Raw genomic sequence first — 121,896 nt, forward strand, 5'->3', positions numbered from 1 at the left:
TTCCAATAATATAGCCATAAACACTGGCTGTATTAAAATAAACACATAAGGGGTGGGGGGTGGTGGTGGGGGGGGTAAAATGGTGACTTCATTTGAATGTAATATGTTTAAAGAGGAAAAATTACATCAGCAGTATAATCAATAACACATGAATGAAGCTTCCCCATAATCCAAATGGCAATCATCCACATTCCGTCTCCAAAACTCAACCACAAAATTGGATTTGAGAAATTCTCGAACGGTCGCTTCGTTACTTCAACAGGATTTATTTTGCCATTGTATTTTGCTTTTTAATTGATTTCTGTCTTGATGGTGTGCTGTTTATAATCTGTCACGATAGGTATTGGGGAAAAACACAACGAGAGGGTAGATCCAAATGCAGGTAAGGGTTTTATTTAAACAGAGGGGTAAATACAAAATAAACAGTCATGAGAGACAAATCAAACAAAAAGGGAACCGGATGAAACGGGGAACTCGGAAGAATGGAAGGTAGAGGAAGTCTGGTGGAACGAGAGAATGAGACACATAGGGTAAGACAAAGCAAGACTGATGGACCTGAAACACAATGACATCAGACAAGGACTCCGTAACATAGACTAAGACAGACTGGGTATTTATACACAGAAGGATAATAGGGAAACAGGAGACAGGTGGGGTGAACAATCAATCACGTAACAAGGAGGAAGGTGACCATATAAGGGAACAGGAAGTGATCTGGGACAGACACCGTGAGAAGGAGGACATCTAGTGGAACCCCGGGGAACAACAACCCAGACACTGTGACAGTACCCCCCCTCTACGGAGCGGCTACCAGACGCTTAAAGACAAAACATGACACAGAGACCAGGAGGGAGGCGGACAGGTGGAGGCTCAGGGGGAGGGACGGAGGGCCAGAAAAGGAACACAAGGGGAACAAACACCAGAAATGATACATAAAACCGGGAGACCAGGAGGGAGGAGGACCGGAGGAGGTACAGGGGGAGGGACGGAGGGCCAGACTAAACTAAAAGGAACAGACAGAAACAGAACTCAAAAAACACAAAACATAAGTCCATGAAGGACATGTTGAGGCGTCCACTAGGACGGAGCAGATGACCACCACAGCCGTGTGGTCAAGGCCAGAGCCCTCCAGGGCGGAGCGGAAGACCACCACGTCTCTGTGGTCGAGGCCGGCGTCCACCAGGTCGGAGCAGAAGACCACCACGTCCTCATGGTCATCACCAGAGTCCCCCAAGGTGGAGCGGACGACCACCACGTCCTCGTGGTCACCGCCAGAGTCCCCCAGGGCGGAGCGGATGACCACCACGTCCTCGTGGTCACCGCCAGAGTCTCCCAGGGCGGAGCCGAAGACCACCACGGCCTTGTGGTCACCGCCTCGGGAACTGTAACGGACACCGCCTCGGGAACAACATCGGGCACCGCCTCGGGAACAACCTCGGGCACCGCCTCGGGAACAGCATCGGTCACCGCCTCGGGAACAGCATCGGGCTCCGCCTCGGGGACTGCATCGGGCTCCGCCTCGGGAACTGCATCGGGCACCGCCTCGGGAACGACCTCGGCCTCGGGAACAGCATCGGGCACCGCCTCGGGAACTGCATCGGGCACCGCCTCGGGAACTGCATCGGGCTCCGCCTCGGGAACTGCATCGGGCACCGCCTCGGAAACAGCATCGGGAACTGCATCGGGCTTCGCCTCGGGAACTGCATCGGCCTCGGCCTCGGGAACAGCCTCGGGCACCGCCTCGGGAACTGCATCGGGCTCCGCCTCGGGAACAGCATCCGGCTCCGCCTCGGGAACTGCATCGGGCTCCGCCTCGGGAACTGCATCGGGCTCCGCCTCGGAAACAGCATCGGGCTCCGCCTCGGGAACTGCATCGGGCTCCGCCTCGGGAACTGCATCGGGCACCGCCTCGGGAACAGCATCGAGCACCGCCTCGGGAACTGCATCGGGCTCCGCCTCGGGAACTGCATAGGGCACCGCCTCGGAAACAGCATCGGGCACCGCCTCGGGAACTGCATCGGGAACTGCATCAGGCTTCGCCTCGGGAACTGCATCGGGCACCGCCTCGGGAACTGCATCGGGCTCCGCCTCGGGAACTGCATCGAGCACCGCCTCGGGAACTGCATCGGGCTCCGCCTCGGAAACAGCATCGGGCACCGCCTCGGGAACTGCATCGGGAACTGCATCGGGCACCGCCTCGGAAACAGCATCGGGCACCGCCTCGGGAACTGCATCGGGCTCCGCCTCGGGAACTGCATCGGGCTCCGCCTCGGGAACTGCATCGGGCTCCGCCTCGGAAACAGCATCGGGCTCCGCCTCGGGAACTGCATCGGGCTCCGCCTCGGGAACTGCATCGGGCACCGCCTCGGAAACAGCATCGGGCACCGCCTCGGGAACTGCATCGGGCTCCGCCTCGGGAACTGCATCGGGCTCCGCCTCGGGAACTGCATCGGGCACCGCCTCGGAAACAGCATCGGGCACCGCCTCGGGAACAGCATCGAGCACCGCCTCGGGAACTGCATCGGGCTCCGCCTCGGGAACAGCATCGGGCTCCGCCTCGGGAACAGCATCGGGCTCCGCCTCGGGCACTGCATCGGGCACCGCCTCGGGAACAGCAGCTGCCTGTCTCCTCCTCCGCCTTCTACGATGGGGAGTCGGTGGCGTTGAGTCGGCCATCTTGTGCTGTGGTGCAGGGCTGGCGGCCATCTTGGGCTGTGACGCTAGGTTGGCGGCCATCTTGGGCTGTGGGGCTGGGCTGGTGGCCATCTTGGGTTGTGGGGCTGGGTTGGCGGCCATCCTGTGCTGTGGGGTTGGGCTGGCGCCCATCTTGTGCTGTGGGGCTGAGCTGGCAGCCTTGTCTGGACACTCTGGTGTGGTTGTTGCATTCCACTGGGCACGATGGTGCAGGTAATTGGTAAACCCCCAAAAGTCCAGTATCTCTAACCCCTTCATCTCCCATGAAGGTAAAGGATCATCCAGGCAATTATTAAATAAATCCTTTAGTGCTGCATCATTGTAACCTAGCCCGACTGCCATAGTCCAAAACAATTGCGCCAGGCCACCCACCTCACTTCCCTCTTGATGAAGGGTGATTAAGTTCTGGTATCTCCCCCTCCGTTCCTCCATGGTGGCTGGGGAACCGATTCGAAATCCCACACCGCTGGATCTAGGCATGACGGAGTCCTTCTGTCACGATAGGTATTGGGGAAAAACACAACGAGAGGGTAGATCCAAATGCAGGTAAGGGTTTTATTTAAACAGAGGGGTAAATACAAAATAAACAGTCATGAGAGACAAATCAAACAAAAAGGGAACCGGATGAAACGGGGAACTCGGAAGAATGGAAGGTAGAGGAAGTCTGGTGGAACGAGAGAATGAGACACATAGGGTAAGACAAAGCAAGACTGATGGACCTGAAACACAATGACATCAGACAAGGACTCCGTAACATAGACTAAGACAGACTGGGTATTTATACACAGAAGGATAATAGGGAAACAGGAGACAGGTGGGGTGAACAATCAATCACGTAACAAGGAGGAAGGTGACCATATAAGGGAACAGGAAGTGATCTGGGACAGACACCGTGAGAAGGAGGACATCTAGTGGAACCCCGGGGAACAACAACCCAGACACTGTGACATAACCATGAAATGGCTTTTTTCTCTATTTAAATTCTTCCAGTAACATGAAGGAGTTATTTTCAACTTTCCTAGCTCTTGAAAAAGCAACAGGAATCAGGGCATAATGTCTGTAGGACCCAGTATCCTGCATGTTTTGCAGTTATGAACTTGGCCTTGATACTATCAGTTTTTATAGGCAATTTAATTATGTTCTCAATTTAGACAAAAAATCGGCAACTACCACAGTGTTTACTTTACTATCCACATCCAAAAAGGGTCGGATTAGCTATTAACAGTCCAGTGCAATAGTTCTGTGCTTTGATGAGGTTTGCGCTTATTGATTGTGGTTTAACAGGCATGAATAAGTTCATGAACAGTCGTTTATAAATGCTATTCCAGTGTACCAGTGTTGTAGCTTTATTCTGGATCATCTGTGCTAAATGATGAGATAAAGAAGCTAGAATGAACTGTGAAACTCATGCTCCTCTCAATCTATTCCATCTGTCAGTACCAATGAATTGTAGTTTGAATTTTCATGTTGGCAGCAGTCATGTCATTACGGAGAGCTCTGAATTGTCGAATGCCCTGGGCGAAATTTCATGAAATTTCACCCTCATTTACTGAAGTCACCACTTTCAACTAACACATCTCACTACAGAAAATCTTCAAAGAATTAAGAGTGATGTTCGAACGCTGAGATTTCAGACTGATTGTTGCTTAGATTTAGCGCGAATGAGAACAATAAAAAAAGAGGAGCCGCGCGGATCTGTGCATCTAGTCGACCTGTTGTCGATAGGCTAATTTCAGTTTCTTTTCTTTTTCTCGTTCTTTCCTCTCAGACAACACATTTAGCTAAAAAATTGAGATAGATGTTTCCTGTGCAGGGTGTCGGTGTGCTTGAACCCCAGACAGGGATTTTATTTGAACGATCCACCTTCATCAGTGCATATATATTGTTTGCTGAGTCTTGAGTTAAGATGGGCTCCTCAGTTTGTTGTGTCGTGTTTTTTGGAGAGGAACGGCTATAATGCAGTCCTTGTCCCTGAAATAGGACACACTGGCTGTACGTGTCAGAGATTTCACATTCACGAATCAGTTTGTTCTTTGATGAATGACGCTAACCTCCCTGTGCAGCCTCCAGGTGTGTTCAAATGAGGTGCATTCCACCCCGGTCCTCTGAATAAAAAAGCAATCCTCCATGTCACTCTTTTTCATTAGAGTGCATTGTGGCACTAAAAGAGAATATTCTGAGTCTGGTGGAAGATGTAAGGAATAAAGATGACTACATTGCAAAGAGTTGATGTTTTATTAATACAGCCCTCTCAATGCGATAAAAATGCAGCTTTTTTTCTGTCGAAAAGAAAGGGCCATGTGAAGTTAGAATTTATAAATAATTAATTGCATTTAGAGGTAATGAGGATGCACGCTCACTTCTGCTGTGACTCCTCATTCGAAGGGTTAAAACTGCCTGCACATTGAACCTGCACGTGTCAGTCATTGTGCAGATGAGCTCTTTAAGGTCATAAGAACAAAGCTTAATATTAATGTTGTGAAAGCAGTTTTTAGCAACATATGTTGGCGATGTCAATGGTGAAGGATGCAACTGTAATGTCTGTAAATGTGTTTATATATGGCGATGTTTAAATGTTATCATTTAAATGTTATTATTTCATAAGTACCAGAAATTTCTTTGCATCTCTCAAATAAAAAAGCATATAAACTGAAAAGTGTTAGATAAAGTAGATTGTAATTTGATTGTTATTATATGTTTAATCTTAAATTCAGGTATCTATTTTCTATGACTGTATCATTGTGCTCTCCGATTTAAAAAAAAAAAAAGCAAAATATCATTACAAATATTGTACAAACACTTTACTTAAAGACTTTATGTAATGCATTACAAAGTTATTCATAATTTATGTAATGATGCATTATATATTTTTTCCATAAATAATTGCAACCAAAGTTAAAGGGGTAGTTCACCCAAAAAAGAGAATATTCTGAGTCATTAATTACTCACCCTCAAGTCGTTCCAAAACCGTAAGACCTTCGTTCATCTTTAGAAAACAAATGAAGATATTTTAATGCATTCTAAGAGCTCTTTGAACTTCCCATAGACAGCAAGGGTACTACCACTAACAAGGTCCAGAAACTGACAAAGTTGTTATTTTTGTTTTCTTTGCACACAAAAAAATATTCTTATAGCTTCTTAAAACCGCGGTTGAACTAAGTCACATGGACTATTTTACTGATGTCCTTACTATGTTTCTGGACCTTGATTGTGGTAAACAAATCAGAATGTATTAAAAATATCTTCATTTGTTTTCAAAAGATAAATGAAGGTCTTCTGGGTTTTTGAACAACTTGAGGGTGAGTAATTAATGACAGAATTGTCATTTTTGGGTGAATGATCCCTTTAAAATGCATCATAATTTTTGCAGATTCCTTGTTGTAATAAATGCATGAAAAATACTTTTATAATCCACTACATATGAAGACTCCATGTAAAGTGTTACCCCATATGCCATACGTATAAATCATACATAATGAATGAATGATTGAATTAATTAATTAATTAAAGAATTTCCTTGCACATAGAACATTTTTTTCAAAGTGTTAGCTTTCATCTTAGAAATTAGTCTTTTTGGACTGAGTTGAACAGTTTAAAAACTGTTTTTTTTTTTCTTCAAAAGTCATAGCCTACTCTGTTTTTTACAAATAGTCAAAGCACTAGAGTCCCAGCACAGGAGGAGAGGAAATATACTGTCCAAACACATCCTAAACGATCATTGTGAAATATCTGAGGTCTGTATTTATGTTTAAAGGCCTTCACAGTTTTTCGAGTACCTTGTACCTTTCCAATCACGTGTTGTAATCCTAATTCTTTCTCTTTTTAAAAGAGACAGAAAGATAAACTGTGTGGTTTCACATTCCTCCAGGATTTCTAATAGCACAGTACACTGCCAAAACCAAAATTGGTGCTTTACTAACATGCCATTGGGTTCAGCTCAAATGATGTCCACAGGCTGTCCTATATACCTCACTGTATCCTGCAATTACCAAAGATTAATATATGACTTCATTTTCCTCTTTTCTTTCTCAGTAATTCTGGGACCGGAGCCAGAAGCACAGTTTCCTTTTGACTCAAAGACATCATTCAGTCTCTGTTTACACTTGTTTTATAAGGGAAAAAACCTTCTCAAAGCAACCATCTCTCACTGCATTTTTCCCTGCTCTCTAACATAATTAATAGGAAATTGCCTCTATCTATCATTTAAATGTAATCACATTTGTGAGGGAATTTTATGAAGATAAATACATGAATAATTCACAGTTGATCCCAAGGTCAGTCAAAATCACTTTGCAGGCAGGTGAAATTGTCCTTAATTTGCTGTTGTGCTTTGAGAGCTTTGTCTCTTGGTCATTTTCAGTAGCCACATGAGTGATATTATTCCAGTAGACAGAAACATTATGGCCATGTAGACTTGTAATTGTATACGGCAGGGTGTGTTTGTAATACAAGCTTACTTTGCATTAGCCGGAATCAAATCAGACAACTAAAGGTGACTCATTTTGCAACCAGTGAGACAGACTTTCACCGAATGAATCTGCCGCATTTTTACACAATAATTGGATGCGTGATCACAGTTTTTTTCCAATGCTAATAATTTTCCTGTATATGATCACAGCGCACATCTGCATTTAGCGATTAGCATATGCAAAAGTGCAAGTCAAACTGATGCAGAACTTAATACAAAGTCAGTATTTTCCAAGATTGTATTTTCATAAATTGGTTTGGCTACATTACAACAATTATATATGTGTGTGTGTGTGTGTGCTCTTGTTTTTGTGTCGTATCAGGACACAACTCTGTATAATGACATGGGTATGACACAGGTATTACAAGGAGAGGGTGACTTATGAGGACATAAACCATGTCCCCATTTTTTAAAACGCTTATAAATCATACAGAATGAGTTTTTTTTTAGAAAGTAAATATGCACAATGTTTCCTGTGAGGGTTAGGGTTAGGGGTAGGGTTGGTGTAGCCATAGAATATACAGTTTGTACAGTACAAAAACCATTACACCTATGGGATGAACCCACTTTTCACAAAAACAAACGTGTGTGTGTGTGTGTGTGTGTTTAAAGTTGAGGATGTTTCAAAACCACATTGCTAGCCAAACATGTAGTTGAATTTTCCAAAATGATTCCATTTTAAGGAGAATTGAATAGTATTAATAAGTATATATATATATATATATATATATATATATATATATATATATATATTTATTTATAATACAAAATAATGATTAGATAACTATAATTTTGTTTTCACCAAACCCAGAGTTTTCAGATGTGTTACTATAGCACAAATTAAGTAATTTTTGTTGTGGTCAAAGAAATGTTTTATCCTTTGTTGAGTAAACAGATTTTCATTTAAGAATTCTGTAATTACATGCATAAACGCTGTTTGTAATTCTATGAATATAATTCTGCAGTATTTCTTTGATTGTTTTAATGGCCCAGGTAGAAAATAGTAGTCTTCATTTTGTCTTCAGTGTGCCTGAAACAATTGTTGTTCTTGTCGGTATCTTCAGAATCATTTATCAAACTTGTTTGCTGAAGCCTGGGAGACACGTGATCTGTCCCCACTTCCTGTCCACATCCCACATGCCACAGAGGATGAGGTGAAATTCTGCAAACAACATGTTGTCTACTATCTTACCTTTTCTTGCACAATATTGGCCTTTAAACCTGTAAAATGTAGAGCTGCCTTTATATTTTGGGAAGGGGGTCCCTCTTAAAGAGGTCTGGAAAGCTCACACGGCAGAGATTATGGTTACCATGGTAATTCCTCGCTCCGTTCCTTGGCTGCAACCCCACCTGTACTTCAAAATGAATTATATGGCATAAGAAATCAAATAAGTTAAATTTGCAGGTTTCTTTGTGTGTTTTATTGAATCAATAGTTCATCAACATCAACAAACAATCAAAGGATCATTATTAGCTTCAGGACAAGAAGAAAAGGCTCTCTGCATGCACTCATTTCATCATGTGTGCTCTGGAATGGACAGAATGTATAGTTAAGCAGTTTCTGAATGAAGTCATGTGCACATATCGCTGATTCATTTCATTTTATTTGCCAGCACTTATATGGCATTTTGTTAACTGATCGTATAGGAAATTATTTACCATGATGTGCAAATAAAATAAAATGTGACTGGTGCATTTCTTTGTTATTTATAAACCTAAATCTAATCTCCATCGTTCTTGGGTTCCATCTACACAGAATCAGTTTTATTTAACAGCTCATGGTTAGTGTACTCAGACTATGACTCAGTCTTCTGTTTGTTGTTCAGAAAAACATTCATGGATTCAGACTGTAAGTCAAAAATAAATAAATAAAATAGTTCTACTATAATGATAAAAAAACATTCAGAGCCAGCAATCGGAGAGCTGTTGTTGTGTGGTGTCAAAGGTCTTATTTTACTCTACACTCTACACTTATATATTCTCTCTAACACTATAAATATAAAAAATAAAAATAAAAAAAGTGCACACTGATACATGGATATATCATCTCAGCGTTTGAATAGGCTTAGCCAGAAATGGAAATGAGTGAGTCAGCTTTGTGCAAGGAGCTGTTTTCTGCCAGAGCTTTTTGAATATCAGTGAAGAGCGATATGAAGAACATTAGCATGTTGATGGAACTTTGCATCTTGTCTGAAAAGACAGAGGGACAAACTGAAATACAGATAGGGTCATTCCTGTTTTATAGAGTCCTGTAACTTTTTAAAAAAGAACATACTTTTGTTATGATGTAGGGAGGTCAGACTTCCAGTATGCTCTGGTCAAGCTCTAGATCCTATATTTTATTAATTATAACTTGATTATTTACACAAAGGCAAGATGGCAAGAAAATAAACAGGATGTCTTTTAGTCTGGAAGCAACTAAGATGATATAATGAGCTTTCATTCACTAGGGGATCGAAAGTTAGCTTACATGAGGATGCCAAGTTGATGTAAATTTGTGAGTGTGTGTGTGTATATATATTTTATTAAAAACATAATATTATAGTCATTCTAATGTGCTGATTTGGTGGTCAAAAAAAATCTTATCAGTATCAAAAGCAGCTGCTTGTTGAAATCTTTGATGAACAGAAAGTACAAAACAAGCATTTATTAGAAGTAGAAAGCTTTTATAACTTCCCTCGCTGAATAAAAGTAACTTCTTTAAAAAGAATCTTACACACCCTAAATTTTGAAGGGTATATATATCTCTAAATATCTGGACATTTCTGAAAGTGAAACATGCAGATATGCAAAAATCATGATGATTTTTGTAAAATAAATTTGTTCAAAGAAACCAAAACATGTGTTTATTATATGTCGGCATGTTTACTATCGGCAAAGACATAGTGATAAAGGGCCAGAACTGCCTAAAGGAAATTTGCAATGATTGCATGTAACAGAAACCTGAGCATATGGACAAAAGTAAACAGTGCTGTTAGATTGTTACGCCTGGTTTCTGTCTGTCAGTAAGGTACTCCGCTCTTGCTCTATTGAGAAGTGCAGGTGCTGCTGGGCATCTCGAGTGTAGAATAGTCCCATGAACATACTGTATTCTAAAACATATTATAACACTAATTCTAGCCTTACTAGAAATCATACATGTTTGGCTATGTTTTGTGAAGTCTGTGACCAAATTATTAGCATAACATTTTGAGTAAAAATGTCTGTTTGAAATGTTTGAAAATGTATTTGTCTAACCACAACAGCACTCCACTCAGTATTCTGGGCCTCATTTTGTATCATCTGTGTAAGTTTATGTCCATAGTAATAAAGTTATATCACTGATATGAATTGATGAGATCATGGCAAATTACTTCTTTTGTGTTGCTGCTGTAGTACCACATTCATTTAGCACACACTCCGTCCTCTTAAATATCCGTCAATGTAATAAACGCTACAGCCATCTAACCTTATAAGAAGTGCATATACACTGCATCTGTACTGGAATCTGCTTTAAAAAATTAAGTTGGGAGAGTGTTGAGCTGACAGCTCTGCAAATCTGTAAACACCAATGTAAATCAATTACAGAGGGAAAAACACAGTCCCGTGTATAATTTGATCTGATTATGCTGTTGACAGCAGCGGCGTAATGATTGCTTTCACATAACAGAGTCAAGGCGTGTTGCTGGCTCCGAGATGTGAATGTATTGTATTATCAGACTAGAAAATCTTTGATTTGATTTGTCAAGTTGTTAGGCCAGCACTAGAAATTCAATTTAATATTAATTAAAGGGAAATGGAGAAGGGGGAAAATTAATGTGGTAATAGCCTGTGATGACTTAAGAGAAAGAGTTCAGATGCGTGTGCTTCTTATGCTCGAGATCAATATTAGTGGGCTCGTTTTGATGAGAAGAAACAGTGTGATTTGATCAGTGTAGACCTCAATCTCTTCAGCTCTTTATTGCTTCTGGAGTGATTGCACTCCCACTCCACCTGGGCTCCCTCTGCCCATGCATCTGATATCCTCTGCTCAGAATCTTATAGAGCAAACAATGTAAGATGAGTTTTTAGATTTAAATTTGTATCTTTTCGTGTGTGTATGTGTGTGTGTGATGGAGGGGCTTGGGTTGCTATGTGCAGCGGTTGTATAATAGAAAATAAGTAAATATCACACCGGTTAAATTTTGATGGAGGAATGATTTACAGGGATGCTTTGTGCTGTGTTCAGACCAGCTGTTGTGTAATAGCATATTTTACTTATCGACAGTGAGTATATTATATAAAACTTTTTTAATCTTTTTCTCAATTTTATCTTGTGTTGTGCAGCTCAGCCTAAAAAAAAAAACTATAAACAATGAAGTAAATAACTTCTCTCTGTCTGAAGTGAAGCACCTCATGAGGGCAACATACTGAAATTCAAGTTGGTTTATATAGAGCTTTTCAGAATACATAGTTTCGAAGCTGCTTTACAGAAAATACTTGTTTCATTATAACAATTTAGAATTATTCTGTTATCAGCCAGAGATAAGTTTAATGTCCGTAAGCAAAACATCTATAATGTAATACTTATACTGTATGTTATGTGGATAGATCACATAATGGAGTTAAGCAGGCACAATGAATGAATGCATTGGGCAGCAATTACAGCTTGTAAGGATGACCATACGTCCTCTTCTTCTCGGACACGTCCCGGCTGGGATTTCTAAATTGCCTGAAATGTCCTTTGTTTTCCTGTTGACGTGCTCTCTATAGTCCTTATAGGCCTGTTTATCTGCATTGCTTTGAGCCTTCTCTGTAGATACCACCTTCTTGCACACCAAGATTGGTCGATTATGTAGAATTCCTGCATGCTATTGGTTAAACTACTTTTCAGTCATTTCCTTCAGCAAGTATATATAAAAAAAAAAAAGTGGAAAACAAAGCCAAAATCCGGACATATAAGGCAATTTAGAATTTCTGGCCAGGAGATGTCAAGGAAAAAGAGAACATATGGTCACCCTGCAATGTGTGCTTCCCTTGAAATTATTACAGTATAAGAATAAAAGTTAACAGTTTTCTATGTGGATTCTGGAGTCTTATGAGCAAAACAGGGGTTTGGGTTTCTCCATTTAGTTTGATGAATATAACATTTTCCTAATAACAAAAGCAAATCAAAAAGCAAAACTACCCTGTACTTCACTCTGATACTGCCAAATTCACACAGTGAGAAATTGGTAATAGATGTATTCTAACACCGATTGATGCACGTAACCAAACAGGCATTGCAACTCTGCTCTTATTTACAGATTTACCATCTCACCTTATATTTTATTTAACAATTGCACGTCCAGTGACACTTAAGCATCATCCCTGCCTCAAGATCTCTCATTGCGCACACTCTGATTGATGCATGGGCTACCTGAAATAGAAGACCATCCAGGGACTTTTGGCATAATATTTCCAACATATTATGCTTTGGGACACACTTATTCTAATCTCACATACTATTTAGGATGTATAGTATGAACATTGGGACACAGGGAACAGTTAAATGAAGACAACTGCTTCTTCTTTGGTGTCATGATATACCCACACCACTAGGAGTCAGAATATTTTCAGGAAAATATTGGACAGTGGAACATCAACAAAAAATACAGAGCTTCCATTTAAGCACACGTTCTACAAAAATCGGAATAGCATACTAACATGCAACTATTTCTGACATACGGCAAAAATAGTAGGAGTCCAAAGCCTTCCAAACCCAGACGTGCCTATATCTGAAACAGCCTTTCAACAGACGAACATCTAATTATGTGTTGTGGTCTTTCAACTTCTTTCAAATTTTCAGACTAAGAGGGAACACTGTTGAGCGCACAGTTTGACCAAACACTATAAACATTCCCTGAATGGATTTGTTTTCATGAACCTTGTGACCTAGATTCCGCCAAATCTCATTTCTATCTTAAATATTTATCTTCACACGGTGAAACCAGCTTGTTGTATTCACTGAAAACTACATTCTTGCATGTCACTCAGTTTTCAAAAGCTTTATGTTATTGTTACTGAGATAGCAGTGACATTTATAGACTGGGGGAGTGGAGAACAAGCAAACAGTATAATTTTTGAAAAATGAGGAACGTCGTGTAACCGTTTTTAATGATCATTATTTACTAGTGGACAAAAAGCCAAGATAAAATCCAACCTATGATGAATTGCTGATCAATACATTGATGACAAGCCACCAGAGCTATGGATTGTAATGGGAGATTGTGTCTGAACTGAATATGTTCAATCAAGCTGTTGTCTCGCAGTAAATGTTACTATACAATGCATGTTATTTGACTTGGCACAGCGAGCCCAGTGTGGCATGTGGTTTGCAAAATACAAGGAGGGTTTTATAACGGACAGCTGTGATTACATTCCTCTCTTCCATTCCTTCTCATTATGAATGTGAAACAGAATACAGCCCAAGCATAACTTACAGCACTTACCGAAGGTGTGAAACTCCACTAAGGTACAAACCACACCAAATAAAATATACATAATGCTGGTGGAGTTTCATATTTTGGCTCTCCCGTGTCCAAAGGACTTGAGCTGATTTCTCAAAATGAAAGGAGAGTCTGTTACTGTGAAGCCATGTAAATAAAAGTAAACATTCTCCAACTTTGACTTTTGAAGAAGCAGAGAGCTCAGTGAAGGACATGACAACCTAGATAGGCCAACAGGCGCCAACCATCTAAAATAAATCATAAATAATCATAAAAAGGGATCCCATTTCAACCACATAAGAGAATGTATTAATTATGAAATAAAAAGCTGAAAATTATGACAGATAATTCTGTTAGAAATTATGAGAAAAACAATTACATAAAATGTCAGAAAGGAATTCTCATAATAATAATTATAATTATAATACTACTACTTGTGTCATAACTATGACTTTTGTATATTCTAATTTTGCTTTTGTATGTCATAATTGTATGTCATTATTTCTTATAATTTTCTTATTTATTATCATTTTTTATGTTGGCGGAAATAATAAAGTAATTGCCAAATATTTTGTTATCTTACATAATTATCATAAAACACCTGACACAACCAATTACTAATTTTTCAGCTGTCTTGAACAGTCTCACCATTGATAATTCATATTCATATTCTTTTGTTGTTGTTTTTTATATAAAATTATAATGAAAAGCCATATAATAATATGATTTACATGATGCTCAGTTGGAATGGAAAATACACAAAATGTATAGTGCGATCAAGTGACTTCTAAATATATATAATATATAAATGATTTCTATGAACTGGTTCTTTCTGGTTAAATAAAACATACAGCATATCCAACTGAATTCTTGACTGAATTATTCTTTTAGAGAATCAAAAACATAGAGGGTGACAAGCAAAGTCCTATCCCCAAGCATAACACTCTTATGAACCTGTTCTTTTTAATGAATCGCGAGCACATGAATCAACTTTTATTACAGAACCCAAGTCATTTATTTCTTGTCAAACTACATGAAGCATTGGATGCATGTTATGTTATACTAAAGACTAGCGATACCTAAATCATTGTACCTACTGACTGGTTGTTTATAATGTGTGAATATATAAAGTTTTGTTAGTTTTGCTTTTTACAGTTATTAGTGGAATGATCGCGTAATCTGGGTTTTCTGTTACATACCTTAAAATTAAAAGAATTGTTAATGGAACAGCTGAAGAGCAGAATCATTAAGAGAAGCCGGAATCATAACCAGAATCATTGAAGAGGCATATTTATTAAGAGCTTCAGAACTAGTGTGGTTTCTGTGGATGCTTGGATGGATTGTTTTGGGCACAGATCATCAACAGCTTCCACTGCAGTATTTGGGTTTAGTACTCTGTTCTGTGTCTTGGTGGTCTTACAGTGGACTCCTGATCAGAGGTTGTTATGAGCTAATCAGTGGGTTCAGTGATGCTTGGTCGGTTCCGGAAGCTCAGCTTCAGGAGAAAGGACACGTAGTTCAGGGACAGTGGAGAATCTTATACCACTCTAATAGTTCTTTGATTCCCCTGTCACAGCCCACTTGAGGGGCAACAGACCTAGTTTGCTCTGATGATCTCTTTCTGCTGGGTCATTGCCTCTGTTAGAGTATGGTTTGCAGTGACCCCCTTTTAACAGGGTCCTGTCAAGACCCCATCATTTTGAAGCCCTATATGTTCAGACATTCGGGTTTTGAACTTCATTTTAAATTTTTAATGTAATGTACACCTAGAAACATTGATTATTCCTGAGTGATGTTTAATCAATGCACTTCTAAAACAGCTGTAAAATCAATATTGATTATCCTCTAGTTGCCCACTCATTGGGTTTAATTATGCCTGACTCTCTTTCAAATGCTCTTCTTTAATGAGCTATGTTAACAAAATGTCTTGTATCATTTATCTGGAAAGGACTCTCTGGGAACGCTAGTTAACATGAAGCCTGCAAACAAAATAAGTGTGGAGTGTGATGAAATTCCAAACTTGGGAGGCTCCATGGAGCAAATTCCATCGTTTCGAGTCTCTCCCTTTCACATTTCATCATCAACACTTGTGTCACATTCACCAATTGAATGGGACATTGTCCTCCCCTCAGAGCCCAGTCTCAATAACTGCCCATTTTCTGGGTCCCTGCCCTCACACAATCACGTATCAACTCCAATCTGTCCACATAATGCTCTGCTGCCTGCCTGGAATGGCTGCTAAAACCTAGTGCCACTCCATTTGCATCCACTGCGTCTGGCCAGGGTGCGATTCCCTGCCATAATAAACACCCACTGTCGTGAAGGTCCAGGTTTGATGGATTTTGTCACCAGAAGAAACTTCTGCAGCATTTCAAAGCAAGAAGCTTGTATGCCACTTGTTTTTAAAGCTGCGTTTCCATACTAAAATGCAGTTACCATACAGCATGATCTTTAAAGAGAAGCAACTTGAAAAGATTTCATTTTTATAAATGATGTCTAACAATACAATTCAGTGGGTCAAACACTACAGTATTTTAATCTAAGCTTGACATAATATTTGTAACTGCAGCAGATACGATTATACTCATCGAGTGTGCATATGTCAGCTGCCCGTATCTGAGTCCTGTTTACAACTCAGAATAACATTAATATTCCTCTTAATGGCTTAATTCCTCTTTTGTTTTCCATAGGCCTGACACTCTAGACAAGGTTATTAACATGACAAAGAGCCTTCTAAAGTAACTTTAGATTTAAAGATTGATAGTAGATTAGAGGGGATGTCAAGAAGGAAGAAATCTGATCTGCTATTTGCTTAAACGGGTCTTATACTCGTTGTGGAAAAAATGGTTTGCACTATACAATGGTCAGTTCTGGTCCTTGAATTCTATTGGCAGAGTGTGCTGAAATTTTGTTCAGTCTATCAGTCGGTGCAGTTTAGTAATTTTTTTTATTCTTTCTGCAAGCTACATCATTACACCAGTAGATGGTAACAAGTCTTAATGAAAGAGTCTAGTTATCAATCGATTTGTTCAAAACATTGTTCGTTCGGTGTCATCAAATCGTTAATTCAACCAATTAATTTAAAAACCCTGATTTATTTAAGAACAAAACAAGTGGAGACCTAGACTGCACCCAAGATCGCAGAAAAACAGTATGTGACAAAAGAAGTATATCCAAATTCACAGTACTCATATAAGAGTCTGCAAAAAGTGGGCTTGTTTGCAGTCTTTGCACTTGACCTCTTGTCTACTAACATGACGTATTTCCTGTATTTGGCCCAAGTGTTCAGGTAGGCATGAAAACCACAAGTGTGTGTAGAACCTTTCATTACCCAATGAAACCCACTTATAGTGTTGTACAAATGCAAGTTTTTACAGAGCTTTATTTTGATTTTCAGTACTTGCATTTTAAAATAAACTTCTGTTCAAATAAATGTCTGTTCAGTAGTCCCCATGACACAGTTTAATAATTGTGGTGCTTATAATTAGAGATGTTCCGATACCCTTTTTCTCTTCCCGATACCGATTCCGATACCTGGGCTCAGGGTATCGGCCGATACCGAGTACTGATCCGATACCTGGGTGTATATCTGTATATACAGCTGTATATACTACTAGCCCTGTGTAAATTGCTAGAATTTTTTTATGGTGTGCTTCAGACAGATCCCTCAATAAAACATGAACAAATACATGGTGAACTACTGTATTTATTACAGTATTTTTATTATCTAACATGAATTTGACAGTATTATTTATTTTCTTATGCAAAAAAGAACTTCAAATGCAGCCAAAAATCTAACACCGCAAACTAAAAAAGGTATTTAAGTTTTACAATATAACTGTATAAAAAAACTGCAACAAATAAGTCTAGGAATATAAAAAAAGATCTATTAATCAGATAATCTCTAACAAGTAAAAAACAAGTAAAAAACAAGCAACCATCTAGGCATAATTATTATTATTATAGAGATGTATTATTATTACTGTAGGCTACAACAGTAGCTTTATATATTGTCAATTTACTCATGTAAACCAAACATTTATTTTAATGGGCTGCCATGAAGATCTTTGAGTGTCTGTGTTTATGATATGACAGTATTCTCAAATGAAACGGTAAATTCTCATGAAGTGACGGTTTATGCGTTCGTGTCCTCATGACACACAGCAGAGACTACAAAACAGCGAGCTCTCGCGCATCTGTGCCAGTCACCCACAGAGATGTAGATTTTGCGGGAGTAATATTTAAATAGTATTTTGCAGTTTAATATTCACAGACACTAGTATATATTCGGCTACTGTCTGGAGCCCTGCGTTTTGACTTACACGGAAGCGACTGAACGCAGTTGCCGGTACTGAATATACTCGAGAGTCTGTAACTACCGGTACTACAGAGACATACTGCTAACCACTGATCTATAATATAGTAGCGGCTTCACTGTCTTTTGGCAGTTTAGAATGTGATGAGTGATCCAGTCATATATAGATAAGGGCTGCTAACGCGTTTTCATTTCTTCTTCGCTGCTCTAAACAGGGGTTGCTTGTGGCAACACAGCACAACTTCCTGTGTTTTCAATGCATTTTGAGCAGCGAAGAAGAACCGTGCAGCGGTTAGGCAAAGCTTGCGGTCATAACTAGGTCTTTTTTAAGAAAATGGTATCGGATCGGTATATGGGTTCATGTACTCGCCGATGCCGATGCCAGAATTTGTTGTGGTATCGGAGATATTTCCGATACTAGTATCGGAATCGGAACAACTCTACTTATAATGAAGTGAATCACTGAATCATTCGTTCATCTGATGCGTTCAATAACACAGATTCATTCAGGAACGAAACAAGTGACAGCTTTCATGAGTGAGTCATTGAATCATTCACTTAAACAATTTGCTCAAAAACACTGATTCATTCGGGGAGAAAACACTCCCACTGCACTGTTTGTTTAGGGACATGCATTTGATTCTGCTTTGATGTTGTTTGGAATTGTTTTCATCACCTGTGTGATAAAAGACAATGGATCTGGCTATATTGTGCCTAAAATGTAAGATGAACAATATTAATGTATGACTTATTGAAGAATTGTGAAAAGGCTGAAGGACTGAATATCAGCACTCTTCCTCGTGTGATACTGGATTAAAAATAGAAGCATAATAATTCCCTGCAGAGATTCTCTCTCGTATCTCAACCGTCCAAAACTGTCACTGATGTTCTTAACAGCCTCATTTGCAATCACATCTGATGGAGTCCACAACTGTTACATTACAACAGAAGAATGTCTGAAAACATAACACCACTTTGTTTTTGTTCTGCCATTGCTAGATTCTGACAACTGTGTAAACTGCCCACGCGATCTAATTGTAGAGCAAATGGCAAAAAAATAAATCAAAAAGATTTGAATATTCTCAAACCGAATGTTGTTATTTTTTGGAGCCTGTGTGCAGAATAACAAGGCCATGTTCTTGTGCGCCCCCAGCCCTGTGTTGTCAAGCACACTCGATTCCATTTGCCAGTGAGTGATCAATATCTCCCTCTCTCCCCCCTCCCCCTCTCTTCTTTCATTCTGCACATTTATATCTCCCTCATTGGCATAAAGATATGGACATTATAGAAAGCCACAGCTCATTGGTTAGAAATGGTAGTTATTTTTAGAGCAGCTTAATGGAACAATAGTCATTCCTCTCTCTCTCTCTCTCTCTCTCTGCACACATTCTCTCTTTTGGGCACAAAGGTCATGGTGAAATGGATTTTGTTGTTTGATTCATATCTGTTGTTATTATGTCCCTTTCAGAATCCCATTCCAGTAAAAATATGCTGATCTGCCCCGCATATGAATTTTTCTGCTGTATGCAGAATATATTGTCCGCAAACAGAATACACTATAGAGATTATAGCAGTTTGATTTCTTTCATTAGCCCACTTTCTCATTAGAAAACCTTACTATTAAATTCTTTCTTTTTCCCTAATACTTCTCCATCTGAGTGTCTGTGGAGGTGTAGTAGCCTGGGGCTTTGGGGACCCTTGGGATTTACTACTCCATCCCAGGAATTTCTCCCTCTCTCTCGCTCTCTTTTTTTTCTTTTTTTCTTTTTTTTAAACTATGGTCCTTCTCTATTCACATGCAAGAGAAAAAAAGGAACTAGTGATTTGATATCTGTGCTGAGGGAATGTAAAGGGACCCTCTGTCTCCATCATGGCATAGCGTATATTTTTGTTGCTAAAATGAGTAGTAACGCGGACGGGAAATGCACCAGCTTTACAAAGGCATTGAGTAGTCCCTCAACCGATGAAGCAACCATCTGTTTGGGCTTTAAGCTCTTTTGTATTAAAGCCGTAATAGCAAAAGGTCATTCCAGGAATGACATCAATAAACTTGTGAATTAACACAAAACAAAAGGGGGAAGCAATACCTCTGTACTCGAGAGTACATCTGGGTCCTCCTAATCTTCTGCCATGAAAACAAATCAATTAGAGCCACCGCAATTATGTCTGATGTGAACAATGAAGAACTGAATTTTACACAGACATGTTTTGATGCATGAGCATGTGTAAGTGGAACCCATGTAATGAACATAACCTCCATATAGCATGTTGCACATCTTATTGTATAGATTAAAACTCTGAAATGCAAGTCTATAAAATTGGTCCTACACTTTTTTTACGGTTCAAAATCCACACGATAAAACTATCAGCCATGTCTGAAATGCAAGCCCTAGTGCTTATGGCAACAAAAACAACATATAAACTATCCATGTGCATATTGGGAGGAGAATGATAGAAATGTCAAATGGAATAATCCTTTGTCACTGATATTTCCCCCCTGACCGTGAAAGGTCATGGCAGATCACTCAGTTAGATGGCCTGTGGCCGGAAACCTTTCTATACTTTGCTCAAGCAGCTTATAGTCGCATACTCAGAGCTCCCCCTGCTGGTTCTTGAAAGCAGCTACAAGTGTGCCATCAGCCCTCTGGTGCTAAGAATCAAGTCAAACTGGACCAGAGGGAATTAATCTGTATTTATTTGAGAGAAAATAAAATCCCATGAAGCCAATGAAATCTTTTATCATCTTGCTTTAAGCCTATGTACACAGGTACATCATGCAATGAATGGGTTTTCTGTAGCATTTAAAGAAAACACATAACAAATTTTCATATCCGCCTTGCATTCACACTGATCTAATTATTCCAGGTTACACACTTCAGTCATTTCTGTTTCTGCATGAAAGCACAATTGTTTGATCAAAACAGGTTTGGGCAGATTCGGGACAGTGACATTCAGGGAGAAAGGCACTGTCTGATCCCTGCTCATGCATCTTCCTCTGTGTTCACAATCAGTCTGTTTACTTACAGGTATATGCCACATAAAAGAGCTGTTCCTCTGACTGTTCATACACATGGTAACTGTACAGAAGCGTATTGAGAAGCTGTATGTTTATTTAAAGCATGTCTTTGTGAAGTGAGTGAAGACTAAATATACATAGGGATGGTCTAAGAGAGCAAAGTGGAAAGTGCACGTGTGTGGGCAATCGCTAGGGATGCACAACATATAAAGTACAGTAAAAGGTTATTATAGTTTACTAAAAACTAGTTCAAAATGTTAATAAAAACTATAATAGTATCTCAATGATCTTAAAATAACCCTTGTACCATATAATTTACAGGCTAATATTATCTTAAAATGTATTGTTCTATCAAGCGCTTCATATTTGGAACCCCTATAAAGTTAGAACCATAATTATCTTTTTTGTCCTCTAAGAGTGTACATGGTAATTTCTCATATTTTTACAGTATATTAGTTTATATTAGTTATTGGCTGTTATTCTATATGTTTTTAAATGTATTTTTCGAGATTAAATATGTAATTTTACATGCTCATTTTCCCATATTTTTTACATGTAGTTTGTCACCATCTCAAAAAATGTAATGTTAATTGTTATCTCTAACAAATGTCAAAATAAAAATCTGATTTTTACTGTGCATTTATGTATTGTGAAACCTAAATTAACTTGTTGAATTTAAAATGACTATTAAAATTACTATTTATTTTCTATTTACTTATACAAATATTGGTTTTATTATCATCATCATCATCATTATCGATCATAACATGAAAATAATTATCTTTACAATTTTAGTATGCATTTTTTAAAGAAAATATTTATCCAGTATGGTGTATTTCAAATGCAATAGTGAATAAATTATGTATTAATGGATAACATTTTATGTGAGGGTTTGGATTTGGGGTATGGGAATAGAAAATCATTAGCTCAAGTATCATCATAATAGAAAATCGTGTGTTTGTGTGTGTGTGTGTGTGTGTGTGTGTGTGTGTGTGTACGCTTGTTGCTCATGTTTGTTGTTCCATTTTAGACTGATAGTATTTGTGACTGATTGTTATAATCTGCTTGTTTCAGGCCCAAGGGAGAGCTATTAATTAAGATATTAACATGTGTATTTTGTTTATTTGTCATGCTATAATTTCCCTCTAATCAAGTCTTAATAACGACAAGAGGATTGATGAATTACTAGCTGTCTGATGGTTATTGTGCTAATCGTCTCGCTGATTACTGGTGTGAAACACTAGGCTGACTACCTCAATTAACCATTCATCATGATGTCAGAACATCGACTGTGTTTGAAGATGAAGCCCCTCTCGTGCACTTCACCCACAGCTCTATATGAGGAGCCAATTTAAGAATTGATCATTATATTTTCAGATTTCCAAAAGTGATCAATCTTTATACTGACCCCATGCTATCTTTGGGTCGTGAACCTCGCAATGCATTTAAATTGCGCTCATTTGTGTAATGCGTCTGATGAGATGTCAGTGATTTTGATGCGGTCATTTCTTTCACAGACAGCTGAGGGCGCTCCAGCGCCTTTCACTCGACATATTTTAAAATACAGCCGGTCACTATACGTTATTTGATATCAGCTATGATACATCTAATACAAGTGCATTATATAACCGTTACTACTGACAAAAATATAACTTATTTGGTCCAAAGTCCAAATATATGTCTTATAGGATTACAACTGTGACCCTAACAAAAATGGTGCAGTGATGGTACTGCAATATATACCATGATATTGAAATATTATGTTATTCATATGCCATTCATGACAATACTCTGCATGTTACCATGGTACCATGGGGGTTTTTTTCTACTGGTGTGTCTTTACACAATTACGTGCCTATTAAATGCAAACAAACAAGATTCTGACCTTTTTGTCATACACAGGTGTGTTCAGAAGACAAACAACTTCAGTGCTTCAATATACTAGTTTTGAGGCTTTGAAGCTGCTGGGTGGAGCTGCATGTGCTATAGTTGCTGCAAGGGATGTTATAGTTTCCTTGTGGACCAGTAGAATAGGTCATGCAATTACAATATAAACTCAGTGCTTCATGACAACACAGCATGCTAACATCATAATAATGGCAGATTGTTTTATTTTAGGCTAAAAAGGTCCGTTGTGTATAGACTGAGGTATGTTCAGTTGAAGCAAATATTCAGTAAGGTTTCCTTATATACCGAAGTGTCAGGGGCAGGTGGTCACTTGAAACATAATCGTCATGATCCAGTCAGTGAACTTCCGTTAATTCACCACCAGAAGTCATCATCCACAACACAGACTCTCACACTACACCCTGGACTACATTTCCCATGCTCCTTTGCACCAATCACATTCACCTGAAAACAATCACACACAGCACAATCATCAGACATGCTTTATAAACATTGGACTTCACAATGAGTATTGTTCTGCACATATTCTCCCCTAGTGATAGCTGCGATACCAAGCCATCCCATGTTTGTTTTCCTAGTCTTGTTTAGGTTCCTTGTCTCTGTTTCTAGTGTTCATTAGTTTTCATAGTCTTGTTTAAGTTTATAGTTTTCATAGTTTAGTCTTTCATAGTTTAGCCCTGTTACTCGTGTTTTGACCCTTTACCCTGGATTCTGGGATACCCCTTTTGCTTAGCCCTTTGGATATTGTCCGCTGATCGGAGACCCTTGTTGCCCTTGGATTATTCTTGTGTCTTGCCCATACCATAGCTGTTTGCTCCTTTTTCGACCCTGTCTGTGTTTAGACCATGTCAAGGAATGAAAGCTTGCATATGGATCTGGACATCTCGCATCTCTGTCACTCCGTTACAATAATTAATGTTATTGTTAAACCAGAAATAATAATAAACTGAAAATTAGATATTGCCAATTAACTGTAATTCGTGTAGGATGAAGTAGTAAAATTACAAAACTACAACTAAAATGCCAATAAAAATATTTTTTGAAAAAATTATAACATTCAAATTAGCCTACTGCCCATAAAAAATATCCAGTCAGAAATGACAGTGAGAGTCTTACTGTAATTATCAGCTGTGCTTTCTATTGTAAATGTAAGGTTGTATATGCTTACTCCTTATTACATGTCAATCATTATGATGATGACAAGGGGGTTTTCAAGGTACGCAATAGCAGTTATTTTCACCTGAACATGGTTTCCCACAAGCACAATAGCATCTGTGGCTTTAAAGGTTTAAAAATAATACGGCATACAGACACACATATCAGTCAATAAATCATGTTTCCTTTTTTTCTTTTGCGAGACTATAAAGAGATGGGGAGCATTGCAAAATTGTAAAGCAAGATAATGAAAAACCAATATGTGGCGTGTCTCCACCGAAATTATCTGGGACAATTACCATGAACTTTTTTCCACAGGAACTATTACAGAATCTGTGCTAGATGAGGGAGGTGTGCAAAATGTGCAGGGCAGGTTTGAAAACAATGGTCTGAAGCAGTAGTGTAGCCAGAAAAGAGACTCTGGGTGTGCATGTGAAAATCTGTGTGTGCCACATTTATTGTCAGATTACTGTGCAAAATTATTAACCATAACCATGCCCCACATAACCATAAAACTATATAAAAATATAGCTGCAAGTAGCAATTACAGGGCCAAGCACTCCACCGGCATATTTAGGAGCAAAGCATGGCATGAAGGACCGCACCAAATGCAACAGTGAGCAATTACAGCAATTTTAGGATGATTGTAATTGAAATGGCTAAAAAATAAAATCTTTAGAAGCATGATTACTTGGCTTATCAAGTTTGACCAATAGGTGCGCTGTTATCAAATCAACTTGGTGTACTCTTTGTGACTTGTCAATGACACACACAAAGTTTGGTGTCGATATGCCAAAGCATTGCAGAGGTACAGCCTCAAGTGTCATTTTGGCATGATGCCTCAAATTCATCACGGTGCTATGCGAAAACAGTTTTGTGTATTGATACATAATCCATTTTGTTTTGTCAGCACAGTCTAGAGATCATCTGATTAAATTTTGGTGAAAATCGAACAAACAGTTGATGAGGAGTTCGAAAAAGTAGGTTTTCAACATAAATCAAAATGGCGGACAGGAAGTTCAGTTACTCTGGCACATTAGGTACCTATGTTATCGGCATAAGCCAGGGAATATTTTGAGATCAGTTTTAGCAATGAAGCAATGAAATGTTCTTAGCACTTTAATAAGTGTAATTATTAACCGTTAGGTTAATAAATAAAGTAGGTTTTTCGAAAAATTGGAAATAATAAAAAAAACTAAACCTTGTGATTTTGGGGTTCATTCGACTTGGCATTAGCCAAGGATTCAGAGGAAAAAAAGAATTTTCATTTTCTGGTTTACAGTTCAAAAGTTATTAGCATAAAAATATTGAAACTTTGGACAAGTGGCGGCGCTAGAGAGTTGCAGTTAGAGACTTCAAATTTGCAATAGTTAATGTTGGGACTGTCCTCTATCAGTGTGCCAAATTATACAACTTTCCCGCGACTGGTTCTATGGGCTGCCATAGACTTGCGGCGGAAGAAAAAAATTGAACCTTCAGTGCTTGGCCCCTAATAATATAGCTACAAGCAGCAATACGGGGCCAAGCCCTGCAAGGCACAGCAAGCAAACCATTTGAGCAAATGTTGGATAATTTTGGACCAATTTTGAAGGAGGAGTTTTTTCCATAGCCAGGAGTGCAGGAGGAGTCACATCTGTTGATGTTGGGCCTGGGGAGGAAGAAACATCCTCATCAGGTGTAACGTTAGGCCTTGTGTCCGGCTGTCCATCAAGCTGGGGATTTTTGCTAAAAAAAAAAAAAAAAAAAGGGAGCTCTGCGACATATTGCTAGCTAGCAATGTCCAATCAAAAATTATCTGTTTATATGCAGTTCTGTTTATTAACCCCTAGAGCGTCAAAAGTTCCCTACCGCAGCTTTAATCAGTTCATTCAACAGCATGAATTTATTTCAGTGCTAGTATTTAAAAGCATTCAATGTACAGACATTTATATCTTCTGAAATTACTAAACTGATTCTGACCATATCAAATTACATCAAAATATCAGAAATAATCAAACATCAAACTGTATATGATATGTGCCTGCCTACATTATATGTCAGTCATGTATATTTTTATTGTGTTGTATTACATTCCCATAAAGCCACATTTATAAGACTACACACTTGCTATATATTGTTAAAGCATTAATATGCTCCTTCACTTTTTCTTATTCAACTGTAAGCTTATCACATGGCGCCTCTTCATGCTCACTGGCTTCCTCTTGTTTATATGAAATCCAGTATAATTGTGTTTTAAGTGCATGGTAAAAGCAGCTTTTGCACACATCAGGGCCATACTCAGGGCGGTTAACTACAATACACTACCCAAGCAACTCTACAGGAAGCGATGAACTTTCACTTTAGCCAGGACATTTGTAGAGCCTTCATCTATAGTTCTTCATCATTATAATCTCTGAAAGATAAAAAAAAGAGGTTTAAATATGCTACATGCATAGAAATATATTGTATATATTAGATACATATATTTATATATAGATAGATAGTCTGATTATGATGTCCTTCTGAAGAGCTTGCTTTTACAATGAATGAGACACTTACTGAGCAAAACCAGTAGGCTGATTTATAACCAACAAAGGCACACAAAAAGTCCACGCACAGGAGGAAACCACAAATATACAAACATTGTACAGGATGTGTAATGCAAAAATAAACCAAAACATTCATAAATGCATATGTAGATTTAGCTGAATGTGAATTTTATTTATAGTCAAGAATTTTCTATTTGGAAAGTCCCTATTTATAAGCATAGAGTTTGATCTAAAGACGTGAAATTGAAATAAATGTAATGCTGTTATAGATTACAGAAGTATAGATTCTGGTCAGCAGTATCTATTTATGAATAACATGTTTGGAAAAAATATATATTATTTCTTCTTCTTCTTCTTCTTCTTAGGGCTTTACCATTACTTTCCAACTGGGACTTTTTGATTTGAAATAGGAAGAGAATTAGGATCTGTGGACCCCCAATTCTCATGCCGACCAACAGATTGCTGTTTTGTGAGGCAGTCATGTGACCATTAGAGATCCATTACACATGAACAATATCTCACTGTGCTTCCATCAGCTTGTCATGCATGTGCTCTCTGTTACTTAGCACAGAGGAAGTAGTGTGTGAATATGAAGGTAATTTAATGCCAAAAAAAGATTTGCACATGCAGGGTAAGAGTTGTGTAAGTGAACATTAAACTGTATGCACAAATTAAATTTGTATGCGCAAGAGAAGCTTTGTAAAGGTGTAAATCGTGTTTCAAGGGTAAGAAAAAATTATCTGAAGCATTTTACTGTTACTCATAAGTGTATTTCAAGTTTTGTGTAACTTCAGCTCCATGCTAGAGCAAAATAAATATTATCTGCATTCTTCTGACTTCCATTTTTCTGCACTTACGTTGCGTGATGAGTCAGCAGCCTCCCCCCTAATTATCATCGGCACCCCGTCCTAAATCGCCGCCCTTCACCGGGCTCCCAACAGGAGTTTGTGTGTGAGAGAGGAGGGGCGCTGGATCGGCCAGGGCTGGCGGCGTGTGATGGGGCACACCTGATGTAAATGGAGCCTCATTACCGCCGCTGTTGAAAAGCCCAACGTGCCTCTCCTCGGGAGAACAGTCTCTTTTCTGTGCATGCACACTGGTGTCCCCGTGGGTCCAGGAAAGGTGCGTTGAGGGATTCCCGTGCCACCAGAGACGTGAGCTGCTGGACCCGTGGTCTGGACGAGAACCCCACACGTTTACACGGCCATCAGGCCAGGACGCCAGGCCACCCATCCCCGTCAAGCGCCGCAGCCACTCTGCCCCTTACCTGGACCCTTCCTCCATGAACACTGCCTGACCCACACTAACCTCGCAGCACAATGAGGACACCAGATCCCGTTTGATTTGGGAACTCTTCCCCTTTGGACACTTTTTTTCGTTTAGTTTTATTCTGTTAATAAAAGCTTCACAGAGTCCTGACGCCACACCCACTGTGTCTGTCGTTTGGTCCTCCCGCCACAGTTGTTTTCACTTAAAGACAGTCAAAAGCACTGCAAGCCTGTGAAGAGTGATTTGCAAGCGAAAACAACAGTTTAAAGAACTGCAAAGCGAATCGACTGCATAGAACCAATCTGTATATGTAAAAAAAAAAACTGTTGCAAATGTCTAAATGACTTGTTGTGCACGTGGGGCAAAAGTTCCCAAAATAAACCAATATTTACAACTCTGTCTTTCTCTTCTCTGAGCTTACAATTTTGGCACGATTCTCTCACTGACTGAGTGTCACGCTGTCTAGTCTCTGTTTCCCTGGGTGTCCACTAGTAAGCTCACTTCCCCTTAGGCACTTCACCGTAGGCACTAGAATTCCTCTAGTCTGGTTCTGTCTTCACAGTAATTGCACTCCTGATAATTGCACCAGGTGCAGGAAATCTATTGTCATTAGCCTCCCTATACATTCCTGTCTTTTCCTGTTGTTTGTATGGAGTCCTTACCTTTCGTATTACCAGCTTTCTCGTCTTCCGAGATTTTCCCTTGCCTTTCTCGTCATCCGAGTTCCCGTTCCTTTCCTTCCTGTTCCCTCTTTTTGTTTTGTTTTTGTCTCACTATCTCCCTGTGTCTCTCTGGTGCACAATTCGTCACAGAAGGACTCCATCCAAAGAGATCCAGCGGTATGTCTTTTCATATTTCCTCCCCAGTCTCCGAGTGGGTGAGGAATGGGTTCGAGGGTTCTCGCCTGGTCGTGTTCCGTGGGACCAGGCTCAGGAGTGAGTGGTCGAGAGGAGGTCCGGCATCACTCTCCAATATGGCCCACTGGCGACCCTGATTTCGGTTGGGAACCGCCGTCTCACCATGGTGGACGGAGAGAGGAAAGGAGGCGCAAGTCTGCCGAGCCAGCGCAGCTGCACAAGATGGCCGCCAGTCCAGTGCCGATGCACAAGATGGCCGCCAGCCCAGCGCCGCTGCGGAGAATGACCGCCGACCCAGCACCAATGCACAGAACCACGAGGCAAGATGGAAGACAGCCCAACACCACAGCACAAGATGGCTGCCAGCTCAGCGCCACGAGGCAAGATGGCCGCCAGCTCAGCGCCAACGCCCAAGATGGCTGCCGAGATGTTTTTGGATTATTTCTTCATGCTGTCAAAGATCCTAGAGATTCCCAAGAGTGTTCACATCACGTCTGCTGAGCCAGCACCACAGTACAAGATGGCCACCAACCCAGCGCCACTGCACAAGATGGCCGCCAGCTCGGAGCCACTGCAGAGGATGGCAGCTACAGTGGGCTTTCCTGAGTTGAGTCAGGTTCCCATTGACTCTCCAGAGTTGAGTCAGGTTCCGGTTGACCTTCCAGAGTCGAGTCATATTCACGTTGACCCTCCAGAGTCGAGGCAGGTGCCCGTTGACTTTCCAGCGTTGAGTCAGATTCCGGTTGACCCTCCAAAGTTGAGTCAGGTGCTCATGGACCCTCCAGAGTCGAGTCAGGTGCTCATGGACTTCCAGAGTCAGGGTTAGTCACCGTTGACCTTCCAGAGTCAGGGCTAGATCCTGTTGACCTTCCGGAGTCGAGTCAAATTCCAGATGACTATCCAGAGTCGAGTCAGGTTCCTGTTGACCATCCAGAGCCGAGTCAGGTGCTCATGGACCCTCCAGAGTCAGAGTTAGTCACCGTCGACCTCCCAGAGACAAGACTAGTTCCTGTTGACCTTCCAGAGTCAAGTCAGGTTCCGGTTGACCATCCAGAGTCGAGTCAGGTGATCGTGGACCCTCCAGAGTCAGGGTTAGTCACCGTTGATCTTCCAGAGTCAGGGCTAGTCGCCGTTGACCTTCCAGAATCAGGGCTAGTCACCGTTGACCTTCCAGAGTCAGGGCTAGTCACCATTGACCTTCCAGAGTCAGGGCTAGTCACCATTGACCTTTCAGAGTCAGGGCTAGTCACCATGGACTTTCCAGAGTCAAGGCTAGTCACCGTTGACCTTTCAGAGTCAAGTCACCGGTGATCTTCAAGGACAGGGTCAAGTCACTGGTGATCAAGGACAGAGTCAAGTCACTGGTGATCTTCAAGGACAGAGTCAAGTCACTGGTGATCAAGGACACAGTCAAGTCACTGGTGATCTTCAAGGACATAGTCAAGTCACTGGTGATCAAGGACAGGGTCAAGTCACTGGTGATCTTCAAGGACAGAGTCAAGTCACTGGTGATCAAGGACAGAGTCAAGTCACTGGTGATCTTCAAGGACAGAGTCAAGTCACTGGTGATCAAGGACAGAGTCAAGTCACTGGTGATCTTCAAGGACAGAGTCAAGTCACCAGTGATCTTCATGAACAAAGGCAAGTCACCATTGATCTTCATGAACAAATGCAAGTCACCAATAATCTTCATGATCAGAGTCATGTCAGCACCGATCTTATGGAATCCAGTATAAACACAATGGGTCACCAGAGTTTCGTCACTTCTCTGTGGAACTACTCGAGTCTCTCTACGGCTGTGATGAACTACCAGAGTCTCTCCTTGCCTCTGCGGAACTTCCAGAGACTCATCATGTCTCGGTCGAACTCTCTGAGCACCCGACTGTTCCTGTTGTGGCCACGGAGGCTACCCCTAGCAGGTTCATGTTCTACGTTTCAGACTTACCCAACCAGGCTTGTCCTCCCGTTGGTCTGGCTGCACGGATGTGGTGGTTTTCTGCTCCGCCCTGGGGGCTTTCTGCCTCGACCACAAGGATGTGGTGGTCTTCTGCTTCACCCTGGGGGGCATCTGCTTCGACCACACGGATGTGGTGGTCTTCTGTTCTGCCCTGGGGGGCATCCGTCCCGACCACACGGAGGTCTTTCCCTGTTGTTTGTATGGAGTCCTTACCTTTCGTATTACCAGCTTTCTAGTCTTCCGAGTTTCTCCCTTGCCTTTCTCGTCATCCGAGATCCCGTTCCTTTCCTTCCTGTTCCCTCTTTTTGTTTTGTTTGTTTTCTTGACTGCTTGTTTGGTTTTGACCCTGGCTTATGTTTGACCACGAATTGGATTACCCTGAATTGTTAATAAATACCTGCTATTGGATCTCACTATCTCCCTGTGTCTCTCTGGTGCACGGTTCGTCAGTTTTCGGTCGAGTTTTGCAAGCATGAGGGGGAGGGCGGTTCCACCACCTTCTTGTAGCCAATCACATGAGGCTCTCACTGGCTGCATCCGAAAACTGAAAAATGCTGCCTTCGGAGGTCGCATTCCAAGGCAGAAAGGCATCAAGGCACGTCCGAAATCAATGTCAGCTTCATTTCCTGTCTCCAAAGATCCCTTCATCTGGCCAGTTTTTGAAGGCAGCATAGATGTATCCTTCGCTGCCTTTGATATCCCACAATCCTGTGCGTTCAATTCTGTGACAGTTAAGCCATAAAATAAACATGGCGTCTGAAAGTTGCGGTTGGTGGTCAGTTTGTGTGTAAATGCATGTTTCTGAATAACGTTTTCCACTTTTTATGTCATTTCTAGCGAGAAATTAACATTGCAGTAATGAAATATCCACTTAGTTATCACCAAAGCTCTCTATATTTTGCTGTAGATCATTAAACCATTACTCCGCCTCAAAAGCCTTTCCGAAACCCGTTTCATGAGGTGCCTTCGGGAAACGCTGCCTGCAAAGTCATTGCCTGATTAGACAGCAAGGCAGCAAGTCACCTGCCTAAGTTTTCGGATGCAGCCACTGACCCTCCATTTACTCTTATCTGATTGGTACAATACACACAATATGCCAAAACATTAATTTTCTATTATTTCCGGATTGTTCTGGCTACATATATAATAATAATAATAATAAAATTCTTTAAAATGTTGTCATTTAAGGGGATTTGACTAAATATTAATAAAATAGTTATTATCTCTAACTTATTGGGACTTTATTCACCATTTATCATCTGTAATACCATTTTGTTTAGCTGTATATACATATAAACATTGCTGTGTGTTCCCTAGTGGCTGGGAAAGTTGGATTCCCACATAATTAGTTACTTTAATTTGGATATATATTTAGACATCATTAAAGACTTATTTAATCAAGGTTTTTTTATTTTATTATATTTGAAGTGTAGGTTTTCCGTTAGTCAACACCAACACACAATTAAGTATGAACACATGGGAGTCTAGAATAATGGTACACAACTTAAAGTATCATGTTTTAATTAAGTTATTGTGTATTTATTTTTAATGTAGTCTGTGTGTACATTAAAGGTACCATTCTGGCAGAGAGAATGATCCGGAACAAATTGAAGATTAATGTTTTGACAGATTATGTGTTTATTGAGCCTACTGGATAAGAGTAAATGGAGAGTCAGTGAGAGCCTCATGTGATTGGCTACAAGAAGATGGTGGACACGCCCTCCCCCTCATGCTTGCAAAACTTGTAAGCTCAGAGAAAGATGGAGCTGTAAATATTGGTTTATTTCAAGAACGTTTTGCCCCACGTGCACAACACGTCATTTAAAAATTAGCAACATTTAATTTTTTTACACATTCAGATTGGTTCTATGCAGTTAATTAGTTTTGCAGTTCTTTAAATTGTTGTTTTCACTTGCAAATCCCTGTTCCCAGGCTTGCAGTGCTTTTGACCATATTTTAGTGAAAACAACGTGCCAAAAGTGTATGCTTTCACAAAACTTGAATTACACTTATAAGTAACAGTAAAATGCAGCAAATTTTTTCATTTTTTTCTTACGCTTGAAACACGATTTACACCTTTAGAAAGTTTATCTTGCGCATGCAAATTTAATTTACACTTACAGTTTTATGTACACTACCACAACTCTTACCCTGCTTATCCAAATCTTTTTGGCATTAAATTACCTTCATATGTGCATCCTGTGTGTGTGTGTGTGTGTGTGTGTGTGTGTGCATGTGTGCGTGCGTGTGTGAGAGAGAGAGAGAAGGAGAGAGAGAGATGGGGGAGATATTTAAAGACAGAGGAAAGAGCGATGGAAAAATGTGTGAAGGTATAAATATGTATGTGAGGCTAAAAAAAACAAAAACAAAAAAACCACCTTAGCTGAAGAGAAAGCGGTCTTAACATTACTAATTTGCCAAATAATACAGAGGAAACCAAATACTATCAGTGAAGACACTTATAATTGCCTAATCTGTTGACTGACATCAGTTTTACTGGTTAGTACTGATTCAGCTCATCTACATCCTGACTTCAGTCTGATTTACTGACAGTTCATGACCATGCTTGAAGATGATTGCAACAAACTTGACCTAGTTGGGTATTTTTTATATAAAATGTAGGAAGTGGTAAATGACTTTTACTCTTTGTTTGAAGGGTTTATGTCTATTGTGGTGTAAATACAAGCTCATGGCTTGTATGAGTCAGTTATATGAATCACATATGAGGTGAATGACATCATCATCATCATCACCTCAAACAAACATAGAGGAAATGCTAACCTGTGCTAAACGGAAGAAGAGTGCTTGAGTAGCTTTTCTAAAGTCTATTACTCAGCACTGCAAGTTACATGATAAAGCATTTAGTTCACCCCAAAAAATAATACATTTGTGAAAATGTACAAATTCTCAGGTCATTTATATCAGAACAGATTCAGAGAAATTTAACATTACATCAGTTACTCACCAATGGATCCTATGCAGTAAATGGGTGCCATCAGAATGAGAGTCCAAACAGCTGATAAAAGCATCACAATAATCCACATGACTCCAGTCCATCAATTAATGTCTTGTGAAGTGAAAAAGTTGCATGTCTGTATTAAACAAATCGATCATTAGGATCAGTTATACTTTATTTAGAGTCCACTTTAGACATTCTACTAACTATAAGTAACTTTGTAACTACATGTCAGTTAATTCTCATTAATTTGCAACTACATGTCTACTAACTCTCAGAGAAGACTGTTAGGCTAGGGGTAGGTTTAGGGTTATTATAAGTTGACAAAGAAAGTGTTAGAAGATATTTAGGAAGAAAGTCTACTAATACGCTACTAACTGCTAGTTGACATGTAGTTGCAAAGTTACTTACTCGTAGTAGAAAGTCTAAAGTGGACTATCAAAATAAAGTGTTACCTTAGGATCCTTTTAACTTCAAACTGTTGCTTTTGGCTAAAATATAAGTCCTCTGTCCGTAATATTGCATTCTCCAGTCATCTCATCTGATTCAGTCAATCATTTAAAATCACAAGATGTTAATCGATTATTGGATTATAATGGATTATTGTAATGCTTTTATCCATTGTTCAGGCCTGAGGGTGAGTTCATGTTTAGCACATTTTCATGTTGTGGTGAACTATTCCTTTAAAACTATTCCTTTCTGTTTTTAAAAGAAGTTTAGTATATAAACAGTAGTAGTGCCAAAGTAATACTTTAGCATACATCAGTAGTCTTTTAGTTGCACTGCATCATCATGGTCTAAATTAGTCTGCTCAAAGTCTCATTTCATTATGAGTAATGTGCAGGCAGAGCCGGCCCCTTGAGAGCTCTAGAAATAGACAAAGCCATAGACAATGCTGCAGCTAGCCCTAGATCAAGGAAGTGGGTTACTCTATTACTCTAACCTTTGCAGCACTCTATTATATAGTGATGCTGATACTGCAAAGAGAACTTGGCCTGTTTCCATTAAGCTACTGGACACTAAGCAGGAGCTTTTGTATGGTTATTGGTCAGAATAATGGTTACATGGAGATGGATAATTTTGGAAGCGCCAACAGTTTTGTATTTGGAAAATGCAGGTGGGCTCTTGTTGCAACACAGACAATGAGACACTTAATCAGTTAATGTGAAGAGCCTAATCTAACTCCTCCTTTACAAGAGCAGCCAAAGCCATACATAATCCATCACATTATGATCAAATTAGGGCACTCCTCTTGAATAAACTAAGAACAGAATACAATCTCCTGAAAATGTACCTATGGCAGATTAAAAATGGATTCTGCAGTGGGGGCTTTACTGGAAGGCTGCCCTGACCACCCTGTCGCTCAGGGGCTGGGTGGGCCTGAAGTTGTCCCCCAGCATCCCATCGTTGCCTTCTAGAAGCTCTGCTCCTTTAATATGGGACCTGAGACGACGAAATTCCTCAATCTGGGGCAGAGAAAAGTGTTGAATGTTAGTTGAAAGAATGCCAGCATTCACCGTGTACTGTCTGACCTCATGTTACTATACAGCAGTGGGTGAGATAAAATTTACTCTTTCCACAGACAGCATTGAAGCCTGAATTCAGAAAATGTCCTGACTACAAATAATTTATTACATTTACTTTGCATAAGTGTGTATTTATTTATTTTTTTGGAACAAATATGAATTAAATTCAAGTAAATGAATAAATTAATCATTAATAATGAATTGTATAACTAGTATATTCAACCTTGTTTACTAGATACATACAGTAGACTCACACAGTACCTCAACCTCAACTGCTTGATTGATTTACCATAGAAAAATGTTCATTGTTACCTAACAATATTTGCTAATAATTGCTACTCTATATAAATTTATACAAACATTTCCTTAATGTTTCCTTAAAAAATACAATTCCTTGCAAAATGTAACTATGTTATCACCTAGCTCTTATGTCCAACATTATTCGCATTATTCACATTATACAGTGTAGACTAAAAATATAAAAGCGATATATAGCAAATCTCAACTGCTTGATTGCTTGTATTGTTGCAAAATGTAAACTATATGTTCGACAAGCCTTAATTTGCTAAATGTGACTATGAGACAAAAAGTTATTAAGATATTATAAACATTAACATTTTGTCTTTCTGTGAAGCTGCTTTGAAACTATGTGTTTTGTGAAAAGCGATATATAAATAGATTTGACTTGACTTAACAAACAGGGCAGAAAAATGGAAGTAACTCCATTCTTTTACTTACTCGTGGGTGAGTGTTGAATTTGGACCCTAGGTGTGAGCTTTTTTGGAAACACGATGAAGCAAGAGTATTTTCTTGTCTATTTTTTCCTCTTTTTCACTATTATTTTTATCCATTGTAACTTCTTATTATAATAGCCTGAAGTATTTATTTGAAGTCATAACATAAGCCGGGTCATATACACTGTACAAGTATGAAATAGGGATAACATATCAGTGTTGCATTTCGACTTAATCCAAAAAGTAAACAATTTATATCAAAATGCTTATTATAGTCATCAAACACAGACAAGACCCTGACCTGCTTTCATGTTTGACTTCATAATCAATATATGACTGGCCTTTACTTGAAAGTACCCCTGCTCTGCCAGTCATTGAGATCAAAGATAAAGCAGTTACAGACAAACAGCATATATTGTTATTTAACTTATGATAACGTATATCACTGTGGAAAACCCCAGTCTGTTCAAGTCACGTCAAGGTTTTTTCCGATTTGTATGTATTCATATATTTATTAGTGTGTTGAGAGATGACGAGCAATCAATAAAAAACCTGTAGACTTGTTTAAGGTATTTAACTGAAATAATTATTTTGCAAAAAAAAGGCAAACTACTATTTCTCATGGAATATGGGTGTGATGAGTGGGGCGGGGCCGAGAGATGTGGGAACGAGCGAGGCCGGTGGTGTGATTGGGAAATCCGCGACACCTGCTCCCCACCGCCGGTCTTGAGTCCCACAGAGGAGATGGAAGGATATAAAACTGGAGTGACGATAGTGAAGGACGAGAGAGGACCAGGCCTGGGCCATTATTTTATGTTTTGCTTTTTATTTATGCGCACCAGTCGTCCGTGAGGGGCTGGTGAGCTGTTTTGTGTTTATTTTTGTCATTGAAGTCTTTATTTGATTGTTCCCGCCTCCTTCTCGCCGATGATTAGGAAGGTGAATTTATCGTTACAATGGGTTTTACTTTACTATGCCAAAAATTACATAGAAAAACAAAAAGCTCAAAGTAAATGGAGTACACATTTTGACTATAATATAATAAGTAATTAATATTTCTAATATTAAGGCACGCCTACCAGCGAACGGTCCCCGAGAGGATTTCGCCGCTTTTGTGGAGTGGGTGCTGGAGAAAAACGGATCTTCATGGACCGTCAGCACCGCCGAAGAGGATATCTCCAGCCCCACTCCCGACCCAGAGACTGGCCAGCCACCATCACGCTGCACGGAACCAGAACCCACCGCAGCCACAGAGCCCGAGCCATCCACTGACAGGAAGCAGGATCTCGAGAGCGCGACTGAACAGGTATGCGAGCCGGCAACACTGTGCATCGTGGGAGTCCTCGTGGAGATCGAGGGCGTGGAGGAAAGGCCTGCCCACACTCCTGCGACTGAGGGTTAGCTGTATGCGATCTCAGGAAGAAACATGGAGCAACTTGCGGATCTGATGGACTGGTCTATGGAGGTAATACCTAATTTTCCTGTTTCTCCGCTGGTTCCGTCCAGCCCTGATTCCCCTGTATACCCTCTCAGTCTCCCAGTCCTACCTCCTCCAGTCGTTTCCTCTGCTCCATTTCTGCTGGTTCCACCCAGCCCTGAATCTTCTGTGTCTCCGCTTGTTCCGCCCAGCTCTGGGTCTTCTGTGTCTCCGCTGGTTCTGCCCGGCCCTGAATCTTCTGTGTCTCCGCTTGTTCCGCCCAGCTCTGGGTCTTCTGTGTCTCCGCTGGTTCCGCCCAGCTCTGAATCTTCTGTGTCTCCTGTGTTCCCTCCCGGCCTCCCTCTCCCACCTCCTCCAGGACCTGCTGGTCCCTGTGCTCCACTTCCGCTGGTTCCGTCCAGCCCTGATCCTCCTGTCCTTCCTCCCATCCTTCCTCTCTCTCCTCCTCCTAGACCAGTCAGTTCCTCGTCATCCCTGCTGGTGCCAGTCAGTCCCGCAGCTCACCCTCAGTTCGCACCATCTGGGTGCGATGGTTCGCCGCTGGACTGCCAGTCTCCAGCTCCGCCTTGGCGCGTTAAGGCCCTGTCTCCGCCTCCAGCCTCCGAGCCCTGGACTCCTCCTCGGTCCTTCGACCCAGCGGCTCCGCCTTGACTCTTAGCTCCCGCGTCTCCACCGTGGCCTGGCATCCCACCTGCTTCAGCGGCCTCCCTCGTCCCTCCGGCTCCACTTTGGTCAGTCATCGACCATCCGCCGCCTTGGGACTCCACTCCTCTGGTTCCACCTCGTCACTCCATCCCTCCGGCTCTGTCAGGCTCCTCCTTCCCTCCGGTTCCACCTCCATCCTCGGTCGCTCCGGCTCCACAGTGGTCTGCCAGGACCCTGCCTCCGCCTTGGTCGCCTGAGCCTTCTGCTCCACCTAGGCCCTCCAGATCATCGATGTCACCCTGGCTCTGCGGCTGTGCTGCTCCATCTTGGGCTCCTCACCCACCGGTGCAGTCTCGGCCTGTCGGCCCCCTGGTGTCGTCGACCCATCCTTCATCATGGCTCCTCCCGCCGTTGACTCCACCATGGATCTCCGTCCTGGCTGGTCTCTGGTGGACCATCTGGCTCCTCCCTCCATCCACTCCGCCCTGGTCCCTACCTCCATGCTCCCTCGTCACCTGCTCTTGGTCTGCTCCTCGCCCGCCTCCAGAACCTCCACCCTCCCTCCGCTGGTATTCCTCTTGCGGTGCGAGGACGCACCGTTCCGGGAGGGGGCGAACTGTCACATTTATGAACTCTGTTTCCTTTTTTGATCACCTTCCTAGTTTTGGTTAACTGATTCTTCCCACCTGTTTCCAGTCCCCTCATCACCTTCTCATTGTTTAAATACCCGTTCTGTTGAGTTCTCCCTGGTCCGTGATTGTTGATGTGTTTGTATGTAGACTTGTTAAAGTATTGTAACCTTACCTGAATGTGCATCTGTATGTTAATGCTAAATGTTATCTAGTATATTGTCTGAATTCTCCCTTCGTCATCAGTAAACTCCTTATTTGTTCCCGATCCTCCTCTTGCACTTTGTTTTACATTTAGCACTACTATATTTGACTAGACTATATTATACACGTACCTGAGTAATAATATTATTTAACAATAGTTGTTGATGTGTTACCTGCATCTGAGAGATGGTAAGGGGGTAACGGTAAAGAATCCAGGTGACGTTCTCACTGCAGGGCGGAGTAGTTAAAGAGCCCTCATACACCCAGTAATCTCTTAAGAGAGGATCTGAGGAGGTAGACAAACCAACTGGTGACCTTAACCTTTAACTAGCATACACCAAGATATAGTTGTGGGTAAAGATAAAATATCAAAACCAATATCAGTTTATTCGCTTATGAATTCAAAATAAATGATTTACCAGGCAGTAATGTGTTGGGGTTAAAACATGGAATTATTTTTGTCTTTCCCTGTACACATAAAAAAAGGATTTTAGGTCAAGAAGCGTATGAGTCATATTTTTGGCTATAGTATGAAGTGGGCCAGCTCTTCTACTTACCTTATACTGCAAGTCCTGCAGGACGTCTGTGATGGCCTTCAGCCCAAGATGTTCCTTCCCAATCTGCATAGAACAAATAAGAGAAAAATCAGCCTTTCTCTTGAAAGGTTTTCCATATTTACACCACTGATACAATGTTTATTTACATAACCCTATTGGGTGCTTTGTATCTGTCATGACCTTCAATATGTGAGCAAGTGATACCTGCACAAATAGGGCGATGATGAGAATGCCCCTTTTCTTGCCCATGGCCTCCTCCACGCTGTTGAATAATGTAGCGTTCCAGTGGATTAGATGAAGCTGTGAGAGATATTTATTACTAACTGAGCGATCTGCAATAAACTGAAATTAACATATACAAAGTATGCCAAATCATAAAGTTGATGATACTTTAATGCCAATTCCGTGTTCGGGATGGTTTGACTCACAATTGTGCCAACGACTTGAGAAAACGCGATATGGTAAAGAGGTTGACAAACATGGTAACATGTTGAGAATGGGTCCTTATCTTTCTCCTTGTGTACAGAAGACCAGGAGCAGGGAGCAGGTGTCAGAAACAGGTGACATGAATAGATCACTTAATGATAAATCTCTCACTTGAGCATGTGGTATTGCTGTTTTTGACATGGATTGATGTCCCAGTTTATTGGTTTGTACCTAAAAAGGATTCCTTCCTTATGAATAAAACAGATATAGCTTCTGACGTGCTGGTATTACCTGCATGGCTTGTGCAGTTTGAATATTGTGAGCTGTTAATTTTGGCCCTAAAATAAATATGTGCGGTGTGAAGCAGGCTTGTTTTAGTCTGTCCCTCAAACATCAGAAAGGATGAGAAAAGTGAGAGGAACAACAAGATCAAATGCTGATACGGACAGATCGGGCGCAGTGACACTGACCTCCATAGGAAAAGCCTTGAAGTTGACAGTGTGTTCAGATCCTCTCTGGTTTTCTCTCCCCCAGTGGAAACGCACCTCGCTCAGTTCATACTCATGGTCACTAGGAAGCGGGCCCCCAGTCACAACTGAGACAAAGGTCACAGGAAAGAGAACAGGATGAAATTACATAAAGCAAGCTTAATGTGCATAAGTAGTATATATAGGTTTCTCACCGAGAGTAGATTTATGTCATTTAACCTCACTGTGACCAAGGAAAGCAAAACATCTTGTGATGCCACTTTTGTGATCTTTGTTAAAGAGATAGTTCAGTCCAAAATGAAAATTCATTCTTTTTTTTATCACCCTCATGTTCCAAATAGAGGGTAACCACTAAATCGATAAATCCAAGTCAGATATTATGCCTGATATTTGCCTTTCCCAGTATTTGTAAAAACTACTATAATAAGATTACATTATCAAGAAGTTGCTAACATATAAATCTGATATTTTTTACATGAAAAAAATAATTATGTAACTCATTACCTGTCAAACTTAAAAATCACCAAAATAAAGACCATAAATCTAGTCCATCTGGCCAGTGTTTGTAATATAATTGAGATACAGTTTTTGTTAATATTTTGAATTAGATCTAAATTTACTAATTTTGTGGTTTTTTAGTCACGGGAAGAAGCAGACGGGAACCGGTAAACATTCAAATAAAACTTTAAGAACAAAATAAACATGAAACAGCGCGACAGCCCCTCGCAGATGAATGTCACGCACAAACTGAACCAAAACACAAAATAAAATCCAGGGCTGGTCCTCTCTCATCCTTCACTGTCGTTACTCCTCCTTTTATCCTTCTGGAGCTCCTCCGTGGGACTCGAGGGTTGTAAATGATATGGTGTGAACAAATATTTAAAGGCCCCGTTCTTCGTGATCCCATGTTTTAAACTGTAGTTAGTGTGTAATGTTGTTGTTAGAGTATAAATAATATCTGTAAAATTCTAAAGCTCAAAGTTCAATGCCAAGCAAGATATTTTATTTAACAGAATTCTGCAAAAAAAAAAAAAACGACCCGTTTGGACTAGATCCCTCTAGTTCCTGCAGTACTGACATCACTAAAACAGTTTTTTGACTAACCTCCGCCCACATGAATACACAAGAAGGGGGCGTTGCCTTGTTGCGTTCGCACGGAGAAGAGGAAGAGTTGCGTTTGTGTTTGTCACCATGTCGTTGAAAAGCTGTTATTTTCATCTCTGAGTCCAATCATCTTTGTTTGGCCTTCCCAGGTACGCTGTACTTGGAGATTAATGGTTACAATTTATGTTTAACTCGGTTAAAAAAATTATAATTATATAATTACGAAAATTATAATCCACATGCAAAACTATGTGCAGCTCATTTTGCTGAGGACAGCTTGCTGAGAATCTTCCTCAATCTCAATCAGTTTAATGCCGGATTCGCACAAAGATTATTCTTGAAAGATGGATCAGTTCCATCTTTGTCTGGAGAAGGCATTGTTTATGGACCACAACCGGTAAGTGTATTTTATTATTTAAGTTGGTGCGTTTAACAGTTTATGTAACTTATTTCACAAAGGGTAATGCTGTTTAGCTTTGTTAACTAGATGTTAAGGCTGTGCAAAAAAATCGATTGCGATTTTCATGCGCATCTCGTCAGTAAAAACACTCCTGTGATTAGAACTACATCTCCAGCACGTGCGTTCAGATCAGGATTGCCAGTTCTTCAAAAAAATCCTGCCAACTTGCTTCTCAAAACTAGCCCAATCGCGTTTCCAGGAGGGCGGCCTGCGCTCAGCTGGTGTCGAATCACAACACCGGAACCGCTGGCCCAATCAGAACTCGTTACGTATTTCTGAAGGAGGGACTTTATAGAACAAGGAAGACATCAGCCTGTTTTTATGACAGTGAAAACAGCTGTATACAGATAGGTGAATTGTGTGAAAAATACTGTGTTTTTTTACACGCGAAAGGCCCATGAGGCCACTTTACCGACATTTTAAATAACCAATCACAGTTCATTTCATTTATCATCACGTTTTGAGGCGTAGAAATGTCACTGTAATAACAGACCAGTGTGTAAAACTCTCAGACATATTTTAAAGATTCTATGCTGCAAAGTTTAAATATTTAACATACTCTTAAAAATCCAGCGTTTAGCTGATCCGGCTTTCTTCTTTTGTAAGGAGGTTTGGTGCCACTGCATCTTTGTTTCCAGGTGGAACGTTAAAGAACGCGACACACACGTCTCCCAGAAATCCTGTAGAAGTCAACCAATCTGATGACAACTTCGACACTCCTGAAGTGTTTCCACTTTTGTGTCCCAAATGCATCAGACATTTAGCCAACAGTGGGCATGTCATCTGAGGCTGAGACTAGCCCTGGGTTGTTTTATTGTAGGGAAGGGGAGGGTGTGTAAAGTTTCAGCTGTCTGTGAGATTGACACAGCCACTAACCCAACAGCTGTAATACTAAAACTACCCAGCACTGGAAAAAACACACCCAACATATGACCCAACTGCCTCACTCAACCCAGCAGTTGGGTAGAAAAAATAGCCCAGCATTTTTAGATTGTAGCAATCATCCACTGATAACATTAACTCCCGGTCCAATGGTAGAATAAAATTTTTGAATTTAGGCAAAGGACACTAAAAAGCAAGAATCGTAGGGAGTTCTTTTATTATTTTATGTTACTTTTAGTTGTTTTTCTGTCCTTTTTGGAACTTAAAAATTGTAGTCAAGAAAATATTGGCAAAAATTTTGAATGACATGTTGGTAAACAAGGCAGAAAGAAAAAAAAATGGCTGAATTTTCATTTTTAGTGAACTATTTCTTTACATTCAAACATAGAGAGAAAATGTTATACCTGATTTGGACTTGAGCATGATCCTCACAGTGTGACCGTCATTAATGACTTCACAGTCCCTGCAAACAACATAGTTGGGATTAAGCCCCACCTCCAGGAGCCGCGGGTCATAGCAGGCCTCCCTAGAGTTAAGGTTTATGGGGGACTGGTACTCTCCATTTGCCTCAGGAAACAGAAGACCCCATTCAACACCTGGATTTGTTCAAAAAAGACAAAAATAGATTCAGTCGACCTTATAATGATTGATAACATTTTATTCTAATGCGGTTATCAAAGCATTCTTGTCTTGCTTTTGAGTGGATAACACTGTCCTTGTTCATGACCCACTGATCAACCTTGAAACTTTTGCACCAGTCAAACTTTTGCACCATGATACTTTGTGTCAGTGTGTTTGTGCACAGACATAAAATATTTGGCCATCACAGAAAATAAACGTTTTTGTCCCAATGTTGAAACTATATAAAGTCTGTAGAATTCCATTGTCTCAAAGTCATTACTGAGGGGTCCAACAGGAATAGCAGACACGGGGGATACAGGATGTACAATTTTTTTCCCCTCTACTGCTTTTCAACTCACCCTGTCTATTAATCACTCCTCTCTCTCTCTCTCTTTTTTTACTAATCACTATGCATATATTTTAATCTAAAATCTCACTAGTAAAAAAAACATTATATTATAGATGAATGCTGATAGACATAAATGACTGAACAATCTTGGTTTAAATAGAATTTTAAATGACTTTTTCTCTCTGCTTTTTTCCACGTAATAAACATGCATTATTCAATTATGCTTCAAATACTTATTTTTATTTATGCATTCATTTAATGAACACGCTTTACAAGGTAAAAATAAATAGAGTGCTGGTCAAAAAGGGTTATGAAGTGGTCATTATTGACCACAAATAGCACAGCTAATTCTTTCTGTGTATTTAAAGAATCAGATGTTGTTTTTATAGTAATTCCTGATCATGGGTGTGACAGTAAAGTTTCATGTTTCACAAAGACTAGAATTAGCCAGTGATTTTCTCATCGAGTCCTTACCTTCTTCATAGCCCCAGTTCAGCTCATCTTTGCCAAGGTAGTTATCGGTCTCCTCAATAACATTATCTGCCATGGCCACTGAATTACAGCTTTCAGAACAACTTATGTTATGTCCTTGCAAATGAAAAAAAAAAAAAGTTTTTTCTGACCCTGTTTTCAGGGTGAAGTCTTCCTCGTCGTTTGCTCACTTCTCACCCATAAAACATGAAGAAAGTGGTCTATAACACGTAAGTGGAGGTGACTGAACTCAGTAGCTTCAAAGACACAATGTCCACTCTGAGACTGCAGCAACACAAACCAGTCGTCATTCCATTGAAGATGATGAGGAGTATTCTTCTGTTCTCTTTTAAGAAAGTTGTCCTTTCTGTACCAACCCAAAGTAAGTTCACAAACTCACTCTATTAGCTACTATAGCCCACACGGTTCACCCACAACCCATCTGACTGGCTGCGTGCAGTGACTCTTAAGCCTCTGATGTAGCACCATAGAAACAGCTCAGCAGTCTGGCCTGGTTTACAGTCAGGCCACGGGGAAGCACAGTGCACACTGGCAGGAATGCAGGAGCGATGTTGCTCTTGGAGAGTTCGTCCCACAAAGAAGGAAATGGGTGTGGTTAAAAAAACACCTACAAGGGGGAGGGTGAAGAAGGAGAGACTGAAGAAAGGGAAGGTCTGTTATCGTTTGATATACACATTACTGATGGTGTTTTTAAGGTAAGGATGAGAGGAGCCCATACAGTGTTTTCCCCTGGCTGATAGCTATTATTCCAGCATGTTATTTCCTGTTAACTGGTGAATCAAACAGCTCTAACAACTTTAAATCAGAAGTTTGCAGGAGACCTTGTTGTTTGTCAGCACAGTCAAATCTTATCTCCGTTTAACAATGCTTAACATTATTTTATCAACTGGACAACAGTAGCTTATGCTATCAATAACAGTTTGATCTTTCCATTAGATGAATGTATGAAAGTCTCTGAATGCACTAATTGACCCAGATAAAAATAAAAACTTGTAACAATTGGAGGATGTGAACACTATGGCACATTGCCTTGAATTATATACTAAGCAACTACTTTGACCCTAATTTTCTCAAATTAAAAGCAGCACATTACACAAAAGTGCAATCACTACCTAATTAATTATAAGTAGGTCGTTTTACTCCCCAAAGCTCTGGGACTAGAACAGGGTTGTCATGTGATCTCAGCATCCTATATATTAAATCTAGATTTTATCAGATATTTTGGGAAATCCGAATTAGCAAGCATCACAACAAGCATTTTTACCTGGGAAGTGTGTCTTGTATAGTGTTTGAGGAATTTGAATACTTTGAATTATTATTTCAGTGTTTTTGCGCAGGTTCATAAGATTGCAGCACTGTCCTCTAGTGGACATTATAAGACATCTCAATATCCTCAGAGAAAAAGAATGCACCTGGTTTGGTACAAAAAAGCAATGATTAATAGAACAATGTGTTCATTTCTGACTCACCTTTGACCTTGCTTATGAAGCTAGTGGGTGCAAACAAATTTACAATAAATAAATAAATAATGTATAAGATATCAGTGCAGGATGGCCATCAGGCCTGACCTGATTTTCTAGAAATATTGAATCAGTGAGTTGTTAACTGCTGCTACCTATCCAGCTGAATATATAAAGGAATAGGTCCATTGAAAAGAACTGGATTTTAACTCCAAACTGTTGCTTCCAGCTAAAATATGAATCCTCTAGCCATAATATTGCTTCCTCCAGTGAAAAAGTTATTTTGTCTGACTCAGATGAGAGAAATATGCACAGATCAAGCACCATTTACAAGCAAAAACTGTATAAAACTTTTCTAACAAATATGTCAGTGGATTTTGATATTAGAGATTAGAACATGGATATTGTGTTGGACAGAAGCAATGGTTTACATTTAAATCTAATTAATGATGGATTTTTAACTTACAAATACAGTGTTTTTCACTTCACAAGACATTCATTGATGGACTGTAGCTGAGTGGATCACTGTGATGTTTTTATCAGCTGTTTGAACTCTCATTGTGATGGCACCCATTCACAACAGAGGATCCACTGGTGAACAAGAGATGTAATTCTAAATTTCTCCCAATCTTTCTTGATAAAGAAAACTCATCTACATCTACGATGGCCTCAGCTTGATTAAAATGTTAAATTTTAATTTTGGAGTGAACTATTCCAAATGTGACCAAATATGAATTAAGTAAATTACATGGTACATAAGTCAATACAGTAATTTTTATAACAAAAATTACAGTTCAATTATTTGCATCTGTATACTAAAATAATTTAAATAGAAATATGGATAAAATTAGGACAATAAATAAATTCTACATTATGGTGAATGTGAAGTATTAAGAACTATTCTGTTAGTGATTAAATTATTCTAGAGACCACACTTTCACAATATATATTGTGTTTGTACTTTTTCTTTTTGAAGAATATTCTTTGCTTATGTTTGCTTGGCTTAGTTTGCTTAAAAAGTATTAATTCTAAGAACAAATGCAAATGATTTGTAGTAAGCCATAACATGAAATTCTGTCTTGTTTCAGATTTTACACTTTCTTTTGATATATATTATTAAATTCATGAAATGTACTTCACCACAAATCCAAATAGTCAAAACAGTAGCATCTTCTCACTGCCTGTTTATTTTTCAGGATTCATATACCTATTAGTATTTTATTAGTATTTTAAATGTGTTTTATTATTTATTTACACAGCCTGGTACTATGTTTTCATGGGTGTACCCCCTCTCCACCAGACTCAAAGGGTAGGCTATAGTAGAAAGGACCTAGTGAGCCCTCTTCATCACAGGACAACATTCCCAGTTGTAAACCAGGTAAGGTTTCTACATGAGGACAGTGCCTAAATGTAATTAATAATACAAAGCTTAAAAAAGTACATTCTAAATGACAAAGATCCAGAGAAAAAAGGGGCTGGGGACATGTCCTTAAAAAAAAAAAAAAAACTTTAGGGATACAACAGCTTGTCACTGTGGCAGTACCCTTAAAATGATAACTTTATGCCTTTGCTACACCTAAAATGTGCATATTATTACCTTAGAGTACTAATATGTAACCTTAAAGGGATAGTTCACCCAAAAATCATTTTATCACCCTGAAACAGTAAAGGGTAGCCATTGGCTTCCAAAGTACTTTTTATGTTATTTTTCATGCTGTGTCAATCACTGTTACTTCCAACTGTTTGGATAAAAGCGTCTTCTAAATGAATAAATGTAAATGTAATGTAAAGTGCAACTGTTTGGTTACCCACAATCTTTAAAATAACTTTTTATTTTTGTACAGCAGAAGAACATTTCATACAGAACCAACTTCATGGTGAGTATAAATAATGGCTAATTTAGATTTTTGGGTGAACTATCCATTTTAAGTCATGATAAAACAAACAGAAAAATATACATTTCTCTGAGAGTAACAGATTATTGAAAAAAATATAGGATAAATTGTGGGTGTTGCAAAAGTGGAGGGAGATGAATGTGAGTTTACAGGGGTGGGTTTTAGTGGACTTAAAATGAATTTCTGCATATATCACCTGAGAGAAATCTGTCATTTCCACCAGAAATATTGTTGCCTCACAGCAGAAAGGTCCCATTTGAGCCTTTCTGTGTGTAGTTAGCGTGTTCTTGTCTGTGTGGGTTTCCTTCACAATCCAAAGACAAGCATCATAGGCATGCAATTAGAAAATAAATGCATTTTTCATTCATTTTCATAAATTACATTTTTCTTCATTTTTATGTCATTAAATGTGGTTGATTAATTTACGATTTTAAACGGGAGAATCTTCATCTTTGTTGTTTCAAAGTTGTTAGGGATGCTGAACTTCACTCACGCCACTTACGCTCTCAAGTTATCACATCACTAAAGTCTTAGTTTTGGAAGGATAATTATTCTCTTGTAAAGTCTATAGAATAAAACAATTAAACAAACAAACCCCCTGAACATAACATCTAAAGAAATACTGTCCCTCTCAACGACCATCGACCTGACACATAGCGGTTCGGTGAGTGAACTTCCGGTGAAGTCAGCCTCTCCTGTTCTGCGTGCGTGGCGGAGGCGGGACGTGTGACGTAGGCCGGCTGGAGCTGAGGTGTTTATTGTTCCTTCCCTTCGAGGAGCGAAAAGGGCTGGCTTAGCTGAGGCATATATCATACACACTTTCACTACGGTTTTAGCGTCAAGGAGCCAATTTAGTAAGGTTAATACAGGACCGGTTGGCCATGGCGTACGCGTATCTCTTCAAATACATCATAATCGGAGACACGGGTAAGCAGCGAGCGCGAGCCTCTTATTTCCGCAGTGCTGGAGTCAATGACGTGGTTCAGGCAGAGGAGCGAGGGTGGGAGGACTGACTGACAGCCTGCTAATTCTCTGCCTTTCTCTCCATCTGCCTCGTTAGCTCTTAGCCATACTATTATTGCATACATGAAGTCAGTTCCTAAGCATGTGCATCATGTCACGGCAGCGGTTTTGAGGCTGTCACGATCTTTTGTTTTCTGCTGGGTGGGGGGAGCTAGCAGGCGAGCTAACCGCTGCTTCACATCAGCTGTTTGCCTCAAAACAACAGCAGCATCTCTGTTTTCTGTTAGCATGATATGTAGAGCGAAAACCCAGCATGCTGTGTACTGGTCAGTGCGTCTATCTCAGTGTTGCCTTGCTGTGATTGTATCTTATTCTAGCCCAACCGAAGGCCACAACAGCCTGGCTAGTTAGCCAACATCGCTAGCAGATATTTAACGTTACTCTTTCTGAAAATGGCGTTGGCTCACATGCGTTTTCAGAGGGTAATCACGTTTAATAAGCAATGACTCTAAAAGTCCTTTCTTTGTATTATTACTCAAGCCTCACATTAATCAGTCAGGATCCCACAGATTGTTTTTCGGTGTTGGTAAGTCCGTGTAATTGTGGCCTGCTTGTGTTTTCACCAGATTTCTGTCACTTTAACGTTAGGCCTCTCCCCAAGAGAAACGGCAACCGCAGAAAATGCTTCTGTTCATCTGTAAGATAGTTAACATGCAAACATATCTTTTTGTTTTACAGAATAGATAAGGTAAACCCATTCAAAAAATGCGAATGATGTTTAAATCAATCCAACACTGTCCATTGTGATTTTGCATTCACTTCATTCTAGGTTACCTGTTGGTTTTGCTTTCGTCTTTTTTTTCCAGACCCACTTTAAATTAAGTGTCTTTAACTACCATGTGCTACCATTAAAAATGTATAATTTTATACACGCACTTTTCGTGCACAGATGTTTTTGTTGCATTAGTATTTTTCAAAAATACGTTTGATTACATGTGTAAGTATTTTTCCAATTACACTGTTAGTACTCGCTAACCCACATCATCCATATCATAAAACCTCTCTCTAACCTTACCCATATCCTACGTCGATAGCAGCAAATGTTTTGCAATATATATATATTTTTTAATGTAACTGCATAGTAGTTAAAGACACTTAATAAAAGCAGGACTGAGAACCTTTTTTCCCCACAAATAATGCTAATTTTCTTTCCTGCATAAATTAGCCTGTAATAATCTTATACTACTCAATGTATTTCTACATTAGTTAGGTCTAGATTCAACTGTAGGACTAATGTTGTTTTGAGGATTTCGTTACACTAAAACCTGCAACATCAGAACCATCATAAGGAAGACTCACTTTATTTGGGAGTACTTGAAACTGTGGTATTTTGTGTTGCAAAAATAAGCTTAAACAAGCTTTTCATCAACAGAATAATAGGTTAGTTTGTTTAATTTACTGGGAAACGTCTTTCCTGTCTCGCGCGGATCCATTTATTCTTCACACCTATCTATGCCTTAGTACAGGTTGTGCCATAACATCTGATGATCAGCATGTTCTGAAGCCACTCCATTTCAACATCTTACCCAACTTGACTCTTCCACCTGCAGTTGATAAGAGCGACTGAGATTATTCCTTTTGTATCAGGCCTTGGACTGTGCTTCAGTCAAAACCAACCATCTTAAACTCTTCAGTCCCAAATGCATTTGACAAAACGCTGAACAACAGAGAAATTAGGTTCGTGTCAATCACTTTTTAGGCAGTTGTTGTGTGTAAATCGAGTGATGTGTAAATAGGCTAATGCCTTTGCATGTTGCTCAACTCGGGTCAGATTCAGTGCTAATCTGAAACTTGATCTAGCGAGTCTACTAGGCATCATGAGATTGCTTCTAGTACAGTCTGTATTCATGCTTGAGGTGTTAGTTTGCAGTGTTAAATCTGGCACAAAGTGGTGTTTTGCTTGATTTCTAGGACAAACTACATTTAGTTTTTATTTATTCAGCTATTTATTCAAAGTTACCCACAAATGAGAATAAAATAAGCACATGACTGGTTTCACACATGCAATCATACAAGTAGTGCTAGTACTTTACATTTCACTTGAGACCGGAGAGAAAGCTTTGTTTTTCTTAGTAAAGTGGTACACATTCATGTAGGCAAAACCAAATACAATTTAGTATTTGAAAGCATCTTATCCCTTTTAGTTTTTTGTATATTTCAGCTGCTTGCTGTGATCATTGTGGCATAGGTTTTATACAACAGGGTATTACACACTGAAGCGATAACATCCAGCTGTTGCCAAATTATTTATGTTGTCACAATTATTCACAAAAGACCAAACAACGGGTCTTGAAAGTCTATCAATAAGCCTGTTTTTTCTCTCTCTCTCTCTAATATAGTCACTATGTTGTTCTGTAGGTTGAGTGTAGTGTTTGTTGTAGGTGAGTCTGCACGTGACACATTGTAATTTCATCATTGTTAGTTCTCCACACATCTCTCTCGTGAGTGCTCTTTGAATGCTGCTTGTTTGCTTAGCAACGGCTGTTGCTCATGGTAACGCCTCCTCCTAATGTCATGAGCATTTAACCTGTTTGCGTATCATTGCAGAACCTCTAATCTCATTTCAGGGTATGGCTTTATTTAGTTATGCTGGTAATGTAAAATATCTTGAACTGATGATTTTACTTCATTCAATGAATGTAGTTCATTTTATATGCAATCAAATCCATGGAGCTGGTGACATTTTGTCAATAAGTGATCAGAAAAACTAAATAAATGTGAGATTGTATTTATTTATTGGCTTGTTTGCTTGGTTTTCGATTAACATTGCACACGGAAAATTGAATATGAGAGATGTTTTTGGATCAGTCCATCAGGTAATTGCTCTTAGATGCTGTATCTGCCCTAATGTGTTTCATTTTAATTTTGTCTTTTCTATTTGTCTGATATTGATCTCTGTGCATGAGTTGTTTTTTTTAATTCGCATTCATTTTAGCAGTAATAATGAGATGGTATTACAATGGCTTTAATTAAACCATGTATGTTAATGCACATTGTTGGGAAATAAGATAAGAGGGGAAAGGCCTGTTTTAGTCTTAAGTAATAACCGTCTTAACAGTAATAACTGTCACTTTTAAAAAAATTGTACTTCTAGCCTGAACAAATGAGTTTGATTTAATGGGATACAGCAGATGTATAGGCCTGAGGCTAATTGTGTCCATTCACATGTGACCTTCTGTGTTTACTTCGCAGGTGTGGGAAAGTCGTGCCTATTATTACAGTTTACAGATAAGCGCTTTCAGCCAGTGCATGATCTCACTATCGGTAAGACACCTTTAACCCAGCCACATTTTCTCTTATTCATTAAAGCGGCAGGAATGGGTCTCATTAGCACTGGAAGTGTTTTTGTAAGAAACCTTCTGAAAGCACATAATAGTGAAATTTGTGCTGTGGTTGAAGAGGCTCAATCTACTCCATGGATAAATAAATGTATTTAAAGTTGCCATTTGATAACGGTGTTGTCTAGTTTTATATCACTAATGCTTTAAAATGAAAGATCTAATCAGTATTGTTGATGCAAATCTGAGGTGATGTGTTCAGTGCCCTGTGCTTTCACATGAGTCACGTATCAAGCTCTGCCTTCATTCGTCTTGACAGGTGTTGAATTTGGAGCGCGAATGATCACTATAGATGGCAAACAGATAAAACTTCAGATCTGGGATACGGTAAGATTGAAAATCATCAGATTTTTCATGCACTTTATTTTTTGATGATGTGAGTGTTACCTTGGCTGATATATGAAACTGGCACATTAGAGGTTTTGTTTGTGGGAGGGTGCATTTCCTGATTAGACAGATTTGGCCATACACAGATGCTAATGCAGCAATATGCCTAAGGCTGCTCATAGGAGTTCAGTTCTGCTGCCAGGCTGTCACATGACATTGAACCTAAATGTCATGTGACTAATGAGTCTAGAGATACAGAACAATGCTGATTGGCACAATAACAATGTCACATGTTACGTTGAGTAAAACCGTAATATTATAAAATACTGTTGCAATTAAAGTTTCCTATTTTAATATGCATCTTATTCCTGTGATGGCCAAGCTTAATTTTTTTAGCAGTCATTATTTTAGTCCATCATTGTCACATGATCTTCAGAAGTCATTCTAGTATACTGCTCAAGAAACGTGCTGCTTAATATCTGAAGAAACCATGATGCATTTTTTCTTCAGGATGGAACGTTCGAAGGAAGAACATATTTTGTGTGTCTGTGCTTTCTTTCTCTTTTTTTTCTCCCTGTGATTACAGCTGCAGCTCTTCACAGGGAAAGTCCTCAATAAAAATATTTCAGTGAATCGCATAGACATTTTATGTCTTTCATACTGTGCCACCTTGAAAAGTACTTTTTTTTTAGAGGATTCCATGTAATTGAGCGTTTGTTTAAATGACAGCTTTTTAAAATCTTCAGTTCACTTGGATCAGTGCTTTGCCACCATGTGTAAATGTTTTCCAGTATAGTAGTCAGTATTCTGACATATTCAGGAGCAGACTTGTTCAGTCTTGGTTGTATAAGAAAATCCAGTCATGAACAATGTTGATGAAAGAAAATGTCCCAGCTGCACAGAATCATTCTGGCCAGCAGAGGGAGACAACCTATCAATCTCCGTGATACAGTGGTTATTGCATCAGTGTTTGCTTTATATGTCAAATGTTATGATTAATGAAATATTGGGATAATTAGGGGTAATCATGCAGTTGTTGTTCGCTGTGGTTTTGTTGCGATGATGTCACAAGGATTGTAGGGTGTCTTTTAAATGTATCATAAATAATTTATTTCATGGTTATTTCAACAAGCTGGAGAAGATGGGGAGTGTTGGATGAAGTAACAGGAGAAATCTGCATGTCTGGCCTTCTTGTAACCTCTCACTCCAGCAGATGGCAGGCATAACGGTGTCATTCATCATTTATTCACAATGGGCTCCATTAACTCTAATGTTAACAGCTGCCCCGGGGAATGGGTTATTGAATTCAAAAATGTGCTCCTGGCTCATTTGCCTGCTGTCAAAGGGGTTGGGTTGAGCAGAGGCCATCTTACACTGTGGCGCGCCGATGAACGGTGTCCATGCACTGGGGGCCAGCAGATTGGACCGGCGTCATGCTCTAGAGAAGCATTGTGAGATGGAGAGTCGGTGGTGAGAAGACACTGTGGCCTTTTAGAGCTGGAGTTCCTAGGGCAACAGCAGCCTGGAGGGATTGTGGTGAAGACGAACATCCCCGGTGGACATTGTTGGCAGCTGTTCCTCCTAAACAGATTTTTACTCCGTGTGTTTCAGGCTGGACAGGAGTCCTTCCGCTCAATCACCCGGTCCTACTACAGAGGTGCAGCTGGGGCTCTGTTAGTTTATGATATCACAAGGTGAGACAAGCTGAGCTGTGTTACTCCATTGCTGTACTATGTTGTCTTTTCTAGATTCAGAAGTCCTCTATAAAGGTTATTCTGGTTTGATTTACTAGGTTTGTTTATTTATTTGTGGTGGGGATGTATTATATTTGCAGAAGGGACACCTTTAACCACTTGACAACCTGGTTAGAAGATGCTCGTCAACATTCCAACTCTAACATGGTCATCATGCTCATCGGAAATAAAAGGTCTGTATGCATTATTATTATTTTTATGATTTGTACCAATAGTCTGTTATTATTATGTTGTACATATTGCTAAAAATTGCTTATGCAGTTTTTTGTATTTTTTTTGCTACATGGCCATTTAATTACAGTAAATGAGATTTGAGAAATGAGAGTACAAAACATTTTGTAAAGTGACCCTGGTGTCAAATGCACAAATTTACACCATTTACTCAGTTTAAATTTGACATTTTTAAAATGGTATCAGTTGACGTGGCTTTTAGGTTCTTTTGGAACTAATAGAGAACCTCTGTTAAAATGTTAAAACTGTAAAAAGGTCATTTTAAAATATATAAAAACAGCTGTTTTTTAATATATGATTTTTTTTTTCTCACAGTAGCACTGTTTTTGCTGTATTCCTCATTATTGTGAAAATAAGACTTTTACATTTTTTTTTCAAAAATCTTACTGACCCCAATCTTTTGAATGGCAGTTGATTTCACAGTCCAGTATAATCTGAATTAAAATCTGATCTGTTTTTTCATGGCAGTGATTTGGAGTCACGGAGAGAGGTGAAGAAAGAGGAAGGCGAGGCCTTTGCCAGAGAACATGGACTGATTTTCATGGAGACTTCTGCAAAGACTGCATCAAACGTAGAAGAGGTAAAACAACACTTGTGTGCCTCAGAGGTCTTCAGTGCTTGTGTCGTGATTTATGTTTGGCTTCTTGTATGAAAACATGTGCACATACATGCATATAGATAACTCCCCAGGGACACACAGACTGGAGAGAAAAACTTTCGGATCGCTGTGGTGGAAGCCAAGAAGCTAAACCAAGGTTTAGAGCTGGCCTAATAGGGGGTGTTAAATTGTGGAAGTCCATCCCCCATAAGACTCCTCAGTGATTAATTTGTCTCATTAGTGTTGTGTGAATTCTCCTGACCCTTCCCCCACCCCTTTATGACGTTTCAATCTCCTATGTAAGGTTCATGCATATTCATAGATTCCCTGCCACACACAGACACACATGCACGAATATGAGTGCGCACATCTGGCTCAGCCATCTCTTTCTCTCTCGGTGGTAATTGAGCCATAGAGGACTGATTGCTCTGGAGAGCTGAAAGGCAGTTGCACCAAAAAGCAAAGCAGCTCTGTTAATTAGGCTACAAAGTGCTAGTGGCAGGTCTTAAAATTTAAAGGTAACCCTGCACACTGCCATGTTTATTTTCTCTGGGTGTCCAATGTGTGCTTGATTTTTACTAATAATACACACCATCACTTTCAGCCAGATGGGGGCACCAACCATCAACTGTAAAAACTGTAACTTTGAATATGTCAAGCTGATCTAATTAATTCATGACATATTGATTCCAGTACCCTGTATTGTTTTGTGTCCAGTATTGGTTGTGTTTGCATTGGTCTCATTTTTGTTTCTGTTTGAGTTTATCAGCTTAAGCAGTTGAAGGATTGCATTTTAATCACAAGGATAAAATATGGCTCTTTGTGTTTCAGGCATTTATCAACACAGCCAAGGAAATTTATGAAAAGATCCAGGAGGGAGTCTTCGATATAAACAACGAGGTAACCCATATGACAAGGAAGCACATTCTTTGTATGCTGTTAAAAATAATTGGGTCAAGAGGACTTCCTGTAGCATTGCACTGAAATCCATTATGTATGGTCTGGTGGGTAGATTTAGAAACTTTCAGCACAGTTTGATTGGCTTTATATAGATTAACAAACCTTATCCAGAATGGTGAATCTATATTTTTTTCTGTGTAAAAAAAACGTTTGGCTAGTTTGCCTCATTAATATACAGAGACAATGATAATAGAATGATTTTTACTGACCATAAACTAAATACTGTGGTTCTGTGACCAGCCTAACCAATGGTGCCCAAAAAAGGTGGACGACTAGATGTTAATCAAAATTGTGCTCCAGTTTTGTTTTTTGTTTTTCAACTTGCAGTTTGGTGAAGCTGATGGCACTTAAATTATGTGATTTACCTATATTTTTTGTAGACATTACTGCTGACAACAGTAGCTAGGTGTGTGTGTGCCAATCATATTCTAGTGTGATGTTTTCCCACAATCGCCACATCGTTGTTCTCAAATCTATGCAAATTCAGAAGTAAAAGCCAATGGAGCATATAAGTTGTTAGTATTATACTTGTTTGCAAGTGATCGCCAGGCATTGTAACAGCCAATACAATTTTCAGGAATGTAATGGTAGTGAATACTTGTAAAATTGTATAAATGTATGTACGACTGAAGTTAGAGGAAGGGGCAGGATGAACGCAGATGTACTCCAGGGAAAGCTCCACACAAGCCCTCCGGCCCTTCAGTTTCGCTCTATTGGCTGGCAGCCAATACAAAAATTCCTTGCATCTTGCAAGTTAAAGCCATTTGATGGAGGTGAGGCCACTGCAGCTATTTTCCTGGAGTAGGTGGAAAAGGTTTTTTTTTTTTTTTTTTAATGTTAGGGCACAGAGTCCAAACCACATCAGCTGATAGAAACCCTGGCCAGGAACCTCAAGGCACACACGTGAGCTCAGATCACTATAAATCAGATTTGGCCCAATGTAGTTTCCTGAGAATGTTACAATAGCGCAGCCTCACTACGGCTTGACGTTTTTTTGAACGTGAGCCCGTTTAAGGGAAAAGTTGGCGTGGAGGACACCTTTGTGTGATGAATGAAAGTGCCACCAGCTTGGGTGTGTGTGTGTTTTTAAAGCTTTGGCAGGTTTCCCTGTGTCTGTGTTACCGCTGGAATAACACTCTAGAGGTTCTCCCGCCTCAGTGCCGACAAAAGTGGCCCAGTAATTCAGGCCTACAGGGGCTGGTATTTTCTACTTAATTTAGAGTTATCTGACAGTACAAAGTCACCACAATTTCACGAGTTCTTTTAACTTATGTGAGGTCTTGTCATCAGAAATGGAAATGAGTGTTGGTAAGTGTCTTATGTGTGTTTGATTTGTGTGCAGGCTAACGGAATTAAGATTGGACCCCAGCATGCTGCCACCAACTCCACGATGGGCGGCAGTCAGGGAGGACAGCAAGCCGGAGGGGGCTGTTGCTGAGCACTACCCTTTACCCTCCAGTCTTCTCCATGTCCCTTATGTTTCTACTGGACTGGTCGGGCTCACTAACATTTTCTTAACTTCCCACAGCCCAGGCCCCGGATACAAATCATATGTTAGATGGCTGTCCAAAAATATATATATATAAGTCCAGGTCCACTTCAAACCTCCTGACAAACTCCTGAAGCCTGTTTGGGCTGCAGCAGACATTAAATGGTTACTAGTAAAGAAAAAGACAGGAGCTTTGGAGTTATTATGGTAAATATATTCATGTTTGTTTCTCAGCAAGTTTTTTTTTTTTTTTTTTTGCCCATTTGACTTCAAGCTGAACTGTATTAAACACTACAAAAGTCATCTATAGTATTTTAATCAGTTTATGTTGGTGAATTCAATGAAAACTGTGGTGAACCCTGAAGTCAAATTAAAAGGAACGTAGAGCTGGTCTAAAAAGAACAGCGGTTATCAAAGTGAAGAAGTTGGAAGAAGCAGAAGAAAAGACTGTTTTAAATCTGTATTTATCATTCACATTCTGTATATATAGTTATCATTTCTTGCTTTGGTGTATGTTGACCGAGCTAGAATTCTGAATTTGCTTAAATTCTAAACTGTATGAATAGAGCTTGAAACTACAACAGTATTGTGATATTTCCAAAACCGCTTTGACACAATTTTAAGGTAATCTTTTACTTCATTTATTTTAGTTTGGTCCTGCCATCTGCCTTGGCTCCTCGTATCCGTGCCCCCAATCCTCCTCAGTGTATAGAAACTCTGGCTCTATATTCCTATTTTAATGCCAAATATGTGTTGACCTGTGTTCTAAAATCATGGCTCCAGATATGGATCACATCTCCAAAACTAGATCTGCTGTTTGCCTTAAAAAATTTTGGGACTTCAGAAAAAGAAAAAACACATTCATGTTACACCGGATCATTTCAGTAATTACGTGCAATTGTATATTGCATATGATAACGCTAGACTCACTTATCCATTCGACAGACATTCACGCATACATGACTATACCTATATATCCATACAAGTCGTCACATATGCATGCATTTGTATGCATATAAATGTTTTTTTTTTTTTTTGTTCTTCTCTTCAAAAGTTTGTTTTCTCCAATGCAGTCCGCTATGTAAAGTCAGTGCAGTTCTACAATAATTTAAGTGTCTGAGTGATTGTGTAAACACTTGCTTTCTCTTGGCACTATGTTGTTAATAGATATATATGGTGAACATCTTGTCTGTTGTGTAAGGGGTGTGATAAAGCCAAACCTGGAGTAACTTTGTGACCCTCGACTTTATTTGCTGTGTTCTAAAAACAAATGCTATCACAAAAAAAATATATAATAAAACCTTCTAAACTGAGGTTTCTGGAAATTTTTATTTACATTTTTTGCGAAGGCGCTAGCAATGTGATCCTTTGCATACGACAAAAACGCTTAAGTTTCCATATATATATATATATATATATACACACACACACACACATATACATACATATATATATATATATATATATGTATATATAGTCCTTTATACATACATACATACATACATACATATATATTCATTCGTGTATCTGTGTGTTTGTTGTTTTCTTGCTATTCCTGTTTAATTTTTTGCATAGAAAAAAGTTAAAGTGAAATCATGTGATAATACAACTTCTAACAACAAAACACTGTGCGTGCTGGCGCCAGAGGAATGCAACAACCCAAATGTGTTTACGTGCATATAGATCTGACGTAAAGATCAAGGGCAGGTCTGAACATCCGGGGTACCGCCGCCAACAGCGATTGGCTGGTCAACGATACAGGTAAATTCTCTTTTGTATGTATAGCCAAGATGTCTATAATTGTGAAGTAATGCATGAAAAAGCTACCACAGCATGTTTAATTGTCTTGTTTAATTCTTTTAACTGATAAAGACAAAAATTATTCACAAAAGTAAAAATGTATATGATTCGTTTACACATTTGTTTACATATAAAACAGCTGTACGTTGCGAGTTTCTCAGCTAGCACACAAACATGCTTTAAAACTTAAAGATAAAACAAAATCCGATAGCAAACGTTTATTTTTACGCATAATGTTCTTTTGCTAAAATTGTCAGATAAAACATGACAAACGTTCTAAAGTTTAAAAAACTCAAAATATAGTATGAAAATATTAAATAATTTGTCCACGAAAAACCGCAGTATCGACACAATACGTTTCGCAATTTTATAAAGACCTGGAAAGTAAAAGGGGAAAAAAAGCAGTTGCGTCACAGCCCGGCGAGGTCACTCACGCGCACGCATGTTTATCCAGCGAGTCATGCACGCGCCCCCTGCCTGTGGAAGGTGAGCGCGAGAGTCTAGAGGAGAAGACACGAGCCTGGATCGATCGGGTTAAACTAGAATTGAGTGAAATTAACACAAAAGAGAGAAACAGAGTCAGCGAGGACGGGACGTAGAGACACCGACTTTACCGACAGAATTTGAATTTCGCCAGTTACTCACGTATTTAAACGGATTTTCGGAATATACGAAGAGCAGTTAATTGGTGAAAACCCTAAACTGACCCGCGTTGAGGAGGGTAAGGATTCGCCTTTCTTTCTACTGATACACTATAAATCCACCGACTTTATCAGTCATACAAAAACATATTATTTATTTTCAAACCATTGTCATTGTTGTACAAATATACCCATACTTTCATTGTGAGAAAAGTGTTTTTGCGTGTACATTTAACTTGTTTTCTAACATGGTGGTACCCGCGGTATAAACCGTGTTTTAAAACGGCGAAAAGTTGTTTTAATTCAAATCTTCACAGGGAAAACCGAAACTGCACGTTAGTGTCTTCGTTTCTTTGTATTTTAACTTCTCGAAGAATCTCAAAGTAGCTCGAGCACATGCTAACATTAGCTGGTTTAGCTCATACGCACTGCATTGTATAGAGCCGCACGGATCCCTATGGGAGTGGAAGCGAGAAATGTTCGTTAAATTGCGTACAAACTATTAATTTCCTTCAAGGCCTAAAACACCGCTTCTACTCTTTATATGCTTCACGAATTGGTAAAATATTTTTTTTCAAAATCACATAATGTGAGCGTTCGTTAGCAAGCTAATTGTTGAGACACGAGGTGGTTTGAACGTAGAGGTGAGTCATTGGCCGAGCCGAACGAGGGAGATCCCCGACCCCTCGTATCAACAATTTCACGCAAAATAGTTTAAGCACACAAAACTGCACGTAAGGATAACATCAAAGTTGCAGTCCTTGTGTTTTTCGCGTACAACATTGGACGAGGCTCGAAATGGTTTGTGGAAACAGAAAAGAGAGTCGGAAAGTGCGTTCGTCCGAAGGACATTAACGTATAGATCCCTGGGAAGGTTGCTTGAGGCCAGATGGCTATTCCCTCGTTCTTTTTATTATAAGTTTATACGAGTTAAAGCTCTCTCGTATTTTATTACTAACAATTCATAGACGTGACTTGTTTTCTAAGCTGAGGATAGGCTCTGTTTTAATCGCTCGGTCGGCTCCGAGCAGTGCGCTGGAGACGCAGAGGGTAATGAGCTGCTTGAAGTGACCGAGCTGCTGTAGGACACGGACAGACGACTTCATTGTCTCACAACAAGCTAACTAGCTATCTGGACACAACTCGTCTCACGTTTCTTTTGTCCCCTTTGCCTCTCAACAGGTAGACGGGGTTTAGAGAGAGGGAAGGGAGGGAGGGGGGATCGGACGACACTTTATGTGAGGGGAACTGAAAAATGCACCTGGTTTATTATTGGACGAGTTTCCGTGTTTTCAAAAGTTTTCTATTTTGTTTATTTCGTAGTCTGCGTGAAGTCGAACAGGATTTAGTGTCTAAACTCCATATTAAAGAACTCACACGAAACTTGAAAAGCACCTGCTTCATTAACAGCGTTGACGGAGGAAAAAAAGCGAATTTATCCTGTAGTGTTTTTGATGCCGTTTTAAAACACATCCGTATTTTGTTGTTTAAATTGACTTAAAATATTCAAAACACATTTTCAACTAGCAATCTAAAAGGCATTCTTTGATGTCGGTGTCGTCGTTGTCTCGCTGCCTCTTAAGTCTTTAACCTAAGATGGCAGCTTTACATGCGTGTTGGTCCACTCTGAGCAGATATGAAGCCGGTGTGGCCGAGCAGATGTTTGACTGCTTTATAGTCGCTTTAGGCTTTTCCTCTTGCTTGCCTTTTCTTGTGGTTGCCGGGGTTTGTTCACTAGTTGCATCAAATCGAAAAGTCAAGAGCCGGTTCCTCTTTTGAACTTGGGAGAAAAAGTTTGAATTCAACATGTTGTTCCAGTAAACATTTCGTATCTAGTGCAAAGTCGCTTACAATGCATAACTTCGCCCATATCAAAATACTGGAGTGATTTCCGAGAATATATTGTTTACGAGAGTTACATAATCTTCAATGTTGAGTTCAGATAATTTCTTACCGATTTACTACAGTTTTAATTAAACTAAAGGGATTTTCGATAGCAACTTCGTTATTATAACCATTTCTTTTTACTTTAAACGAACAATTAGGGGATGTTTTCGTTGGTTCATTTTTGTCTCAGCCATTTTGTACTTTTTGTATTCATTTTAATGCTTTAAAAAGATATGCATTATTGTAGTTTTTTAACGATGCAAGTATGACACATGATTGCATATTTTGCTGAATGTACTTAAATCATGTGTTTGTTCCCTAAAATAAGCAAACAAGATCAATTTAGCCATGTTCACCAATGTATATGAATGATAAATAGTGTTGGTTTGGTATTGAAATGCTTTACCTTGGCCTTCAGACACCTTAACACTACAGCAATACACCAACTGAAATATCTGGATTCATACCCTCAGTATGTGTGAATAAAACTGGGAAAAGTCAACTGTGGTTCTTAATGATACAATGAACATGGAAATCCATCACAGCTGTATGTAGTACAAAAAAATAGCATGAATGTAATTGTTTCAGTTTTTAATTATTTTCAATTCATGCAACTTGTCCTGGTACTAACTAGCCAATGACTGACTGTGACAAATCTGTAGGACGGCAGCAGATGTGGGTCAGGCACCCCCTGCATTGACACGTGCACACAAACACTGGCATTGGTCAGTAATTTCAAGGCTGGTATTTCAGTTATCTGACAACATGCTTTCAATCTACGCCAGGAACAGCACCGCTGTGTGCAGGCTCTTTCCCTCCAACCCCTCCTCACTAGCAGTGGGCTAAGCAGGAGGGCTGCAGTGGCCTGTTGTGCTGCAAAACAAGCAGGCTTTTTTCCCCTTCTTGCTGACCATCCCCCTCTTCCCTGCCACAGAGAAGATGGAGGAACAGTTTCAGATGAATAGCTTGGAATGGATGAGTCTACTAATATTCAAATCAGAACTGCTGGCCTTTAATGGCCAGAGCTGTTTCTCTGAGAGTTTAGATACATTTAAAATATTTCTAAATGTATGGGCTTGCTGCATATTTTTTTTTTTTTATATATATATATATAAAGTTTCTATAAACTTTTTATGTTCTTTTATTATATGGGCAGCAAACAAAGTGGTGCAAATAATAATAAAAAAATCATATCTACACTCTGCCATCTGAACCTCTGTCAGCATTTTATCTGACCTTTCTTAATATCTATAGATGCTTTCATAATCACATCCGCTGTTAATATTGGAGTGCGTGCAATTCATGCACGTTTTTGTGTCATTTCCCCATTTTTTTGTGTGTGTGTTAAACAAAGCAGCCTTTTTCCACTCGCATAACAACTTGCTGCTTAAAGCCACATTCTCTCAATCCTTAGTCTTTTTGGTAGCAGCTTTATTGTAGTAATTCCCTTAAGGTCACCTCTATTTCCCATGCGGCTACAAGCTGTCGTCAGAGCCTCAGGATATGTAACCTTAACCCTCTGGGGTTCTTCGGTCATTTATGACCCGAAATTTTTTTTTTAAAAATGTTACAAATCGTAGCTTCATCGGAATGGTCCGAAACTTGGTGACTTTTTTGGTACTTGGCATATGAACACCCCAAAAAATTGGGGACAGGATTTTAAAAGTCTAAGTGGTCGTAAAAAAAAAGTCACACTCAGGGTCTTCGGGTCAAAAATGACCCGACATAGTAAATGAATGGGAAATTTGCAAAATATGAAAATACTGAGTTTTTTTGTGTGTACAATCTACAAATCAGCCACGATGCAGAAAAAAAGCATACAACAGTGAAGGGGTGAATCTCTAAAACATCAAGAGTGCAAAACAGACAAAAAAAATTCACACACACACACACACACACACACACTTATACACACAAAAACACACACAAATGAAAGTATCATTGCAAAAGCTAATTTTGGGAAATGTGTGAAATAAAATAAATTATTCATCAATGTAAGAAATAAAGTGCACAGCAATAAAAGCATGAGGCTGTAAGCCATCAAGGTTGCAAAATAGACACACTCACTCACACACACACACACACACACATAGGGAAATATGAGACTGGTGAAACTGTAACAGAGATATGTGAGAATATGTGAAATAAAATCAATGAATCAAATAAAGGGGAGACATTGGATCCAAAATGCAAAAGTCACACACCATGTCTCTCTCTTGAACACACACACACACACAAACACACACACACAAGCACGTGTGCACGCACGCACGCACACACGCACAAACAGAGTAAGGTCAAAAGGATGGAATTCTTCCCTAGTAACCTCCAGGCCTATTCAAGCGACCCAGGCCCAGCGTGACACTTTTTTTATTTTTCTATTTTCCATTTACATGTACTGTTTGAAAATGATTATACGTTTGCTGTTATTTTTGTTTTTTGTTCATAATTGCTGTTGGCAATTTTGAAGAGTTACTGTTCATTGAATTGCAAAAAATAATTTTAATGGAAATGTTTATAATAAAAGGTAAATAAAAAATATGTTATGATTTAAATAATGTAATTTTTTTTATTAAGTTAGAATTAAAACAATGGGTAACAAAATGCTTTCCATTTGTTCTCTTTCTAGTGCAATGTTCAGGTTTGACTGTATTATAAAGTAAAACTGGCACTTGAAATTACCATTTAAATCAACCAAACAAAGCAAACAAAAAAAAAACTTGACAAAAATAGTCTTTGAGAATCTGTGATTATATATTAAAATCCACAACCTGAAATAAATAGGCAAATATGTGCAAAAATCACTAGAATTCACAAGCCTTTCTACAGAGAGCTGTACATTCTCTCTAGTGGTAAAAATGTGCTATTGCATGATAAAAATGCTTAATTTGTCCACCAGATGGCACCAATCTAATTTCAAAAATTGTTTTCTATAGGCCTTGGCTGTACTTTAAAATAAAATACAGCATTAATAAAAATAAAAATAAAAATACATATATATATAAATTTTCTATTATATTCAATGGGAAAAAATGGATCATAATTATTGCATAAAAATTCATTATTATCATAAAATTCTCTCAAAACACAAAAAAAGAAAGAAAAAATATTATTGAACAAAAATACATTTGATTGATTTTACTGAAAAAAAGTATATAGTAATTCCCTTAAGGTCACCTCTATTTCCCATGCGGCTACAAGCTGTCGTCAGAGCCTCAGGATATGTAACCTTAAAATCATCAGTCAAAATGAGTTTTAGCACTAACATTGACATGGCAACTAGGGCTGTGCAAAAAAGTAATGCGATTTTCATGCACATCTCATCAGTAAAGACGCTCCTGTAATTAGAAGTATATCTCCAGCACGTGCGTTCAGATCATGGTTGCCAGGTTTTCACAACAAATCCGGCCCAGTAGCGGGTTAACTCCGTGTCAGCGCGCGCTCTGATCGGTAAAGGGGCAGAGATTTATTATTATTAAGGAGATCTGTCACAAAACTCATCATCCGCGCCAACGTTTTTTGAGCAAATTTCAAAGCCGCACCCGCCCGACATCCGCTGATTGTTTTGGGGTCTATGGCGATGCAATGCTTTGCTGATGCGAGCCGCAAAAAAAGCCATTGCCATTTGCCCATTAGCTCCGCCCACTACCGGAGAAACTGGTATGTCTTCTGCTTGTTCGAAAATGAATATGAATATTTCTAAATTGAATCCATTATTTTGACAGGAGAAGACAACAAAGAATAGTTTACATATAGCGTGTTGTTTAAGCGTGGTAAGACTCTCGCTCTCTCTCTCTTTTCATGTGTGAGAAACAGCGCTATCAGTAAAGTGACGGTGAGTCATGCGCATTCACAAAGAGTTTACAGAGTGTCAAATACAGGTGCGCTGTGTGTCCATTGAGATGAGCTGAAAAGTTCAGATCGCTTGAAGGAGAGAGAGAACTCTGAAGCTCAGATGCTGAAATTAATGCAAGCGTCATGCGCTTCAGTCTATGTAGTAAACAAACCTGCACGTCTCTGCCATTCATTAATTCACACAGAGACGCGCAGAACACGGATTTATATTTTAAACAACTTTTGCGGCTTAACATTTACAGATACTGGTCCATATGGAGATTTGATTTGATTATTTTATGCTAACTTTGGCAAATTCCATGACTGTCCATATTAAAATGCAAGTTTCATTTTCATGACTGGATTTCGAGATTCCGTCCTCGTTTTTTGCTTCATGGAAATCATAGAGCAAATTTCAAAGCAGCACCCGCCCGCCATCCGCTGCTTGTTTTGCGGTCTATGGCGATGCAATGCTTTGCTGATGCGAGCCGCAAAAAAAAAGCCATTGTCTGTTCTAGAAAGGATGCAGCAAAGATATTTAATGCTAAAGTATGAGGCATAGGCCTACGATGAGATGCGCTCTAGTTCACAGTGCAGTGCAAGTGAACGCGGCGCGCTGGTGCTTCCATGTCACGGTTATCATTGTCTGCTTTACTTGCTTTTTATTTATTAAAATACATGCAATTGGTTGATGAAACATTTATTAAAATTAAGATAAAATTTGTACAAAACGAAATTCGTTTTTAAGAAAGGTTTTCTACAAAGCAAAATTTTATGAAGTGGTAAATATCATGTCTGACGATTTACAAAACTTCATTAAGTGGTAAAAACCATGTCTCCCGATATATTGCGCATCTTATGATCCTATCTAAAAAATGAAAATAATTTTTGATAAAAAATGTTTGTAAAAAATATTTTAATGACACGGTTTTGGCGGTTATAGAGTTCTAATGACGGTGTTCAACTATAACCGCCGGTCTCACGGTTATATACTAACCGTCACACCCCTAGTGCTTCTTTACATTTTTGTTTTTATATATTTTTTCAGGATTCTTTGAATGGAACGTTTAAAAGAAAATTTTATTTGAAGTAGCAGTCTTTTGTAATATGAATCTTAAGTGGAAGTCCATGACATGCAGAGTCCCATAAGACTCAATTCTTGCACTGCTCTTGTTTAGCCTGTATATGCTCCCACTAAGTCAAATAATGAGAAAGAACCAAATTGCCTATCATAGCTATGCTGATGGTACCCAGATTTAGCCTTTTCTCCAAAGCCCCTTTCACACTGCAAGTCGGACACGGCATATTGCCGGAACATTGCCGGGTCGCCTTCTGTGTGAAAGCAAACACCTCCTGGGATTGATTCCGGCATTGAACCCGGGTCGGGGACCTAGTAACATTGCCGGGTTCAATCCTGGAACGAGCGCTGTGTGAACAAAAGCCAGGCCTAATGCTGTGTCGGAGTGATGACGCACGTTATCACGCGACTGTTTTACCAGCTGTTTTGAAGGAAGATGAACGTTTGCGACAAAAAAAATGTGCAAACTGTAATGAAGCAGAGATCAGTTAGTTCCTCATTTTCCGCACTGACGCCGGGATAGTTCGCTTGCTTCAGTGAAAGTATAACGTGCCTAACGTTTTCGACTCATACATTACGCCCTGATGTCACGTGTCGTTACGGGATCTTTACGGGTTGTGTGTGAAAATATGCACATATCCCGGGAAATCACTGGCAGTGTGAAAGTGCAAAATCTAGTGACTCGGTAACAATTACCGGAACACATTACCTCCGTGTATTTGCCGGAATGGCAGTGTGAAAGGATCTCAAATGACTACAGCCCCATTGACTCCCTCTGCCAATGCATCGATGAAATTAACAGTTGGATATGCCAGAACTTTCTTCAGTTAAACAAGGAAAAAAATAAAGTCATTGCATTTGGAAACAAAGTTGAAGGTGAATGCATACCTTGACTTTAGGGGTCTAACAACTAAAAATAAAGTCAGAAATCTTGTTGTGATTCTGGAGACTGACCTTAATTTCAGTAGTCATGTCAAAGCAGTAACAAAATGAGCATACTATCATCTAAAAAACATTGCAAGAATTATATGTATTGTTTCCAGTCAAGTCTTAGAGAAACCTGTTCATGCCTTTATCACCAGCAGGGCGGACTATTGTAATGATCTCCTCACCGGCCTTTGCAAGAAGACCATTACTGTGAGTTCACACTGCCACCGTCGAGAGCGTCAGAGTGGCTGGAAGTCATTCATTTTCAATGTGAGCCAGCAGCGAGCAATGGCGCGGTGCGACTTGGCCGTTGAGAGCATCAAGGGGAGTTGAATTCAGGGCAACTTTATGGTAATGAACTATGATGCGGTTCCGCAACCAATCGGAACGTAGAAGTCCACCGCTTGAGAGGATTCCAGAGAACGCAGCTCAACATTAGGGCTCAAGTAAAATAGAGGACAGGTTGATTATTGGTGTGTATAGCACTTTACACATTATTAGGTAAAGGATCTTAATACTTCTTCCACAACAATATTTAATGAGGTTAACTTATAACGTTACCCTCATTGCGGTTAGTCTGCACAAGATCAACAAGCTTTTCTTTGCGGCCACTTTAAATACAAGATAAGCATTCACACATCTTTCTGCAGCGTTGTTAGCAGGGCAGCCAGAGTGAACTTTTTTTGTATGTTTATTTTTTAAACTAAATCTATAAACTATAAATCACTCAATGACCTAGGACCAAAATATATTGCAGATATGCTTACTGAATATAAACCTAACAGACTACTCAGATCATTAGGGTCGAGTCGGTTAGAAATACCAAGGGTTCACAAAAAACAAGCGGAGTCCGCTTTTAGTTATGTTGCCCGCAGTTTGAATCAGCTTCCAGAAGAGATCAGATGTGCTAAAACATTAGCCACTTTTAAATCTAGACTGCAAAATCATCTGTTTAGCTGTGCATTTCTTGAATGAGCACTGTGTGATGTCCAAACTGATTGCACTGTATTTTATGCAGCCTGAAATAATTGCACAGTCTTAAATTCATTTTAAACACATTTTTTTGTAATTTTGAAAGTTTTTAAATTCCTTGTTTTATTTTCTTGATTATTTTATTCTTTTAAAGTACTTTGAATTACAATTGTGTATGGAATGTGATATATAAATAAACGTGCCTTGTCTTACTACTACTAACAAATATGTATAAATCTTTATTTTTAAAGGAAAAATCATTCGTTTTTATTTTTTACAGTAAACCTCTGTTGTGCAGCACTTTGTTAAATAAGTGTTTTTCATTTGATTAGGATAAATTACATTTTAATGTCTATCTTCTATCTGATTACCAGAAAAATTAAGAATATTTTATATGGCCATATTATTGCTTAAAGGACCTTATACATAAAAAAGAAAAGGTTTAAAATGAGGCCTGTGGCACTTTTTTATAAATTCACCATTTGTAAAATGACGTTTACTGTATCTTTTAGGAACATCAATAGCATTTGTATTAAAACTATATTCACTGAATGTAATAAAATTCTTGTTTTTAAAAATCTAGAATTGAATCGAGAGCTTGTGAATCGAAATCAAATAGAGACATCTGAATCGATACCCAGCCCTACGAGTAAAGCTTCCCCCGTACTATACTGGTGTCATGGTTGTGATGATTGTGCTATAAAGCATTTAACTGTTTTCTTCTAGAGGAACAGTGAAGTTTCATAACTTCTTGCCCCAGCTGACCCTCCTGCAGGTCCTCAGCTGGCACGCAGACAAGTGCCGGAGGCAGACTGTGTGACAGCAGGTCTGGAAGTGAAGGTCAAAGTTCTCTTCCTTTTTTTTTTTTTTTTCTTTCCTCCACCTTCTTCCAAATCTGCCTTCTCTGACTGTCTGTGACTTTTAGCACACACAAGCTCTTGCTTTCATCTGTGCACTAAAATGCTGCCAATGAACCAGTCCTTCTAACAGTAACCACTTTTAATTTGGGGTGAAATGAGTGAGCACACACAGCTCTCCCCAAGCAACAGTTTTTAACCCCATATGGGTGAGCTTGCACAATTAAATAAGAAAGAAAAAAGTTATCCACTTATACATCAGCATTGTGTAAAAGAACCAGTTCACACAAATGGAACAGCTTTACGAAAGGGCTCGAAATGAACTTTTTACTTGGTAGCACACACCAAAAATTTTGGAGCATTGCAACTACAAATGAGATATTAACTGATTTGATACTTTCTTAACTTTTATGCAGATTTTAATTGGTTAATATTAGCTGTCAATCACTGTCACTGCTTTCCACTAACTACTGCGAAAAAAAGAAAGGGCTGAAGAAAAGAGAAAATGAAAAGAACACTGACAGATTTATTTTGTAAACAGCCTAAAGTTAAGCTCTTCTTTAAGTTTAAATAGATTTTTACCTTTTATGGTAATTTTTTCTAAAAGTGTGCATTATCATTTGAGCCAAATTCTTATATTTAATCATCAATAATACGTCATTTGGGCTGTTGATTAAGCAAATGAAAATCAGTCAACAAAATTCATCTTTGCAATGCAGAGGAAACACAGAAGCTGCATCTGAAATGTAATTTAGATGCATTTACACACTGATTAATGCAGGATATTAATGCATTTAACCTGCAGTTCCACATGCATAAATATTTGAATATTGTAAACCTAAAATGTTGGACTCATCATGAGGCACATGGTCCGGAGCGCTGTATGACTGATGCAGCAGTTCAATTCAACTTTACTCCAAATATATGAACTGAACTGTTTTGAATACTTTTATATTTAGCATGTTCAATTATGTCCAATATTAGTGTTAAACTGATGGACTTTAAATCTACTATTGATTTTCACCGTTGACAATATGACGATTTGAAAAATGACCATATCGCCCAACACTAGAATGCGTGCACACTTTTTAGGTGTGTTTTGTTTGGATTTTACAATATATGATAGTCAAACCGCAAATCGTAGAACAAAAATTACTCCATCCCACAGGCTTTACAGTGAATGCAGTGCATAGAACCAGTTTCATAGCGGAGCCACTCTCTTTCAACCACACTCTGAGAACTGTGCGCCTTCTATTCGGCTGGTGGAACAACATTCATCACATGATCGCTGTCACCTGCACCATTATTTGTAACTTTGGGGAGGTTGACATAAGAAATCTGTCAGTGTTTTTTTTTTTTAGCCCTTCCCATTCCCCGCGGTAGTTCGCTCCCTGTCACCTGACAGCGGAAACTAAACAATCTAAAATCTACATTAAAGTTAATGTAAAGATGAAGTTTAATTGGTTATGTAGTCTAAAGTTTGATAGAACAGCAGACAGGTCACCGTATCAACACTCAGAAGGCACATACTCTGAATGTTTTTAGAGAATTTAAAATGGGTCACACAACAACAATTATATGCACTTGCACAAATGCTCCCAAATATATTTTGAGGTTGCACAGATTAAATTTCGGGACATGTGCAACCAAAATGGTCGCAATTTCGAGCCTTGTTCATGGCCCTAACCCCCACTCACTCACCAGCTACCCACCCATCGGATCCTGTGTCACCCTCACAGTGTCTTTGTGCTCAGTTGCTTGCCACAGATACATCCCCTCCAGACCCCCGCCCATGCATATAATGTGGAGGAGCACTGATATAAATTATGCCAAGCTGCATTAAGAGTCTCTAGTGGGGGTTGTTGAAGAGGGGAATGAATAAAAGGAATGCTGCTGGAGAGCATTTGTTCAAGGAGCTTGTTTTGAGTGCAGCTACTCCTTTTCGCTGTGATGCACACCTCATGTATGTTAAGCTTAAATCCAAGAGACAAACCACAGGTGGCCGTAGACCTGCCTTCTCTAAACAGGGTTTTAAAGTTCCCTGTGAAATGGGAAAATTGGGGAGGTAGGATTGGTTAATCAGTGACTTGCTTGCCGAGTGCATTAAAGAGACTGTCGGTGTTAATGACTGCAATCATGCACACTTGGTGGGCCTTTTTTTCTGCGCTAGTATCACCGTGCATTGCTCTTTTGGCAAGGCCACATTGGTTGATTTGGTTTCAGGAAAAAAAACAATGCGGGTTGTGCTTTGACACAGATGGCTGAAAACCGGCTCTGACTGCTTTTATGTTTATCGCTCTCATCAAAAGAAGATTGTTGAGCGATGAATGAAAGAGTGTGAACTTGTTCACCTTTATAAACATAAGCTTTAATTGTTGGCATCGTCTTAGAAATATGTTTTGTGACACCTGTTACAAGGTAGCAAACTACCTTTTTTGTTTCTTTCAGTTAAGCAGATCTCCAATATATGATTCTACATTAAGACTCCAGTGACCTTCAATGTAACATTCATGCAAGATGGAAAGGATGTCAGTGGGACCTATAATGTTCATCAAATATGTATTCAAACTATAATGTTCATCAAATATGTATTCATAGTATAAGGTTTTATCAAACATTAATGCCAGTTTTGTTTATTCCATGAATAGCACATGCTGCTCTATATTTTTTGAGGAGCATCGACAACCTCAGTGAGCAACTCATGTAGCCGATGTGACATCAGTTAGTAGTGTGACTGATTGGCTTTCTCACATATTGTGTAACTTAACTGTTATGAAAGTGATTTTGTAAAAGATGGTGAGTTGCATTAATCCTTCCAGTCGTACATAGCCGGCAAAAGATGACTGTCTACACTATACTAGTTAAAAGCGTTTTCATCATGTGTATATCTTGCAGGGCAATTTAATCATTAGGGGTGCTCCGATCACGATCGTAAATTTCTGTTCTCATTCAGCCTGTGTGCTGTTTTTGATTTGTGCCATTGTTTAATATATATGATTTCACAAAGCTACGACCAGACCATTCTGATTTAGCTTTAAATCTTGAATGAATGACAGATTCTCTATTTTTAACTAGTCAACTTGAAAATGTAACTACAAACCTATTCATGTAACTTTTTATTTGAAGGTAATTCAAAATGACTGAAGATGTAACATCAGTAGACTTATGAACCATAAATGTTCTGTAAAAACAATCAACAGCAGCTTTCAGCCTGTCATCATGATGCAAACATGTAGGGCTGGGACAACGCGTCGAGGTCATCGATGACGTCGATGCAAAATATGCGAATCGATTTGTCGACCTGTTTTTATTTCTCTAAAAAAAAGTTTGCAAAACATTTACCTTATGTGCGCTGAATATACGCGATGGCCGGATCAACAATCATGTCCAACGTTATATAACCAATCCAGCGGTTTTTCTGCATTTATCTTTTTTTTTGGCGGCTGTCAAAGCCTTATTTGATCGGTAAGTGATGCCTGACAGGGCGCGTACGAGAGACAGCCCCGGCTGCGTGCGCACACTCAGTCTTCAAACAACACGAGCACTTCTTGCTCTCTCTCTCCCTTGTGCATATTAATCAAATCATTAAACACGATAGAAAAAGACCAAAGAAAGACCAAAGTTTCACACGCGCTCGCTCTTCAAACTACACAAGCGCTGTCTTGCGCGCGCTCTCTCTCTCTCTCTCTCGTGCATCTTAACCAAAATCAATAGACACGATAGAAATTAGAAAAAGGGCGGAACGCTAGACATCAAGTTGTTGGTATTTTCAGCTGAAAGAAGAACTTTTTTTTCCAGTAAGCTATGCCCTATGTGTTCAGTGAGCTTGTTTCAGTAAGCTATGTGTTTTCAAGGCTTCAAGGTTTTATTGAATGCTATCTCTATACAAGTGCAAGGTATTTTTTAGGTAGTCTTTTATTTTGTAATTTTAAGAGCAATAAACATATATTGCAATGTTAAGGAATTCATGTATTTTTTTCATCCAGATATGTAAATCAACATGTATAAATTGTTAGTAGTCAATTAATGGGGAGATAATCGAAATCGAATCGGCCTGAAAAAATGTATCATTAGATTAATCGATGGTTCGAAAAAATAATCGCTAGATTAATCGTTTAAAAAATAATCGTTTATCCCAACCCTACAAACATGACATTTCAGACATACAGTAGTAGTTCTTTACATGTTTTTGTTCGATTACTATGCTTTTCCATTGTTTTTTCTATTAACATGGATGCTTTTGCCTGTTGTGCTCACATCTCTTGCAGCATTTCATGCATGAAACGGCATTTTTAAAATGCAGCACACAAGTTCAACTCCTATCTTCATGCATTTTTTGCTATTTCACTACTCGCGTCACATCGTTGTCAACACAGAAGCGCATTCTGTTTATATGGCACCTAGTGATATATTCTACTCTTGGTCCTTCACGGAGCACATCACTTGTGTTCCGACAAGTGGTTAGATCATTCTTTTCTCTTTACTGTAAACTCTAGGGGTGGGAATCACCAGAGGCTCCACAATACAACATTATTACAATGCTTGTCACAATACAATATTATTGTAATTTTAAATATATTGGGACATTGAATTGATGTTTGAACTTAATTGCATTGTTTTTATTTTATCCTCATTCCAAATGATCAGAAAAGAGAAAACCAACATTAAAATAGGAGGAAGTACTAAATTATTACTATATAGTAGTAAAACGCATGTGAACAATAGCCTACTTTTTGATCAGTTCATCAGTAATATTCTGGAAGAAATACATATTGAATGGATGTTTGAACTTAAATGTTTTTTTTGTCTTATATATATATATATATATATATATATATATATATATATATATATATATATATATATATATATATATATATATATCATTCCAAATTATCAGAAAAAGAAAACCAACAATAAAGCTAGAAAGAGAGAAAGTAGTAAATTATTATTAAATTACTGTTCCATAGTAAAATGCATGTACCTATTTTTTGATCAGTAGACCAGCTATCTGCCCGATCAGGTATCCAGGTGACAGTTTATAGTTCTTGAGTATGGTACCTCTCATTACATGGCACAGTGCACCACCCCACACTGACTGTACTTTGTCTGCAGGCTTTTTATTAATTGTCTTTTTATTAGCCATTTGGCCATTTTTCTCTCACAGAACTAACCATTTACTTGCACGCTATGAACTGAACTGCTTCCGCATCAATGACATGATAGCTCACTTGCTCTGTCATTTCCGTGAACACTTTGTTCAAGGAAACAAGGATGTTGTTCATGTGTTCACGTCCTTATTTAGTGAGACAGCAGACGCTGAAATCACCGCGAGCGTTTCAGTGTGTGTGTTCATAAAGCGTGTTTCAGCGTGTGACACGCTTCTGCTCCATTGATTAACAGAGACACGCAGAACATGCAGGATTCATATCTTAATGGACTGTTCCGGCTTAATATTTACAGATATTAGTCCATATCGTGATTTTATGTAAGTGCAATGACCTATTTTTAATAAATTCTAAATTTGGCAAATTCCGTGCCATTCCCGCGTTAAACTGTAAAATCCGTTTTTATGACTGGATTCCGCGATTCCCTCTGCGTTTTCTGCATCGCGGAAATCATAGGGCCCTAGTTGTGGAATGCCAGCTCTATCACCACGACATTCTCTTTACGTTTGTCCGCGCCCTCAAATCAAAACACTGCTGACTCCTTGCATTATGCGATTTCAGACTCCCCGCTTGTGTCTCCTTCCACTTTGTGGGTGACGTAAACTCGCTGTGTCACAAGCATTGCGAAAGAACCTGACGTGAGATTTAAAATAAACTAAAAGAGGCTTCGAGGCAGAGGAATTTGCCTCGATAATTTTTTGCAATCGAGTAACTCGAGTTACTCGAGGAATCGTTTCAGCCCTATTACAAATGGACATCTGAATCGATACCCAGCCCTAGTATTCAATGTTTTTTATTTTAAAAAAAACTAAATATTATGAATGCTTTTGTAACTGCAGGTTAAATGCATTCATGTCTCTCTGAGCTGAAATACATGGTGTAAATAGGCCTACATCTAAATGTCTCTTCAAATGCAGCTTCTGTGTTTCCTTTGCATTGCAAAGATGAATTTTGATATTGCTATTACTTATTGGTAGCAGCCCAAATGTCTTATTTTAACTGATTGATTAAATAAAAGAATTTGACTCAAAAGATGACTCACAATTTTAGAAAAAAAAGGCTTTACAAAGGTAAAAATACCCATTAAATGTAATGATCAATTTAAACTTTTTGGAACCGATTAATTTCTCTCACTGCTGTGAACTGCACACAGAATATGAAGTATATCAAAAACAAGTTTCACATACAAAAGACCTGAATAATGTTTGCTGCCGAATTATCCACTAACCTAGTTTGATATTTTTGACAATTGTTTATACATATATTTTTCATAGTTATTGTTTATTTTTCTTTATAATGAAGTAGTCTGTATTTAGTCGGTTGTGAAAGAATGGTTATCAGTTCCACACACAGAGATATAAATTCTACTTTTTTTTTTTTTTTTTTTTCACTTCACTGGTAACGGATCTTAAGTTTGCAGCAGTAAGCTGTGCACTTATTTATTGTGTGGGTTACATTTTGTTCCTTTGTGCAGTGGTTCAGGAGACTTTGTTTCTGTAGAAACCTCAACAACCTGAAAAAATAGTTTTATGTATAGATATTTTATATGTAGTCTTGTTAAAATGGATTTCATAAAATTGGTAAAAAAAAGTATTGTTCAGGAAACGGGTATCTATTGAACATTTTTAAACTATACCCAGCCCTAGAGAAAACTAAACTGACCAGCAGATCAGCATGGTGTCTCTTGAGTATACTCTAGTTTTTCTTGCCAGCATGAGTTATTCTCAATGAAGGGTTGGGACTTGTGGCAATAACTTGCCCCAGAGTGGACCTTTATTGAGATTTATTATGCAGCACAGTGGTCGCACAGTAAACCACACTTTTCACATGCTCTAGGCTTTTTACCCTATATAACTTGGGCTATGAATCACTGCAATCACAGGCGGATGTTATGTTGCCAGAGTTTTTGTTGTTCACCCAGTACAGTCCTGAGGGGTGTGGTGCTCCAGAAGGAGCCACTCTGGCACTTCACCACATCTGTCACTCTCCAAAGAGAATTGGGTGAACGGTCAGCCTGCCGGCATAGACACCAAATCTGATCATAGGGATTCAAATTTGCTGCTTTTTGCATGACTCTGTAGGATCTCCCACCCTCCCCTGCTGATGCAGCAAGAGTAGCATAGCACTTTGGTGAATAGGGACTGATTTATGGCTGCATTTTTGAGACTCCTCTTCCTGCTCTTAACTAGAGCTGTGAAGAGATTAAAGCTGTGGTGCTGTCACCCACAGGCAGACATCTCCTCCCAGTCACTCCTCCTATTAAGATTAGCTGTGGTTGGAATGATCAGCCTGTGTCACCACCTTTTGGGCTTCAGGACAAAAAAAAAATGTTAACAATGGTTAAGTTCACCTCAAAGGGGGATGTCTGCTTTTTTTATAAAAAAAAAAAAAAAAAAAATCTATGGTCTTTTTCATTACCTGTGGAATGAATGTTTATTTTGTGTAGTTTTTAGCAGTGACTATATACTTTGGTATTGCCTTACAGGAAGCATTGACACCTTCTGCCATGGTACATGACTACTAGCTCATTATGAAGTTATCTAGTTTTCATTAGGATCGTTTTAGCAGGCATTTGGAGAGGCCTAGGGAAAGAGGAAAATTGGGGGTTGGGTGAATGGAAAACCAAACGGGAGGAGCTTGAGACGAGGGTGGAAATTTTTATCTTGTGGGGTAGTTGATGTTGAGGCGGCACATTCCTCGCCCACCTCCCTCTCATACATATGTAACACAACCTACATGTGCGTATTAATTCACTAATTCATATACACACATGGAGATAGTTGTGGCGGAGTAAGACATCTTAGCAGGCCGCATTTTCCCCACCCTTGCCAGGTTTAATTCACATCTACACAATTCCCCCTGCTCATCTAATTACCTCTCAATTGGGATAAGCAGGTTGGGAAATCAAAGTGTATATGAATTTACACCTTACTCGTACTCCTCTAAAATGCTTCAGAAACACAAAAATGCAGCTGGCAACAGGGCTGGTTTTAAGACTTGACTTGAGCAGGTGGGCTGCCTGCTTGTGTTCCTACATCTGCCTGCCTAGTATGGCAGCTGCTGTTGTTTAACTACCACTGCTGCTTCTGCAGCCTCACTCTAAACTCCTTTGTTATTTCCCCACCATCAACAAATTGTAAAGAATGAATGAATTTAGGCTTGGTGCCTGTGTGTGATGGCCCTTTTGTTTGGAAACAGAAGGAACAGAGGGTGGGGGCTGGGATCAAAGGTTGGCAAAGAGTCCGTTACAACTGATTTAACTATAAAAATAAATAAACCGATAACACTGTCTCACCACCATTCAACTGTTCTTGCATCTCTCAACAGCTGTGACTCACTGGCTAAAAATTTTGCAGGGTGGTTAAAGTTAACAAAATGGAAGAGGCTTTCTCTCACCTAGAGCTATTGTGTTAATACTCCCTCTCTCTCTCCCTTCCTCTCCAGGTCCTGTAACCTGACTTTGCCTGACGCTGCATTCTCTGAGAGAATTAAGGAAATATGGAGTGACATGTTGCAGATTAGTTAGCAGATTAGCGGCTTTGAGGACATCCACCTCTGTGTGAGCACACATTCCCTGTCCTGCTTCTGAAGCTCGGCTGCATAGCAGGAGCTCTGCAGCCATGGCTGACCCAGGCATGATGAGCCTCTTCGGAGACGATGGGAATCTGTTCTCTGATGAGTTGGAGGGCCTGGGGGACTGTGGCTACCCCCAAGGTCAGGCAAATCCCATGAGTCAACAGATGCCTCATGAGCGCCAAGGCTACGGGCAGCTCCCCTCTTCTATACACCTCTCCTCACCTGCTGTACCTGGACAGGCCAAGCTTGGCCACCATTTTGATCATTTCAGTCAGTATGAGCAGCCCAAGATGCATCCAGTGGACCAGCAGGGGGGCCGGATGATGGGGAACGGGCCAGTAAATGGCATGTCCTCCCCTCAATCTCGCTATCATGGTCCTCCTCCTGGTGCAGGAGGGTCTGCAGGGCATCATGTCTACCCAGGAGCACAAGGAGATGGACGGAGCCAGTCGTTCTCAGATGGTGGAAATGCGTGGGGTGCTCAAGCTATGCAGGTGTCTGATCAAGTTAGACCCCCTTTCCAGCAGCAAACACCACAAGCCTCGTCTCACCAGCACAGCCCTGCCGGACCACAAGGACATGCCCACCAAATGGGCCCTTTTATCGGCCGCGGTGACTATGGCATGCAGGGCCACAACCAGACCCAAACACCTCCCAGAATGAACCACTTTCCCCAAGGCCTCCCTCAGGAAGTCAATCATTTCATGGGTCAAGTGGGGATGACTCAGAATCCTGGCATATCGGGACCCCCCATGCGTCAACCGGCACAGCCTCCTCAGCAGCATCAGCTACCCAATCAGCAATTTCTCCACAGGCCTGGCCAGGGTCCTGTTCATCCAGAGACTGTACCCAGCCACAACCCCCAGTTCCCACAAAGCCCTTCACGACAGCAGCAGCAGCAACAACAGCAGCAGCAGGTGGTCATGGGCGGAAGACCCCACCAAAACATGGGATATAACATGCACAACCAGCAAGTCCCTTCTAACACTGTAAACAGCTCAGGGCAGTACCCTCCCTATCCTTCATATGGCAACATTAATCAGGGATTAGCCAACACTTCAGGGATGAGTCCCAACTTGAGCCTTACCACCAACAGCAACCCTAATGCTCCCGTGACCCAGGTGCAGCGCTACCCTGTCCCGACAGGGCCCCAGTGCTATCCATCACCTGGGGCTCAACAGGGACCAATGCACCAGCAGCCCATTCATGTGAACCAAATCAACACCCAGCCTATAAATCCAGCTCAAAACCAGGCTACAGCACAGCAGAAATTGCAGCAACAGCATTTACAGCCCCCACCTCAGGTATCATATGCCTCGCCTCCTTCCATGTCGCCCATGAGGAACCTGGCTACCCCTGCAGGCACCCCTCCTCCCCAGCAGGGCCGCCCACCCAGTGCAGGTTTGGGAACTGATGTGGGTGGCTACCCCGTCATGCCGCATCAATCTCAAGGCCCAATGTCTCATGCCCAGAGAGGAGCCTGCCCAATGAATGCATCTCAGCAGCATCCCCACCAACAGCTGGCATCACATCCCTCACACCCACATCCTCCACCAACCCAAATATACGCTGCTTTGTCACCCAATCACAGGGCCACTGGTGCTCAAGGAAGACCTCCAGCAGGACCAGGTGCGAACCACACAGAGCCGCAGGATCAAAGGCTGCTTGCCCAACAAGCTCCGCACCAGCAGCTGCAGACACCCCCATTGCCTTTCCAGCAGCAACAGCTGCAGCAGGTGCACACCCCTCCCTCAATTCCCCCGTCACAAACACATCTGGCTATGCACCACCAAAGCTCTCCTCCATCTCAGCATGCATTGGCACCTCCTCACCAGTCGCCTCCATCCATGCAGAGAGTGCCTCACATGCAGGTGAGTTGTGCAAATGAAGCATGCCTTCCATTACCATTTAAAAGTCTTTTGGAAAGTCAATGTTGTGAACGTGGGTGGCAGAAGGCCCATTTGAGGGTTACTCTTACCGGCTATGGTGCTGTCTGTACCCCACAAGTGTGAAAAGTGATTTTTGCAGCTGTTTGTTTGCTCCTCGCGGCATAACTGGCCCCTCCCCAAGACACAGGCGCCACAGTGCTAATCTCCTAAACCCCACCCCTCCCCCCTTCCCACTCTGAAGGGGAAATGCTCCCTTCCTGCTCGCAGTAAGCATCACTCTCCTCCCCCGTCTGCACTCCTTCCGTTCCCCGCTCGCTCTTGCTCCCTCTCTGTCGGCATCATTTCTGTCTCTCTCGCTCTGTTCTTTCTGTTTGCTTTGCCTGTCTCAGAGGACTCATGCGTGAGTTAATGGCATACAGCAGGATGCGTCCTGTTGGGAGGTTGGATGAGGGAGCCAGTGGGAAAGGAAGGTTAGCAGCTCTCAATAGCTGTGTGTGTCACGTGCTTCTGATGCCATTAGCTTGTTTTGCTCTGAAAGCCTCTTTCTCTGGTGACCCATTCACACACAATGGCTGCTGTTATTTCAGCAAGCACATTCTGCTCATAGCATTTTTGTGTCTCTTTATCTCACTCATACCACCGTTAACAACCATGGCTCAATGTCAGTGGTGGTGTCTGGCTGATTGTGTGATGATATCAAAGTTTTGTGGTTGACTTTTAAGGTCAGTCAATATTAATTCATACACCTCACTTGTGACCTAGATGCAGCACGTAGACTTGAGTGAAATACTTTCACTATAGATAAGACCTCTTTTTTTGTCCCAATCATGAATTGCCTAAAGACATTTAATCCTAACATCTTTTATATCTACTATGGTGTGATTTGACTTGAAGTTGGCTAATGTTGCTGATCTTATTGTGAACAATTAATCTGTGAATACTATAGATTAAAAAACAAATTATAAAAAAATTAACACATTTTAACAAAGCTTTTTCTGAAATTAATCATGATAAATTTCTATGAAATGGCCGTCTAACCCCCCCCCCCCCCCAATATTACACCATTTACTATAGCCATTATAGTATAATTGAGAGCTATCAATTTTAACCTTTTTAGACTTAAAAAAAATATAAACTTCTAATTTAAGTGAACTTAAAGGGTCATGAGACCCAGGACTACTTTTTCTGAGATTTTAGCAGAGGTGGTATGTGTTGCACATCAGAGAAGACAATGTTAGCATCCAATAATTTTAACTGTTGGAGAAAACTGGTTAATTTTAACCTTTTTTTGCGCTGTTTTCATCATCTGGGTTTAAAATCTACATTTTATTGACGTCACAATTTGTGATGTAACCATGAGCTATAGTACATTGATGACGCGTCTTATTAAATTATTCATGAGACTGCATGTTCTTATCCTACGATAAGAAGAGGCTTCACTTAATTATTCACAACAGCATGTGTTGATTTGCTATGACAGACGTATCAGACTGTGAGATGACATTACATGAGAGAAACGTTCATGGACGTGCACTGAAGCTGAAGAGCTGAATGAAAACCCGTGAAATGAAATGCTTTGCTAGCAGCTTATTTAACTCAAGGAAGCACATTTTATTCAAAACATATTACAACTTAAGTACAAAAAGACAAATGCACAAGTGAACTTGAACTAAGTTACATGCTAATCAGAATGTGTAACTTCTGTTGTGTATGTAATCTCACAACAACGCGCTTAAACACGAAAACTAAACCAAAATAATTCACAATTTTATTTTAATATTCTTTTTATAGTAAGTGTTATATATATGACAGTCGCAATCATAAATATTAATGTTATGTGCTGCTGTTTGTGCTCTATGCACTGAGCTACAGATGATCACTGGTAAACTGAAGTGCTCTTAACCAAACAAATTCTATAGGAGATAAATCCGATATATATCCGTAAAATAAACACTATTACAATATACAATTGCACCAAAGGCTGCAAATGCACAAGCTAACTTAACTTTGTTCAGTCTGGCTCCATTGTTAATGTGCTCATGCATAACAATGCACTGAAACGCAGCCGCACAAAGTTTCCATAACATTATTTTACAGTATGTTCTCATAATTTTATGTAGCCTACATGACCGACTTCCCCTGCACTTGTTGCACTTGAACTGTCTTTTCCTTCTCAAAGTTATTCCAATATTTCAAGCAATTCAAATCCACCATGGTGAATATTGCTGTTTTTGAGTTTCCCTGAAGGAAATGGGCTAATGCATTATTTATCTGCTTTATATCGGCCAAAACATTTTTTTAAATGGATTTTTAAAAAATGACCTCACAATTCTTGGTTTTATAACTGATCTTACAGTGAAGCAGCAGACCTCTCTGGCGACATAATAGACATCTCCAATCATTGAGTCTTAACACTGATAATTTCTTAGAAATGACTGCAAGCTCAATATCAGATCTGTCTCCAATTCACAAACGAGGTTCTGGTCCTTACATTTTTTTTTTTTTTTTAAACAGTCTGTTTTACTCAAAAGTATGTCACAATATGAAATAATTAATTTGTCAGTTCCTTTACATCATGACTTCATTACTCTGTTATAGACCAGCTGAGACAACATTTATTGATATCCGGTTATCTCATCAAATTTCTGAAACCCGCAATGGTTGTAGAAAACTATTTGGGGCGGGAATAAATAGTTCAAGTTCTCTGTTTTGTTATTCATATTAGCCCCTATACTTGAAGTTGGCATGAGGTAAGTCAAATGTGGTACACTTCTCAGTGTGCACTTCTCAAGCTATCAAAGAAGCATAGCCCCACTGATCTATAATAAAGAACTGGATTGCTCAGGACATCATGAATGTGAAGCCACCGTCATCATATTGGTAATCCCTAGTATTCCCATACATTCCATTGAATTAATAAGAAATCTTACGAATTTAATGAGAAAAAAAATTGCGTAACAAGTCAATGTTTTTAAATCTGAAGTATCGATGTACATTCTAACAATGCAAACACCCATGTAATGATTTAAACATTGGTTAAATTATTTATTTAGCAAACAACATGTAAACGGTAATGCTAGTAATTATTTGTGCGGTCTTGGAGAGTCTGAAATAGATGTTGCTCTATCAGGATGTTAAATATACACAATTTATCCAGAGAAATAACTGACTTCATACAGTAAGGACATGAAGCTTAATTTCAAGATGGTAAGCTTTACATTTCAGTATAATGCCAGTCCCTCCAGAAAAACGCGGATTTTTCTTGTGATTGTTGCGGGCAAAAATCCTTGATTTTGCGGCACGTTTTCTTAAAAAATGGGATGGAATATGCGGGATATTTTTGCAATTTTATGCGATGAAATTGCGTGAACTTTTTTGCACTAGGCTACAACCTTAATGTAAAGAGTAATTTCTTATTACTTCCTATGATAAGCGAGCATACTAAATCACAGAATATTTTAGTTGCAATCTCTTACTGCAACGTTAATATTTGACATACTACTAATATAATTACAGTTTTTGGTACTGTTCTGTAACAAAAAAGTGCAATCTTACAACTGTAAAGTTGCATCAACTTCTGAATGAAACTACAACAGTGTTAGTAGCCTAGTGAGAGGGGGGTGTTAGGGCAATCACCTTTTTTTCTCTATTTCATCAAACCGCAGTTTTCGCAAGTTCTCGCACTATAATTTGTCTCCACTGTCATGTAACAAACCGGAAAACTGCTTCGCGCGTTCTTTTGTGCTTATTTTTTTTGGCAAATAAGAATGATTTGCGCGCTTCAAGTTTCAACCTGGTTTCACCGCGGGGTTTGCAGATGATGTTCACGTCACGTAATTACATCACTTCAAAATGTTCCCATGGCAATGGGGGAAAACGCAAAATTTTTCAACTTTCTGCTATGATGTGTGTTTTTGCAACAAAAATACAGAGATTATGAAATCATGCTAGCCCCGCATATTTTGCTTCCTGAAATCGGCCATTTTTGCGGCAATTTTTGCGGCAAAAGAGCGGCGTATTTGAAAAAATCCGACCCCGCATAAATATGCGGCCTTTGGCTGATTATGCATTAAATCAAGCGATCGCATAATCGCGTTTTTCTGGAGGGACTGTAATGCAATATACTAAGAGGCTATTGAATATTGAGGCTATTATATTAACATTAATTTCTGATAGTTATAGGTTCATATCTAATAATTTCTGAATTGCGTACATAAAAAAATTGGCTATATTTTGTGCTGGATTGGTCACCTGTGTCTGCAGTGCACAGCAGACATACCGACCTAAATGGTTTTAAATACGTTGCGTATCCTGCACAAAAAGACCATTAACATTGCAGATAACACCTGAAGTAAATATTAATTTACAACATGAAAAACATGACTGATTTGTTTCGAAACGGTCAGTGATTTGCATGTGACTCAATGGCGCTCTCTGCTGGTTGGGATTAGTAAGATGGCAGATAGAAAACTTCCGGTAGCTTCACTGCCTTTTGGCAGTTTAGAACGCGATGAGCAATTCATATATAGATCAGTGCATAGACCCATTTACACAGTTTAGAATGTACAGCACTCAACTCTCGCACTATTAATTAAACAGCAGAACTGTGTCACTCATGGAATATTGAGAGGTTTGATGAGAAATGAATGTGACCTTTAAGTAGAGCAGTGCTTCATCCGATGGAACATACTCTTCATTGTGGCTCCAGTCAAACTAGTACGAAGCGCAAGTGTTCACAGCATCACACTGGGGTTTAAGAACTAAAATATAAGTGCATATGGGAATCCATGAATGTATACCATGTTTATGATTCCTTTATTTCTTAAGCAGTTCATGCAAGGTGCCAGCCTCCTGAGACTCTGTGCTGACAGCAACTGCATGTCGTCGTAGTTGTCACACTCTCTTCAGATGTTAGCAGAACAGTACTTTACTAAATATTCCCCAGGAGGGTATTGTCTTATGCTTGCACTTGCTGCTCTTTAATTTGCGCAAACAAATTGTTGTAAAAGGAAGTTGCAACACAGAATGGGTAAAATGGCAAGTGCATAAATGTTCTAGTAACTGTCTGACTTGTTGATATTTGTTAAAACTCTAACTTAGCATCTTTTCATTGTCCAATTTAGAGGTTGTTACAGCCTCAGAGCTTCGTAAATTAATGTGACACAGAGGTCGAGAAGCCTTTGCTATACATTGGCATCCTCAAGTTTTTATTCTGTGGGAGTTTTATTTGGTGTAGTTAGCTGCTAGTAAGTAGCTTACAGTATCTAGATGTTTCAGTGCCATAAATTTGTAGCTAATTTAGATTTGCTCTCAGCCAGAAGCAGACTGCAAAGTTCAGCAGCACTGAGCAATGAATCTTGAAGATAAAGTTTAGCAAGGGTTAGGCTCTGTGTCTGGGAGCCAGCTTTTCATCAGATGAATTGGGTGTTAACTCATGGGTTCGCCTTGCAAAAAGCCTGCCGTGCTGAGCTGAAGTGCAGTGCTCCTTCGGGGAGTATTTAGCTCACCGAGTGAGCACTTTGCCTGCTAGATTAACTGACACGTCAGTCTCGCCCTCCGAGAGATGAAATCCTATATTAAACATATTGTATTCAGGACTGCTGCTGTCAAATTAGAAATGCAGAGGGCATGTACGGTAGGCCTATTGTCATTTATGCAATTGATTATTGGGGAGGCTTGGCAAGAGGGGAGACATTTATCCGTTAAAGTGACGGCTGAACACTCGCTGTTCCAGCTGCTCTAACGATCACCTTTGGACTGGGTGTTGGGCCTTTTCTGTGACCTTGCCACTGTTTGGCATGCATGGTGCACCCTTATTTCTCATGCTGTTGTTTACAGGAAATATGCATTTCATCACCACAATGATGTGGTTTACAAAGTCTTTTGTTTTAAAACCAAACTGCATGGTATGCAATACAACTCCAGACTAGAATCAACACATGACTTATAGAGAATACACAATATTCTTCCTGATTTGCCAGGATGGAAACTGATTTCACCAGGCCAGGTTTTTTTCTTTTTTTGTGTGTATGCCTTTTGAAAGCTTTAGCATATTGCATTCAGTTTGCTGGTGTCTAAAAATGAGGCATTTATATAGTATAGATATATTTATTAGTGTCATAATGCCACAGGCCCATCTGCTGCAGTGACTCTGGGAAGCTGGACACTTAGCACAGCTGCCAAAATGTTTCCTGTCAGTCTGTCTTTGCCACGAATGGAGAGGGGAACAGAGATAACTGCAAAGAGAGAAGCAAAACCGTTGCTGCGTTAATTCTACCAAGCTACAGCTAACACTGGTACTAATGGGAGCAAAGGGACTCAAACCGAGTAATGTGGAATGCCTTAAGGGCCAACAGCAGCAGAGACAGCTGTTTGAGTACATTAAAGTGTGATTATGCGTTTATTCACATTTCCCCCACTTATCCTAGCATTTCTGGGGGGGTAAAAAAAAATTGCTACTTGATATATGTGATGCAGTGATGCCATGAGCTTTGTTTGGCTTCTCTGTGGCTGTGAGATATGCAAAAATGCAAGAAGGAAATCCTCTAATTCTGTTTCCTGCCTTGCTTTTATTTCTTCATTCTTTGTTCTAACACATCTTCCTGTCTCTCCTTATCATCAGCATTCTCCATCAGACCCTTCCCTGGAGATGATAACATCCAGTAAGACACCTGCCTCGGGCCCAAACCTCCAACCAGCCAACTGTGACATACAGCAGACGGAGAGCGAGCTCAAGCCGAAAAAGAAGAAAAAGAAGAAAGCCAAGGCGAGCGAAGGCCAGGAGATTAAGGACATCAGTGGTGAGGCTTCTCTGATGAACGAGGGAGACTCTCTTTTGCCTCCCGTGGAACAGTCTGTTGTTGAAAAGAAGAGCAAAAAGAAACCAAAGGAGAAGGAGCCCAAGGAACCGAAAGAGCCCAAGACTCCTAAAACCCCGAAGACTCCCAAGACACCCAAAGAACCAAAGGAACCTAAGGAGAAAAAAGTGAAGACTGTCACACCGAAGCCTAAGAGCTCCAAAAAGTCCAGGTATGTGAAATTGAGCTTCTTGTAGCCTTTAAAAATCATGTCTCATCTACAGCATTTTATGTGTTAGAAGTAGGGGTGTTACGGTACACACGTGACTGTTGGTATGTACCTCAGTTTTGATGTCACGGTTTGGTACAGTTACAGTACAGCAGGGGAAAACTAATTTTATTTATTTATTTTTTTCAACAGTGTTTTACTGGAGAAATTGTTCTTTTTAATAAATTCAGTTATAATGCATAGCTTATGTTCTAAACTATAGACCAATATGGAGTAGATGTCACAGTTATGTCACATGCAGCTGTGTGCGCAATGTGTTGGCAGAGAAACACTAAGAATAAGTGGGAAAATCCACTAGAAAGATTTTTTAGTATTTTTTTTTTACCTTTGGCTGTCAGAATCGGAATGCAAATAGTTTTTATAGAATACTGTCTTCAAAGACAGCATTTGAAGCTAAACGCAGATGTTTAAATGGGCAGACCTGCTATGATTTCTTTTAAAGCATACATTTGATTTAAACAATAGGCCTACATAATATTCTCACATGCTGTTCATAGCAGACTTATTGTATTAACTTGGCCCTACAGTTACAACATGAAAATATTTCAGTTACAGCATGAAATAGTCCTTCCCCCCCCCCGCCGCCCCCCCCCCCCCCCCAAAAAAAAAGCAAACAATCATAAATTGCACATAATGCAGTTTTTACTGTATGGATCCAATATACTGATACACTGGTCTGATCTGGTGGTTTCACCCAACTGTTGACTTTTATTTAACACATAACTGACTCTCTCACTCCACACAACGGACATTCTGAGAATTGTGTGCGTGTTTGACCGCTCAAGCACAATAAAACACGAAAGTGATCGGTTTTCACAATCAAATGCTGTGGGAGGGGCTTTCAGTGTGCACGCTTTGGCTGTGTGCCAGTCAGCGCGAGCAGCTGATTGAGTATTTTCACTGCTTATTGCACTTAACTATATCAAGCACGTCCCTCTCTTAATTTTCTCATTCATGCTTGTTTCCTTATCATTCAAAGGTGTATATAACTCAAGTATAGTACTGTTACGCAGATATATTTGCATACTGGGAATACGCAAAATAGCCAAATCTGTAACTATAGACACTTTATTCTGCAGTAAAGATATATACCTTCATACTGCCCAGCCCTATGAGTATGTAGTATATTATTTTGCTAAATGCTCTTCTTTGAAATGTATTATGAGCTGTTGACTTGCTTGAGGTAAATGAAATGCTAGGTGACATTTTTGTTAACAAGCTGTTTTGTTGCAGTCTTTCCACAGTTGAAATGCTGATTGAGTGATTACATGAGGTCTGAGATGTTGATTCGTGTTTATTTCACATTAAAACGAGTAGCAAATAGGAAGAAATGATGGCACTGGCACTTGTACAGCGATCTGTTGCCACATCAACATTTACTGTTAAAATTTCCTGAAAAAAGGACATCATTTGAAAGATGAGACTGTTTCTTATCAAAAGTAACCAAATATAAATCTGAAAGTTTCTGATGAAGTTCCGCTTGTGCAGTGGTTAAAACAATGTTGTATTTGCTTGGTTCACATGCATACCGATCCAAAAGCCCCGTACCAAAAATTCAGTATGAATACGTTTACTGTTACACCCCTAGTTAGAGAGTTTAAATGTTGCAGATGTGCCCCATCTTTACTTGAGCTTCCAAACGTGAGCTCTTCATCTTTATTGTTTGTACCCCCTCGTGAACGTGTGGCTGGAGACACAAAGCCTCATGTGATCATGTAGTTCACTGAACTGTAGATATGTTTAGAACGTGTTGTTTTCTACATCTGGTACAAGCTGATGGTGCTGTATCAGAGTTCAGTCAGTTCAGAGGTGTCATGGGTGGTGTTCTGTTTTATTACGCTTTTGAGACACAAGGAATTTGATCATGTCGAAGACTTGCTTCAGCTTTATTTTACTTTGAATTGCAAGTGCTAACCCACAAACTTGACACCTTTTTGATAAGACCTTTGCTAGTTACCTAAACTTCATTCTGGAGGCCCGTGAAAAGATACTTGCATCTCATCTTTGCTGGTCTTTTGTTCTGTGAAGTCATTAGTCAGTCCGGTTGTTAATACGGCCTAAAACAACATATGCTTATCACATTTAAATGCCTTTTTTCCTTTGACCCCCTTCCCCCTCAAATAAGAAATAAAAGAAAATGCATCCATTCTGAATATGCAGAATAAGGTTAGATGGCCATTTTTTTCTCTAGCGGAGGTAGTAACATGATCTGGCTGAGGAATGTGTCAGCCTTCCCCCTTAACCTCCTCCTTCCCTCCCCCACCCCTTCGAAGCCCTGTCACTCCACCGCCGCTTTCATCCAGAGGAAAAAGGCCGGGCCGAGCAAGCGCATCTGCAGCACAGTGCCAGAGCAGTAGGTCATCTGAAGGGGGAGGAGGGACGTGTGTGTGTGTGTTTGTGAAAAAGGGGAAGAGGATGTTTCCATTCAAAATGGCACCCAATGCTAGTTAGTCCACAATGCTGTCTCATTAATCATGCTGGCCTGAATTTGACCAAATATACTACAGAGCTGGATGTGTGGCGTTGGCATGCCCCTGTGGATAGTTTTTTAAACTGTGTGGCCCCATTTCTCAAAAAGTGGGCTGCATATAGCACATCTCAGATTTGATGTATGCCATTCACCCATACCCCCCACCCCCATTTCTGTTTGTTTGTCTTAATGGATCTTTTCCTTGATTAGTTACTCTTCATGCAAGTGGAAAATTTGAAACTAGGTTGGATGTTAAGTCCTCGTGTCTGTTGGAATTCTTATCTGACAAAGTACAACTATAAATAGTCATTCTCAGACCACACCCAGGGTAAAATGAGTGTCTGTGCGTCCAGGTTTGTTTTCCATATACACACACAGCCATCAAAAACTTTAAAAAGATTCCTCCTCAGTGCTGTATTGCATGTGGCTCTTTCCCCCATGAGAGGACTGTTTTGCATTGCAAATACACACCTCTTACCTTCAGGTTCCCAAGCAGCTATAGCAAAGCCCCCCATTTTATTTGGTGGGGTTGTTTTCTGCATCTGCATCACCACCTGACCTGGGTGGGCATTTCTGTTGGCCTTTTGATTTCCATCTCATGTCAAAGCGGAGTCTCTTTCTCTTTCGCAGATTATCTTAGCTACATCCTGTGCACTCCGATACGAAAACCACAACAGTCGCGGTTGCATAGGAAGTGCTGCAATGTGTGTGTACTGAAAGCTCTTCGCTCGCAGGACCAGCGAGGCTGTTTGCTCACAAGTCTAACTAAAGCACCTTTATGCCAGACTGCTTGCTTATTTGTCCTCAAACAAATAAGGGCTCCAGTGAAGAAAAAAAAAAGTTGAATTCTGTGTGACATTAAACCCTCAAAGACGAAGTGCAGAGAGGAGAATGGCACAACAGAAGGAAATGGCCAGGCATCCAACTTTGTCTTCTGTTTATTTTATCTTTCTAAGACTAGCAGGCCTGTACCACCAGGGCTTGGGAGTTTTCAGTTCCTGTGAAGCCTTGTGTTGCTGCTTTGGTGATCAGACAGGCCATTGGCTCAAAAGAGTGAGTAAGTGGCATGGTGCTGTGAATGGATTCATAAAGTGTGCTGAACGCTCAGTGTGCAGCCACTGGGGGACAAGCAAGAGTAAAGACGCACATTGCCATCCATCAAAGCCTTCCTCGTTTAAAACAATATACCCCCCCCCCCCCCACACACACACACACTGTGCGCATGAAAGATCAAATTTGACTAAGTAATGACCTTGAAATTAAGGAAATTACAGGTTGTTCTCTAATTTTGATCTCCACTATATGCTGCTTGGTTTTTGCACAAGAACATTGAAAGACAAGTCATGTTTGTCACACTGTGTTTGTCTCCGTAATAAACCTGCCTCCTCAGTGATGCTGGGTAGGGAGGAAAAATACAAAAATATGGGCCATTCTACAGAAATTTTCATTTTTTAATATAGCAGCATCGGCCGATATCCGTGTTTAGTAGCACCGATTTTAAGTCAGCCATGTCGTCAGGCAGCCCTGTGTTATTGGTGCGGTGGAAAGTGCTGCTGCCGCATGTGAAGGAACCAAATTCGAAACTTTTGGAAGATTCAAACAACAGTCCTGGGAGATAAAGGGTAGTCAGAGAATTTCACTCTGTAAATGGGGTGGAGAAGTTGGCAGCTCTCACAAACATTGCAGCATGATTGAGGGCTCCGTTACTCCGCCCCGCTCACAGACAGCACCGTGCTCGGAGAGACCGTTGTCCTGGAGCTGCCAAGAACTGTGAATGACATTTTGTTCGGAAGCATGGTTTGATGCAGACAATAACCAGGTTTCCATCCAACTCATTTGCATTTAGAGATGTCAATATTCGATAATTTCCATGATCGATCGTTGTTTAAATTAACGATCAATTAATAACCTTAATGCTGCAAAATGCGTCTGCAGCGGTATTATGTACAAAAGCCATTTGGAAAAAAAGCTTTCTCAACCAAATTAATAGTAATAGTAATTCGTAATAAATGCTAGTAGCAGGATTGTAAAATGAATAGATGTGATTTATGATCATTTGATAAAATGAAGAAAGCGCGCCATACATCATTTTACTTTGTTGACTGTTTCCCGTCAAGGAGACCGCTGAATGCGCCTCTTTAAATGGTTTCGTATTGCTTGTTGTTGCATTTTAAAACGCATTTGCAATGTTTTCAAATCACACTATAGTATTAAAATTATCCCAAACGTAACCGTGGCACTTGTGGCTGTGCTGCAAATTACCTCTTTTATATATTAAATAATTGGTCAGTTTATTGATTTGGTTGGTTAACTTTGGATAAATGTTTTAATACCGTGTGGTGCACAATTAAGATTCGAGAGATGGTTCAAGTCAGTGCTCAATAAATGACGATAAGTTTAGAAATGTTGTGCATCCACTTAGTATTAGTGTGACATTTTAGCATGCAAATGAAGGGGAAAACTTCAAGATATCGGCCCTAAAAATCTGCAGCACATATCGGCTATCGGCTGACCCTGACCTCTAAATATCAGCATCGGCTATAGAAAAACCCATATCGGTCGATCTCTAGTCCTCATTTACAATTTTCTGAAAGTTTGGGAATATTTTTCCTTTCCCTAAATTTACTACCACCGAAATCTTTTCTAGATCACCTCTGCAATCACGGCTTGCACAAAAGAGCCGCATGTTTAGAAAGCCATGTAAAATGAATGTAAGTTAAACTTTTTAAAAACATCTCAAGACTTTTCCCCATCCCACTCCCTCATATTTAAAAAAAAAAAAGGGGGGGGGGTCTGTGTGAATATTAAAATATCCATGCAGACATGATGCTGTTTTGTTTATAGTTTTTTTAAGCAACTTAATTACAATTGGTTTATAAACATTTTAAATATTATTCTCTTCACAGTCATGTATTTTAATGTTTTGAATGAATGTGCATTGGTAATATTTTGCTAGATTCACCCTCTTGTGGCCTCAGTAGAGTGGCCAAAAGTTTTTCTTCACCCTAGCTGAAATTATGCATTTTAAATTACAATATAATTCAAATTTTGATAATATAGAGGTACAAAATTTGAATTTAGTTTTTCAGCTGTTTTGACAAGCCTAAAACACATTATATCATTTAATAAGTAGAGTTATATTGGCCTATTAAGATTTTGGTTTCATCTACCCTGTAAATATATTTTTTGCCATTTAAGAATTTTAGTTTTCGGAGTTAAATCAATAACAATTTTAACAATATTTCAAGTATAGCCCAACCGATATGGGTTTTTTGAGGCCAATACTTATATTAGGGAGTAAAGAAGGCATTTATCGATATATCAGCTGATATTCTTTGTGTACAATAACCTCCAAATACATCTAGCCAAACCCGCGCTCGCACTGTAAATACCGGATTTCTTTTTTCAAATAAATAGGCCTAATATTTAACCGCGTATTCAGCGGTCAACAAAGTAAAATGATCTCAAATGTACGGCACACTCTTTATTTTATCAGATGATCTTAATCACATCTATTTATTTTTCAGTCCTGCTACTAGCATTTTATTCAGACTAAAACCCATTTAAATCAGGTGAGAGCTTTTTTTTTTTTCTTTTGGGAGTGGCTTTTGCACAAAATAATACCGCTGCAGACGCATTTTGCAGCATTAAGGTTATCGATTAATTGATCATTAATTTAAACAAAAAACTAACAAACTAAAATGATTTAACCAGCTGTTCTTTGCTATTTGTTGTTTTTTGCTAAATTGTTGTCCGTAGGATTTTGAAATATCAGAATTTAGCCTTACCTTTACCTTCCAGGACTGTTGTTGAATCTTCCAAAGGTTTTGGCTTGGGGTCCTTTACATGCGGCAGCAACACTTCCCACCTCAACAATAACACGTGCCAGACTTTAAATTGGAACTACTGGGTTGTTGGCTGATGCTGATATATATATATATATATATATATATATATATATATATATATATATATATATATAGCTTTTTGATATATATATATATATATATATATATAGCTTTTTGATATATATATATATATATATTGGTCGACCTCTAATCCCTACACAGTGTTAATTGCTCCCTAATTCCTGTGAGCAGGGGAAATCCCTTAAAGTTTCCTTCACTTTAGAACATTCATTCACGAATTTCCGCTTTTATCACGTTTTAGGTACGATGCAAACAACTGCTTAAAAATAAGTGAAGTGTAAATAAAACACCCAAAAACAAATAAAGCATACTTACAGGCTGTGGTGCAGCTACAGCAGATTGACCTGACAAAGTAGAAACTGCTCCGTCTTTCAGCAAAAGCTTTTTGACCCCCCAACCATTTGAATTTCCGTTCACTGGAATTATTTTAATATTCTAATGGGCCGCTTTGTGACATCACAAACCCCAGAAAACAATGATGTAGTCCAAACAAGCCGTTTCTGGTTTCTGCAGCGTTCAGCCTTGTAGCCAATTACTGAGGTCTGTTGATTTCATGAACACAGTGGCCAATCAGAGGTATTTGTTAGAATTGACTCCCTACTCCTAAAGTTGGAGTTTTGTTCAGTGTTTGGGAGTTGTGCATGCTCGCAAATCCTCTCATTAGAACAAACCAAATGTACACAAAATGTAATTAAAAGATTAATTGTGCAAAAGTGTGTAGCTTCACTGAATATAATGGAACTTTGTGAGATCACGAAGAACTGAGATGAGTGACACATTTCTAATGAGTATAAGGGAGAGCACTCCCCACATGCTTTCTAGGCTATACCCCATGAATACATTCACTCATGGATTCACTCTGATAACCATTAATCCAATATTTCCTTTTTCCATTGTGTTGCTTGCTTCAGTTAAGTGAAAGTGGAGGTGCTTGCACAGAGAAATATGTAGGCGAGTGTGGTTGCACATACTGACACGCCCCCCCCCCCCCCCCCCCCCCCCATGAGTTAACAAATATGTATGGAATATTTTCGAACAATACAGCAAACTGAAAAAAAAACAACAACTTTTAAACACCTGTAAACTATTTAACTTGTAGTATTAAAACTATTTAACGTGTAGTATTAATCAGTCAAAATTCTTGCTTTCAGTTAATGGTTAAACTGTCAAAATGAGCATCCCTAATGCTGGGTAACTGAAAGGCTCCACAGCACGGATGACCTTGTTCTGAGAGCACAAGATCCAATGCCACTGCTTTCACTCAATCTTGCATGCCTACACTGTCCTTTTCCACCTTTTATCACACACTTGCGGTCCTTCTGCAGAGTCTCTTTCTAGCCCTTCCTCCCATTCCACGCCACAGTTTGTGTTCCTTCTCTCACACATCTCAACTCACCCACTCACATCCTCTTTCCACACATTGTCCCTCACAGTGCCACACTTATCCCCTCCTCTAATTCAGGCAGGTTTTAGTGTGATTTTAATTGCACCGCATCCTTTTAATTCCACTCACTAGCACTTTCTTTGACTAACAGGGTGTATTCGGGTCCTGCCCTCCTTTTTTGTCTGGTGTTCCTAATTAGCTTGCTCATTTTGAAAGGTACAAACTCGTGTTTTTGTTTGCATTTGTTAACTTGCCATAGCATGTTTGTTCTTAGCAGTTTTATGCCTTTGTTTACGCATGTGTGTTTACGTTTGCGCCTGTGCTATGCTGCAGAAGAGCTGTTGAGGGTAAACAGTCGTGTGTGTGTGTGTGTGTGAGCAGCTGCTGTTAGAGTGAGGACCGTGGAGGGGTCCAGCTGAAGATGAGTCATCTCACTGGCGACAGCAGGTGTCCCATTAACCCCCATGCCCCTCTTCTCCTCCTGAGTGTCAGCAATGGAGCGGTGTGGCTCATACAAAGCTACAGCAGGTCCTGCGCCCTCCCCCTTCTAATGTCAATTAGCCCCTCTTTCTCTCTATCCTTCTTTCTTTGCCCCCAATCATTTCAAAGACTACACATGCCACAGCCCACCCTGCTGGCCTGTTCAACTGGATCTTCAGTGTCCTGCATCCTATAGTAACTCTTTGCCTTTTATGATACATAAAGGTCAGCCATCCAAAGGAAGCCTGTCATCCCTCCCCCAAACTGAATGTTCTTCCTGCCCTCGTGGCTTTTTTCCTCTTATCCCTTTTTTCTTCCTTCCTTTTGTTTTTTTATCCTTACTTCTGGCTGTGTTTGCTGAGCAGTGACAGTATGAAACCCAAATCCACAGAGCAGTGCGGCTGCAGGTGCTTGAGGAGTGTTGGAGAGAGAGACTCTGACTGAGGCAAGCAGATGGCTTTAGCCAGTGGCGTCCAGCCAGAGGAACAGGTGCGGGTCACGTGACCGCCGGTTACCAGGGCGATTTGATTGCTCTTGGCGTGCGAATGAAAAGAGAGGGGGGCCCAGAGCGAGTCAGCGCGAGAGCCTCCAGGGCATTGTGTAATCTGTGGCAGGGAGAGAGAGCACTACTCTGAACTGGAAGTGGAGTTAACTAGTTCTAGTCTTCCCTCTCATTCCCTCATTTATGTGTCTGAAACAAAACTTTAGAGGGGCGGGGCTTTTAAAGCTTTATCTGTTTTTCTCTTGTGTACATGTGAATATAAGATAGTATGGAGAAAGGACTGTAGGGAAAAAGGACAGAAACATTATTTCTTGTATTCAGACTTTGCATTAATGTTGCCCATGTTCATATGACATTACAACTGGGGGTAGGAATCTTTAGTCACCTCACGATCCGATTCTTGATCTACTTTTTTTCCCTTTTGATTTAGTTTACCAACCTGAGAATCTTAAAATCCTTACATTTACACATGCTTACATAAGTACTTTTCAAAATGATTAGAAATTGAAATAATTAAAACCGTTCAAGCCTATGTTAAGAACTGTATACTAATATAACTTTAAAACATACAAGCAAGTAGCAAATAATGAGGATCATAGAAACATATTACAAATAACAACGAGTGCTTTCGGAGTGATCTCGTTTGAAATACAAGTAATGTGGTTCTTCCTGTCCGTTTAATCCCTGAAAGACATAACTGGCTGTTCACGCAAATTGTGCATCTTAAAACCGTTTTGAGATGCAAGTGCATTAAACCAAACAGAAGGCATTCGCACGAGCAGTACGGCCTTCTGTTAGTTGGGTTCATATTTTAAATATATAATTCCACAAAACTTCTGCCAGTCGCATCAAATTACAGCAGTAAATTATGCATTTCTATGGACAAAATGCATCTAAAAATAGTGGGCGAATCGGAGTGAGCTGCTGCAGAAAAGAATCATGATCCAAGCTGCCCGAAACATGAGAAATGCTTTATTTTAAAACTTCAAGCTAATGCATTAGCGTAATGGTTAACACCGCTTGTCCTGTCAGGTGCTTTGACAGATGCATGTGCTATTTAATGTATGTGATGTGCTTTCTCAGTACATAAACTGCATTTTACGGTAATATCCTTTTCTGTAAATGTTAGATTCACATGAATGTTTCTATTTTGCATGAAGTCTGTCCTGACAGTCTACGTCAAACTTCAGATTTCATTTAGTGAGCACCAGTGTGCACATGTGAGTCAAACAGACGGAATGCAGTAAAGCTTGAGAAAACTTATATTGAGCACAATAATATAAATTTTGAAGATGTATCTGTTATTGGACATTAAATTTGGTGCACGAGATGCGGTTGGTTACTTAAGTGACGTTGTTGCATTTGTATCTTTTGTTAGCCTAGCCCACAAAATGCTCCGCTGCCGTGTTATGCATTCTAAATATTAGAGAAATATAGAAGCTCAATGTGGAGAAGATCTTGATTAGGTGAAAACCAAAACAAAGCCATGCACACAGAACGTACATATTCAGCACATTTTAAGATGGACAAATGACATTAGATTTTGTAACTGAAGACCTGGAGCAATATAATTATTCATTCTATTTTAGCTGGTTGTTAAGTGGGAATATTATGTTTGACATTATTTGTCCATAGAGATTCATAAAAAAAAAAAAATTAAGGTGTTTTTCTAACCGAGGTGAACACGCTGAGCCTTCATAATATTTTTATTTGGCCGAATGTTGATGTTTCAGTATGTTTCATGTGTATGTATTGTGTCTGTGGCTCCGTTTCTGTAACTGTGGAAAGGAAAATAACGTGTAAGTTCGTCACGTCAGTTGTGAGTGAACGTGTGCAATATTTACAGAAGCTGTCAATAATGAGTGAGTAATACATTTCTTATGTATATATGCTCCATTGTAACTTAAGATCCTGAGCATGAATTGTTTGTGAGGTTTAATAAAATGTTTTAAGTGATAATTTTGCTAATGGCAATTAAAAATGTAAAAAGTTAAAATGGGTAAATCTTCTATAAAAAAAAAAATTATCTTCATTTTCTTACCTGACATACTCCAGTTCATGTTAAAACACACTAGACATGCTTATTCTGTGCATTTGAGCATGTTTTGTGTAAAATCAAGTTTCTTTTGTCTATCAAAAGTGTGCGGTCACTTTTTACTTTCGCGTCAGCAGTGCAGCAAAAATAGAAACCCCTGCTTCACTGCTGCTCCTGCTGCTGGTGTGAACTCTGATTAACATGCACACCGGAAAAAATATACCCCACTCACGTTTGCAGTGTGAAATTGGCGTTAGTTGCAGCCCTAAGCGTAAAATAAAGCTGACCAGAAAAAAATTCTCATATAAATTATATTGTCTGCATTGAAGAAAAGTTTTGGACTGGTTTGCGATTCCGTTCTTTATTAAAACTAAACGATGTAATGTTTGACATTTGAACTAGACAAATCTGTGGTTTATTGGTGTGACCATTACATTAACCAAACCTCCCTGTTTTACCCACAGTGCTAAAAAGGCTGACACTGAGTCCAGTGACAGCACCAAGAAAGATGCAAAGCGCAAGAGAGAGCCCTCAGTCACCTCTGATGTGGAGAAAACACCGCCACATTCACCGGAGGAAGAGGAAGATGATGGTGTTCAGGTAGACAAGTTTTCACTTATCTAATAACGTTCTTATTGTTTCTATAAAAAAGTTTAAATAGTTTTTTTCTGGTGGTCGACCGACTGATAAGGTTCTTTCAGTGGTTAAAACTGATACCTAAAGATCGACTAGATAATGCTGTTCAAATGTCATCTTTATCCTATTTAATACAAGTGATGACGCATGAGATGTGATTTGTACATGCAAAAAAAAAAAAAGTTATGGTCAGTTATTTGTATACGTTTTTCCATTTATATTCTTTCTTTTTTTTTGTGCATGTATGTTGACTGCAGAAGAGGCGATCTAGCCGGCAGGTGAAAAGGAAACGCTATACTGAGGAGCTGGAGTTCAAAATTTCTGATGATGATGGAGATGATTCTCCTGGACCAAAGTCTCCTTCAGCCATGTCTGAGCTGCAGGTCATTGTCTTGTGAATTTTGGGATGTGCTGTGGGTGTTAAATTTAGGATTATTCTGATGGCTAATTAACAGTCTCCACAGTGGAGTTGGAAAACTGCTGATTTAACCTGCTGTTTGTTATGCATGATGGATGTTCTCACACTGACTCCGTGTCCTTCATTCCCGTGTGTGCTGTAGGAGTTGCCGGATGTGGAGGGCCCTGTGGTGGAGAAAATCATGGGGATGCGCATAGGGAAGAAAGAGGTGAGCGGAGCAGTCGAAAGCCTGTCACATGAGCTTTAACCGCTGCGGTCTACGGGATCAGGGCAGATTGCACATAACAGCTGTCTCAAACCCTGCCCCAGACCCTGTGATTGCCAGGAAGATGCCTGAGTGGGCTGATATCTACTGTAGTAGTAGTAGTAATCCAGTAAAGGCCATGCCAGTTCAGAGCAAAGCCGGTGCAAGGTCTTGAGAGGAAGCCATGTAAGAATAAACTGTCTCTCAGCGTGATTAATCTCAGGCCCTTTAGACGCAGACAATGGCTGTGTGCAACGTTACTCCTTTGAAACCATTCCACAAAACAAAGCCTGTCAAAAATAATACACAGTGCATGGCTCTTAGTAGCACAGCTGCAAATGGGCTCCCGCCTGAGGAAATGGTAGGTTTGGCGTCTGCCGTAGCTCTGTGGTTTTGGCAGGAAGCCAGGCCTCGGGTCAGCTCCCTGTGAATGGGACTGTGTGTGGTAGAAGAGCTGAAGTGATTCATGACTCTGCTGCACAGCTTACTACTAAATGGAGAAAGAGAATAGTAGGAGGATTGCTCTTTTATTTTATTTTTTTATTTATTTTTATCCTCTACTTTTGTCCTGGGGCATTGCAGTTAAGAGCAATTCAAAAATGCAAAGTTGTTTGTCGCAGAAAGTGGGTTGCACTTGGAATGGGTGGAAAGTATGCACACTGCTGATTTGAAGGATCCAAACATGTTACAAACACACTTTTTGATCAGCAAATAATGTTCCTGTTCCTTATTTTACAGTTGGGATCTGGTGAAGAGGTTGAAGTTGAGGAGTTTTATGTCAAATTCAAAGGCTTGTGAGTATCTCTTTTCGAATGCATTCCGTCCAGTATCACTTTGTTGTATAATGAAGGAAATTTTATAATTGTTAGATTTAAAGAGTAAAACATTAATGGGATTTTATCAAAATAGTGCAGGCAAGCTACTAAACTGAGTAAAATGTCAGATTTTTTTAGTTTAAAACCACTCATGCAGATGAATCATGGCCTCTTACCACTCCCGTTAATTTAGAATATGATTCCTTACTGTGCTCTTAAATAAACATCCCCAGTCTTGTTTATATGACATGCTAATTTCTGAGCTATAATTTCACTGAGGTCACCCAGGAAGTGACTTTTTATGGTTTTGTTTTTCAGCTCTTACCTGCACTGTCGCTGGGCAGACATTGAAGAGCTGGAAAAGGATAAGAGAATCCAGCAGAAGGTCAAGAGGTTTAAGGCCAAGCAGGCCTTTGGTAACTTCCTAAGTGAGGTTAGCATCAGCCCTCCATTTTCCATGTCATCCACCATTTTGTCTTTTTTTTTTCTCTCTTCCATTCCGTTTTTTTTTTTCTCTCGTTTTATGGCCCTCGCTGATAATGGTGGCAGTATGTATGCTCAACAGTGGTGTGTTGTGTTGGTAATATGATGGCTTTTTGAACACTATCATCCATGCTAAGGCAATAAAATGGCTTGCTTCAAGCCCTTATCTCTGTTGCATGCAATCTCTCGGCCCATGCTGTCTAATTCACTTAAAGTAATCCAGGCAGATGCATTGAAATATATGTAAGACTATCATTTCTGGTTTGCAACTCCACACTACATTTTAAAGGGCTTTTCAATCAAAACCTGGTGGGGTTTTCCCGGAGAGATTTATGCTACCCACATCAAAAAGCTCTGAAAATATTCCACCCGGTAGATTCTCATTTAGAGGCTCGTAGTAGCTGCGGCTCAAGCAGAAATGAAACCGCCATTCTGCAATTCTCCATCTAACCAATCAATCACACTCTTATTGACAGATGGATGATGAGCCCTTCAACCCAGATTATGTGGAGGTGGACAGGGTTCTGGATGTGTCTGAAAGCACTGATGAAAATGGAGAGGTATGACTTCTCTCTCTCACCCGTCCACTTCAATCGTTCTCAATCCATCTCTATCTCAAAATGACAGAATACTCCTGATTAAATCTCTTAGTAGATATTTTGTGGTTGTGAAAATGTCAGTCAGACCACCCCCAGAAAATTTAGAAAAATGTAAGAACCTCTTTTGGATAACCTTTGTGTTGCCGTGTGTTCCTGCAGCCTTTAACTTTGTACCTAGTGAAGTGGTGCTCCTTAGCCTATGAGGACAGCACGTGGGAGCTAAAAGCTGACATCGACCAAGGGAAGATTGAGGAGTTTGAGAGACTGATGGAGCGGGAGCCGCAGCTGAAGCGCACGGTAAGAGCTGGCATTCCTCTAGCCCTCTTTATTTTCTCTTTGGAGTGCTGAGCAAGTGAGGGGAGAGGGCCACGTTCTTGCGGTTGCAGGGAAACCACTAACGGGAATTGTTTTATTTGAAACAGGAGCGACCTCCCGCCAGTGACTGGCAGAAATCCGAGAGTTCCAGAGAGTATAAAAACGACAATGCGCTCAGGGAATACCAGCTGGAGGGACTCAACTGGCTGCTCTTCAACTGGTACAACACGTATGTATGCAATTACCCTGCCGTCCAGCTGCACTGCTCACTCATGCTCAGACTGAAGTGTATTTTTGATACCATTTAAATGTGGGCATGTCATGCCTCTGTATGAGAATTCATATTCTTACTGGTGCAATTGTACCCTTTTTTCTCTCTCTCTCTCTCTCTCTCTCTCTCTCTCTCTCTCTCTCTCAGGCGACACTGCATTTTAGCTGATGAAATGGGCCTTGGCAAAACAATCCAGTCCATCACATTCCTCTATGAGATATACCTGAAGGGAATCCACGGTCCTTTTCTGGTGATTGCACCTCTTTCCACCATTCCCAACTGGGAGAGGGAGTTCAGGACATGGACCGAGCTAAACGTAGTGGTCTATCACGGTAGCCAGGCCAGCCGAAAGACTATTCAGGCTTATGAGATGTACTACAGAGACACACAGGTACATAATGCTACTTTTGTCATTTGATATGCATTTTATAATATTGGTATTATTGGAGCTAATGTTTCACAAGATTTCTGCAGAAAATACAGAATGTTTTATACATACGGTTGTGTTCTCGAGGGCCATTCATGGCAACCAATACCTCTCTTCCTGCAGGGTCGTGTAATAAAGGGAGCCTACAAATTCCATGCAATCATCACCACATTTGAGATGATCCTGACGGACTGCCCCGAGCTACGGAGCGTGCCTTGGCGCTGTGTGATCATTGATGAGGCTCATAGGCTCAAGAACAGGAATTGCAAGCTGCTTGAGGGCTTAAAGATGATGGACATGGTTAGTGTTTCCCCTTCCACCCAGAAACTTGATTTTGCTGAAAATAACCTGCTGTAAATGTCGCTCCAGCTTCACTTTTACTAGATAGAGGGTTCCCACGGTGCTGGCAAACCTGGAAATATCAGGGAATTTTAATCTTTTCAAGCTTTAAATTGATAAAATATTTGGTCAATTTGCAAATTGGTCTGAATACCTTATTCAGTCTGAATTAGAATGTAAAAAAAAAATAACAATGGTTGAAAAAGAGAAGTCACTTAATGAGATTCTTCTATAGGAACACAAAGTCCTGCTGACTGGAACCCCACTGCAAAACACAGTGGAGGAGCTTTTCAGTCTCCTTAATTTCCTGGAGCCTGATAGGTTCCCCTCTGAGTCAACCTTCATGCAGGAGTTTGGAGATCTTAAAACAGAAGAACAGGTATGGAATGTTGGCACTTATTAAATAACTGCCATTTGTAAGTGTGTGATACATTTCAGAGATGCCTGGATGTTTTCTAATGGTTGTCACTTTCTGGTTTCAGGTCCAAAAACTGCAGGGCATTCTGAAGCCTATGATGCTGCGCCGACTGAAGGAAGATGTGGAGAAGAATCTTGCACCGAAAGAGGAGACCATCATTGAAGTGGAGCTGACCAATGTGCAAAAGAAGTACTACCGTGCCATCTTGGAGAAGAACTTTGCCTTCCTGTCCAAGAGTGGAAGCAGCGGAGGTGGAGGAGGAGGCGGAGGAGGAGGATCCAATGTTCCCAACCTGCTGAACACCATGATGGAGCTGAGAAAATGCTGTAATCACCCCTACCTCATCAATGGTGAGAAGTAGACTCTGATGTAAAACTGTGTAAACTGAAAACTGTTATTTGTTAACAGTGTATGCTTAAAGTGTATGATGATGTTTTCAGTCAGCGAGACTGAAGTTTCACTCCTTTCTCTGTCTGTAGGAGCTGAGGAGAAGATAATGGAGGAGTTCAGGGAGAGTCACCCCTTAAACCACCCAGAGTTCCACCTCCAGGCCATGGTCCAGGCTGCAGGAAAACTGGTGCTGATCGACAAGCTGCTCCCCAAACTGAAGGCTGGGGGTCACCGTGTGCTCATCTTTTCCCAGATGGTGCGCTGTCTGGACATCCTAGAGGACTACCTCATCCAGAGACGGTAGGATGCCTGAGTCCATAACACTGCCAACAAATTAAGAGAATCACTTTTTAATGTGATTAGAGGTCCAATCTCATATATTGGGTAGAAACTGAAATAACAGTATTTTTAACAGAAAATTCTCAATAAAAATGCATTATTTTATTAATAAAATGGCATTATTAGGTGTTTGTAGTTAATACTCCCATTTCCTGTTCTCTAGGTATCCATATGAGCGTATAGATGGCAGAGTTCGAGGAAACCTCCGCCAAGCAGCTATTGACCGCTTTTCACGACCAGATTCTGACCGCTTTGTGTTCCTGCTGTGCACCAGGGCTGGAGGCCTGGGTATTAACTTAACTGCAGCTGATACCTGCATTATATTTGACTCTGACTGGAACCCTCAGAATGACTTGCAGGTAAGCATGGACCTGTTCTACCATACATGAACCCATATGTGTTGGAAGCCATTTTATTTCACAAAGCATCTTTTAGCTGCATTATGCAACCCTAGCAGTTTTCTGGGAATGGGGGTGTGTGTATATGCGAGTCCTCAAAGGCAGTTTGTGTGACCGTTTTGTGCTGTTGCCTTCAGGCACAAGCTCGATGCCACAGGATAGGACAGAGCAAGGCTGTGAAGATTTACCGCCTGGTCACCAGAAACTCCTACGAAAGAGAGATGTTTGACAAGGCCAGCCTGAAGTTAGGATTGGACAAGGCTGTGCTTCAGTCCATGAGCGGGAGGGAGAATGCCGCCAATGGGGTATGAGCTGCACACAGCACCACCATTTTCTGGTGTATCACTGAAACCGTGTTCCAGATGGTTCATTAATCAAACATACTTTGCACATACTTTGACAGTTGGTGGAAACACCTCTAATTCTGGTGCACTGTAACTTATTCTCCTTTATACTGTTTGCCTAAATTCGTCCACTCCATAAAATCTTCAAGATGGAAACACTAAATTTGAGATTTGTATTATATGAAGTTCATTAATTGCACAACCCCTCCTCCCCCCACCACCGTCACACCCCCACCTTTTTTTAGGTTCAGCAGCTCTCTAAAAAGGAGATTGAGGACCTTCTAAGGAAAGGAGCATATGGTGCTCTAATGGATGAGGAGGATGAGGGATCTAAGTTTTGTGAAGAAGACATTGATCAGATTTTGCAGAGGCGAACACAGACCATTACCATTGAATCAGAAGGCAAAGGCTCAACATTTGCTAAGGTGATGACATTAAAAACTTTTTGCATGATGAAATTGACCCACCTATCATTGTTATTGCATAATTACCTTTTATATAACAAATACTTTCCATTTAATCTTGCTCTTAAAATAGTGCAACCTAAAGGGTAAGTGTCTCTAATCTCACTATTTATATATAAAAAATTCCCTTCCAGGCAAGTTTCGTGGCCTCTGGGAACAGAAGCGACATTTCTCTGGAGGACCCAGATTTCTGGCAGAAATGGGCAAAGAAAGCAGAGCTGGACCTGGATGTGATCAACGGCAGGGTAAGCTGCAACTTAACGGTTAAAAGGAGCTCTCTTGTACTGTGAAATGCCTCACAGGAGATGCTGCATGAAGTGACGCACTAATCTGTAGCACCTCTCTCTTGTGTAATTGTGTGTGGAGCACTTACAGCTGACTGTTATTCATTGTTTCAATTAATGCCGGGGTCATGCATTAGCAGCTTTTGACAGCTATCATATTCATAATTCTGCTTGACAATTGTTAACAAAAGATGGTGTGAAACCAAATCTGGATAGTTTCCACCACACTCGGTTTTGTCTCTCCTCATAAATATGCTATCTGAGCATAATTAATGAGGCTGATTTCCCTAGGCTAACAGTGCGTGGAATGTAGCCGTAATTGAGCAAAGGGGCTAAATTATGACAGTCCAGTTTATCGTTCAGCTCTGATGTTAACAGTTCTGCTGTCAGTACTGGAGAGATTAATAAAACACACAAAAAACTAAATTTTGTATTGCTACATAGAAGGTATCTTGCAATTTCTATCTCCCAAGAGTTGCCAGCTGTTTTAAATGCAATAATATTCAGACATTTTTCTATTTTGCAAGTTTTTTTTTTTTATTCACAATTCAAAAATTGAGATCACGCACATGAAAGATCTTCAGCGCATGCAAAATGAAAGCCCTGTTTTATCCTCATGATAGAGGAGGGAGCTAAACTTTCAAACATTTGCTTACACTTTAGGCCTGTGACTGTGATATTAAGCATTTTGTTTTTATTTAGGTTTTGGCTTTAATAAAAAAAATTGTGATTGTTGTAAAATCTTTACTTTAATCTTTGTCTTTACTGTTGCCAAATTGTGGGACATGTTTGATAAAATGTTGAAAGCACAGTAATCTGTGTATAAGTAGTATTGGTAATAGTAATACCATTAAAACCTTAATGATACCCATCCCTACCTATATCATGGTGCTACCATAGTATAGTACTAAAAGTACCAATCACGCTGAATCCTTTTCTGGGGTCTTAAACTTTTGAGGTAGCATTCTAACCACAGATTGTATCTCTTGTCAGAATAATCTGGTGATTGACACTCCTCGGGTCCGGAAGCAGACTCGACACTACAGTTCTATGAAGGAGGATGAATTGATGGAGTACTCAGAGCTTGAGAGTGACTCAGAGGACAAACCCATTCAGAAACCACGGAGGCCCCAGGACCGAACCCAGGGGTATCCCCGCAATGAGTGCTTCAGAGTGGAGAAGAACCTGCTCGTGTATGGGTGAGTGTAGTCTGGAAATGGTCACTTTATAATGTTGTTGGTTTTAACAGCTTTGTACTCCTTTTTAGTTGGCTGCTCTAGCCTGAAAATTTACTGAGATTTTGATAAATCACCATCTTGCACTTGAGGAGTCCCTGGGGCCTATCCCTATAATTAGTTGCTATTTAGCAGATGCATTTTGTATTTTCTTCTCGAAAGTTGCTTTGAGTGTACCAACTAATACATGAGCCTATGCATTTCACATATAGAAACATACAAGTTAAATGTATTGCTGTCAACTAATTTTATCTATAAGACTATTTTCCCAACCATATGCCTCAAAAATATCAATAGATCTCCATTTCCTTCAATTGCAGCTTGCCATGGAAAACCGCTTTAGCATGAAGTCCATCCCAATGCCACAATACAGGATATTCAGCTTCCTGATTTGTTTTATCGCCATCCAAATTCCCCTTGTCTTGTCTTGTTTTCCATTTGGAAGGAGAATATCTGGTAGCTCACAGCCCACCAGTGCAGTGGCCGAGTTTGACATGCTTACTTGTCCCGGGGCAGTGGCAGACATAGCGCTATCTAATGCACACAGTTAATTAAGCGCCAGGCCTCAGTGCACTCAACAATAATCATGGCTGGCTGCATGCGCGATGTCTGACCAGTATTTTTTTTTTTTTTTTTTCAGTCAGACGCATCTAGACCCCTGGGCTATACGGCAAATTAGATCCATCAAGTCTGAGGGCTTTGTCTCCTGAATTTTTTTTTTTTTTGTGAGAAAAAAAAAAAAAAAGTGCAGGGCTGTGAAATCAGAGCAGACCTTCCCCCCTCTCTCTTCCAAAAAGCCCTTTAGGCCTGTGCTTAGAGAGTGCTTGTACTTCATAACATAACAAGGGCATTGGGTCTCCTCATGATCATGCACAATGCCAGCAATGCATTGGTGCCACGCCAGCTCCTTCAGTTTGTGTGAAATGCCACAATCATAGAGTAATTGCGGTAAACTGAACAACTGAAAAAAAACTTGATTTTAAGTAACTGCAAGGACATAAACTGAAGTTTTCATATGCTATATTTGCTCTGGCTAACTTTTCTTCCTTTTGTGCATAGCTGGGGCCGCTGGGGTGACATCCTGTCCCATGGACGCTTTAAGCGCCCGCTGAGGGAGCGAGACGTAGTGACCATCTGCCGTGCACTCCTGGCCTACTGCCTGCTCCACTACCGTGGAGATGAGAACATCAAGAGCTTCATTTGGGACCTCATAACCCCTACTGAGGATGGCCAGAGCCGCACACTGACCAACCACTCCGGTAGGACACTCATCTGAAACCAAACTGAAAACATAGCCTGATTTCTTTTCTCTGTCAGCATCTACCTCTTCACTTGCTAAAGGGTGGCATTTCTGTGGTTTCAGGACTGTCTGCCCCAGTGCCCCGGGGGCGTAAAGGGAAGAAGGGGAAGCCACAGACTGTTCAAGCTCGCATGCCACAGGCTGCCTGGCTTGCTGACTGTAATCCTGATATCCTCCTTCAAGAGGACAGTTACAAGAGACACCTGAAACACCACTGCAACAAGTATGTACCATTTCAAACACTGCCCTTTCCCACCTTTATGGACCATTATTTTCTCTCTTGTCTTCCACCTTTTTAAATGTTTAATTGGCAATATGTTGCACATTGTTACTACTTGAAATATATCACATTAGCTACACTTTTTACTCAAGACATTGGTATACTAGCATAATCTAAATCTGTTCAAAACGTTTGTGCCTGACACATGAATGGAAATCAGTACAGGAATTTTTCTATGACGCTTAAAAAATCCTTCTCCAGTGATTAGAGAAGTCCACACAAAGACTGTTCACTTTTTCTGCTGCTGTCTTGTTCGAAAATAACCTTTTGACTTCCAAGCCTGATATCCTCTGAAGCAGGTGCATTTGAAAACCTGAGGAGCTTTTGAAGTTAAATGAATTGAAGCAAACTTGCGAGTTTAGCTGAATATGTCGAACAGCAAGTTAGCGCTGTTACCTTGTGATGCAGATGTTTCATTAAGTTGCTTGGCTTCTCCATAGTTTAGCTTTGACTAATGAATGTCAGTTAAAAAATGGCCAGCTGTAGAGGATCTGGCAAACACCCATCACCTGCCCTGAACGCCTCCCCACACAACCATTCACACCCTTCACAACTCCTGCAACCAGCCCTGAATGCCTCTCCAAACTACCGTTCACACCATTAACAGCTCCTTCAACCCATCCTGAACACCTCTCCAATCAAGCACTCTCACCATTCTCACCTCCTGCATCCCCCCTCTCCCCCACACCTGCAATTCAGATCAGCGAGGATGCGGTGCGCCAGGTCTTCCGGAAGCAGAAAAGGAAAAAAGCACCAGGCCCAGATTGTGTTACACCAGCCTGTCTGAAATCCTGTGCTGACCAGCTGGCCCCCATCTTCACACAGATCTTCAACAGATCGCTGGAGCTTTGTGAAGTCCCTTCATGCCTCAAACGTTCCACCATCATCCCCATCCCTAAGAAACCCAAAATTACAGGACTAAATGACTACAGGCCTGTGGCTCTAACGTCTGTAGTCATGAAGTCATTTGAAAAACTGGTGCTGGCCCACCTGAAGGACATCACTGGACCCTTGCTGGATCCTCTTCAGTTTGCCTACAGAGCAAACAGGTCTGTGGACGATGCAGTAAACATTGGACTGCATTATGTTCTGCAACACCTAGACAGACCGGGGACTTATGTGAGGATCCTGTTTGTGGACTTCAGCTCGGCCTTCAACACGATCATCCCAAACCTCCTCCTGCCCAAACTAAATCAGCTCTCCGTGCCCACCTCCGTCTGTCAGTGGATCAACAGCTTCCTGACAGACAGGCAGCAGCTAGTGAGGCTGGGAAAATACACATCCAGCACCCGTACAATCAGCACCGGAGCTCCCCAGGGCTGCGTTCTCTCCCCACTGCTCTTCTCCCTGTACACCAACGATTGCACGTCTAAGGACCCCTCTGTCAAGCTCCTGAAGTTTGCAGATGACACCACACTCATCGGCCTCATTCAGGACGGTGACGAGTCTGCTTACAGACAGGAGGTAAAAGAGCTGGCTGTCTGGTGCAGTCTCAACAACCTGGAGCTTAACACCCTCAAAACAGTGGAGATGATCGTGGACTTCAGGAGAAACCCCCCTGCACTCCCCCCACTCACCATCATGAACAGCCCTGTGACTGCAGTGGAGTCATTCAGGTTCCTGGGAACCACCATCTCTCAGGACCTGAAGTGGGACATTCACATTGACTCCATCGTAAAAAAGGCCCAGCAGAGGTTGTACTTTCTCCGCCAGCTGAGGAAGTTTAACCTGCCACAGGAGCTGCTGAAACAGTTCTACTCCACCATCATTGAATCCATCCTCTGCACTTCAGTAACTGTCTGGTTCAGCTCAGCTTCTAAATCTGACCTCAGAAGACTACAGAGGGTAGTCCGGACTGCTGAGCGAATCATCGGTTCAACTCTCCCATCTATTCAAGAACTGTACTTATCCAGAGTGAGAAAAAGGGCTGTCAAAATCACTCTGGACCCCTCACATCCAGCACACTCCCTCTTTGAACTGTTGCCATCTGGTCGACGCTACAGAGCACTGAGCACTAGAACGACCAGACACAGGACCAGTTTCTTCCCTCAGGCAATTCATCTTATGAACAGCTGACAATAATGGCGAACACACTACACTTTATATTTATATACACACACACTTTATTTATCTAACACACATACTTAGTATACACTTAAATTTTGCACACAATATATATGTACATACATAACTTCACTTTGTAATATACCTGCCTACAATTGTCATTTGTATATTGTCATTCACTGTCTACATATTTGTATTTTTTATTCTTTTATTATGTGTTTTATGTTCTGTCGCTGTCATTCTGTTGTACTGCGGAGCTTCTGTCACGAAAACAAATTCCTCGTATGTGTAAACATACCTGGCAATAAAGCTCATTCTGATTCTGATTCTGATTCTGAAAGAAAGAATCCCATCATTCTGGAAAAGGCTTCTGCCAAGTTCCAGAAATAATGAATGACAGGCCATGAGGAATCTTTTTCATCACTGAAATTAAAGATTTTAAGAGCACTCAATAATTCAGAGTTCAGCTCATCAGGCAGCACATGATGATTTCGCCTCTTGGCCCACACGTCAATTATGCCTTGTGTGCCGCCGGCTTGCGTCTTTTGTTTTTCGATGCCTCTCTGGTTTCATTTGATAAATAATTTCTCTTGCCAGGCCGGCATTGTTGTGTCCTGCCTAACGCTAGGCAGTGACAGAGAGAAAGCAAAACACTGTTTGCACTGCTGGCTCTGATGTGCATCCAGAGAAGGGAAACAGAGCAACAGCTGAAGAAACGTTGCGAGACGACAAATGCGAGGTGCTTAGACCGCCAACCATCTGCTCGCCGCACTGCAAACTTCTGCTTCTGTACTTTGGAGGCATCCCGTTAGCACCTAACAGCATTAGGAAGGAAATGAAAATGAGAGGATGAAGGTGCTGGAGAGTGCGTATGGGCGGCTCCCCCAAGCGCAGCAGCACGTTGGTAGGCCAGGCGCCAGGCAGACCTGTTGGAAGCGGGTGAAAGGCGGCACACACAGAGGTGATTATGTGCAGCCATCTGTCAGGCGTGAAGGCTGCCGCACAGCGTGGCTAATCAGCCCTGGCAGCATGATGGATGAGCCATGGCACATGCCAAAGAGCCGCTGCTTCCACTGCTACTGCTGCTGGCACAGCTCAGAGCTGGCCAAACTTACTCACTTTTGTTTTGTGCCTTCTCTCCTTCCCTTTGTCCTGTTTTTCCTTCCTCTCAATCTGTGTGTCACTCCATTAACCCCAACTCCTCTTTGTTTTTGTTTTTTCGCTCTATCTCTGACAGAGTGCTGCTACGAGTCCGCATGCTCTACTATCTGCGACAAGAAGTCATCGGAGACCATGCAGACAGAATCCTGGAGGGAACCGATTCAAGGTTGGCATCTCTCTCCATTCCCTTCCACCGAATCCTGCCTGCTGTTATCTCTCCTCTCCCTCCATCACCTTCTCCTCCTCCTCCTCCTCCTCCTCCCCCTTTCTGACTGCACCCCCACCCAGATGTGCATGCATTTATAATGTGTAAACGTGCTCGCCATGTTGATGCCCTCAAGGACTCAACTGAAGATCTAATGACTGCGAGGGGCTCGCGTGTGCACACCAGTGCACAGGGTGAGATAAGCGAGTGGCTCAGATCTCTGGCCATAATCAGGTTGGCCCGGAATAAACAAGATGAGAAATGGACCTAAATGAGATGTGGCTTGTTAATGCTTGCGTTTCCTACCAGATGTCTGCAGATAGACATTAATGCCGCTCTCATTCGATTATGTGAAGCTGTGGCCATCTCCTGGTTTTAATCACTCTTTCCTCTGTTTTTCTTTCGCTAATAGCGAGTTGGATATCTGGATCCCACAACCCTTTCATGCTGACGTCCCCACTGATTGGTGGGATCTCGATGCGGACAAGTCCCTCCTAATCGGTGTCTTTAAGCATGGTAAGCTCCGCCTCCTCACATCTGACACTCTCTGATTGGTGCCTTTGGGGTGACAGGCGACAATAATTGCTAATGTTGACCTATTGTAATATTGCCTAGAGATTAATATTTTCCGAATGACTGATCCTGTGCTATATGGAGGGTGGATGGGAAAATGAATGGGGAAAAGAGTCGAGATCTAATCCATCAACAGGCAACAGGCACCTCTCAGCACATTTTATTAATATTGACCTGCAGTGTTAAGAAGTGCTTTGGGAGAACCTGCTAAATTCCCAGTTTGGGACATGATTGTTTTCTTTTGTGAAGCTGCGTAGCTGTCCCAATTTATCTTTTGGGGAAAAGGTGGCCAAAAGCAGTATTAAACAGAGATGGAAAGGGGTTTCCCAGCTGCTGACTTTTGATTGAATTAAGTATAGTAATAGCCGCTTTATTAAATAATGTCTGCTGCTCTTGCCACCGATATAAATCTTGGCGAGGGGCTTTTATGCTTCTCTCAGATTGGTCTTTTTCATGAATGTGTGTACAGAGAGCTCTCTCTCTGGTCTCCCCCGGTGCGCTGTGCTGCCTCGTTAACTCAGCTGGCCTCCATACATGCACACACACACACACACACACACACACACACACACAGGAGCATGTGTATATAACACAGGCAGCCTGTTCTTAATCATAATCCCAATTCAGTAGGGAGGTCTGGGGAGGAAACGGGGAGAGGGGAGGTGGCAGGCCTGGACTGTAGAGGAAAGAGTGATGGCCTATAAACCCCCTCATGATTACAGTTTGGCTCGGGGCGCGGCAGCAGTTAGGAACAATGTGTCACCGCATAAATCCTAATTGAAATGTGATGTTGTAGTGGTGAAGGGGTGCTCGAGTCCCGTCTGATCTGCGGCTCAGCTGAAGTGGGTCCAGCCTGTCAATCGCCTCCCCTGTTGTGCTCTGTGGGGATCCGCAGGCTCGAATCTGTTCTGCTTGGACAGTTCAACGGGCATTTTTTTTTCTTTGGTTTGATTTAGTCTTCTGGTAGTTTTTGAAAGCATTTCACTTTGTATTAAGATGTTGATTTAGTTTAGTTTTTAGTTTTTTTTCACAGTGTTAAGGATCTTTATCTTTTGGTAGCGTTTTAAAGGGGTTTGATTACATGTTTATTGTGGCACACCTCTCACAACTGACATTTTATTGAAACAATACATTTTCTTCAACTTAATTTTAAGCTACATTTGACACGCCAGTAATACTACTTCGTGCTTTCACAACACCAGCGGAAATAATAGCTCGCCAGCCCACAGCCCAGCCTGTAATTATGCATATTTGATGTTCACCGCTGCTCTCTTTTCTTCCGCTAGGCTATGAGAAGTATAACTCGATGTGTGCTGACCCCACCCTGTGTTTCCTGGAGAGGGTGGGCATGCCTGATGCCAAGGCCATCGCTGCCGAGCAGAGGGGAGCGGACATGATGGCAGATGGTGTCGAGGGGTAAGTTTGGCCCAAAATCATAGCCCCAGCAAGAGGGACTCCTCCTGCTCTTTCTTTCTCTGGCTCTCTCCCTCTTTCTTAATGCCTCACCCGCTTTTCTTTTGTTTCTTTTTATTTTCTCTCTCACACTAAAAACCTTTCTCTTTTTCCCAATAGAGAGGATGAGGATCCAGAGTACAAGCCGTTAAGGATGCCGTTCAAAGACGATCTGAATGTGAGTTTTGAAATATATTTGTCTATTAGTAGACTATCTAAAATCAGCATTGGTAATAGATTGGCTTATGTAACATTTTCTTTGTTTGCAGGATTTTACAAACTCTCCTCTGGATGATAAAGACGAAGGGATGGATGGTGAGACTGGAGAAGGTATTTATTTCCCCAGCACACAGGTGTTTGGGTTAGGGTTACTTCACTGCTCATCACTGCTGTCTGTTTGTCCACTCTTAGTGCCTAAGCACGGTGAGAATGGGAAAGCAGGCAATCTATACTGGCCACCAGCCTCTGCCCTTACAGCCCGATTGCGCCGCCTCATCACGGCCTATCAGCGCACTCACAAGCGTGAGCAACTAAGGCAGGAAGCCATGACCAAACCTGATCGGCGCCGAGGCCGCCCGCGTGATGACATCCTTGCAATGGTAACAGAGGCAGGAGCTTATGCTCCAGATGGAGCCATGGCTTTCATGGTTGAAGGAGGGCCCTTTATGGCCAAGGGATCACCTTTCATCCCCGACAGCGCTGCCTTGCTGGCTGATGGAGCAGCTTATTTTAAAGAGCGTCGGCAGAGGTGAGTTACATCTAGATCTTCCATTAAAAAAAAAAAAAAACCTTTCTCCTTTTGTCACACATCACCTCATTTCCATTTACCAACATCTGTTTGCCAGATGGACAAGGCGTGAAGAGGCCGATTTCTACCGTGTGGTGTCCACATTCGGTGTGGTTTATGACGTGCACAGACAGTGCTTTGACTGGTCCCAGTTCCGTGCTTTTGCTCGTCTAGACAAGAAGACGGATGAAAGCCTGGAAAAATATTACTACTCTTTTGTGGCCATGTGCAAGCGGGTGTGTCGGATGCAGGTCAAAACTTCAGCAGAAACAGGTAAATTCAGTCTTTTTAAAACGGGAGAAAGAAAGAGTAAAAGCAGCATGCAAAATATATTAGAACTTTTATATTCGCTTAGATATCGATTCTTAATTCTGAACATTGTAATATTGTGAAGCTTAAATAGATTTGCAATTAGCATAAAAAAAAAAATATTCATAGATGGATAGTATAAACAATTTTTACTTATTGATGTTGCGTTTAAAATAAATCTTCTCATTTTGGATTATGCAACTGCCCATCATCTATCTTCTTACAGAACTGCCAGACCCCACCCTCATCATTGACCCCATTACAGAAGAGCGGGCTTCACGGACGCTCTACCGTATCAAGCTGCTGCGGCAGATCAGGGAGCAGGTGTTGCCGCACCCTCTGCTGGATGAGAGGTTGAGTCTGTGCCAACCAAGCCCCGACCTCCCAGCCTGGTGGGAGCCTGGTCGTCATGACCGAGACCTCTTACGAGGAGCCGCAAAGCATGGTGTCAGCCGCACTGACTACCACATCCTCAATGACCCGGAGTTCAGCTTCTTGGAGGCCCATCGGAAGTTCACACAAAACAAGGGTGCAGAACTGTCCATCGTGTCTGATCCTCTTACACCTCTGAACCTGCTCAAAGATGAGGAGGTGAAAGAAGAGCAGGGAGATGTGTTGGTGCCCAAAGTGGAGAATGGTGACATAGAGGAGGTCAAAGAAGAAAAACCTCAAGCCCTCTCTCCTAAATATGAAGTGAAGAAAGAAGAGGAAGCAAATGATTTGGGTCTTAATTGCGACCCTAAAGAGGAAATGATGGTAGTGGAGGAGAAAGATGATGTAATAGAGGTTAAACCCAAAGTAGAGGATGGTTGTCCTGTGGATTGTATGGCTGATGAGAAGCCCATGAATCAGGAGCCCACTACCTGTGAGGAGAAAAAAGCCCAGGATGAAGAAGAGCCACCATCAACCACTGAGACTGATCTTTTTACTGGCAAAACCTCTAAAGAAGATGAGGAAGAAAAGATGGACGAGGATGACAAATCAGAAAAATCTTCACAAGCTGAAGGTGAATATTAGGCATTGTTTGGTTATTAGGTTTGGGGCGATGTCTACAGTGAAACACCTCCACGTGCAGTGCAGTCTTTGTGACCACTCGCAGGGTTTGTGTAAAACAGCGCAGGTTAAGATGATTGCTGATTCAAAGCAAGTAGGTGATACTGCACTTGTGTCGAGCTTGTCCATCTATTTAATCTAATTTCATTTAAATGATTTTGAATCTTGTTGTTTTTTTTAGTTTGTGTAAAGCATCTAGACCATAATTTGTTTGCCGTTTTTGCACAATGTGGGGAGTCATGGGGAATCACGATCCCAGCTCAACATCTTGATGTCTGTCAGCAATCAGCCCAACCCTATTTGATATTTTATTTCCTTTGCCACTGAATTTGTGTCTCCATCAGAAACATGGGCAAAACTTTTTTTGTGATCCAAAAACAAATCAAAACAAATCAAAGCTTTTTTTTTTTACTTGAAATTGCTACTTAATCTAGGATTAGGCTAAATCCACTCCATCCTCTTTCATTTTATTTTGCTGGAGCACCTTTAATTAGCTTCAAATTCCCAATAAAATATCTAAAAATGGCTGCCACCAAATATAACTGCAGAAATTGTTTTCATAAGTTTCTTCTCATATACACACATACACTCCCTATATATATTGCATTGGTTGTACAAATTATCCTGCCCCAAATTTTCTCCACTCGTTGAGCCAGTGTCACTTTGTTGGCTGGTCAGAATGCTCAAAATTTAATATTTTGAAAGTGTTTATTTTGGAGGGGAAAATCTATTAATTTTCAGCAGTTTACTATTGATATTATGATGGAATATAAAGAAAATACACGCTTGACATTTTCAAAATACTGTATTTGGCAAAAGAAACCCCTTCATATTTTGAGTTGAGAAACATTATTTCAGTCAAGCCTGTATTAAAAGATCATTTTTATTTGCAGCTGGAGCAGCCTCTGACAGAAAGAATTTCGATGAGGAGAGTAACGCCTCCTTGAGCACAGCCCGGGATGAGACCAGGGACTGTTTCAGCATTGATGACGTTGAGCCGTCAGCCTCTCAGATGTTCGGTGAACGCTCACTGTTCTCCTTCTGGCCCAAGGTTAGTTAAATCATTTTTCCCACTTAATTCACAATTTCCTTTCCTTTTTTTTGTCAAATCAATTTACATTTTACAGATTAACTTTCAGATTCTATATCCTTTTCCCCCCTCCTCTAGCAAGTAGTAATCTAGCTTGCCACAAAAGTGATTTAAAGATAAATGAAGCCAAGCCCAATGCTTTGAGGAAAACATGTTGATGTAATGCAGAGTGAAAAGTCTGTACTTGTAGTTTCAGAGCTTCCTCCTTTAATCGAGCAAATATACACTATAAGATCCTTGGGACATGAAAACAGAGCTGAATTGGAGAAAATGAGATGCCCTTTGAGTACCCTCTAGTTCATTATGTATGCATCCACGCGCACACACTCACTCACACTTGTGCTGCCCTTCTGTGTTTGTACTTTAGGACAGGGTAATGATCAATCGTATGGACAACATCTGTGAAGCGGTCATGAAGGGCAAGTGGCCTTCCAACAAGAGGCATTTCTTTGACTTCCCAGGCCTGTTGCCTGGCTACGGCTCCATGGCAACGGACAGCCCCCTGCAGAGGCGGAGTCTTGGTGATCTCTCAGTGGTGGGTCAAACCAGCTATAGTGGCAGTGAGGACCTCACCATGTCACCACAGGTCAACAAGGCAAGTCCCGCCTCTAACCCAGCCTGCTTCACTCACCATGGGTCCTATGCACCAGTTGTCTTTTAAGTAGTTTGACATTATAAAATGGATTTTAATAGTTATGTTTATTAAACTTCTCTCATTGTTGTTTGTTAATGTTATCTCATCATTAAAACCCTCTCATTGTTCTTGTCCAGGACGATGCTTTGAGTCTGTCAGTACCTCGGCAGCGCAGACGCAGGAGGAGGAAGGTGGAGATTGAGGCTGAGCGTGCTGCTAAGCGCAGGAACCTGATGGAGATGGTTGCTCACTTACGAGAGTCCCATGCTACAGAAGACCAAGCACAGGCCATAGACCTAACCAATGCCCTGCATGGTGTGTCCACCTCTTCCTCTGCCTTCCCTGGAGCAATGGCCTCCTCTGCAGCCCTGAAAGCACAGATGGAGCTGCTGCAAGCAGGTGCTTCCTCTAGACCAAGAGCCAATGGCTCTCTACTTGACACTGAACTCCCCAACCGGAGAAAGAGAGGTCGCAGGAAAAATGTGGAGGGGTTGGACCTCCTCTTTATGGGGAACCAGAGAGGACCGCTCAATACGGTACGAATCCTTTCAGGATGTGATGCCATTTTCATTTGGCTCATTGCCATGATATATTTATTTACCTTTTAAACACATAAACTCTTAATTTTCTCATTTTCTGTTTGTTTGCATCTATAGGACAATTCAGATGGGACCAAAGCTTTTGTGGATGGGCGGGCACATAGACCCATGTCATCTCCTGCACATAAGGCCCCTGTTGAGGGCCTAGAAGAGGGAAGCCATCTTACAGGAGAAGATGGACCCAGCACTAAGGACCTACGGGAGTGGCTGAGACAGCACCCCACTTACACTATGGATATGCCTGGATACGAACCAGTGAGTGCAGTTCTTTGTGCCTACCCTGTTGGCTGATGTGGGAATGTCCTGTCATTTTATCTTATGGAGTTCTCTTGTTTTTGTTCTCAGAAGAATGAGGACCTTCTCTCTCAGTTTGCCAAGCCCAAACAGAAAAGACACAGATGCCGGAATCCAAACAAGATCGACATTAATACGCTGACTGGAGAGGAGAGAGTCCCTGTTGTTAACATTAGGAATGGAAGAAAGGCAAGTATTAATGTTTATGAATGGAATCAGTTTATTCCCCACAAAATAATCTTTACACTCGCTGTAACATTTGTAATTTGTATATCTACAGATGGGAGGAGCCATGGCCCCCCCGATGAAGGATTTACCCCGCTGGCTGGTTGAAAATCCAGAATTTGCCATCGCCCCTGACTGGACGGATATTGTGAAGCATTCGGTGCGTCTTTTATTTGAAGTTTGAGTGAATTTAAGATCAATTGAGCCACTATTTGGTCATTTAAACTCTTTGTAATTGGCATGTATCAAAGTGGTTATTGCATTGTTTTGTGAAGTGTGCATTTTTATCTAGCATGATCGCGTGTTCTCTGCTTGATGGTTGGTCTGTGTGAATTTAATTCTTTAAACTCGTGATTTAAAATTATGCTGAGATTTTAAACATTTGCCCACTGTCATATTCATATAATTTTCCCTGTGTGCTGCATGTAAAATGAGTGTTACCCTGGCTTTATCTGAAAAATGGTTCCCAATGCACACAAACTTCCCAGAATACTGAGTGCCCTTTTGGTTACAGTGTTTACTTCCTTTTTAATTATATTTTTATTAAATATTTATTTAAGAAAATTACTTTGTCATCTAAAGTATAAGTATTTATTTGACAAATTTTTGAATCAATTGTCAAATGATTTCAAATTTCTTAAATATAAAACTATATAATATTGGCTTTATAACAGCCCCCCTGCTTTCCAAGATATTGCAATCGGCTGTGCAAAAAACAATATCAGTGGACCACTAACATTGAGGAGCGTAACAGTTTTAAACTTTCAATAAAAAACATTGAGCAGCAAATTCGCATATTAATTTCTGAATGATAATGTGACTCAATACTGACTGAAGATTTCTCATCACAGAAATAAATTAGATTTTGAATTTTTTTTTTATAAAATACATTTTAAATTGTAGTATTTGACGATTGCTGTTTTTATACTCCTGACTTCTCATTGTTATTGTTGATATACTTAAATAGTTTTCTTTTTGTTTCCAGGGCTTTCTCCCAGAGTCCATGTTTGACCGTCTTCTGACTGGGCCAGTAGTCCGAGAGGAGGGTGTGCGCCGTAGAGGCAGGCGACCCAAATCTGACATGGCCAAGGCGACAGCAGCAGCCTCCGCAGCGGCTTCCACGTCCGGTGTTAATCCTTTGCTGATGAGTGGGCTGTTTGGCAATATGGACCTGACCAGTCTGCAGGGCCTGCAGAACCTCCAGAGCCTCCAGCTGGCTGCTGGCCTCATGGGCTTTCCCCCTGCTCTCGGAGGGGGAGCAGACGCCAAGCACGCTGCAACCATGCTGCCTCTCATGCTTCCTGGCATGGGTGGCCTCCCCAGCATGTTCAGCCTGGGGAGTCTGTTTGGAGGAAGCCTGGCTGCTGCTGCAACTGCCACCAGTGGTGCATCTGGCACAGAACAGGCCGAATCTGAGGAGGGTCCCAAGCCGAAGACTGATGAGGAAACCAAGGATGAAGGAGATGAGAAAGAGAAGGAAGCAGAGAAATCGAATGAGACTGAGTCTGCTGAGACAACTGGTGATGCTGCTGCCGCCACCGCTGGCATGTCCACCAACCCGCTGGCCTTCAACCCTTTCCTGCTGTCCACCATGGCCCCAGGCCTCTTCTACCCATCCATGTTCTTACCCCCCAGCCTTAGCGGTCTGGGCATTCCAGGCTTCCCCCAAGCTTATCTAGCTGACCTCCGGAGTGCTGTGTCTGGGGCCTTGGGGGCCACAGGTGAGGATAAGGATTCCGGTAAGGGGCCCCGCACAAATCAGGACCAGAACGCCTCCACGGCTGACTTGGAAACTGCTGACAACACACTTGAAGACAGTGACTCTGAGGAGAGCCAGAACAAGACTGCGGATTCATCGGTACTAGATGATGACCTGGCAGGGCCGACCGAGGAAGTGGACTCCATGGAGGGTGGAATGGATGATGAGGACGATGATGATGAGGAGGAGGAGGATGATGACCCTGCTGATGAGGATGACAAGAGTGACTAAAAAACTGAATCGGGCCTTCTAACATTTCCCCAGTGCTGAGGAGACGGACTGAACTCTGACAGAATGGTTAGTCCAGTTGTTTACATGGCAACTCTATATCCAAAACACTTTGGTCGTTTGGTTTTTGTTGACCGGTAACGTTAAGAGGAAATCAAATAAGCTGTCTCTGTAACCATTAGCATAGCCAGGGATGACGTGAACAGTTGTGTGGATGTCAAAAGGGTGTTATTTTTTCCTCCCTGTATTTTTCCCTTTTTTTTTTAAAAAAGTCTTTGGCACTGTGTGAGTGCCTTCTAGATGAGATGGAAATTTCCTGAAATATTATAGGAATTAATCGTTCCGATAGTGCTATGCTGCTCTCTACTTATTGTAATATTATTTTGTTTGGTTTTTTTTTTACATTTTTTTCCTCTCTCTCTCTCTCTCTCTCTCTCTCTCTCTCTCTCTCTCTCTCTCTCTCTCTACTGTTGATATTGTAACAATGAGTAGCATCTTGTAAAATTCAGTAATGTACAAATGAACGGCATTAAGACACTCTCCGCTGCTGAGGAAGAATCGTGGTGTTGGTTGTACTGTTCTGCTGAGGAGCAGGCGAAGTTCTCACATATCATAGCCTACACTCGGACTGTTCCCAGTCTCTCACACTGACAATCCAAACGGGTGAGTGAGGAGACCTCTCGACCTGTGGAGACAGCAATAACGACGGCAGCTTTTGAATGTTCAGTTTTACTCTTTTGACTAAACACCAGAAAGTGTGAAAAAGCGACATGAAATTACTGCAGTCAAATTGTCTCGTTGTATCCATGTTAATGCACTGGTGTAAGAATAAAATCAGGTACCTTTATCTATTTGAATGGACTTTTGTTACTTTAGCCACAAAGCTGAACAGCATTACCTCAAATCTAACTAGCCTTGAAGTTTACAGACATAAATGTTGTAAATGTATTTTCTTTTGTGTTTTTTTTTTTTTTTCTTTTTCGGAAACCATCATGTATGATGAACTGTACATTTCTGCCAACTGTAGTAATGATGCTTTTAATAAAAGTGACTCACAATATTCGCCTAGGAAACCAAAACCGTGTTTGTGTAGCTCTGTGGGGATGTCAAACAGCATCCTCTGACGACAACAAAGCTTTTATACCATCTAACAGAATAAATCGTTCATTCACTTCAAATTAGATTTATCTAAAATAGAGGATTTTTTTTTTTAATCATCAGCACCAAATATGTGTAGTTAGAGCAATGTTGATTTTAGGTGCGAGGTATTTGCATTGAACTGTTTCAATTGTGGAAATCAATTTAAAATATTCAATATTTACTTTTTTATTTTAATTTGTTTATGCCTCATTCTGTAGCACTACATGACCTGGTTGCCAGGGAAAGAGGCGCTGCGACAGGCCTGTTTACTCTAGCCATCATAAACGCCATCAGTCCTGTGGAGCGACTGACATAACGCGCTCCGACAGGACGAGAGGACATGGCAGGGGCTCTCTGTCCGCTCCAGTAGCCAGCCATTATGATCCTAACGCCTGGAACAAAGCTTTTCTTTCCCCTCTCTCGATAGACATCTTTCATAATTGCACTTTCCGATGAAGTGGCTCGTGAAATCCATAGGTCTCGTGTGCACCCAGCATGCTGCTCTTGGCAGGAGTTTGCGTCTGAGGGTTGGAAAGGAAGTTCTTGTGCACAGAGTTGTCAAAATGATGTCATTTATTGTTGCAGTGGAAGTGTTAATGTACGTTAATTG

General features: G+C 40.4%; 3 protein-coding genes across 4 annotated transcripts; 2 read left to right on the forward strand and 1 right to left on the reverse strand.

Annotated features, from left to right (window-relative positions):
• Positions 1-25,856: 25,856 nt before the first annotated feature.
• Positions 25,857-44,687, reverse strand: ca8 (carbonic anhydrase VIII). The gene is made up of 9 exons (XM_052615606.1): positions 44,107-44,687; positions 43,067-43,258; positions 40,199-40,323; positions 39,507-39,602; positions 39,303-39,365; positions 39,165-39,213; positions 38,919-39,031; positions 34,864-35,035; positions 25,857-26,394 (listed from the first exon to the last, which is right to left on the reverse strand). The coding sequence occupies exons 1-8, from the start codon at positions 44,177-44,179 to the stop codon at positions 34,901-34,903; spliced, it is 846 nt and encodes a 281-aa protein (XP_052471566.1). The 5' UTR covers positions 44,180-44,687; the 3' UTR covers positions 25,857-26,394; positions 34,864-34,900.
• Positions 44,688-48,196: 3,509 nt separating this feature from the next.
• On the forward strand, positions 48,197-58,512 carry rab2a (RAB2A, member RAS oncogene family). The gene is made up of 8 exons (XM_052615619.1): positions 48,197-48,406; positions 51,695-51,766; positions 52,100-52,167; positions 53,779-53,861; positions 54,002-54,094; positions 54,621-54,732; positions 55,582-55,650; positions 57,053-58,512. Exons 1-8 carry the CDS (start codon positions 48,361-48,363, stop codon positions 57,146-57,148), a joined length of 639 nt encoding a protein of 212 aa, XP_052471579.1. The 5' UTR covers positions 48,197-48,360; the 3' UTR covers positions 57,149-58,512.
• A 919-nt stretch (positions 58,513-59,431) lies between these two features.
• On the forward strand, positions 59,432-121,225 carry chd7 (chromodomain helicase DNA binding protein 7). 2 transcript variants are annotated; one of them, XM_052615631.1, is made up of 38 exons: positions 59,432-59,720; positions 77,808-79,810; positions 86,451-86,857; positions 98,179-98,314; positions 98,608-98,733; positions 98,911-98,976; positions 99,751-99,806; positions 100,146-100,260; positions 100,787-100,870; positions 101,069-101,206; positions 101,332-101,453; positions 101,643-101,886; positions 102,046-102,222; positions 102,497-102,640; positions 102,744-103,029; positions 103,159-103,369; positions 103,572-103,767; positions 103,944-104,111; positions 104,396-104,575; positions 104,749-104,859; positions 105,892-106,097; positions 107,193-107,392; positions 107,497-107,656; positions 111,015-111,104; positions 111,556-111,659; positions 113,003-113,132; positions 113,289-113,346; positions 113,438-113,498; positions 113,580-113,916; positions 114,014-114,228; positions 114,491-115,270; positions 116,211-116,368; positions 116,775-117,002; positions 117,179-117,577; positions 117,698-117,895; positions 117,986-118,123; positions 118,215-118,319; positions 119,145-121,225. In XM_052615631.1, exons 2-38 carry the CDS (start codon positions 77,984-77,986, stop codon positions 120,147-120,149), a joined length of 9,366 nt encoding a protein of 3,121 aa, XP_052471591.1. In that variant the 5' UTR covers positions 59,432-59,720; positions 77,808-77,983; the 3' UTR covers positions 120,150-121,225. The 2 variants fall into 2 exon arrangements, with proteins under 2 accessions (XP_052471591.1, XP_052471599.1); XM_052615639.1 differs by having other exon boundaries at positions 117,989-118,123.
• Positions 121,226-121,896: the final 671 nt, after the last annotated feature.

The sequence above is a fragment of the Carassius gibelio genome, chromosome A2 (assembly GCF_023724105.1).
Source record: "Carassius gibelio isolate Cgi1373 ecotype wild population from Czech Republic chromosome A2, carGib1.2-hapl.c, whole genome shotgun sequence".
NCBI classification, from domain to species: Eukaryota; Metazoa; Chordata; class Actinopteri; order Cypriniformes; family Cyprinidae; genus Carassius; species Carassius gibelio.

Coding starts and splice junctions, on each gene's coding strand:
- rab2a (XM_052615619.1), top strand. CDS start 48,361: ATGGCGTACGCGTATCTCTTCAAATACATCATAATCGGAGACACGG. Junction 51,767..52,099: donor AGTGCATGATCTCACTATCG/GTAAGACACCTT, acceptor TCGTCTTGACAG/GTGTTGAATTTGGAGCGCGA. Junction 54,095..54,620: donor ATGCTCATCGGAAATAAAAG/GTCTGTATGCAT, acceptor TTTTCATGGCAG/TGATTTGGAGTCACGGAGAG.
- ca8 (XM_052615606.1), bottom strand. CDS start 44,179: ATGGCAGATAATGTTATTGAGGAGACCGATAACTACCTTGGCAAAGAT. Junction 43,259..44,106: donor GAACTGGGGCTATGAAGAAG/GTAAGGACTCGA, acceptor GAACAAATCCAG/GTGTTGAATGGGGTCTTCTG. Junction 39,214..39,302: donor TGCAGGACTTGCAGTATAAG/GTAAGTAGAAGA, acceptor TTATGTGTACAG/GGAAAGACAAAAATAATTCC.
- chd7 (XM_052615631.1), top strand. CDS start 77,984: ATGGCTGACCCAGGCATGATGAGCCTCTTCGGAGACGATGGGAATCTG. Junction 101,887..102,045: donor TGTACTACAGAGACACACAG/GTACATAATGCT, acceptor CTCTTCCTGCAG/GGTCGTGTAATAAAGGGAGC. Junction 117,003..117,178: donor TGTCACCACAGGTCAACAAG/GCAAGTCCCGCC, acceptor GTTCTTGTCCAG/GACGATGCTTTGAGTCTGTC.